We start from the raw sequence: 126328 nt of genomic DNA on the forward strand, positions 1-126328 counted from the left end.
ACTATTAAGTATGACACTGTTAAGTATACCCTTTGGGTTGGAGCACCTCGAGCTTGGAAGCAAGGAAAGGAAAAGGAGGAAATGTTTCATGGTCTAAGATTAAATATTCCGTAAAACGACCGTAAAATTAAGCCATGTGTTTTTCGCTTTTGATCGGCGGCTTTGTTTACAAGATTCTGATGCAATACAAAATCACTTTTCGGTTTCTTAAATACCATTCCAATTTCTTTTGGCTACAGAGTTGGATTATTTTGCTTGACCGACCATCCAACACTTATGATCACGTGTCATCATATTGCCAACCAAATCGCCCCTTTCATCAAAATATTTACCAATTTACCAAAATTACGATGCTCGTGATTATAGTAGACTACTCAGTCGTAATTTTACGCCAACTGGCACCCCATTACTCAATTCATAAATGTATACCAATTCATAATACTGGACGTAAATTCCAACAGGCAGATAAAATACAAGTCGGAGCTGATTTAAATATTAAATTCGGCTTTTTAGACGCATTGCAACTTTATCCCACCCATTTCTTTCCCGTAAAAAGTTTCGTAGGTCTACCTTGGCGATAGAGCCAATGCCTTCGAGGTCATTGTCTTCACCAAGTCAATCCGAGGATTGCATACCAACTGTTCCATTTCCAAAGCCAAATCCCTCGGAGGCTTGGCCCTCCTCTGACATCCCCCTTCACTCGGTCATGTTCTGCCCTTGACCTTCAATGCGGCTCTTTCCAATCCATTGCATAGTCAGTCCGCTCTGCCCCTTGTCGCATACACCGCCAATCCACCCCCTCTCGTGATCGCCCCTCCTCTCCTTCAATAAATTATGATTAATTTCCAAGACAATTGGCATTATTATTAACGTTATAATTGGTAATCTACCAGTGAAGGTATGTTTTTGGTTGGACACAAGCTGCCAAACGGAACAACAACAATTCCTTTGTCTCTCTTAACCAAACACAACCTGATACAACCTTACGTACGAGCACACTAGGCCCCTCTTCACCTCCGTGTGTGTGTACTTCCTTCCTCCCTTCATTCCGTCCAACATCCCTATACTATTACTGCCCCTTCCTCATTTTCCTAACTTTTACCCCTCTATCACAGTCTTCAACATCCCATTGCCGATCAACATGCTCTACATCCATCTCTCCTGTCTCCTTTGGGTTTCTCCTAACAATCCCCTATCCTTTCCCACCATGCTTAGCACTTCCTCGTTTGTTTCCCATGCGGTCAACTCCACCTTTTCGATTCTTCATCACTCCCGCATGTCAAAAGTCTTCAACATACATAACTACGGTCCACATCGAAGCTTTGACGAGCCTTTTCTTAAAATATCTATTCAACGTCCCCTTCATCAATTTCCTTCTCCTTTTGAAAGCTTCTTTACCTACCGCATTTTTCTCCTTTGGTCCCAACTACTTTGACCATTTTGGTCCTAAATACTTCCCAAATAGGTTCTCTGTTCCACCTGTTAAAGGTTTTGAACTCCCGTTTAAATATTTAACTTAGCCATTCTCTTTCTGGAAAACCTCATAGCCTTTAATAAACTTATGTCATTTTATTCTCAACCCGTATCTATCTCACTGACTAAATTGCTGACAATTCACTCAGCAATACTGGCAATCCCTTGAATGACTGACAAACTAAAGATTGGCAATCAGGGAACCTAACTGGTTTTATGAATTCCCGCCGACTTTCATTCCTACCTCCAGTTCATCCCATGCATCTTTAGTCATTTACTCCACACACACGTTAAACAGCACTGGTGATAATGGACAACCCTGCCTTACATCTCTTCCTAACAATGCCCATCCGGACTCTCTGTCCCCCACTCACACATGAACATGTACAGGTTACGGATTAGTCTCCTATTTCTCCAATTTAAATCTATATCCTGCAAAACACTAATTAGTTTTTCTCAATTCACTCTATCAAACGCCTTTTCTAAATCTGCGAAACAAGCAAATACGTCCTGGTTATATTCTACATGTATATTCCTCTCGATTTGTGATCTCATTACTGCAATGGCATCGAGCGTGCATCTCCTTTTCCTGAACCCAAACTGATCATCCCATAATTAATCACTTGCTCTGCTCTCCATCCTCTTGTTTATGTACTTGAGAACCGTATTTGCTGCGTGAGAAATCAAACTTATTGATCTGTAGTCCTCACATGCAGTAGCCGTTTGCTTCTATAGTATGGGAACTAACAATGATCTCACAAAATTTTCCGGCCTAATTCCTATCTCATAAGTGCTACGAATTAGTCCGCAAAAACTCTCCCCCCGCCCACATTTCCTATACCTTTTAGTAATTCCTCGGGAATTTTATCAACCCCCACGGCCTTATTTGGTTTCATCTACCATAATGGCCTTTCAATCTTATCGTTGAATATGCCTGGACCTAAGCTATCTTCATCTACGCCATGTTCTCTTTCTATGTCTAAACTTGCTGGCCTAAGCTCTTTACCGTACAATTCTTCTACATATTCCTTCCATCTCTCTTGGATCTTTTCTTTGTCAACTATTATCTTACTCGACTTATCTCTAACTGTTTACACAAATCTTCCCTTGTTGTGATTGATGATTGAGGCCGAGACTTCGTGGAAATCCATTGCGAACAGGAGTTTCACTTCCCTTGATACTTCCCGATAGTGTTTTAACCTTCTTGTGTAGCGCACCAATTCCACCCTTCCTCTGCAAACTTTCCATATCCTCGCACTGCGTCTTCCGCCATGCTTCTTTTGCTTTATTTGTTACCCGTATCAATTTATTATTTAACTCAATGCTACGCATTGGTAAACGCAAAATCTTCTACCAAAAATTTTCCTAAACCTTTAAGTAGTTCCGCAGCAATATTGTCTACCCCATGGTTTTATTTGATTTCAATGCCCTTTCTATCTCATCATCGAGTAAGCGTGGAACTAAGCTATCTTCATCTACGTCATATTCTCTATCTATGTCTAAACTGTCTCGTAGATTTCGAAAAGGCATTTCATAAAGTGTACTGGGTGGAATCATGAATCTATTGCAGAAAATAAGAGTTAATTGAAAGGGGTGGGAGATTTATCTACAACCTGTGCATGTCTTAGACTGCTCAGGTTTGAGGAGCGGATGAAGAGTTTGGATAGGCAATGTTAAGAAAAGGAGTAAGGCAGGGGTGCCCATTATCGCATGTGCTATTCAAGGAATATGTGGAGGAAAAGGCTAAAGATATATGGTAAGAACTGATGATAGGAGTGAAAGTCGATGGGGAATTGATAAAATTAGTCAGGTTTACGGACGATCAGGTTGGAAGTATTTTGTCAGTCACCCAAGGGTTTGTAACCATTTCTGAGCGAATTGAAAACCCAGTGCGATAGGTATGTAATGACAATAAATGTAAACAAATTAAAGGTTGTGCGGTTTTAAAGAGAGAGATAGAAAGAAAATCTTCTTTCTGCTGGGGTGAGATTGAGTCCATGAAGTCTCTTCTACCACCGAGAGAGGCCGCTTAATATTGAAATAGGAGTAAATAAACTAGAGCCGGTGGAACAATTAACATATCTCTGAGTTTTTCAGGACTAAAAATAACCAAAGTTGTAGGGACATAAGAGGAATATTTGCGTAAAGCGAAGAAGCTTTCATAAGGAGGAAGGAATTTATGACGGACGTTGAATAAGGATGTTAAAATATGGGGCGTAGTTCTGTAAGGAGCGGAAACATGGTCATTGAAGCAGGATGATGGGCGTATATTGGAGCTATTTGAAATGTTGGTGTGGAGAAGTATGGGGAAGGTGAAGTGAATAAAAAGGAAAACAAAAGAGAAATTGCTAGGTGTGGGGGGAGGGGGAGAGGGGGTAGTTTCAAGAGGGTAGTTGGGAGAAATCATATGAAGACGGAAAAAGTAGATGGAGAGCATATTGACCGGTGATGGGATGTTGAAGACTGTAATAGAGGGGAGAATGTTAGGCAAGCGAGGAAGGGGCAGAAATAGGATTGAGATATTGGATGGAATGGAGGGAGGAAGGAAGTGTACGGAGATAAAGAGGGTTTTTGTTTGCTGGTATAATACGTGGGTAGTTGAATAAATCCTAAGAAAAAAATTATCTTGGATAGATTTTTTTATTTTTCAACATAATCTCATTTTAGATAGTAACACTTTTTCCAGCGTTTCTCCGCCTTCTTTGAGCATTCGCAATAGTATTTTGGGAGGTTCTCAAAATAGGCAGCAGTATTGACGATCACTACCATAATCGGCGTGAATCGTTTTCCTGAGAGCCATTGTTTCAAGTTTGGAAATAAACAAAGTCACTGGGGTAAATCTGGTACATACGGTGAATGTTGCAATAATTCGAACTTTAATTACACAATTGCCGCCATCGAAACTGTGCTGGTGTGCTCCCGTGCATTGTCTTGATGGAGAAGAATTTTTTCTTCACCTAATGAGGAAGTATGTTTCTTGATTTCCCGGCTCAACCGATGCGATAACGACGCATAATACTTTCCATTTATCGTTTGTCCTCTTTGCAAGTAATCGATGCAGTTAGGTGATTTCGCGTGCATCCCACAACACCCGAGGCCATCCCCTTGGCCGATTTCACCGTCTTCGCCTTCTTCGGAGTCGGATCGCTTTTATAGACTCACTGCTTCAACTGTTACTTGTCTACGGACGGTAGTAGTGTATCCATGTACCTACCGTCTCCTCCAGAGAAGTCACCACCATCACACTGAAGTGGGAAAAGTGACCCTTTCGCCTCGCGTCTGCATACTTTCCTCCGACGGTGCGTCTTCGCACAGAGGAGTTTGCTCTTCGTGGGGGCTATTCCCATGTTGTCTGCGGGCGACCCGCATCCCCATCTGCGGCCCGCGCACGTCGACTCTCTTCGCCCCCTACAGAACGAGGCAAGTGCTGGGCCATCGATAGCGAAGCAGAGAAAACTAGGGCTTTATTCATAACACCGCAACCTACTCCCACTCCCAAACAACGAACTTCTTATAGTAAACTCTCCACCACGTAAAACCGCGAAATTACTTGCATCCGTATTTGTCTTTAAACAGTACGTCATGGTTTTAGACCCCCTTAAAATATTTGAAATACCCCCGCAAAATAGTATCTAGACAAGCCGAGCAATCACGTGAGGAGCCTATGTCGATTGATTCAAAGCAGTTTTATCCCACCTGCAAGTATAAATAGCCTTCCCCACCAACGCCTTTCTAAACGAGAGAGCCAAAGTACGACGTTCAAGGTCTGTCCCAAAAGTAGGACTGAGTAGATTTAAACGTATTTATTGCCAGAACTGATACATATACTTAAAAGTCTTCGAAGTAGCACCTTGTGAATCCACACACCGCTGCCAACGGGGTTTCCACATCTCATACGCCTTCAGGAAGGCAGCGCTCGGATTGCTACTAAGCTCCTTTGTCACGGCTTGTTGTAACGCTTCCGCCGAGCCGTTGTGACGTCCTTTCGGCACATATTTGAGGCGAGGGAAGAGGAAGAAGTCTAGAATGGGCATTGTCTAAAAAATTTGGATCCTTACTCACATGGTCAAGAAGCTCTTGGTAGAGCCATGTGCGAGTGCCCGCATGTTCGTCCGATAGCATTCGCAGCACCAACTTCGCACGCACCTTTCTCATTCCCATTTGTTCGATCACGAGTCGATTCAAATCACTTTTAGGGATGCCAAGTTCAGAAACTATGCGACTATTTAATCTGCTTTCCCTGTCCAACAAAGCCTTCACTCTTGCAAGAGTTTCGTCACTTTTTGAGGCCGAAGGGCGTCCTAAACGTTCGGAGTCTTCATCCTCTCCTCTACCCTCCCGAAACAACTTGTGCCACTTAAAAACACCCGATCTGCCCATGGCGTTATCAACACAAGCTGCCTTGAGTATTTCATGAGTCTCTTTCCCAGTTTCACGCAAAATTTGATGGCGTAGCGCTGTTCCAATTACCGGTTCATGGCGGAGCGTCAAGTGGTCACGTTGAGGTTCCGCAAAGGCTGAGAGCCAACTGCCACCGTCCCCCAGCATTTCCCGAGACTCCCCTCCCCCAAACGCATCCCTAGGAGCCACCGCCCGTCCGTCCGGGAAAAAATAAGTCATACTACTTTTGAAAGAGACCTTGTATAAAAGTCAAAACTAAGATTTCTCTCTCAACCAGGAAGAATTCTGAGACCGTCGGAGGTGAAATTCTCGAGTGCATCATCACTACTCCGGCCCTCAAAACCCGATCAATCACATCCAATCCCAATCCATTCAAAATCTTCCCACTGCCAATAGCCCACGGCATCCTCAGAATCCCTTCGATCAAAGGCGTCCTCCCTGTCACCACTAAAGAACTCCAACAACCCCTTTGTCACACCCATGTCTGCTCTGTTTCTAACTCCATTGCTATCGCTTCGGACACAAAAAACTTTGCTTCTCCCCATAATTTCTCTCATTTCACCAAGCAGCACCCAGCTACCAATGCAAGCACAAAGGGCTACTACCTGAAAAATGCATTCACACTCATCATATCACAACCTGCTCAGTGCGAGTCACTGCCACTCACATCCACCATCACAACTCAGACATACTTGGCATATTCCTCCTCTCCTGTGTCCCAGTCATGACCACCACCAAAGTCAGTCGCCTCAGATCACATACCACTTCTGAGAGTATGATTTTAACTCAATAACCATCCCCAACCCCTCCGGAAAATGTAGAAATGGGGAAAAATGTCGGAATTCTCTTCAGAAATCTTGAACTTCAGAACCCCATAATAATCATCAACCCCAATCATAGATCTTGCCATTGATAAATTAGAAAAAATTGTCACTTATGCCCTCCCAAGGCATAAGTACAGTCCCAAAACCCTACCTGAACTCATCAATAAGAACCTCCCACCATATATTCTTGAAATCGCAAACAAAAAAACAAATAATGAAGACACTGAAAACACCAGAAATGCACAATTCAACTTCATATGCATTACATTAACCAAAAATAAAACAATGGAAAAAACTTAAATTTCTCCACCCAAGACTTTGGAAACTTAATGGAACTCCAACTCAATCGAAAATAGTGCAAACATCAAGAAAACAAGTCAAAACTCTCCCCTTCCATATATCAGAGCAAACCCAAAAGTAAGGTCTTAAATTAAAATGAATTAAGGCTATTTTCAATAATGGATAAATCATTTTAAAACTTGAACTTCCCTTTATTTTCTCACATAGTTACCATTTCAGTCAATTCATTTTTGTAAGCACTGTGGTATTTTTTTGTCTGTTCATGTCATACCTGCTCGCCACCATGCTGTTCAGGAATCATTGGACCTAATCTTAAACCTCTTCATTGTTGCATGTTACAAGTGATGCAACCAGGGTGTTTCACTCAACATCTGAGACTAAACAGCAATTATGTTAGGGCGGGCATTTCTCTTCCCCAAAGCCATGAAAATGTAAGCAAATGAGTCTGCCAGCAAAATCACTGCAACTGTTTTTTGCAGTCGAAAATGAGTATCATTGGTCAACTTCAAGAGTTGAGGGGCCAAAACAAATGCTTGCAGGTATTAAGAGACTCCTGAACAACTCAGGTGGGCAATCCAGGACCAGAGAAATGTTGCGCACGGACATAAGCTTTCATGACAATAATCACCCCTACATCACTCTCCAAAAACAGTTTGGATGGGCAATCATGAACCACCCATCTTTTAGTCCAAAAGTGGACAGCTATGAAGAACCATTAGATTTGCATGGCATCTAAGTGCTCATTACAAAGTATTGTATGGGGTTGGCCAAGTGCATCAGGGAGGATATGTAATAATTATAGGGCAAAATTGCTATTATATTTAACATCTAAGTGATGAATAGCAAAGAGGGAATTGGGTTTTCATTTCTGTGACACCTGGCATGTTCTTGGGGGAGGATTAGTAATGGATGCTCTCAAGCAATTAAGATTTGAATGCACTTGGCAGACCCCAATACAACTTTGTAATGGGTAATTATACATTCATCCCTCCCCTCTCCTTTCTGAAAAACTGATGTCGAGGGTAAACAAATCCAATGGTTCAACACACTCAGTTGCTCCTACACCATGACCAAACCCTATGCCACATCATAACCAAGGCACCATGGTTTTTCCATTATGTTTTCTTTTTCCTCGACCACAGATTTTGTTACAAAAAATTGCCCAAACCTCTTTCAAATTTTCACTTTTTCTCCTAAATAACCACTGCTCTCCTCAAGGGTGAACAAATACAACAGTTCTATGTAGCCATCTGCCCCAAACCCCCACCCCCCCATAACCCAGATCAAACCTAATGCTTAGTCATAAGTAAAGCACCACTGCCACTCCTTCCCTTAACTGAAAAAGCCACAACCACTGACTTCGAAGTCCCAGAAAACCCAACCCCACCCCACCTTTAAATTCTCCTCCTCTGCCTGAAGCATACATATTCAACTGCTGTAGATGTAACTGGTGCCCGATGATGCCACAAGCCGGTGAAATGCATTGTGCAATATAATAAAGTCTGTGGAAAATTACAAAATCATTTACTATCTCATTAAAATGTATAATTATCGAGCAGAGGAAGGGGTTGGTGGATAGGTAGCAAGCAATAAAGGAGAAGTTGGCTATTGTTTCAGGTGAAGGATTACTGAGGGTAGTATCAGCTGTGAAGTGGTTTCTAAGGATTTCAGTTTTTGTGGGCAAGATGAAAGTGTAGCTGATATGAGGGTAATTCCAAAATTGAAGGTTTTTTGTTTTTAGCCGCAGAAAAATTGTTTATTTTCAACAATTTATTCATCATTGTAAAGCTTGGACATTTTTATATGTACTTAGAAAATATTCATTTCAGTAGATGCATTTTTGTTCGTGCCGGGGAAGTTTTTGTATGACCTTGATATATTGGCTCACCACCACGTCATTGAGCAAGTATTGACCCTCATCCTTCATCTCATAATTGTTGCTGAAATGCCTTCTGACTTTAGGTTCTTACCACTTGGGAAACAAGTGATAATCAATGGGAGCTACATTTGGACTAAAAGATAGGTGGGTGATGATGGCCCAACCAAACTGTTTCACTAAAGTGACGATTAGATGAGTGATGTGGGGGTGAGCATTGTCATGAAAGCTTACTTCATGCTCAACATTTCTCTGGTTCTTAATTGCCACTTTGAAAAATTACTAACTCATTTAATAGGGACACCAAACAATTTCATGAAGTGAAGCCTGAAAGTGTTAAGTATATATTTATATTATTTTCTCACCATCTGGACGAATAGTAAAATATTCTTAATCCCAAATCAAGCAAAAATCTCACATAGCCCTTAACTACCTACTCACCATTAACAATACAATGGTAGGAAGAAATGCCGTTGTTAATCATAAAGGAAGTCAACCAATTCAAAACATTCATGCATAATTAAAAGAGAATCCCAGACATATGGGACAATAATTAGCATAGCTAAAATTCAAGGAAGGACATTATAGTTCTGCCATGTTAGCTAACTAAGGTAAGAAACAGCACCAGGAAAAAGATAGACCAGGGATGTGATCGTAGGAAAGTCACAAGATTATATGAAAAGGAATGCCCTATGTTGAGTAAATTTCTTACTGATTTGAAGAAGGAATTGAACTTCCAAAGATTTGTCTGAATGAGAGTGATAACCCAAGTGGAAAGAGAAAGGGGTTGGTCATGATATGCCATGCAGGCTCCCGAGAGAATTTCTCAGATGGCTGTAAATTAGCTTTCGGACCAAGATCTAACACTATCTTTGATGACTATCTCACTGATGTAAATGCACCTGCTTTTAATAAATAATGATTCATTCATTTTTTTGGAAAAGTTGGACAATAGAAACATAAAAGAGTCAGTCGTTTTAATGGGCAACATGAGTCATCATTCAGTAATCATCACCCAGGTGCAGACTATAAATGCAAGGAAATATGAATACCTCTAAGGAGGCTGACTACCAGTGGCATATTCCATGATGCTAGTGAAACTCACACAGAGCTCTTACTCTCATTAACAAGTGCATCAGCAATTAAGACAAGGGCAAAGAAAATCTGCAAGGCACAGGATAAATAACACAGGTACACTAGGATTGATTTTTCAATGGAAAATCATTGCTATTGCACCTGTGATAGTCATCTTCTAGCAGATGTTCAAGATATAAGATAAGATATTAGTTGGAATGTATTATGGTTGGTCACAGATTTAGTAAGAGGGTGATTAATTCAGTTTCCTGCGAGTGCTCACAGATTCAGTACATAATTTAGTGATACTAAAGAGTAATATTAGACTAAAAAGGATTTACTTTGCCGACTAATTACTAATATTTTCCAACCCGGACACAACCAAAAAAGTGTACTCTAATTCTGGATTAGAGTCATATCCAGAGGTACAACATGATACAAAAATCTCCTCCTAACCAGCTCTCTCCACTATTTTTAGCTTGTCAATATACTCAGGCATATTTGTGAAAACAAATTAGTTTCCCTCCAATTGTATATTTGTGCAAAAGCAGTATTCCACAGCCAATACTCAAACAACACTCACTCACAGTTTTATACAGGGAAAAACAATAAATAGCACTCTGCAGCATGTGCACAAATGATTCGTGCTGGGGGTTATGAGCTGAACACATGCAAGGGATCACATTTGCTTTTTGTGTTTATTAGTATTCTTTCTGCCAGGGGTTGAAAATTATATGCAAGCCCTTGGTAAGGATATGATTTTAATTTCCACAGAACTATGTAGGGTAAGCTAAACTACTTATCTCCATAGGTAACCCCCGAGTATTTTTATTACCCTGTCGGGCATACGTTAAAATTTATTTAGCCCGTTCTACATTTGATTAATTATGTTGCAGATTGATCAAGACTAAAATTTCTAAATGGTCTGATTTTAATTAACTTTTATTCATTAACATTTAGTTCATAATTGTCACCTGAATATTTCCACCGAATATGTTTAATATTATCAATTACTTTCAAGGCTGCATATTGCATGAGAAATTTTGTCATTTGAAAGGAACTAAATGGTGGCATCTGTTGATAAGTTCACAGAAAATAATAATTAGTCTCATTTCTAAGTTTTAAAAAGTGTTGGTTACCACACAAAAATTAAGGCAAATTAGATATTTATTCCTTGGAATGTGGACGAAGTTGAGGCGGGTTTATGTATCTGAGGAGGGGTGAGGAATGTGGACTGGTAGAGGTGACTTCCCCATCCTTTCTTCCTTCAGCAATGGCATGTTGTCAATGCCAGGCAGCAGTTGAGAGGGACGATGAAATATACCTATTCATGGCACCGAAGTTAGGGATTTCAGCCTCCCTCCTACAGGACTCTTGGAGAAACCCTCCTCCCATGACCAGCGGTGATGACTCCACGTGGATATTAATAGGTTGCAAGATTTCAGACCTAATATCCTTAATATCTCCTCCAAAATTGTTCCACACATTCATTTGCAAGCCTTCAAATCTAATGGTGCATATGATGTGAAGTGAAATCCCCCCAGTTGGGTCATCTGGCATGCTGGAGTACACTTAAGTCATTGCATGTACTTTTCCCCATTTAAATATCGACAGTAAAACAAAATCATTGGAAAATTTAACATTGTAAAACAGATAACTCAAAGAGTATACAATATTAATTGGGATCAAGATCAGCTTCCACCAGAAGAAATGGTATGTCTGGTTAGAAAGTTAATTTAACAGACCACTTTGTAATCATAAAATGGGGAACAAAAATAGTTTCGTATCCACGCGGTTAGAAGTCTTCCCATGTAAATGCCAATGGAAACACACCCCAAGGACCAGGTGAACATTTGTAAGAGAATGGACATGACTGGAATGTTTGGTGGCCAAGGAAAAAACAGGGCTAGGAAATGAAACAGAGATACTGGACACTTTCTCCATTATGCCAGGAATTGCTAGGGATTCTGTGCATCTTATTAGATTGATTGACAAAACAACTCTCTTACACACATCATACCACAGGCAAGCGCATTGAAAGTGGAGAAACAGAGGTAGGCAACGCAGGCAGGGTGGCATCATGATGGAAGAGCCAATACGTTTATCCCATTCATCATTCAATGGAAAGACGGTCTGTGCATTGACAGTGAAAATGTAATAGCCTAAGGATCACAGCACACTTACTGATAAAATTAGATATTTCCGACATGGATCACAATGTATATTCATCATTTGAAATGTAGAGGTGTACGTATTTCGATAAGATATCAGATCTGGAAAATGAAGTACAGGTAATAACATAATTATTGCGGGCTTCCTAGACCCATGAGATGGAAAAGATGTAGCAATGTATTCAACCCCACATTTAACTTGATAGTTTGAGGGTAGAGCTCAACTAATACTAAGTCCAATACTGCATGCTTGAAACTTGCACAGAGTTGAAAGGGTGCCAGTCACTTCCCCTATGCTTCCTATAGGGGAGGGAACTGAAAAGTTTTCAAATAAGATCTGGTATGCAACAAATCACGCTCAGACGCATCCCCTGAAAATCAAGCCCAGGCCCTTCGGTCAGTAGGTCAATGCTCTAACCCTGGACTACCACATCCCCATAATAGGTTTCAGGAACAGGAAATTTCCTTTTAACAACAATTTGAAAATTTTCAACTCTTTTAACTATTAAATAACTATTTATACATATTCCTTTCTTTATGAGAATTTTAGGGCTAAGAATAGAACTGAACCCAGTTCTTCCATTGAAAGAACGTAAAAAATAGTTCAGAAAGAGCAAATGGGAATTGTCAAGCCACCCTACAAACAAATACCTACCTTGAACGTAAGACACAATTGGATGAGAAAAATTACACAATTCACCCATTTCCATTATTACACCATGATACAGAATTGGAAAGAATGGAAAAATAGAAAGATTTTATTGACTTGCGGGTTAGCCAGAATGAAGATAATTAAAATTTAACTAACATCAAAGATCTAAAATATTGACAATTATATCAATACTTGATGATGCAATATTTTTTAATTATTTATGCATTCATTTAACATCATCTATAATTTACATAAAAAAGTATTGATTAATGCAATGTATCAAAGGGATAAAATATGGCTTTTGACATACTAACGAAAAACAATTTATCCATATAATCTAGACATCCCTCATCTCATCATTTCCAAATTGTTTTCCTATGGGGGTATCCATTTCAAACTTTGCCATAGCCATTGGCACCAGGGGACTAAGATGTCATGGCAAACATGAACATTTCTTCACTTTATCCAAAACAAAACTTACCACAATGAAAACAGGATACACAGATGTAAATGAAGATAAAGGAAGTGAAAAAGACCAATAGTAGCAAAAATCAATATTTTCTTGCAGATATTACAACTTTCCAAATGGATGCAAAATGTTACATGATTTCACCAGTGAAATACATGAATCCTCTTGGAGTGATTTGTATGACAATAATCATAATAATAATATCACTTGAGTAACTTCACAGATTTAAATAAAAGCTTCCAACTGCATACTGGGTTAGAGCTCCGATTTTCATGAGGCCAATTTCAAACTTCCTCCACAATAAAAGATTAATTAATTAAGCATGCATCAGAGACCTTTCCCAATGATGCACTCATATGCACAATGCAACACACAAACACGCACACCTCTTTTAGCACTCGTGTTTCCTAGATACCTAATAACTGCAACATACCAAACATTCACACTGAACAAACTTGTCATTTCAATCGTTTTTCCAGCCATCCTACACATTCCAAGAACAGGAGAGAAACCACTGTTTTCCGACCAGATCTAAAAGAATCTTTTTTTTTTAATTTTGGAGAATAAAATATACATAACTTATACCTCAATGCCGCAGCAAAATACACTTGCTGGGAAAGCAAGTTTGAACGAGCATCGATGATGAAATTCATGGCATCAACATTCACTCCATACGAGTGCACATCATAAGAACGGACAGTGCAAGCCCCTGACAACACAAGAGAGGTGTTTTGGAAGAGAAATGAGATAGGGAAAGGCAAAAGGTTTCATGAGGGAGGAATGGGAAGATGGAGGAGATGCAGGGGAAGTGCAGGGAGAGGCAGTCGAGGTAATAACTATGTAAAAGCCATTTACATACAAAAGAAGGGGAATAGTTGGAAAAATAAGCCTTTCCTTCACTTTCAACCAAAAACCTCAAAAATATGTAAAGAGCAATGGTGTAGGTAGTGGAAATGAAGGGTATTTTCAACTTTGTTGACTATTGTTTTCAGACCCTTCTACCGTCCAAGCGGTGTCCCTCCGAAATTAAATGACGTTGGCACAGTCTGCTGATGGAACACATATCCTGAAATCAGAGGAGAAATTATTGTTAGTGAACAGCTCAACACTTCCAGAATTGCAACATTACTTCCAATTAAATGTAAGTTTTTACACTGCCACTAAAAATTCCATTTACTAAAGGTATACTTCAGGATTTGACAGAATGAAATTCCAGGGGGCTTACTTACTCACATACCGCCCCTGCAGTAAAAAAGAAATATGGAATTGTAATCACATGGAAGCAGAGCACACCAAAATATACACCTTAAGGAATGCACTAGTCCATCTTTCTTTTAACCAGGACACAAATACAAACTAAATATCCCAGGGATTCAGCATAAACCATTGCTGATGAAGTCTTAAGTTAAACATTCTGACACAAGACTGCTACTTGACATAGTCAAGCTATTGACCAATTACAAAATTATTGAAAAGATAGTTAAAACCAGCAATTTTAATTTATTCTTGATATGTTCCACCTATTTGATATTGTATCTATATCCCTGTGGTCATAAAGAGGTGCTAGCCTGCCGTCAGAAGATTTTGAAAAAAACTATCCAGGGATAGATGAGATACCGGGAAGATATATTTAAGATAAATGAAACTCCAAATGCTATACATTTTATGGCTTATGGAGTCAAATCTAATCTAATTAGGCAGTAGAGCTTTCATCTCATTATTGTTATCGCAGGTTAGGTTTAAAAAAATTTTAAAACACACTCTCTCCCACCAATTGCCATTAACATGCTGGGAATGGACCCAGTGCATTACAGAATATGATTAAAAACCTGAGACAAAATAAAATGTAAAATTAAGATGGTTGCTGACACTTGCATACTCAAATTAAGTCCACTCAAAATACAATTGCCTTTTGCTTAATATTTGAATGTGATATTGTTTGAACTCCTTAAATGACATTTTCACTGTACATCGCCATATTAAGAAGGAGACGTTTAGCAGCTAACTGCTGAGTATCAAAGTAGCTTGGTCCCCATCACATCATTCGGACTACATCCCGCCATGCCCAGGTCCATATCATGTTTTACCAACAATATATGCCAATCACCAACTTCCCCAACACAAAAAATCTCACAGAGAAGAGCAAAAAGGTCAAAAGAAGTTACCTCCGCTCTGCTCTATTCTCTTGCTTTCAGCTGCGGCTCTTCTTTGGTCTGCCAGCAGGAACACTTCCTGCAATGACCTGTGCTGATCCAGAGTCAGCTGTGATGTGAGTATTTGGTACCATGATGGGTCACTGGCTTGTATATCTTAAAAAAAACAACAGAAAAATTAATTGAATTGAAAATACTGATATGAAGTAAAATTCTTTTAACCTCCAAATTTATAAGAGCATGAAGACAATCAACAGAGTTAACAGTTCCAGAATCAAAACTTTTATCCACAGAACTCTTGGACAAATTTGGGAGAAGTCATAAAATTTTGGAAAAACTATTTTGAATAACAACGCATATTTGGATAAAATACACTTTGTTGCCACGATTAACAGCCAGCCTCACATCTACAATATTTAAAAATACAATCATTTACACGCATACATGATAGTTGCATATGTTTCCATGGTTCCTATTCTCATAGAACACCTTCCACTTGTCATCTTCAAGTTGACCTTCAAAATATTTCAGCTGCCCCACACTACATTAAGACCAAATCCTCAACAGAGCTACTGATGCAAAAGAAAGGAATTTTTATGGGTTATTTTTAACTAGGCAAATGCCATTGCTGTCATATCAAAATGTGCAATAATAAAACAAAACAGATTAGGAAAACAAAAATATTCATGCCTTACTCTCTTTATTCATCATTTTGACATACTTAACAGCAATAATATGCACATAGTTAATGAATTATCAAAATATTTTAAATAACATAAATACAATTTCTTTTGTTCAACAACTTTTTATACTTCAACAATTTCAGAGTGTTAAAATCATTTGCCTAGACCGGGAATCATCCCAGTCAAGGCGAATCATTTTCACACTTTGAAATTATAGCATTGAAATGCATATTAGCGGAAGACTCCATTAAAAGTTACTGTTGCGGCATTCCCTGCAATTTCTTGAAACTTTTTATAGAATGCAAGAAATTAAAAAGGGAGTATTACAGAGGTTTGCGTGTGGGTCCTTTCCTCTTTCTTTTATTCAATTAATGTTCTACCTCAGAAGCCCATAGTGAGTATACACAATTCTTGCATCAAGTATGCATATGATGTTTCCATTGTAAAAAACTAAAATTATTAAGCAAATGATTCTGATCTAGCTCCAATGCAATACTGGCAATATGATGCAATAGACATAGTTTTATTTAAAAATTATGAAATAACATTTATTCTGAGAGTGATGTTGAAAAATATGGTTCAATAAGTCGTGAAAATATTAATTTTTAAACTTCTTTGTGAACAATTCTTCCTTAGGACCCATGAATATTGAATGACTCATGAAAAACATACATGGGCAACCATAATCTCTACATTGAACAGATTGAGAATTCTTCCTATTCCTGGTTTGTACGTTTTATCCTAAGTAACATGCATTATACCTAATTTTTTAAACATTAAAAACCAAAATTATAAGCATAATTATAGAACTAAGGTAAGAAGGATTTATGTGATAGAACCATTTTGGGACATTATTCAACGGAAATGAAATAGCTCCATAAGCTGCACCAAAATTTAGAGGGTTTGAAACTAAATTTGTATTTGTAAAAAGATTGTAAAAGAGATTAAAGCTTGCTTATTGGAAAAGTTATCCCCATTGATTAATGACTTAATTAATAAGATCATTAACAGTTAAAAGAATCTTTTAATAGTGCATTCATTCATTGTACTCCTAATTTGATTTTTCTTACATCACATGAAGATTTATTTATTTAACGGGAATAACCATTTACATAAAGAAAAACATATATTGGTTACACAATTATTAAAGAAAAAGCAATTGCAATCAGGTACAAATTACACAAAGTTGATATTGACATGTACAGGTATACACATAGCAATTATTAGCAATCTTAAATTCTTCGGATATTTTTAATAACCTTTTTTTAAGGGATCCTGGTGAGATAGAAAGTAGGTCAACATAATCACAACTGTTGGTATCTCTAATAATCTGGTTTATATGCGAGTGGTAAGTGTTGCTTTGTGCACGATGCCTAATTTCAAAGAGTGCTTCATACCTTGTGTTACGTGAAGGAACTCGGAAAGATATTGCTTTTAAGAGTTCTAAGGAATCAATCTTGTTATGCAGTAATTTATTAAGAAAATTTATGTAATTAATTTTTCTACGCTTATGCAAGGAGGGAAGATTTAGTAAAGAACATTTCATGATAACTATAAAGATCTCTGTGATGATTGAATTTGAATGCAATATTGTGCACAACGTTTCTTTGAACACATTCGATTGTATGAATATGGAGTTTGCAGTAAGGTGACCGAACAGTAGAGCAGTATTCACAGAGTGACCGATCTAATGAGAAGAACAGAACTTTATAACGCTCTACATGTTTAAATTTTTTACAGTATGGGAAGATTACTCTGCGTTAAGACCATTTAGATGAATAAAAATTAAAATTAATTGCAATTGATAAGCATTAAAATAACCTGTATGGCCCAATACTTACTTTGCAAAACCTCCTTGAAGACAACATATTCATCCACAGCACAGTTCTCTTCATCCAGGGGAGTGGTGTAACTCTCCAGGGCTGTCTCTTCACTCGGGTCATATTCCTCATCGTCGTCATCATCACTGTCATCGTCTGTGTCCTCGTCCTTCAAATATTGAGCAACATTGTCAAGATTGGAACAATACACGACACAGACAATCTCAGTCACACAAAATTGAATACTACCATGAAAGTGATGGCTTGCATATGCAACCTTACTAAACAGGGACCAGTACAGAAGTCTAACAAACAAACACCTATTCCATATGATGTCAAAACATCCATGCATGGAACTAGACCTGAATAGGATTTCAATACTCAATTATAATTCTCATGGATATATATCTCATATATATAGATCAAAGAAAAAGATAGGTATATTAGTTGGAATTTGGATAACAGAATACATACTGAATTGAAAAAGGGTTTACTTTATTTGTAGTGTCAGGTGGTGTCTCATTAGGAAAAGCTTAGAAGTGTAGTTCAGTCAGCATTCATCCAAAACTTACCTTAATTGTTCGACTACCAATAATAATTTCATATGACGGTATTAATACAAAATTAATTAATACTAAGATATCACAGAGATGTCAAGATAAAAGTTATTCTGCACATTATTGATTCTTATGTACATGATGTTGTACATTTCAGCTATTAATGTTAATTTGTTTTATTTCAGGAGGCACATGCAGTTTTTGGGAATAAATAAAATGTGAATTTTCATCAGCACACTGGGATTCACAACTACCGACTCCTTTTCAGAAGCAAACACAATGCGACCTGCAGTGGCAAGCATGGTGCAACCGGCAATCAAAATGATGTGGCTTGGAAATTTCACCACATCCACCTTATTCCCCTGTTCTCACCCCAAATGACTTTTCCTTACCCCCAAAACTCAACAAACCAATGCAGGGTTGGAGATTTGACAACAAAAATTATGTGAGATTCAAGAGGGGAAACACATGATGAGAGAAGTCTTAAAAATAATAAATAAAAAATAAGTTTCTATCTCTATTATTTTTTAGTAATAATTAAAATTTTAGGATACCCCGATGTACAAGAGATGCTGTACTTCCAATTTTACAGTTCAAAGGTTTATAAATAAAAATTGCTAGTTTCTTTTTGCAAGTTGCTGCTATTTACATTATTCACCTTGTTAAATCCTGTTTAGTTTTACTATGTAAGATATAAAAATGCAAGCAAAATATGTTTCCATAACTTAAATTTTTTCAAGATAAATTTCGGTTTCACTCCCATTTGATTTCACCAAAGTTTAATAACAAGCAAGAACCTTTGCCAATGCAAACTACAAACACAATAGGATTAGATGTATTGCCAGATCAACTCACCTCAATTGTTGCAACAATATTGAATGGGCTGTTGGCACTGGCTTTGGCAACACGATCCTGCACCCTTTCCAAGTAATCTGATCCAACTTCATCAATTTCATCCTCATCGCTATCAAGCACCTCTACAAATGAACATATCAAACATATTATTAATACCTCATATCAGAGAAAAACGTATACAGATAATCATCAAGTCACTGTTTGCACCATAATATGTTCCTCTACAGGTAGTATGGTTGAAATAAAGATTTTCTAAAACATTTCCTGTTCAGACCTGCAGGGCAAGTCAAGAAGACTTGCTGATTTTTTCTGTAGACACTGCATTTGTTTCCTCAAGTTCCCTTTCTTACACAAATCAATAATGTCTTGTTAAAAAAAGAAAGATAAAATGTAGCACACAATTCCACATTTGAGCATTAGATTTGTTATCTCTCATTTCAGTCAATCCGTTTATGGCGTAACAGTTGGGTAAATTTCATATTACCAATAGGAAACTAATGTGCTCTATATTAAGTGCTTCTGAATTTTATGAGGTTACTTTCCATCAAAAGTTGTCTTACCTCTTATGACATATTAAAATTAATTTTCTTTTAAATCCTAGGATTAGCCTATTTGCTAGAAAACATTATTGGACTTTACATAGCTCAATAAGAGAACCCACTCTGCAATTGGGAGAAATTACTTACAAAGTCAGTGCATCAGTGACTAAAGCTTCAAACAAAATATTTTCAAAATTAAGAAATGGTTTAGAGAGGTGTTCTTACGGAGGGGGTACCATATTTGATGGCACATAAGATGCAATTCAGTATGTCATTTCAGTATGGCACAAGGAAAAGGTTTCTACAGCCCACTGAGGGAAATTTATCAGGCAAATATGAAAAAAATTTCATAGGATCATTTTTTAATAAAATTACTTCTCTCAGTAACAGAAGCACATGCTGTTTAGATACAATCACTTGTGATAAAATGCATGGGCCCTTCAATAATTCCTGAGCAACTCCAAGAAGTGGCACTCGTAGTATCGGAAAAGTGGTGTCGTCTATTGTTTGTAGGTGATTTTTCCAATAAGATTGCCCAAAAATGTAATAAAAAAATTTAATACATCATTTCATAATTTTCATACTTGGGAAAAAATCCTTTGCCGCAACAAAGATAAACTAGAACCCCTCGAAGTCCGGCATTAACAAAGTTAAGTGTGATTCCAGTGATATGAACTACATAGGCCAGGCTAGAAGAAGTTTCACGACTAGAATAAAAGAGCATGAAAGATGCTGGAGGACTTTTGATGAAACATCACTCCTAGCTAAGCATCTACAACAATCATCCCACTCATGTAAATTTAATCCGGAGATTTTACAACACGAAAATAAGGGCAAAAGACTTGATATTTTAGAGCAACTTGAATTGTAAAATTAAACGAACGTTCTTTTAAAAGACAATATCTTCATATATCACTCTCCTCTCCTCAGAATTCTATTTCCACAGCAAACAGTGAAACTCCCTCTCGCCCACTGACTCCACCCTTCATGTATTTCCCATCTAACCACCCCCTACTCTCCACTCTCAGTATGTGTCGAACAACCCTTCCCTAACAATTTCCTCCTTAGAACCACTCATACCTCATCCCTCAACCTACCACTATCTGTTACCCATGTCTCCTTCCCGCTTAACCCTTCTTTATTCTCCAATCCTACCTACCGCCAGGATACCAGCTACCTACCACTGCCCTCTCAAATAATGACCACAAATGCTTATCTTCTCCCCCCCTATTTTTACCTCTCCATTTCTTTAGTTTCTCTTTTTCTTCGAGTTTTCCATATTTCCCCTCTTGGTCCCGGCCTACCTTACTCCTCTCTCTTTTCTTCCCTCCCCTTCCTCAAACAGTATATATATGATGTATCACAAGTTGAATTTTGTCATGTACCTGAAGATGGTTTGATGAACTGAAACACATTTTACATTACAAATAAATCAGTGGAGAAGTGCAAATATTTTTCTCATAATGATGAATTTCAACTGCATCTTGCCTGAACCTGCTCAATATATCGGAAAAGGTTTGCTTTTAGTAAACCTCCTGTCTCACATGATTGCTGTTACAGTTATATGTATCATGTGGCTTCATTTTCATAGTTGATTGAAGCTGCAAACCATTGTTTAATTAGGAAAATGGAACAAAATAGTTTGGTGTGATGATTAAACAATTCTACTTTAAAGACTTTAACACTGAAAGAGATAAAAGCAGAGTTGGATGAAGTCCATGGCACATCTGTTCCTTTGTCTGTGACATTACAATTGGATATATGAGTTTAAATGTGGTCGTGCATCCACAAATGATGAACGTTGTTTAGTGCATCCAGTGGAAGTGACTTTCTCCAAAATGATAAACAAAATCCACAATATGATTTTGAGTGATTGATAATCAAATTTTCAAAATACTTGGGGGCCACAGACATACCAAAAGATAGTACTGTGTGTTAAATTTTGCAAGGAAAAAGAGATTTGAAAAAATTCTCTAAAAGATGGGTGCCACATTTGCTCTAAGTGGAGAATAAACACAATGGTGTGGTCAATTCGGAGGCTGTTTGGCACTTTTCCATCACATTCCTGAGGATTTTCCACAACAATACATAACTATGGATGCAACAGGATACACTACTTCACTCCAGAGACAAAGGAACAGTTGAAACTGTGGATTTCTAAAGACAATCCAACTTGGAAAAGGCTAAAGATGGTGACATCAGTCGACAAGGTTAGGGCCAAGGTTTTTTGAGATACAGGTGGAATTATCTTCATTGATTACTTGTAAAAAGGATAAGTGATAAATGGAATGTATTATGCATCAATATTGCACCATTAGAGAATATAAATCAAGGAAAACCATTTTCACTAGGCAAAGAAAATATTCTCTTCCATCTAGACAATGCGCAGGTGCATATCTGCACAGATTTTATGGCAAAAATTTATGAATTTGAAAAGTTCGGTGTATTACAATATCCACTGTATTAACTTAATTTGCCCCCCGTGAATTTTTTATTTCCAAATGAAAATATGGCCTGGCAGAATACGATTTATGCAGAAGGAAAAGGTCATTGCACCAACACAATGCCTATTTTGAGGACCTTACAAAATCTTGCTTTAAAAAAATAAATCTATCCAAAATAATTCATTTTTCTAATTTTTCCATAGGACTTATTGAATGACCCATGTAGTACAACAATCCAAAGAAGGCAGGAAAGATGTACGCCAAGTTTTTGATTGAGGATTGAGTGTTATAGACCCTGACAGAGGGGAGTGCTAGGCTTGCAAGGCAAGGAATGTGAGGATTGGCATGTTTAACAGGAATTAAAGGAAGCGGAAAGTATGAGCAAATAAGGAAGGGCTCATTGTTATTTAGGTTGTCAGGTTTTGAGTTATTAGTCCAGCCATAGAGTTGTAGGCATGGTCAGTCATTATCCACACAAAATATTCCTTAAATGATAAAATACCAAGATTGACAAATTTTTTAATATTGCCAATAGCACAGGTGATATCTTCTATGGCTAAATGTGATTTTTTAATTTTGATTCAATGAATATAAAGCAATACATACGTTTTCCATTTGTATGTGACCAAAATCCAAATAACATTTGATGACAGTATTCTACAATTCTAACTTTGTTTCTATTAAATCTTTTTTGGATTTATTAATTTTACCTACTTCAAGTTTTATTGGGCCAAAACACATGACATTTCAAAAATTACCAATTCATAATTTAACTAAAAATACTCATTCATAAAAAATTCTTCCCAAGATAGCACTACTTTTGGCTCAATACTTTCGTGATAGACGTTTGACTGCATAAAAATGAGACTTCCCAGTGAGGAAAAATATAACTCAACAGCCACAGGTAATAAGATATTTCCAAATGAATAATAATAAAATCATGCCATAGTAAAACATTCCACAATTACGTCCTCAAAGAGGTTACTGTTGCAATTCAAATATCCCAATAATAATTACAGAATTCATACTAAGAAATCATTAACTACTCTTATAATAAACATATTGAAAATGGTTTTATACATACGGTCTTCCACGTCTGTGTCCTCAACTTCATCTTCCTCCTCCTCTTCTTCCTGGGCTTTAGCTGCAATATAAAGTGGTAACTTGTGAGGAACAAAAAACGACTCTATTGAAAACTGCATTTTTAGGCATAAGGGTCAAAAATCAGTATCATGTAAATAATATAAACAAAAAAAGGTAATAAGTATGGGCATGTGCATTTACATGTATGTGAATGCAAGTTCAAACTTGCATGTTCATGTGTTTGTGTTGGTACGTTTAATGTGTATGGACACATAATGTGTATGCATGTGTGAGCAAGTTATGTATGTACTGGCGCCCCATATTGTTGAGGACCCCATTGCTGTTATTTCTGTTGCATCGAGGCAATACATATAACCCCAGTTGTCAATCACCATCTTGGTTTTGTCACGCTTCATAATTTTTGGGTCAAAGTCTTTTTCACTCCTCATAATTTCAACTTATGTGCCATATTAAGTCTACCACAGGTGTACTTACAAGATATAAATTACATTGCTCACTTCTAGTAATACAATTTATTCATTTCACAAAGCATACATTCTCCTGGCAAACCGATGTTATGGATTTAAGTAGTTCGCATCTCCATCAATACCGACACACTATATTGCCCCATATTATTCAAATTCTTCCCTGGAACCATTCACATCACTGATATCTCTCTCGCCTTTTTTAAGTGCATTGCATTTTTTAAAAATAGTTTTTTTCATTAAGCCTGATGTACATGAGTAACTATTTTAGAATATGAAATCATTTTACCCCAGTGTATAGGGATGCAAATAGTGGAAAAACTGAAAATGAAATCATGTAAATAAGGTGCCCCAACATGCAATGGAAAAATCGTTAATTTCATGGGATGGAATAATAATGTTTAAGATTGCGGGAAAACCAACTGTAATAATGCAAATATGTTGTTTCACTGCACAAAGGGTATATAAACTCATGGACCATATATATGCATATACTACACATAGAAACACACTAGCAGGTTATCTGATTATTATAAAGCATTTATCCAAAGCTTACCAGCATACGCCCTCTTCAGTCCGTCAAAAAGAAGAATTAGTGAGGGGATGATTTGTGATGCACATTCAGTCACTGCATTCGGTCGACATCCAGGAGTGTTCACCAGCGTGCATAATCCCAGGACACACAGTTTACGATCATGTAGTCTGAAATATATGCAAGGTTTGCAGTGGAATAGAGGGAATAAGAATGACCAGTCGGATTGTTCACCCAGATATTTAAAATACAGGCAAAATGAAGAGAGATTAACAATATAGGAAAAGCTGGGTAGTTTCAAACACTGGCAAAGAATCCTGTTCTTATAAAAAAAACCCTCGCCCATCAAACCAAACTTAAAGTTGACAATGGCATTTATGGTTTTTATTTTCATTAATTATGCATGTACTTTAGCAATTTTGTAGACTAGGTTCTGTGGTAGAACCAGTGCATTTATCGTATTTTCCCATCAATAATGCGCACTTTACATATAACGCACACCCAGAACTTTGTAGTTATCTCTGAACTTGTATGGATACTGCACGCCCAAGGCTTCATAGTCATCTTGAACGTGTATCGAGGCCGCACATCTGTATATACGAGGGCAGTTCAATAAGTACCCGTTATAGAAATGAAGAAACCATTTTTTCAAAAACATTTTTTTTACAACATAGTCCCCTTTTAAAAAGATACACTTCTCTCAACGTTCCGGCCATTTTTTAACCCCTCAAAAAAATAGGATGCCGAACTCTCCAAAATATGCCCATCTCGGCAATAACTTCCTTATTTGAGCTAAATTTTTTTCCCACGAGCCATTTCTTCATGTTAGGGAATAAGAAAAAGTCGCAGGGAGCCAGATCGGGTGAATACGGGGGGTGCAGCAGCAATTCATAACTTAGTTCATGCAGTTCATGAAGTTGACAGCTGGATCAGCTTGTTGTCCACCCTGAGCAATTGCGGCACCCATCGGGCCAACAATTATTTTATTGCAAACTTATCATGTAAAATATTAATTGCCGTTCCGGTCGACACACCCACAGCCTCTGCTACTTCGCGCACTTTCGTTCGTCAATCAGCGAGAATCATGGGGTGGACTTTTTGAATGATTTCCTTGGTAACCACCTCTACCGGGCATCCTGGTCGCTCCTCATCAAAAACATGTTCGCCCACGTTTAAATTCATTGAACCATTATCTAACTGTGGTCATAGATGGCAAAGTGTCCCCAAAAACAGCATCCAACTTTGCTTTCATCTCCTCGCATTTCTTCCTACCCAAAAAGAAAAAGCAAATTACCAAACTATACTGCTCTTTTTCCATCTTAGTGAAAATCACGAAACACGTCTTACTCGAATGGCAGCCAAATCCAAAGTAACCTTTAAATCAGTCTGTAATTTGTTTCACCGTCGTTTGATAGATGGCAGCACACAATGATAACATAATCTTCCCTCAGAAACGCCCTTTGTCATCAAACATGGGTACTTATTGAACTGCCGTCGTACATATATAAATGTATGTAAAAATTATATTTTGTGTGTGTAAAAATATGCCTATATCGGATGGGTGTGTAAAACTTCAGTGTTTGGATTTTTTCAATTTTCAGTACATAACGTGCATCGTCATTTTTTTGATAATCTGAAAATTTTTCTATAGATAACGTGCACGTTAATGATGGGAAAATATAGTACTCCAGGCCAATCAGCCAAGACAAAACAGTGCAATTTGTACCATCGGAGTCTACGCACACCAGCAGCCCCTCAGTGAGAACAGTCTGTTTATCACTGGGACCAACAGATGGTGTTTCCCATGTCTACTGCTCCCCTCCTAAATGCTACCCACACAAACAATTGTTGTAACCATGATTTTCATGGAACAGGATCAAGAAATTGAAAAATAATATTGAATCAGTCAGTCAATCAGTGAATGAATAAAATGATTTCAGCGTAACAAAACAATTAATTCTAAAGAAGATATAGACATTGATTGGCTAGCATTAAATTGACAAAATAGGAAATAACAGCCAAACAAGATAATTTTTAAATACATTTTCCTATGTTGATTTACGCACCCAAGAAAGCAGTCAGTGTCATGGATCCATTGTTTGACAAAGTGAGCAGTGACAGTTCCCGGAGGAGCTGGTGCTGCAGCAGCAGAAGTCGAGTCAGAAGAGGGCAATGCTGGCGTTGAGTCATCACCTGGCAGAGACACAGTCACCTTATCAAGGGCATCAAAGAGTAAGGATGGGTTGTAGTAGAGAGCAGCAATTACAACTTGAAGGCACATTGTGCGAAGCTCAGAAGTTTTCACTTCCCTCATCAACCGCCCCAGCACCAGTTCGACGAAAGTTGGAATGCACTGCAACAGAAACCACATAGGCAGCAGTGAATCAAAGACAATCAATTAATCAAAAACTGATGGTCAAATTAAGCATAAACATTCAATGCAAGAAAAGCAAGCTACCATATTTCTTCAAATCTAAGATACCAGCGAATTTAAGATGCACCCAAAATTTAACACCCTAAAATCAAAAAAAGTCAACAGGCAGTTCTAAGATGCAGTATATTTTGAGCTCAAACAGGTGTTGGCTCTCAGGGATCCCTTGGTTGTTGTTGTTAAGTGAAGACCCGTGTTTCAGGAGATTAGTGGTCATTTCTCAGAATTGGAGAGTTCACTGTCTATGGAATGGTAGAGTTAATCGAAAGATGATGATTCAGCCTATGTAAAATGTAGGCATAATGCACCAAAGGATTTTTCCTTACACAAAATATAAAAGATCCATGTACAACCTTGGGTGTACCTTCTAATCCTCTCCCTCTTGCAAACAGTCCTAACGAATGAAAACAAAGGGATTGGAACCGCCTCTCAAACTGAGCAAGGTAAAAAGGGATACAGACTCCTCCCTGAGGACACACCTCTCACTTGCACCTTAGGAATCCACCCCTTAAGGAAACACCCCTGCCCTTGAAAATAGCCATCCACGTACCTTAAGATGAGGGTAAAAATATGAGAAACTTTACACTTCCACACACTTTTAATGTTCTACGACCATGGTTTTGATGGTGCACATCATCATCAGGTCCCTGGTCATCTAACATTAAAAGTGTGTGGAAGTGTAAAGTTTCTCTTATTTTTTATCCTCATCATGAAGGAATTCCATATTGTTAAGCCTAAAACTATTAACTTTATCGCCCTCCCTTTGCAAGAGGCAACAGTTAAAGGGTCCTACCTCCCAGCCAGACATTTACCACTCCCACACCAGGGCACTGGGAGGCAGCATTAAATCATCACTTTTTCAAACAAACTTTTTTCTGCCCAAGCTGGCTACTTATTTGTAAAATTGACACATAGATTAAAGGATACCAAAATGTACAAACATATACAGCAAAATTTGCATTCAATAACTAGAAATTGAGAGAACTGACCTGGTCAATCTGCCCTTTGCACTGTAATATAATTACTTCTAAGAGTTTGGCTGCATGGCATTCTGGATCCTCGCCTGCATCTCCATTGAGGACCTATGTGAACCAAATGTTATAACTTTTATCCTTCTAACAATTAACAAAAAGCAATTAGCCACATCTAAAGTGCACACTAATGTTTTCTTTAGCATCATATATTGCATAATAGAAGACATATACTACAGAAGACATATACTACATCATATCAATAGAATGTAAACAAAAGCCATTAACAAGTTTAATGGAAGTTACAAAGCAAACATATAGGCACTGGTATTTATGAATTATGAATATAAACTAAATGAAACATCCTTACCGATTTGCACATGTTGAATATTGCCAGAACATGGTTTTCATTTGACAGGAAAGCTGGAGTATCAACTGTGACATAATTATGTAAGGCAGGCATCATATCAGTAAAGTAGTCAAACCCATCCTTTTGGAAGACATTATACATCATCTCCAGAACTTTCCACATGTCAGGAGAGACTGATTTACTGGTCAGGTTATAAACTAGAATCAATGCCTCCTCATAAAATTCTGTCAATAAAGAAAAATATTATCAATCACCATCATTTTCATTTAACATTATTGATATTTGTACATAATAATTGATTAAAAGGATAAGAATAATAATAGGAAAACAAAAAGATAGGTACCCATCACACTTTGGGAGAAGATAAGTCCAATAACTTGTAGAACTATTGGCTGCAGCTGAACAATGATAACAGGATGATCTTCCATAACTGTCAGCAGCGTTTCAACTGTGTTCAACAGACCCATAGCTGTGATTGCCTTCTCATCACTTCCTTCATCTGTGTCCATTACTTTTGTAAATGTTGTGGCCTACAAAGACAAAAATGTGTTGCATAATTATGCACACTGAAGCCTGACATATGGCAATTACCTACAGCACGAAAACAGAATTTTAACTGAAACTAAATTTATATTTTCTGATATTATATACCATTAAGTAGCCTTAAGTTCCATTCAACCAACCTGTCAACAGTTTTAAACCACTCTACCTGAACCCTTTCACTGATAAATGGCTTCCCTAAATATTCTTGAGGCGAGCATTTTATGAATTATATTTGACATTTTCAGGTTTAGAGGGGATTTTTTTCAAATACTCAACATATCACTTCCAGTAAGAAGAGTGAAATATTTAGTATCATTAAAGGAAAACTGGTCCTTCCTCAGGGAAATTAGCCAATGAATCTGCCTTTCTATTGAGATGTTCAACAGTCCAGCACTCACAAATGAAGAGTGGATATCTTTAATTATTGACTTACTTGCAGTTAGAGTAGCCAATATCCAAATATTTTTAACCATTAGCAGCTAACCCAAAAATATGTAACATTACCGGAAAAAAGATTTATTTTCTTTAAACTCAACTTTGGCTATTTCAGACTACCTCAACACATTCACAGCCCACAATAAACACCTAGTGTGGTCACCCAAGCCTCTCATCGGGTGTGCCTAGAGCACCTTGTGTAGTCCACGCTTACCCAGACTCAAACTCGTTTAGATCTGATGGGGCACCAGGACATAATAAATTTAAATACTGATAGTATTCGGCAGAATCCTTTCCTTAGAGGAATACCTTTAGTTTTATATTTCAGAAATACTTGTCATTAGAATGTTTTACAGAAGTTCCAAGTATTACTTGAACAGAAATTAAATGCTCTTTTCAAATTTCCCAGTTTTAAATGCAAAATTTATTTAAAAGTGCTTTCAATATTTCATCAGGATGACATTAATGAAAATCAAATTTACTTATTTCACTAGAGCATATTAATAATAATCTTCAGTACGCAGTAACAACTTTAAGGGGAGACAACCTAGAGGTGACCAGACCGGTAAATTACATATAGGTTGCTATTTCATCCAAAGGACTATAACTTCTTTGTTACTACTATTTACCGTTCTCCCTCAAGTTACTTCGAAATATTCTTTACCAAAAAAACTGAACTATTGGAAATAGGGTATAATTCTGTTCAATGTCCTCTACTAATCATAACCAGCGACTTGAACTGTTTTCTTCTGATGATTTCAAAATCAGAAGATAACAGTTATACTTATACTCCACCTATCTATATTATTTTGACACCTGTTTCCCCTCATTCCTAGAGAGTTAAGGAAATCTTCTGCATTAAAGAATAAGAAACCCTAGGTAAAAAATGAAATATGCTACCAATCAAATTGCATGATAAATGCAACTGCTTATTATAAAAATAAACTGGCACCTAATGATCATCTAGAGTATTCAGCCTTTAAAAAAAAACTATAGGTGCATCCTATCAAATGCCAAAAGGCCTTCAATAATTACAGGATTTAAATTGCCCAAAATATAGCTAAAGAAATCTAGAAATTTATAAATAAATCAAAGCCTTCAAAAACTGTAAAATCTTATCTCAAATTGATGGATTCCCACAATAACATTTTTATTAATAACTTGCATATGGCTCCTGAACTGAATGACTTTAATCACATTCACAACATGATGGTAAAGAAACATTTCTGTTTTCTGCTTGATGCCCGACAAGAAATTTGGAGGCAACACAAGGCAAATGCCCTCAGAAATAGTGACATCTCAAATGTTTCTTGCTTAAAATTACATAAGCTGAACTAAAAATATTTTTTATTCCCACTGAAAACAAAAGGACTCTTCCCAGTCAATGAAATACTCTTTAACCTTTAATGGAATTTTTGGCTGCTGACCACCCTGCCTGCAAATTTATTCTGTCGAGTTGAAAATTGGAATACTCACCAGGTGTTCACATATATCCAAAGATAGTGACATTAGTTGCTCCGTGTATATACAGACAATCTTTTGCATTACAGTTGTTAAGTCATCATTTTCAGTTTCCCGAATGATGTTGAGCAGTTCCAATGCAATTTGCTTTATCTGCAAGGAAAAATTAAAATAACATTAGGAAGTCTTTAATTATGCATAGAAACAATTTTTTCCATATTCAGAGCAATAAATTATCTCTCAGACTGACATGAAAATATAATTAAGTGATTATGACACCATAGATGTGACTTCTCAATTTCTTTTCTCTGATACAAAAGGATTAGTAGGTTACCAAAGAGAGACTATATTCTAAATGTATTAACTAGTAGTACATGAAAATCAGGGTTGACCTACAACAAATTGCAGTCTTAATGAGCACAGTATTTGATATGGGTACAAAACTTACAGTGAAATAACTTTTTAATGTTCGTTCCATAGCTCAAAGCCTCTTTCATTTCAACAATATCATGAAAATTATTCAATTCCTTGAGTAAACACTCTAACAGAGAATGACTCTCCATTCTAAAGATGTCACTACATAGGTTGTTATTGGACAACAGTTTCGCCCATGTTCCAACGAGCGGCTTCAGGCCGAAGTGCCCGGACATTTTTTGGCCTACTTATACATGTGTCTCGTTTCCTTCCCTGCTCTGTGATTTGTTGGCGGTTTCCCAACAAATCCTTTTCCAAGTGCCTGCTAGGCGGTAGCTATCTTCTCTATTGAAGGTACCTTTTTTCTTGAATATCTCGACCGATTCTCTAATCAGCCTTGGATAATATCTTCTCTCTTTGGATATTATTTTGGCCTCATCAAAGTTAATGTTATGGCCAGGCCCGTTGGAACACAGGCAAAACTGTTGTCTAAAAAAACAACCTTCTCAATGGCATCCTCAGAATGGAGTGTCATTCATCTGAATGTCATGGAAATCTATAATCTAATACTTTAACAGAGATATTAATGATACTTACTTATTTTTGTATGCACACTGACATGAACTTTCTTTTTTAATACATTCTACTCAACAATTAACAGAGTCATATGGTAGTTTAACTTACACTGAAGCAATTCCATTTAAACAGGTCCATTATTATTTGCTCTAGTCCAATCCTTAGAAAGACCTAGGCATACTCTAATTATAGCCTTAGATGAAAATAAAACCATTTTCCTGATACAATAGTTATTATAATGAATACTTTTTAGCATTGTAATCTTCAAAATAATAAACAATATGTACATAGAGCTGAAAAACACTGCCAAGTAATATTCACTTTCCAACAGAATCTCAGCAAGCAATGCGATGTATTCCATACATGTCTCAAACATGCCTTATAGGTACCAATAAACATCAATCAATTAGCAGGAACTTGTAAGAAGCAAAGCAGCTCCCTGTGAGTATCCTTGCATGTTTATCTAAAATAAACTATGTATTAAAATGAACTAACACATTTAAAAATGTCACATTAGTTAGAAGCATTACTGCGTTACTGCTGCCATCTGCTAGCTTTACAAGAGGATTTTTGTCCACCTCTCCGAGAGTTTATCACACATCATCTACAATCAAAATTTGTACTTCAATAGTGTATTTTTACCTGGCTGACATTCCCGTACTTCTCTTACTTCTAATGACAATTAATTCTTGTGATCATGCTATTCATACATCACAGGAAGAAAAAGTTTCAAAAAAAAATATATTGCAGTAAATATAAGCCCCGAGGTTGTCACAAGAAATATAAAAAGGAACAAACACAGATTTCCAATTACTCCTTAGGAATCAATGTTATAGATATTTATTTTTACTAATTCTAACCTAAATAAATACAGCGTTGAGTAATTTACGAAAAATTAGACTTTTTTAATAATTTTTTAAAAAGAAATTTCCATTACCTGGGGCTCAAGCATCTTCTTGGCTTTATCCTGATTGGTCAGCAACATCTGCATTGCCACAGCTGCCTGAACTTTGACGGGGAGATCCCTGTCATTAAGGAGAGCATTTGTTGTCAACCGCACAGCTTCGGCCAGCATTCCTTCTTGCCTAAATTTTATTTCACTGAAGTAATGCAGAACCCAGCAGGCCTGAAAATCAAAATACCTCCATCATTGTTTTGTTCATAGTTGTAATCATGGCATGATAAATTCATGCATAATAAAGGCAGGAATGCCAGCAATGTCACTAAGTCATCTCACACTTCTTAGTATGAACTGGAATTCAGAAATATCACCACTTCCATGATTTATGGCTATGACTAGAGACATTATGTAGGATTGCCAGAAGAGAGCCCACCTGATAGCAGCAGTAAATATATGTAAACAGAGACATGCATTTGATGCAAATGATCAATCATGATTTTAATGTTTTATTAGATGCTTAGTTTCTGTAATCATTTTGATATTAATGAAACTTGTATTAAATACAACCTTGTTGTATGCCTTTACAACACTCTCATACTACTTATGGTTGAATGTCTGTGGACTCTCTGAGTTGGTCGGGAGAGATACAATATATGTATGCATTAGCAAAGGGGTGACAACAAAGGTTAGCTCAGCATGTATCAAGTTTTACTGCTTCACCACACGTCAGAAGAAAGTTAACCCACTACATTTTATAAATTTACATTTTTTGAGAATTTTTTAGGAAGAACCTTCATAGAAATACAAAAAACCTGCTCTTACTACCCAAAGCAATGATATTATTGAAATTTGGAACAAGGACAATATTCTATGCCTTAAGCTAGAAAAAATACTTACTAGAAAGTATTTTTCCTGCAAATTGGCTAGTGCTTACATGTCAAAGTTACACCAATTAACCTTCAGTCAATAAGATGCCGGTTGATTTTAGGGCAGATTTTGACGTAAAAAAAAGAAATTTAGCAAGTATTGTCACCTGCAATCTTAGGAAATTCCATGCAAACTTAATTTACCATGGAGCAGAGCCGTGTCACCTTTTGTGACCACTGGATGACCCACCCATACTGCATGGCCAGACTATCCAGATTGATTGGAAGTACACCCATTAGGCTGGTTCAGATTAGCGAGGTTTATTTCACATTAAAATTAACCCAAGGGGAAAACTTATTAAATAAATATTAACTCACCCTAGCTCTCATGTGGCCATGTGGACTGCTGAATTCTGGGAAAACATACTGGCATATCATCTTATCCATTTGTTCCTTGTAAAATTTGGTTTTCAATAAAATGTCTGCAAGGGTCCCCACCTGCATAGAAATAAATAGATATGATAGCAGAGTATAGAGAGAAGTAATTATATTAAAACATACCCAACAACTTATGTTATTTTTGTTCTCTTTCCAGAAATAATTATACACTCACCATATGTAAAGCTCCATCCTTTTGCCTAGGATCAGCATTGTGAGAGGTCAAAACCTCCATCACAAAACTCACTGTCTTAGGCAGCATGCCTTTCCTTTTCTTGCATGCTGAGTGCAACAATGTCTGTGCTGCAGTAACAGGTGAGACAAAATCCTCAAAAATATCTGAAAAAATTATAAAAAACCACCATGAGTACATATATTCACAAAGCTTTGCACACAATCAGTCGAGAGTGCTGCTGACTTACCGAAAGTGACTCTAATGTACTCATATGGGTCAGAATTCCACAGCTCTTCATCGGCCTTGGAATGGCTGAGCAAAGGAAATAAAACATCTTGGATAATAAGAAACATGTGAGGCTTCAGAAACTTCCAGGAATGAGCATGGCTAACACTGCAATTGAGAAAGAAATAAGATTAAGAAACAAGAGTATTGACTCCTTCAAGGACAACAAGGACAATAGAGCATTCTCACCCATTATCAGTCACTAATCCATTCCCAAAAAATTAAAAATAATTCATTAGTCAGTAGATCACAATATATATCCACACACCATTTGCTTGAAAACCATTAAAACCACATGTTTTTGCAATTATAATATTAAAAAATCTTATGGGGCCTGTGTGGAGCAGGGTATTTTAGGAGAGCCTTGTGGAGTCACTTAGAACCTGACTTGCTGGCACTGATTTGGGCACAGCCGAAGGGTTATTTCCTCTTCAAAATTCAGCCACTTTCAAAGATTTATTGCTGAGTATTAGTGAATCTGCATGCTGTCTTCTCAAACTGCCATTACCATTCCAGCATGATTTTCTTAAGTGCCCTTGCTTTACCCTGTCTCCCATTCCCAATTACCTGTGAATCCTAGACTTCTTCATTTTCACATTTCTTTTCCTCTTTTGCCTTCCTTCTTAACTGTAACCAGGCACTCTCACCACATATGCCCATCTCATTCATTATCATTTATAGCTTATAGGGAAAATGGCTTAACCTACTTCACTCACAAAAATGTGTTATGGATACTGTGAAAAATTATTAAATAATTTATAATTTCATTTCTAACTTACAATCCTATTTTCCAAATTTTTCCTTTAGTTTGTTGCTTGAAAACTCAGCATTACCTACTACATCGACTTTTTTAATAATTACATCATAATATTTCCTCATAAAATGAATCATTATTAATTATTTACGCAATATTTTTATAAACAATTTTTTTCATGATTACATGTAGTTATTGGCTAATTTTTTAGTACTCTCCCATCTGCCCACTAACTTTTTTCCTCCTCCATAAATACCCTTCTGAAAATACAATTCCCTATAAAGGAATAACCATTTCAAAAAGCATATCATCAGTGATTTCAGCGCAGTCCTACATCATTCAATTATTTCAACCATTACAGATATCCATTACATTGAGGGGATTCCTTACTCTAAAAAGTGGCTGGTTACTTAAAAAAATGTACTAATAGTAATTCTGCTTTACATCAACAATTAAGAAATGAACAATTAAGATAGATATAAAAGAATAAACATGCACATTAAAAAGGAAGTACTTACGCTAAGTTGATATAGTAGAGAGTTTGATGTACCACTCTTGGAGAGACGTAAATTTTATTTCTATACTGATCTAGAATTTTTAACAAAACTTCCAAGATTCCACCTGAAAATGTCACCAAATACCATTCTGCAAACTCCTTGTATTCCTTGGTAACTTTTCCAGGGCTGCCATACCTATTAAAAATTAACCAAGGATTACAAAACTTCACAAATTTACACAATACTATTTTTATACATATAAGATCACACACACCATATGTTGGTTAACTGATGACTATACATTACAAATTTCCCCCATTAATTCAATTCTGGTCATTTAGATTCAGACACAGTTGAACAGAGTAACACACTTGAACTGCTTCAGCATTTTCAAATGGTTTGCTAAAACTATTCACACTGCTGCCCCCTCCCTCTCTCATTGTTTTTAGTTGTTTATACACAAAACGAGGCGGAAAAAGTTTTTTATAAAGGCTAATGTACATGAGTACCTGTTTTAGAATGTGAAATTGTTTTTAATGCATTACATACTGATGCAAATACCAAGAAAACTGAAAATGTAAATTTTGTAAATATAATAAATCTGCATGTATTGAAAAATAGGAAATTGTTTGGGATATGATAAATATTGTAAACTGTGGGAAAATGTAAATTCTGATTGTTCAAATACAGGGTTTTACAGCCCATTTATCCAGATTCACCACTCAATTGCGAGAGTAATGATGTTTGGTTTCAAATCAAGGGTCAGCTGGCCTCTGATAGGCAAAAGGAGGTAGCCACTGAGTGGAGTGAATACTTTCATTGATCACTTGGAAGAAATTTCAATTCTGGTGAATGACAAAGGAAGTGAGCATTGAAGCAGAGAGTTTGCTAATTTTTCCAGTTTCCTCTGTGTAAGTGATGAATAGGATAAGTTTAATCAAAATACATTAAAGAAGGCAAAAAAGCAGTGGATTAAAATGTAAATTTTGACTGAAAAGCACAAAATATGAATGTGTAATAAAATCTACTGCACGGACACACCAGCTATTGCACATTTACAACACTGAGAAACTGGGGATATACAAATAATTATGTGACACATTCCTTGTTTACCATAGTGGTGTTTTTCTTTACTAATGTTGACATGTTTTTGTTTCTGAAAACTTTCACCAAAGTGAGCTAAGTCCAAAACAGTCATTCACATCAGACAGATACACCTTTAACTCATTCACTATGCTCCTGCAACAAAATTGATATCATTTGAAAGGATATTTATGATCTGATAACTATCTAAGGGAATACTTTTCACATTTATGAAATCAAAAAGAAATGATCAAATAACGATTTGAAATCCAAGGAAATTTTGAGACTCTCCTGCTGTCTCAAAACAATTAGGTAATAACAAAAAAACGCAAGCATTAAATGAATACGTGCATTTAATTATCAGACGAAAAATTGAAATCTTTCATTACGGTGTTTGAGAAAACTTGAAAGCTTTTTTTTTTTGATACTAAATATTGATTTTTATTAATTCTTAAAGCTCAATGACTTGGTCACCAAGGACTTTTGGACACTTTAGGTAGAAAGAAAAAGTGCTTGAAACTGAATATTTAACCATTCAACGTATTTGCTATGACTTTTCGAGCACATGGCCTTATTTAATTTCATCTCCCTAAATGCCCTTTCTATCTCATCGTCGAGTATGCCTGAACTGAAGCTATCTTCCTCTACATCATGTTCCTTTTCTATGTCTAACTTTGCTGGTCAAAGTTCTCTACTATACAGTTCTTCTATATATTCCTTTCATCTCTCTTGGATCTTTCCTGTGTCGACTATTATCTTACCCGCCTGACCTCTTCCTGCTAACATAGATCTACCCTTTTTACTTCCCCATGAAGATTTTACTTTGCTGTACAGCGCACCAATTTCACCCTTCCTCTGCAGAATTTCCATATCCTCGGATATCCTTCTACCATGCTTCTTTTGCTTTATTTGTTGCCCACCTCAATTTATCATTTAACTCTTTGTACTTCATTTTGCCTAATTCTGTGTTTACATTCTTCCATTTTCTCCTCTCATCCATCTTTGTAATCATCTCATCCGTGATCTATGGTTTCCTAGTCCTTTTGGCGTTTACAGTCCCAATAGTGCCTTTTGCAGCTAGCAATACTACCTTGATCAAAAAGTTCCCGGAATAACCACCGTGTGGCGCTCCCATCGTTCCGATTTGAGTTCTGTTTTTTTTGTTAAATTGGTACATCTGTTGTTGATATTCCCTTTAAATCTTAGTGTCATAACTTGACATATGCAAAAGTTACGTAGCCAAGAGTACATCTATCTCTGTGTGTGTTGGCGATTTTTTACAATTTCAGAAATGGATTTAAATTTGCAACAACGAACTTGTATCAAATTTTGCGTAAAAAACGGATTTAGTGGCGCACGGACGTTGGAAATGTTGGAAAAGTGTTTCGGCAATGATTCTCTAAAAAAAACGGTCGTTTACCAGTGGCACGAGCGGTTCAGAAGTGGTCGTGAGTCAATCGAAGATGATGAACGCAGTGGCAGACCATCGACATCGAAAGTCGGCGAAAAAATTGATAAAGTAAAAGAAATGTTGGTCAATAACCGCAAATTAACCATCAGAGAAATAGCGGAGGACTTGAACATTGCCTATGGATCCGCCCAAGACATTGTGGTTAATGATTTGGGTTTCCGTCGTGTAGCAGCAAAGTTGGTGCCAAAAGACCTCAATTTCATGCAAAAAAGAGACCGTGTTGACGTCGCAAAAGACATGATTTGCGAGGCTGAATCCGATCCCACATTCATCAAAAGGATCATTACTGGAGACGAGACGTGGGTTTATGAGTACGACACGCAATCCAGACATCAGGCAAGTGAATGGCGTTCACCAAATGAGCCGAGACCAAAAAAACCACGTCGTTTTCAGTCAAAAAAGAAGGCAATGCTGACGGTTTTCATGGATTACAACGGTGTTTTTTTTGCCAGAAGGCCAGACAGTAAACAAAGAGTATTATTTGGGCGTTATGAGACGTTTGCGTGAAGCAATTCGCCGAAAGAGACCAGAAATGTGGGCAGAAAACTCGTGGATTTTGCACCATGATAACGCACCGTCGCACAGTGCTATCATTATTCGTAATTTTTTGACGAAAAATGCAACAAATACCATCCAACAGCCACCGAATTCACCTGATTTGGCTCCCTGTGACTTCTTTCTGTTCAATCGAGTTAAAAAACCATTACGGGGAACGCGTTTTAGCAGCCGAGAGGAAGTAATGGAAAAATCGCAGGAAGCACTGATGGACATACCGAAAACCGACCGTAACTTTTGCAAATGTCAAGTTATGACACTAAGATTTAAAGGGAATATCAACAACAGATGTACCAATTTAACAAAAAAAAACAGAACTCAAATCGGAACGATGGGAGCGCCACACGGTGGTTATTCCGGGAACTTTTTGATCAAGGTAGTATACCTTTCTTGATACATTCTCATTTTTCTTCAACAATACTTAGCTCTTTACCATCCTCCATGATTTCCTCTACTGCCTGTTTGTATTCCTTCCTTTTCAACCCATTTAATGCTTCTACATTCCATTTTCTAACTCGCCGCCCCTGCATTATATTTTTGAAACGGACGCTACATTTCATAACAACTAAATTGTGGTTGGAGTCCGCATCTGCTTCCGGGAAGCTGCGCGAATTTATCACACTGTTCCTAAACCTGTGTCTAACCAGAATATAATCTAACTGATACCTTTCTGAGTCACTTGGTATATTTCACATAAACCTGTGCCTTTTGTTGGCTAAACCAAGTGTGTCTGATGGCTAGCCATTATCTCCTGCAGAACTCAACTGCTTTCTCCCTGCATGGTTGTCGTGTGACTGCTTGTTGAGCCATTACTTAGGAGAAAAGTAGGTCTCATATGCCATCAAATATGATATCCGACTGCTCCGCTTCAACATTAAAATGGCTGCATAATAACATACCATTCTTGGTTTTATATTTTAGATGTCAACTAGAACCACAAAAGCCTCTCACTACGCGGTACAACTGAAGCAAAATAGATTGTCTTCCTCAATTTTATCATCAAAAAAAGTTGACAAACAGTTCAGGCATGAAGACTTGTATTTCAAAATATGCTGCATATAATGATGGCAAATATTTAAAAAAAAATTTTTTTGGGAAATGGTAGTCCAGGGGTAGACTACTGACTGGAGGGCCTGGGCTCAATACCCGGGCGTTCCTTTATCGGCACCCACAGGGCAAGCAGTGTAATTTTTCGGGTACCAGAACTTCCTGGGATGCCATAACCGGCACAGGAAAAGAAACTGGTCCCCCAACCCTGATTTTTGAATTTCACATGCTGTCGGGCTTTGAACTAAGTGACCTCTACCCTCTATCACACCAACCAACGCGTTGATAACAACATTTATGGTTTTTTCTATTTGTCATCAATTATACATGTATTTTAGCAATTATGTTAGACTAGGTTCACTGGTATAACGAGTGCATTTACTTTAAGCCAATCAGCCAAGACAAACAGTGCAATTTTTACCACGGGAGTCTACGCACACCAGCAGCCTCAGTGAGCACAGTCTGTTTGTCACAGGGACCAACAGATTCTTTACCAGGTCTACTGCTTCCCTCACAAATGCTACCCATACAAACGATTGTACCATTGTTGCAACCCAGATTTTCATGGAACAGAATCGAGAAATTGAAAAAATATTGAATAATCATTGAAGAACCACATCAGTGAATGAATATAATGATTCCCCTGTGTTACAAAATTATTAATTCAGAAATGGGCAAGAATCTTCTCACTGCAGAATTTCCATTGAGTTGTTTCCTCTCAGAACAATAATTTGATGTTTGCTCCAGGGACCATAACAGCTTATCAAGTTTAAGTAAGCTCAAATTATAATTCCACTAGCATACAATAGAAAACGGTTAGGACTGCTCACACACTTTTGTAAAATCAACATTTTCCTAAAAATTCAGATAAGTAAAGCTAAGATTCTACAATGACAGGGAACATAAAGCATTAGTGAAGAGGGGCTTTGCAATGTCAACTAATGGCAAGCATGAAATATTAATAATTAACTTACCTCTCAAACATTCTGTGCATTATATGCAAAGCCCATTTTTTACATTTCCACCATGGTAAGTCAACACGGTCATCTTCTTCTATTTGGTTCGTTTGCTCTGGAACTGGCCTATCTGCAATTGCTCTTACTATTTCCATCCACTGTGAGAATGCTTCCCTCGAGATAAGATCCAATGGTAGGGAGTACTGATAAAAAGAGAAATCAAGAAGGTTGTAACCCCAGAATGTACCACTTAGCCTTTGTTACAAGGTTACTGAAATTACTATTGGAGAGTGATCAGCACTACCTAATTACAAAATTCCCTGACCACTCCAACTTCAACCAGCATACTCCCCCTCTTAATGAGACAAAATTAAGAAATTCACACCTATGGCCAATGCCTGCATTGCCCATTCATTTAAACACACTGAGTATGACTAAGGATAAATAAAAACCAGGGCGGTGGCCAGAGGAATGCAACTTTCTCCTTTTGATTTAAAAGATAACTATCCTACATGGTCAACAAGTGAATCAGGCTTCAAAATTCTTTCTGTCCCCTTTGACACTTCTTGCCCCTGCCTTCAAGCACACCTTCACACACTTTGAATTAAATACAAACTTCATGCTTATCAGGTCATTTGATTACCAGTACATTGGTTGTTTTTTTCCAAATCACCTGTTTTAACTATTATTTTCCCAGTGAATCCCTTGTAAATTTCTTTCCTTATCATATACTTATTCCATTCCACATGGCCCAGTTTTATTTTGACAAACCAACACATATAAGTTGAAACAATTCAATGATAAATCCAGTGCACAAAACATGCCCACCATCTAAAAAATAATAATTCTAACAATGTCTCCCTTCCTCCGACAGATTAAGATAGCACTACACTGTTATGCCTGTCTAGAGAGTCATGTCCAACAGAACTACCATCGCAGAAACGCATAAAAAAGTATCATCTCAAAGCTGTGCCTCTTCAATAGTATGCATTTCTTCACTGCAAAGTAGCTTCTGAATAACACTAATATTCATCCAATTATTTATATATTTTAAGAATAGAAAAAACTAAAAAAAATCACATTTCTTAACATAGAAAAACAGATGTGTGATTTTTTATAATAGGCTGTTCTAGCGGTTTGCAATCGCTTGAAAGCTATAGATATGTTGAGTATAGCATTCCTAAATGCAATTTTTTCCACATGAGAGTCATGAGAAAACATACAGCAAGACATTTATAAAATTCCTCATCGTGTCACAAGACTTCACATGACCACCGGGGGGAAAGGTTGAGCTTAAAGGGCTACCGCCACATTTGCTCATCTTGTTCACAATACCCTTCAATCCAAAATCAAAGAACCAAGCAAAATAATAATACTAATACACTTCCTGGATTCCACCAATTTTCTTCCAGATGAATAAGCTTTGATCTCAAAATTATGGTGGTTAAATTAGTAATTTTAGGCATAAGTTACTGACACAAGTATTTCCAGCAATGATTTCGATTTCTGATTTACCTCTTGCTCTTGTTGCAGAATTATCATTCATCATCATTTACTATCTTTACTATAAGATTCATTTCAACAAGAAATTAAAATTTGTGAAAAATTTCCTTTCATAAATTCTAAATAAAAAAACCAAGAACTTCTTCAGCAACCAATTCTTTATCTTGGAATGGGGCGAAACTCATCAATATGACAAGACCACCAAGGACTAACTATGCAAAGAGTAATAAGTGCTAATGCAACAAAGTAAGATACTATGTAGTTTCTCGAATATTGCAGCACACAACAGGAAGCCAGCAATTACTACTGAGGTATGCAAACCTTAATGAACAAGGGATATAAAAGTTTATGGGATAAACGTGTGGACCTGTTTTTTTAAAAAAAAGAGGGGCATGAAGATAAGGAGTCCTGAGAGTGAGAGAGAGTCAAACATACCGGAACACTGTTCCCAGAGAACCCATGCATATTGTGTGGGCCCCATGGCTTGAAGGTTAACTGGCTGGAAATTAACAGATGCAGACAAGCAGTTTGGCATCAAATTAATCCGATAAGTACATAAAGAAATTCCAGGAAATGTTAAAATTTTTATAAATTTATTTATTAAATGCTAAGCTACACAAATGAGCCACTGTACTGCATTCACCAGCAACGACCCCTTGGGACACAAGGGGAAAAAGTGCACCCAGGGAATCACAATGGTCTTCCACCAGCCTTTGCCTTCAACCGTGATCATGGAGAAAGTGGAGCTCCATCACCTTTTATTCCACACACAAACAAAAGCAAAAGATCAGGCTGCCACTGGTGAAGTGTTAATATGGAATGATGCTATACCAGTAAATTTTTTAATTCAAATATGAATATATAACTTAAGGTAACTCATTTACTATACAACTAAATATAGCGCTTTATTAAAAATAAAATTATTGCCAATTCAAAGCTGACCTGGGTTAGTGCAAAATATATCTTAAGAATTTGTTTCTGCAGGAGGACGGACTGCTCTGATGGATCAGGAAGAAGTCTCAGGCACAGCTGGTAAATCATTGGAAATAAGAGGTTCATCGCCTCATTCAGCGGTGCTCTTTCCCCTGGTTTCTTGAACCTAAATGATTACGAAGACAAATCAAGTCAACTCAATATGGAGGACAATAAAGGGCATCCTCAATATTTATCAAGGCAGGAAATACGACACATGACATTTAATGTATTGAAGTTACACAACACATCTTATGCAAGAAATACCATGGTTTGCTGAATTATAAATTGTGTTTGGGCACAGTTCAACTAGAGCATTTAAACATTCAACACTTACAGACACTACGGCTCTTTTCATCAACTCAAATTTAAGTACTAATCAATTTGTTGCTGTTTCCCTGCCAAAACCAACAATCCCATAGTGTGCATTATCTGGTCATAGAGTGTAAATTTGTCTCTCAATGACAGCCTTGTCACCAGCAGACCTCCAGGGTTCTGTAATGAACTCTGTAAGACAGTTGAAATGTTTTCTCCTACTTGCAATTGGTATATGATAATGCATTGTAGACAAAGAGAACATTAAAATTTTTAAAAAATTAATTAAGAATGACCATAGTACTTCTGCTTACTACTTCTTATACAATGATTTATCCCCAGACTACATACGATAATTCTACATGTGCTACAATACCACAAGCATTTTATCTCCATCTTCCATTCCATAGTTTTTAAATTTGAATTTTTCCCCTGCATCCAGATTATAAAATTGCAAGAAAAATATCAACTAAATCACTACAAAACGTCATCCTTCTCTACATGAAGTTTTCTCAGGTCTTCCACTGGGTCAGGGGTTTCATGTTGGCTGACGTTTCGATACCCGAGTCGTGCATTGTCCTCAGGGTAGAGGATCTACCCTGAGGACTGCTCGAGTAGGGCTGCGAAATGTTGGCCAACATGGAACCCCTGACCCGGTGGAAGACCCGAGAAAACTTCATGAAGCAAATATGCCGGGAAAGCACCAGATCTTACGTCATCCTTCTCTTTAATAAAGAACTAGGCAAGCTGAACAAATCCAATGATAATTCTACATGAATATATGACGAATAAATTTTATAATAAGTTTGTTTTCACATTCAGGTTTACTATTATATATAAATACTGTGAACTAATGACAAATAATGAAAACAGGATAGCCAAGACCGTAAAACGAGAGCGTTGATTCTTCTCTGAAGAGGCCAGCTTGGCAGGTGAACCACCTGGTGTCAGGTTTTCTCTAGGCACTTAACTATCCCTGATTCCTACTTCCTTAATTTTTGTTTGTGAGATTGACGGTCCCTGGCATAGGAGGAATCATTGCAAACCCTGAAAGAGTGAGTGTGTGTGTGATTCACAAAGGTCTGATACACTCGAGTGACTGTGGGTTTACGTACGTCCATTCTGTTTAGTTTGTTACGCTAGTATGTTTGGCGGGCCCCTGGCTTAGGAGGGATCCTGGTAAAGCCTGAAGGAGTGAGTACTTGTGAATCGCAAAGGTCACTGTTTTCGGATAAAACACACCAGAGTGAAAGCATGTGTGCATCTGTTTTATTATTTTGTATTCATCTGTGTGATTGGCGGGTCACTGACCTGGGAGGGATCCTAGCAAACCCTGAGTGTGTGTGTAAATGCGATTCACAAAGGTCTAACACACTGGAGTGATTGCTTGTTTACGTAAATCCATTGTTTCACAATATTTGTTTCATAATTTGGCTTGCATCTGTGTGACTGGCGGGTCACTGTCATAGGAGAGATCCTTGCAAACCCTGAGTGTGTGTGTGAATGCGATTTATGATAGTGCTGTTATTCCTTAACACACTCTAGTGATCAAGAGGCTGTAAAGTTTGTTATAATTTTTATTACTAACTTTTATTTTATTTTGACTTTTAAGCGTGTGATTCAGGTATTTGCGGGCAACTGTTTCTTAAACACACCCAAGTGACCTAGAGTGTGTTCCCTGTATCACCCCTTACTTGTAACTTTGTTTTTCCCTACCTCCTTTCAACTTTGTGCCAATTAAGTTTACAGTCTCGGCTATCCCGTTGTCATTGCTTCAAGACCAGAGGTACATTCATTTTATATTTATAATGACAAATATATTGTAATTACAATGATTAGTAAAGAATTAGCCCATGCACACACTACAACCAATGTGTTTACAAACAAAATTAAAATTAGGAAAATCTCTAGGCATTTCATGATTATATTGGTAGTGAGCCATGTTGACGTCAATCGATTAATGCGTGAAAGGTATTGAAAAGTTGATGACATCATTTTGCATATGATATTTAAAATTTGAAAACCAACCAAAATTGGTAATTATGCAGCCCATATCCATGCATTAAATGATCCTCTACGATACATACATACGCTCAAATTGATCGATACATGCCTGAAGGCACTCACGCAAGCCCTCTGACATTAAGGACCCTGGATATTCCACAGTTGGAAGGTGAGAGATGCAAAAATCACAACAAGCGTGAAATAATGCAATTGAGCATTGTTAATAGGAATACAAAACTTAACTAAGTAAAGCCACCATTTATTTCATTACTTTCAAGTCATAACAATGAAAACAGCAAAAACATCAGTTTTTCAAATACAGTTTTCATTGATCAATTATTTTCAAAATTATGGTAAAAAATAAATGATAACTAATCAAAGGACAATCCTGTGCAACCTACAAATTAATGAACTATAAAAACACAAAGAGATTCATTTAAGTCAAAACCTAGAAATCAACAACACATTCTCAGGGTCTCAATGAATTCCAATTTGTGAAAAAGGAAAGCACTTTTTCTTATTTTAACTGATAGCTACTGTATACATCATTCTATCCTAACTCAATGGTTCAATTAATATTTAGAATACTTCCCCAAAATTTAGAATAAAACCTTAAAGGATGTTTACCAAAAATGTAAATATAGTCCACTATAGATTTGGCCAATGCCTCTAACCATATGTCACTGGATACGAATGAGAAAATCACTTATTTCCATGTTTGCAATTAATTACATTGATTAAAAGGGATGAAAAAATTGCTAATAGAAGAGCAGAGCATTCAAAACAACTGTTTGCAAGGAATGGAACAAGGAGAAATGATTCTCTCATTCGCGATATGACAAATGGGGAATTGCGCTGATATGGGAAGAGAAGAATACACAAAGCACTGGCAATCAATTTACTCATGCAAAGTTGCCATTAGACATGGATTCAAAGGAATGGAATGATGCCGCAGAATGAATATTAAGTTGGCAGGTAGAAGCCAAAAAGCATCCACCAAAATATTCAGACTTTATCACAACTGCATTCAAAGAGCTAAATGAAACTCCACAGAGAGTGTGTTTACACTGGCTAGTTTGAGGTGATGGGCACCATATGGACATCTGTTGCAATATTTTTAGAAACGAACACGGATACTATTTACAGCATTTTGATTTGGACAACTAAATTTGAGCTTACAGAGTAAAATTCATATGAAAGCATGTATCCACACACTTATGCCATATGTTACTAACACAACTTCTCACAATAAGCCAAGAAACAGTTAAATGTATAAAATATTGTAAGAATATTCACAATACTTCAGCATCAAATTTCCAAAAGTACTTTTCCCCAAAATTTATCAGCAGAGTACTGGGAGGCTACCTTGAATCCAGGGTCGGGATACACTTGAGTATGTACAATAGTTTCACTTAGTGTATCCCACTAAAAAATTTAATATATTAATGGTATGTTGTATTAGTGATCTGGTGTATGATTTTTATTTATATAATTTTATATTTATGATAAAATATGGAAAAATGTAAATAGTAATGTTCTAGTAATTCCCTTATGGTTACTTTTAGCTATACAAAACACAGTTTGATTGATTGAAAAGAATACACATCATAAATGAACCATTGTTGACATTTTGCATTTCAAAATTAGAAAAGTTCTCGGATATTCCTCAAATTTATATTACTTGAACTTCTGCTAAACATAGTAAAGGCAAATATGACTAATGGAAACCACTACTAATCCTTATAGAATAGATTTCTGCTGAATGCAGACTTTTTCTCAAGCACCCAATCAAAACTAAATCAATTTGAATAGCCAAACGCCACATGCAACGTGCCAAGGGCAATAAATGAAACTACATGAAAACCACAGCACACACATTATAACCAGAGAATCTATTCATAAGTTTTAATAACTTCTGACCTTTAGAATACATATGCAAAATCAAATCAAGAAAAGCACAAATTCATCACATATTTTTCAAAGGATATTACCACTGTCTTTGTTTGCAACAGTTACCCAAAATTGGATGTTAACTTTTACCAACAAACAAATTATGTAATGTGTGCACTGAATAACAGATATTGGGACGATTGTTGTAAATTGCAAAATCTGACTATTTAGGCAATATAGATATTGTTTGAAAACAAAGCATCACTAAGACATCACAAAAATAGGGCATTTCCACTAATTAAATATCTCTTAAGTTTACCAGGCACTATTACCACTACACTGTATTATTTGTATGTTATGTAGCCAAAATTTCAGAATTGAAAGAAGTTTTACTTAGTCACATTTAATTAAAGGCAAACAAAATAAAATTCAGACTCATTACAAATGAATTCACCAACTATAACTATACATTGCAAGTTACATTTAATATTACTAATCTGACTTATCAAGCATGAGTACAGACCAGCAAAGCAGTTGATATGATTAAACACCCTCTTAAAAGAAAATAATAAATAATTTCAGACAATGGGCTACTTTTTCTCCCAGTCTTGCCCTTATCCTCTTACTTTGGTAACTAAAAGAAGGTTGCAAAATTATACATTTAAAATATGCATAATAAATAAAAATAAATAGCTTTTTTTTAGATAAAACACAATCCCAAATCAGTAAAAAACTTATGGCAGTTTTCCTTCCACAAAACATTAATCAATTGTAACAGTCTTAGCAAACAAGGGAGGACTACGTCCATGGATGACAGATAACACTGAAACATACTAATTATATCCCCCATAATTCTACAAATACAACAACAACCTCTAAGAGGGGGTTTGTAAATTTCAGTATTGTGTCTGACTTCCGTTTCCATGGTAATGTTCTTTGGCATCTGCCCTGATTTCACCACTCTGAATCCATGATTAATTTTCTTCAGGTTTGTCATGTTTTAAATTATACTAATTATGCTTTTAATCTAAAAACGTGTTATCTTAGCATGAAAGTACAATCAAAAATAGTTCAAATGGAAATTAGTACTTGAGATAACGGTAGAGTAAATAAAAACTGTACACTCGATGAATCGCTTCATTTATCAGAGAAACATATACTCACTCAAAATTTTTGACCAGCTGGTAGAGGCAAAGAAGTGCTCCCGACCAACCAGATGCATCAGGGTTCTGAAGGTAAATGCTAATTTTGTCGACGATTTGTGTCCACCTTCCAGGAAAATCATGTTTCACTATGCTGCTTACACAGAGGGATAACTGTAAACTGAAAATTTCAAAAGGAATATGAACCAGAGCATACATTGAGATTTTAGAGAAAACAAATGAAAATTTAACAACGGTTTAATGGCAAATCCCATGCCTAACCTACAATTTCTTTGGAACGGCCGATTTTGATGAGGTTTACCTTTGCCTGTACAAACCAAGATTAGCTCACATCACTAATAAGCAAATCAAAAATTATTACCGAATTAGTTCAGGTGAGTGAACAACGGCATCAACAATGGCATCTCGAATCATGGCACGATCTTGTTCGTGTACACTAAAGGGTATTGGCTGTCCTGCCTCAGCGGGCTCTTTCTCAGCCCAATGCTGGGTTACTAAATTCTTCAAACATATGACACCTGGAAATGTTAGAGGGGGTCAAAAATTAACCTAAATACAACTGAACCCCAATAATATAATTATCTACATTAATCATTATAAGACTATCCTTTGCAATGACAGATGACTTGTCGAAAAGCATCCTGCAACATGCAAAAATTGAATTTGTTCATTGTAGTTTATCTTCGCAACAGAAAGTTACTCGTAACAACTTACCGGCCTGACGAACAGGCATGTCCACATCTGTAAGCATTACTACTTGTAGAAGTGACGGGGCGAATCCAATAATCTTGTGAATCTGAAAAAACAATATGTAATCACTTAAGCCACATATCAACTTCAAGTATTGTTCTATATTACAAGGGCGCAAAACCTTTATAAATACCGCTCAACGGCAATCTAATTTCCTTTCTTCACATTTCAACACTTAAATATAATTGATACAACCAATGGCTTGAAGACCAACTCAATTGAAACTCAGCAAACCTTTCAATATACGTTACTGCATTTAATGCATGTGTATGGCCACATGTCTTCCAAACTTACTTGATTAAGCTGTTCTTCGGCCTGTTGCCGTTGATTTGGGTCAATTGTCGCCCGTAGAATTTCCGTAAGCTTTCGCGTATCCATTTCTTATCTTTTATGCAACGATTTGTGAGAATTAAAACAATAAATTTCGATTTACTTGATGCTTTCAGAACCCGGCTCGTGAGCCAGTTATCCTTTCGTTCACGTGATTCGTCAATAACATGGCGGGCTTCGAATGTGGCAAATTGATAATAGTAGATTAAATGAATACGAATATTTCAATGTTCATTCAAAATCAGAATGAATTGAAGTAATAATTGAAAAATAAATCCATTTCCTCAGTAATAATATTTAATTTTCATTTGCAACGTTGACATTATCATTTCCGATGCATTCATTTGGATACCATTTGTTTCGATTTATTGTTTCCTAAAGAGCAGAGATGGCAGCACATTATCAACACTGAAAAACAAGAAAAATCTAGTCAACGCGTGCGTTAAGAGATGGGCACGTGGTTCATACTTCGGAACCCAGTTCGTTCCGGCAAAATAGAACATGGTTGAATATAAGTTCTAAGAGATATGGCTGAAATTTGTTTTGGGTTCCTATTCTTTTTTCTTCTGTAAAGAGCTTGCTTGTTGTTACTTGACGTGGGCTTGTGTCTTTTTACGCTCTAACATGAAGAATAGGCCTCGGAAACATAAAGAATCTAATACATTTAGAGTGAGTATTGATATGTTTTGTAAACTAATATATCGATATTGTTATTCTGAATTCAAAACAAATGCCAAATTAGTGCTTTAAGAACTCAAATTGTCAGTATTGATATGTTTTGTAAACTAATATATCGATATTGTTATTCTGAATTCAAAACAAATGCCAAATTAGTGCTTTAAGAACTCAAATTGTCAATTAATTGCCTTCTAGTTCTTGCCATTTGCTGATAGAATCGCAGCAATAGACGTTGATGTCTTCCATCACATAGATCGAAGACGTGGGATCTATGATGAAGGGAAGAAACAAACATTTCTTTACCTGGCGCTTGAAAAATGGAGTGTACTGAATTGTACTGATAGCTACGCAGAGTTTCGTTCTAACTTTGTTCCTCCCGAAGATATTGAAACTCTGCCGCAGTTGGTCTTGCATTCCAAGCTTGTGGCCACAAAGCTTCTTAAGAGTCTGAAGAGTTCTAATTACCTCTGTTTGCAACCTGTCCTTGAGTAAGTAGTAGTGGGAATAGCAGCGGCTTGTAATTAGCTGTTTTTATGTCTATGTTTAATCCTGACTGCCTTATCCCCGACCAGGTGCGTGGTTGCATTAGCGAAAGATCTACGGCATGATGTCTACCAGTATTTCCCCTCATTAATGATACGAATTATAAACATACTAACTGCCCCAATGTCCCCAGAAGGAAGAGGGCAAAAAGAAGTAGAAATAGCTGAATGGTGCCTCTCATGTTTAGCACACCTGTGCAAAATTCTTTGGCGTTCCATGCTTAAAGACTGGAAGTATGTGTATGGGTCTTTGTTGTTGCCTCTAATTTTAATGGATAGGACAAAAGAGAAAAACAATTTTAATAAGGTTTCTATAAGTAGACATGATGGAAACGATACGCTTTCTCGGTCGTCTGGAGATGCAGTTCGTGGCGTCATAAATGTGATCACAGAAGACGGCGAGAAGGATACCATCGACAGAAGTGGAGGTGTGTCATTGTCAAGAATGACAGACATTCATGAGGAAGAGGCTGCAGAAGTTGAAGCGAATGTTTCAGATCCTCCGGATAAGATGTTCATCAGGTGCCCTCCGGATTTTGTACGAGACTTCATTGTGCAGAGCTTTGCTTTCGTCGCGCGCAAGGCTAAGGATAAATACGTTTTCCTGGAGTCCGTCTTAAATGCATTGCGAATGAACACTTCGGTAAGTGGTAGAATCGTTGGGAAATTATTCCCCAAAATTTTATGTCCACGTGTTGTTTGCTCAAAGATCATCATTTACCGCCACCCATTGCCATACCGGTCGAGTCTCTCACCTTGAAGCCGCCTACGACAGATAATTGAATCATTCTCAAAGGTTGTCTGTGTGTGGCTGAAATTTAATGATATGTTGACATAATATTTATTCACACAATACAAAAATATGTATTATTTTCAAGCGAACAGAAAAGAGTCATCTTACGATCATTATATTATATCGGGACTAATTTATTGACTATAAGGCATTTCATCCATGTCCTGGTTTCCTATTCGGTAACTGGATAATGATGGATCCCCACTCAGCATTTATATGGGCACGAACGGGCAATGGGTGCTTGAAATCTTTAAGTTATTAGTGGTTCCTTGGAAAAATACTGATATTTTTATTAAATACGGCCAATAATGTGATGCGTATGATATAATTTTATAAGTGACTGATTCGACATTTGCTAGCGTAGGAGATTTTGCTACTAATTTTGTAAGTAAGTAGGATATTAAACTGGGCTTGATGCTTTCTGTTATGAGGGGGCTAATGCTTATGCTGGGTTTCTCTCCACCCTTCTTCCTTTCCAATCCACCCTAAATTGTGCAAATGACCTCAGCTGTTGATCGCCTCCCCATTATTGATTTAATGGATCAAGCTAATCTTAAAAAAATTATAAGTTAGATAATCATGTGCAATGATGTAAATTTTCAAACATTTCATTTGCATTTGGGCCTACACATGCAGGATGTAATGGGAATGTTTCTATTTTTAGCGTGGCATACCATGGAGTGGACAACTATTGGCTGAGGTCATGAAGGGAGTCCAAGGTCATTTCCATAGCTGTGCTGAATCAATGCTGCCCCTGCTATTGGAGCTCTCTTGCAAATATTCTGATGACCCCTCTGATTATTTTGTTGATGCAGAGGGAATGGTTGCAGAAGAAGAAAAGTCAATTTCATTCCAGCTGGGTAAACGTGCTTTGGTTGCCGTAATGTCCGTCATCCAGCCACAAAAGGAAGCTTGGCTATTCTGGAAAGCATTGATTGTGAGGAATATCATTTGAATTCAGTTTTTTATAATAATTTAATCTTAGAATCAAGCTTTGTGATAATTATGTTAGGCATAAACTGAACTGTCCTTAATTTCACCAGACAGGTACATTTTTCATGTAACATGACATGCTCAATTAAGTTTGGAAACTGTTTGATCCCTAAATAATTAGGTGGTAACATTTTGATTTCAAGCATTACCTAGGTGGCCACTCAATGATTATGCCTTGGAATATTGTGTTCAAATCTATATTTGACCACACATTGGCCTAGTGATTATCTATTTAATATGTAAAATTGAAATTTAATTCATTGGGAAAACATCACGTTAAGACAGTACAGGGCACAGGCTCTAATTTTTTTGCATTGATAAAGTAAACAAACACAAAGTCACTTAGGTTAGGTAAAAACTGGGTATACCTTTCTGGAAATTTTTGCCACAAAAGAACTTCACCCACAGATGGTAGTACATGTTTCACTGATAATTTGGATTTCTGTTTGTTCTCTGTCACATTCATTCTCTAGCTATTATACCATTAACATTTACAAATGTATATTGTTAATAATGCCGGTGTCTGAGCATTCACTTTGTACATTATCAACAGCTGCTGAAAAATTTGAGTTTGTTTATTTCCTTAAAAGTGCAGCTTTTTTGAAACTCATCCTGTGAAATTTGATAGTCTTGTGTTATTTCTTAAGAGTCAAATTTGAAAATACATCAGTTTTGTTTATTCGATTCATTGTTCCTGGTAAAATCAAATTGCATTTCTCCAAAGCATCTGCAGAATCACATGACCAAAGATGATGCGATGATGAAGAAGCTGCTCACTTGCATAAAAAGGCCTGTAATATGAATAATCCAGTTGCAGCTGTTAGGATGAATTGGTCCAGCAGTGCTGACCATAGCCACTAGTTCTACCTAATCATGAGGGATCTCAGAAACATGAAATGACATGAGCAGGACTCATCTGGAGTACAAAGAAAGGAATGTCTATTTTTGTTTAACATGTTATAGCGTGACCCAATCAGGCAGGATGATTGGACAGAAGGAAGGCACAAGAATATTTTTCAGAGGTATCTCGATCCCTACTTGAGGTGCTTTGTGGAGGGCACTTTGAGTGAGTACGCCGTCCGTCGGATGGGACGTTAAACTGCGGACCCCTTGGCGCCTTTCGTAAAGAGTAGGCTAATGCCGACGCCGGGTTTCTCTCCACCCTTCATCCTTTCCTATCCATCCCCTATGGCGCAAATGACCTTAGCTGTCGGTCGCCTCCCCTCAAAACTACTACTACTACTAGGAAGGCACAATTTTGCCAATCTTTGGCAAGGGAGACAGTTAAGGGTGGTCCAGGAACCTTGCATGCTTCAAATCACAGGCCAGCAAGCACGGTTTTGAGAGGTTAATAATAGAGAGGAAGATGGGATGATCTGGTGAGGGCAGGTTGGGAAAGGGACAGTTTGGAATTCATAGAGATAGCTAAAGAACTTTCAAAACCAACAGTTAAAGGAGAATAATTACAAGTTTGTAAAAGAGTTATAATTAATAGTGTGTCCGCCTCTGATTCGTCAGTGGTTGGTAGGGTATATGGGTGGGACGAAGCCTGAGAGAGATAATCAGTCGGGGATCGAGATGGTGCGCGGGGGCTAACGTACTGGCTTCCCACCCTGAGGGCGCGGGTTCAAATCCCGGCGGTGTTGAATATTTTTCAGAGGTATCTCGATCCCTACTTGAGGTGCTTTGTGGAGGGCACTTTGAGTACGCCGTCTGTCGGATGGGACGTTAAACTGCGGACCCCTTGGCACCTTTCGTAAATAGTAGGCTAATGCCAAGCCGGGTTTCTCTCCACCCTTCATCCTTTCCTGTCCATCCCCTATGGCGCAAATGACCTTAGCTGTCAGTCGCCTCCCTTTAAAACTACTACTACGATAATGTCAGAAAATAAGAAGTGGTGAAGGTGTGTCCCCTATCTCTCAGAACAGAATGCTGCCTGGAGGTAAATTTCCACTGCTGAAAATCTGGCCTACCTTCCCTGATGTACCATCCTGCCTCCGTAGGCCATATCGACCTCTTGATTCATCAGTAGTCACTTAGGTATATAGGTGGGATGAAGCCTGAGAGATATCGTCGGTCAGAAATTAAGAAGCAGTGAAGGTGCATCCCAGATTTCTCTTCCATCTTAAAGAATAAAGATTGGCATTAACATAGGGGCATTGGAAGGATTCCCTAACTGGGTTATTTGTTATACTCCATTTCGTCAGGTATTAAAAAGTATGAAAATTATCTGCAAACTTATATTGTGCCCATTGATAATTAGCGTGAGGCAATTCAATTAAAAGTTAGTCCATCGGTCTTACCAATCTCATTTTTTTGTGCATTATTATAAACAGAGTGTTTGCTTCATTCTATTTGCTATTTCTGATAGGCTGTTAAAATATTTATTCATTGATTAATACTCAACGTGCAAGAAGTTAACTTTTAAGCTGCATCTTCATGTTAAAACGGTAGTGTAAATTTCAGGTATGGTATTAGTTCCAAAGAAACTGCGGGAGATGCCGCAACAGTAACTTTTAACGGAGTCATCCACTAGTGTGCATTTCAGTGCAACAATTTCAGTGTAAAAATCATTCGCCTTGACTGGGATTCGAACCCAGATCCCTCAATATCCGGTCGAGTGCTTTAGCCACTTAAGCTACCAAGGCATCCTCTTAAACTCTGAAATTTTGGGGCTTTTAAAGGAACAAGATGTAGTGACGAAATACCGTACATACAATGTCAGGCATTCGTAGTCGTGCACGACGTGCCACAGTCCACGAGGTTAAAGCCAACATTAAACACTTATGGTGTTTATACTTTGACAAATTCCAAATAAACTGCGGGAGATGCCGCACCAGTAACTTTTAACGGAGTCATCCGCTAATGTGCATTTCAATGCAACAATTTCAGAGTGTAAAAATCATTCGCCTTGACTGGGATTCGAACCCAGTGGCTAAAGCACTCGACCGGATATTGAGGGATCTGGGTTCGAATCCCAGTCAAGGTGACTGATTTTTACACTCTGAAATTGTTGCATTAACATGGTATTAGTTTATTGAATCTGTAGAGTCGGCATAAATTTATTCCATTTCATCGCAATATATGACCTCATCTAAGAATTGAATCAGTTGCAAAGGTCCTCTAAATATTATCAGCTTAAGCCTATAAGTTGAAATTTATGATGTGAATAACGTGTGTCTGGCCCATTTTCAGGTTTAATATTATTCTTTTTTACAATAGGAAATGGTTGAGAAGTGTGTGTTGGAATACAAAGTAAACAAGGATGAAAAACATCGAATCAGCCTAGTGCGTGCCCTCCTTCTTCTTCACACAGCTGTTGACTTCAATAAAGGCCAATGGCTGATATCGGACATTAAACATGGTAACGTTCCAATTGGGGCATCCAACATTCTGCTTTCCAATCAGCTGGCCAACTTGCTTACCTCCATCCTCCGCATCCCTTCTTTGGATAATAGTGTTGCTCTGCACATCAGTGGGCTAGTTGGTTCAGTGTTGTCTTCACCTGCCGTGGCCCAAGGGAGCTTCAGGTTGGAGCAAGAAGTTGCTTCCAAGCTCACAAGCCAAGTAAGTTCCAATTCTTAAAGTTGTTTTCAATGATTCCACATAGTATTATGCACATTCTATGTTATATAGGACTTTCTGAGCATAAATGGGGTCATAAATTTGCATGCATGCCTCCTCTAATCCTAATCAGTACAGGCTACTTCAATTAAAGAAGAAGACAATCTAATATATCAGCCAGACTTTTGTGTATCAAGGGGAAGAACGAGTTAGTTGTTTTGAAATGTAAATGAGATTCATGAGTCAAGCTACTTAATCCCATAAATATGTCCTTATTGCACTGGCAGCTACAGGAAATGAAAAAAAAATCATTTATATAAATGGTTGATGCAAATATGACTCATTATTTCCTATTACAAGGGAAACAAATGAAATGTCACCTTGGAAGTAGATAAACTTTTTCAAGAACTTTTATATTCTATTTTTTATTATTATTATATAAATCATGAATGGAGGGAATTTAATGTTTTGTGACAGACACTGGCTCAATATCTTCTTTCACCTGCCGTTGAAAGAATTGAACAGGTTGTATGTACCCTTGCTTTTGTTTCAATCATGCAGGCGTGTTGTGCATCTGGAATGTTGGGGATGATTTCTTCCATTTGAAAACTTGACCAGTTGCTTCTGCATTGTCACCGACTTGATTGGGATATGTTGCATTTGAAATTTTTCATTCCCTGCATTTACCCTTGTCTCGAAGTAGAGCTGTGAAATTTAAAGAGTCCCTTGGTATATGATGGCAGTGTCTTGTTAGTCGGTAATCAGTTTTTATTAAATGATGTGATAAAAGGTGAAAATTCCAATTTTTGAAGTAGTATTCTGATTCTAGTATTCAGTCGTAACTCATAAAGATTAGGCTGTAATTGATTAGTTTTACATTTCACCTCATATATTTCCTCTTCCCAAGTGACTTATTTAAGTTATCCATAGGGTGGAAGCACAAAATTTTAAATTGAGGACATTTTTGAAAAGTCCCATGAGAGAGCAAAAGTTTCCAATCTTTTCCCTTCCATTAAGGGTTTGTGTGGTGAGTGCACTTATATAATAGGTTGCCCCAAATTAAAATTTATGATGTGATTTAGGGATATAAATGTATTGTCTAAATTTTCAATGTACTACGAGTACATGAACAATGAGAACCTTGTATAAACATGGATTCCGACTGTTCATTGGACTTTTTACAGGTGCTGATGTATCACCATCCAGATATTGTTCTTACGTTTGTTAGAAGGACTGTAAATTTCTCAGGATTTGAAACTCTCATCTTGCCTCACTTGATTACATTTTGCTGCAATCATCAACCTAGATTTACTGGTAAGAAATTATTTCAAACATCATGCTACCTGTTTCCTCAGCTTGTTAAAAGATAAATAAGCAAATTTAATCATATTACTTAATGGCAATCATGTATTGGCTAAAATTACTCTTAATTGAATTACTATAATTGCACATTTTAAGCCAATGCATATATATCTCTACACTTATAAAGCCATTTCCATGTATTTCCAACGATAACAGATCCTTTAAATAAGTACGGTGCGATGAATGTTACTGAACATTTATGAAGCTATGTTTATAAGTTATCGAAGCACTCTTCTGTAAATGGGAAATCATAAAAAGCAACAGCAACTTAAATTCCATGGTTTTGCCTCTCCAGGTAAATGATAACATTGGCAACTTAATCACGGAACCAGGTAAAATATCCAATGCTTTTAATAAAGCTTTTTTGTCTCTACCTAATTCCCCACATCCTGTGCCTTCAGGGCCCATGTCAATCAATAATGCAACTTATACATCAATGTATCTTAAACCCTGTGATGTGAGTGAATTATGCTATTATCTCAATAAGATAGGGAAAAAACACTCTGCTGACATTGATGGTGTGACTGGAAAGTTATTAAAAGACTGTGGAGATCTCATTCTAGCACCACTGCTAATGCTGTGGTGCTAGAATGGTAATGGTGAACCAGTCCTTGGCTGAGGGCATTTACCCGAATTCCCTTAAAATGGCTAAGGTTTTACCAATTTATAAGAACAAAGGGGACCAAAACGATTTAAAAAACTATAGACCAATATCTATCATTTCACAATTTGGTAAAATTCTCGAGTGTGTTTTCTGCAAAAGACTGGTTGATTATCTTGAAAGCCAAAATGTGCTATCAGACAACCAGTTTGGCTTCCGCAAGGGAAAGTCAACTAATCTTGCTCTTTTTGAAGCTATCAATTATATAATTCAAGAGATTGACTCTAAATGTAAGGTTTTGGGAATTTTCTATGATCTGAGCAAAGCATTTGATACTGTAGACCACAGTAAGTTGATATCATAATGTGAGCTATTGGGCATCAGGGGAGTAGCACTGAGCTGGCTAAAGTCCTATCTTGCAAATCGGCAACAAAGGGTGGCCTACAAAAATGATGGAGAAATTTACCTCTCCACCCCCCTGGAGGTCAACAGAGGGGTACCACAGGGGTCAGTGCTTGGACCTATACTTTTTCTAATTTTTATTAATGATCTTCCTGGGCAGCTGCAGTTAAATGGTTCTAAAAAATGTGTTATTTATGCTGACGATGTGAGTGCAATGACACCCAGTAAAAATTTATGGGATCTGGCTGTGGCTGGTGATCTTCTGACGAAAACTATGTCTACATGGTGCAAATGTAATAATCTGGTTCTCAATGTTGAAAAAACTCATGCAGTGGTCTTCTCATCTCTGCACAGCACAATTGATAACTCTTTTTCAACATATGGTAGTAATTTAAATTTTGTAAGTAATTTTAAGTTCCTAGGACTTCATGTAGACTGTAACCTCAAATGGAATTTCCACGTTTTGAACTTAATTAAAAAGTTAAATTCTGTGTACTACTTACTCTCCATAATAAGACACACTGTAAGTCAAAATGTGTTGATTATGTTGTACTATGGATCATTTCATTCAAGAATTTCTTATGGAATTGTATTGTGGGGACTGCCCTCTCACCTTCTCAGTGTTCTAAAGATACAGAAAAAGATGGTGAGAATTATGTGCAATGAAAATTATTATGCACACTGTCGACCTCTCTTTAGAAAGTTAAAATTGTTAACTGCTCCCTGTGTATATATCTATCAATCTATAATGCTTGTTAAAAATTATAGTGCAGATTTTGAAACGAACAATAGCATTCACCTGTACAATACAAGACAATGCAACAACCTGCATGTAAAATCAACAAACTTAACCATGGCTGCAAATGGTCCTAAGTCAATGTGTATAAAATTATATAATAACCTACCTATATGTATTAAAAAAGAAGAGCGTGAACCAGTATTCAAGAAAATGGTCCGAGAATACCTCTCTGATAAGTGTTTTTACAGCATCAAAGAATACCTGAGACCTAATTCATAAATGTTCATTCCTTCCTTTTATCCTTGTAACACTTGTTTCTTGTAATACTTTCTATTTTTTGTAAACCATGACATGTCCTATACACTTGCTAGAGCTACTATGCACTGTGTCTCCTGGATGAATAAAAATATTATATTATTATTATTATTAATAATAACATACAATAAAACTGAATGTTTACAACAAGTTATGTGTTTGTAGTCTAACTGTTTGAGTTCTTTCAATATTGTTAATGAAATAATTTTACATATACACCTATTATGTTAGTAACTGAATATTGATCACAATGGCCAACATATGGGACTTACATGAGTTAAACTACAGGTACAATACAGCAAAACTTGCGTGGGCCTAGGTAACTGGGTATGAGGCTGTGACACAATGTCCACATTGAAATGAGGAATGCCACCATTGATGAATTTTCCAAATAAAATTAGAAAAGTTTTTGTTAAAGGAGTCCTTCCATTCTTTGGAAGAGGCCTAATCATGGTTTCTCGGTTTAAGCTATATTGTCTTAATTAATAGTTAACCTATCACTTGAGTGTCCTAATTTTCTTAAATAATGCTTTGTGTGTTATATCTTTCTCAAAACCTACCTTAACCAGTAGATTTCCAATAATATGAGTGTATGAAATATTTTTGTGGTGTTTTTGTATTTAATGTTTCATGTCTCTAGATATTAATATAAATTTTGAGGTAGGATTTGAGGTAAGACAGTACACTTGTCCCTGTACGAGTGTGCCCTTATTGCCCTTACTGATTCTATGGAAGAAAACACAAAAGGTAATAAGTGGTCATGATTTAAGAACTACTGTGAAATCGCTACTGGCTATGAGAGTAGAGGGAAAGACGAAGAAAATTATAATATCGGAGAAACTTTATAAAGTTTTTCCTTTGTAAGCAAAAATTACATGTTACCTTGGTGAAATTCAGAGGCTATTAACTTTTGACTTTACGGTAAATAATCACCTCAGAAAATTACTACAGCAAAATGTATCCCAGTATAAAATTCCTCTTCCAGGGAATGTGATTGGCATGGCATTAGTGACAGAGCAGGTTCGAATATTGCTGTGTCATGCCTTATTATCTTACTGAACACCAATCACCAAAAGTTGCGAGTGTTGGTCTTCATTTTGACTAATGATTCATGTTTGGCAGATATCTAAGCAATGGAAATAATTTGCTCAAGTGTCATCGTCCACTCTCCCAGTGATGAGAAATTTATAGACATATTTGGGAGCATTTTATAGATATGGCAGATAAAAGTTTAGGGTGATCAATACTTTCAAATTCTTGAATATAATGTTCACTCTACATAATTCCTCAAGTTACCATCTGCTTAAGAATAGGATGTCAGTCATCTAAAGGAAATGTAAGAGGTGTTCTGGAGGGGTAAATATGCTGCCCTTGCTTATAGTTCCTACTGTATTGAAGGTCATCATAGATATTGAAGTATGTACCGTTGCAAGAAAGTTTCTTAATTGAGCACTGAGGACTTTTTGTTTGCTTACCCTTTTTTTTTCAAGTTATACGAAATTATTAAATCTGATAGTTTAGATGTATGAAATAAATGCATGTTTAATGTTAAATGGTATTTTATTCCTTATCCTGCTGTAGATTAAAGAATCAACTGGAGTTAATAATACACTGGGCTCAAATATTTCAGTTATTCTCTGAGCTTCTTCTATTCTATAGGCCAAAGTCTGAGACCCAATCTGTACTGGGTGTTTGATGGATAAAATGCATACGATAATTTACTTGGAGGAGATGAAACAGGGCTCTTCTGCGATCACATTCCTTATGAAGTACATATTAGCTTGAAAATATTCACAATTCACAAAATAAAGATGGCATACTTGGATTATTTTAATGTATATGGAAATATTTTTGCCCTCTACTCTAAAAGCCATGGCAGCATGCACTCATACTTGAAGGCAATAGCTTTTACACTTGTGATACTGTTGTCCGAAGTAGCACTGTGAATCACAAGATAATGTAGCCTTATAGGTCTACATATTGTGAAAGTTTTTCAAGACATGTTCGGGGGGTGATATATTTAAGAAAACTGAAACTATTGTTCAAAATTCGTAGAATTACTTCATATTTGAATCCAATGCATCTTGATAATTCATGGTGGCTCATCATGTTTCATAGCAAGAAGCTCATCCAGTTGAGCCTCTTGCGTGCATTCTCTGTTTAGACCCATCATCGCCATCTCTGCTTTTTCAAGTGATTTTTTTGTTTCAATTATTATTGTTTTTTTAGATTGTCCAGATTCTGTTAGAGGAAAGGAAGTTTTGAATCTGTTGGCTTGGCTAATTTTGAAAAAAGCACCCCCATGTCTAACAGGTGGAAAGGATCTGAAAATTTGGCAACCTTATCCTCTGGATTTAAAAATGATGTAGTAAGTATATCATCCCACCTGAGTTATCTCTACTTGTCTAGTATTTTTGTACTAAGATAATTGAGTTTACAAATTGAGTGAAGTAATGCATGACCTTCCTACGTATCTTTTTATTAAAATTAAATTGCTACATTAATTGTTGGTTGAAACATAGAATGCAGACTGATAACTCCAGTGTCTTTGGGCATTCACTTTTGCAATGACATTACTAGAACAGTAAAGAAAGAAAATAAAAATTACTTAATTAAATAATTTACGCATATTCATCTTCATTGCCACATGAAGCTATCTAAAATTATGAAAGCAGATTTGTAGTTTCTGCATTTTTGCAGACATTTATATGAGCTACCTCAAAGAGTGTCTTGCACTAAGTAACATTTTGAAGAACTTTAGAGCTTCCCCCATCTGCATGCAAAATAATTTTGTTACTGCCTGGATAGATGTTGGGCCCAAGAGAGAGATTATTTTGGCAGAGGATAAGAGGTTGGATTTGTAATTATATAAGTTTTATTGTTCCAGTTAGGCTATTTTTCTCAAAATGTTGCTTGGCTTGAGCCTTTCCAGACAGACCTTATCACATATAATGTGATAAATTCTTTGAAGTTAAGTTAAGCCTGATAACTTTGAATATATCTTTAAAGGGATCTAGTATTCATATACTGTTGTAAGTGTTAATGGCTTTTTATGTATGAATTAGCCAAAACTATCTGTACTGATTTGGATGAAAAAACTTAAATTAGGTAAACATCCGATTGTAGATTTAAAATAAAGTGCAGGGAGAAATACTTCTATTATTACTGAAATCTCACTCCCTATCATTTGAAATAGTTCCCTTATTGTAAATCTCTTAAGCTTCATTGTTCACTATTTTCAGTGGGGGCAGTACACCTAAGGATGCAAGCTACTTCTCTAGCATACTGGACGAAGCTCTATCTCTTCCTGTTCAACAGAAATTTATTCATCTTGATTCTTTTGTTAATGCCCTCATCATTTTGCCTCATTTAAGGGGCGTTGAGGGTTTTAGCAAGACTTTAACCGCATCACTTTCTGCCCTATTTGATATGATGGATGGGAATGAAGGTCATGAGAGCCTGAAAAAAGAAAACATTTTGTTTTGTGTCTCTGAGGCTGTGATTGCGTCGGTTTTGTTGAAAGATGAAGAGGGGAGAATTTCGAGACACATTCCTTGTGATAAGGTTATGGGATTGTTGCTGCCATTAGCCAAGGAAGCCAAGGGATTGCCTGCGTTGAGAGCTGTGGATGTGTACTTCACGGCCCAAATGGAGGACCGAGCCGATGAGGAAGTTGGTGAGGGTAGGAGAGAGCCTGCCCTCATTGGTGACATGTACAGCATCCTGAATGGGAATCTCTCTTCCCCATTCAGAGAGGTAATCAGTTTTTCATCTTTTTATGCTTCATCTTCTTAAAACCTCATCCTTGAAATTTTCAGTAAAAAGTACTTCTTATTAACGCTTTATAGGACCAAAGTGATTTCTAGTTTAACTGGGATATACAGTGAATTGGAAAAAATTATGAACTGACATTAGGTTTCATGCCCAGAAAAACAATCATTTACAATAGCATCAGAGTTTGTTGATGCTTTTTGGAACATCTGAACACAATCATCTTACATGCTGTTGGCCACCTATGCCCAAAAGTGGTTATCAAAGAATCTGAGAGCTGGTATTCATGAAAGGCAGTACTAAGCTAGAAAAGAAAGGAATCACTGTGGGAGAGGAAATAATACCACAATTTTTTGTGGCCTGCGCATGCACAGAAAAAATCCATGTACTTTGCGTGTGCTTCCACATTATGGCTGTTCGTTCCAGTTAATAGAGAATTTTGATGCCGCTCAATGCAGGTGCACAGAAGGAAGGAGCTTGTATCTGATCAAGGGATTCTGTGTGCCCCCAACGCAAGGTGAAGGAAGACACCACCCCAAGTATTGGTGGTCAAAGTGATTTTCTTTCATTCCGAACCATTGTTAGCAGGGCAAAAGGCAAGATTTAATAGAAGTGATAAGTGTAAGAGTGGGATACTCTTTTAAGTTAAGATTGTTTTTGAGAATCTAAAGGCAAATTTGCATATATTTAAATAGAACATGTGAATTGCATATTTCATTTTTCAAGTTGTTGAGCTGAGCACAAAGTATTGTGTACTTGTAGTAATAGTAGGTTGTATGTGAGGCGATTGACAACTAAGGTCATTTGCACTATGAGGGATGGATGGGTAAGGAAGGGTGGAGAGACACCTGGTGTCGGCATTAGCCTACTCTTTTCGAAAGGTGCAAAGGGGTCTGCACTCCTCTCACACTCGGTTATGTGGTCTGAATTTCCTTCATCATGGAAATTAAAAGTAATTTCAATTGTCCTGGCACAATGGAGGTTTAGTCTATGAATGCTAGACTATGCAATAACTTCTTCAGGTCTGTGCCTGTCAAACCTGTCATTGGCCACTGTGTAATTCTTTGGACTTAATCACCTCCTTCTCCTCAAAATTACCCAATTGTAAATTGACTAAAATCATAGTGATTATGAGTGATCATTTGTGATTTTTGGCTGTGTGTGTGCCATCTTTTAGTGAGCTCTTATAAAAACTGTGGCAACCCTCAGAGATACATAATTAGGTGGGGAGAGTGTGTGGTTCTTCCTTCCTGAAAGATCTTATCAGGAAAGTACAATATGTGAAATAGTGCATGTGGAAGGGATGAAAATGGAATGCATATTTTGTATGGTGATAAGAACATTTTGGGCAAATAAAAACAACTGAGTAGAAATGAGATGTTAAGGAAAGGAATTTGCTGATTATGCACTTCAGGCGCTAAAAAGAATCTTGAAAGTGGACCGATTTCAAAGATTTTTGAGAGGTGAGCATTACTCATACAATCAAAGGTACCAAGGGATGAATGAAGGGAATTAAAAGCTTAAACAGGCCCTACTTCTACAAATCTTGATCTTTTAGAGATAACTGGCAAAATTACTGACAGCCTTTGAGTGTATCAAAAATGCTAAATGCTTATCTAACAAGATGTGTTGATTCTATATTCCTTTTAAGTTGTTGTTTTGTGATGGATATTTAATTAGACAAGATATTACATGTGTTTGTGTTTAGTTATTGATATAACTGGCAGTGGTTATTAGATTATTACGAAGAACTACAGGAGACACTGTGACGGTAACTTATAATGAAGTTATCTGCGAAAACGAGTATGCATTAAAATTTTAAAAGTGAAAAATTCCTTCATTTTAGTGCTTCTTTGTTTAGCCTCAGACATTTCTTTCCACTATTAAGGATATAATTGTTAATATTCTTTTTTATCTAAACTTCATCTTTTCAATTTCTGAGAACAGTTACTTGCATAAGTACGATGACCTTGTGAATGATATGTTTTTCTTTACCCTTGGCCATTGTTTCCTTAGATAATGAGGACTGTTGAAGAATGATTAATTTATTGAAGTTGAAATGTGTCAAATTTTATAAATTTTACAGTGAATTTTGAATTTTGTTTGTTTTCTAAAGAATTACTTCCATCACTCTCTTGCTTATCCTTTGTTATCAATAAAACCACACTATAGACAACCTTAATTTCTTTACCTTCCAGTCGCGGCACCATTATGTCGAGATTGATGATACAGCAGTTTAGCAGTATCAGTATTTTATATTTATATTAGCTGTAAGCCATTAATGAATTCCGTGAAAATGATCTATGATTGTCTCCAAAGTTTTAATTGTGGAAGTACCTAGAGGCCATGATATGTATCTCTACAGTGAGTGGCAGCCTGTGTACTATATGCTTGTACTATGGTTTTGTAATATTTAAAACTCTGGAATAATATAAACACCATTTTGTTGGATGCGGAGCATTTTGATTGGTAATGGGATGTTTAAGATTGTGATAGAGGGGAGAACGGTGGGCAAACAGGAAGGGAAGGAATAGGATAGGGATGTAGGACAGAATGAAAGGAGCCTGTAGAATTGAAAGGAGATCTGTATTTTCCGATCACGGGCTACATATTATTTCTTTGTAGGTGCAAGTAAATGTTTTCTTGTATAATTGTATAGTGTATGTCTGTACAAAATTTACCTTTGCTGGTAGAATGGCAATAATAATATTCACAGTTGGTAACATAATGATGCAATTCCAATTTCATCCTTTAAAAATGTAATAATCATTTTATTAGTTGCTTATAATGGAGTAAATTATTCATAGTATATTTTTTATGCACAAATTGTCACTTTTGGTAAAGATAATACCACCATCAGTCACCTTTTTCTTTAAGAAGTCACTTTTATACCATCCATATATTTGGACCCCTGTGTATGGGGATTGTATGTCCCTGGCACAGGGTAACTCAATATGTGAAAGCTATTAGTTTTCATCGGCAAACCTGGGCATTGTCAAAAATATTTACAAAGTTCCTTGAAAATTCTTTTTAAATGATAAAAATTAAAAACTTTTAATGTAAGGACTGTAAAAATAGAATGAAAATGCTTCGTGGTAATAATGTAAAAATCATCCCATGGTTTAAAATTAAATCAGCCATTCCTAATGTCCCGTATGTGGCCATTTCAATATCTCGCAGGGTAATCAAGTTCAGGATGAAGTCTCTTCAATGGAGAGTATTAAAGTGTGTTTTTACCTGTGCTTGCCTATTTTTTAGGATATGTATTTATACTTCTCACAAAAAAATATTGTGTATTTTGTTATATAGTAATGTATTTTGTTCACTTTTTTTCTTGGAGGATGAAAAATTGTTTCAATTCTATTTTCATTTATGTATCCTTAGGTGTGCCGTTTGACTTTGAGTATTCTCAGAAGTGTGGAAGCCATTGAAATGTGCCAAAGAAGTGAAATTGGCATATTTAATGCTTGCCTTGAAGCAGAAGATGTTCCACTAACTATTCATGATTTTAGGCAAAAAATTGGACTCATGGATGCTTTAGCATCACTCTCAGACGTCACTTCATTCCCTTCATTCAGCTCATATGAGGTAATATATCAAGACATTCTGTAGCACAATTTACCTTAGTTGAATTGAATTTAATTGGCCTTAGTGCCAGTATTGCACCATAATATACCCATCTATAAATTCTGTTTTGTTTTATATTTTAGGTGATATTGCAGTATCTCCTTGGCATCTACTTTGCCAATTTCAAGTTGCTCTGGGAACCCACGTGTAAATTGATTGCATCACTTGCTCGTGGTAATCCAAAGTTATTTTGGAAAGTATTTTTCCACCAGCTAAAGTTGTCCATGCATTATGTGAGAGTTGAACGTGGTTGGAAGGTGGTAACTGACGAATTAGTTAGTGCCTCACAAATGGCTGAAAAATGGGAGCATCACTGCTGTGGCTGTCTCTTTACCAAAAGTGAGTGGACCTCTATCTATGGTGATTTTACTGCAGACAGAGTACATCAATGCTAGTCTTTCACTAGATGTCAGTCAAGAACTTTTTACTGCTCTATCAAATCCCATTTCATATGTATCTTGGGTCCTTTTATGCTATTTTATGGGTCAAACCAATTATTAATCATTAGGAGAGGCAGTTATTTATTTTCTGTCAGATGTTTTGGAGAAGTATTTGGTGCTTCTGGTACATGGTTTGAATGGAGCCTCCTTGTGTAATTCCTGCATTGGATTATGTTGTGCTTTGTCACTTGGAAACTTGAGTGTTTGATGAATTTCTCCATATCCCTTCTCGGGTGCTATGCACTGATCTTAGTTCTAGTCTATTTAATTAGTCCCTTGAATTTGTGGTTGGTTGTCTTCTGATTTGTTGATGCCTATGATTCTCTCTACATTTTAACGGACACCTGTGCTCAAAATGATCAAGCCTACTTTAGAAAAGAGAAATATAATTGATAATCAATCAAAAGTGTTATGGAGCTAGCAAGGAAGAATTTCAACTGACTGTACTTTGAGAACATTTATAAACTTGACCTAAAGATGATCAGAAGAATCGTTAAAAAATCGGCTTTTTTCTAATTGTTTTGCGAAACTTTGGTTTTAAGAATTTTCAAATGAACTTGCTTTCAGGCATATTTCTGGAGCAATATTATTTTCTAACACCCTGGATAGAAGAGTATAATTAAGCAGTGGTGAATCCAGGGGGGAATGCATTTGGGGGGGCATGTTTATGTATGTGCATTTGGTTTGTACCAGTATTAGCATGCCAGTGTGCGTCCACTGGTGGCTAAGTAAAAATAACTCTTGTGTGTTAAAACATGTTGTATTTAATAATTTCAAACACTCTAAATGTCTTCAGAAAACAATGTCAAAAAATGCATGGATGCATATTGTTGTTAACGAAGCTCAAATTTTATGAGAAAATCACATGTAGCTCAACACTGTTGGAATTTTGTCTCTCTTTACAGTGTGTTTTAACTGCCCATGTGAATGTTCAATTGTGCATAAAACAATGTATCCTGCCTCAGTTATTTCCCTAAACCAAAAAAATAATGTAAACCACAGGTGTTTTTGAATTGGGCATAAAGTAAGAAATTAATTATTACCTTGTGGTATTAATTAAGGGGTTAGTTAAAAAAATGATATGGGTCATTCGTCATATTGGTTTTCCATCAACAAAGATTGACATGATTCACTGAATGGTAAATCAGTGCTTTCCCTTATCAAAATGTGTCAAGCATATCTTTGGGATTCGAAATTGTCGTAACGGTGTTAAAGTGAGACCAGGCCAGCCAATCTCCTCTAAGCACTGTTTTCTGCATCCAAGTTGTGAAATCACAAAATGCTGCGAAGGTACGCTCTGAAATAGAAATTATTTCAGGGAAAGTGCTTGTAATCTGAAAAAAATTGGATTCAAGTTATACATTTTGATCACAGGATTTGAGAGCAGAGACTGGTAGCTTGTCACACCATTTCTTTTTCCGTAGCTTTCACTTATGAGTGATGTATAAGTGAAGAGCATTTAAATACTGATCGGAGGGCTTCGGTTCAATTCCAGGTGATGCCCTTGGGCACCCTCAGCCCTTAAAGCAAGCTGTCTGTGTTTTTCGGCTACCAAATGGAAAACCATGGGTGGCAGAGGTAAAGATACTGGATCCCCTTACAATTACTCTGCTGTATGAATGTAACATGTCATTGGGCTTAGAACTGCCCTTAACTATCAAACCGCCTTTCAGGTTGATGTCTGTGATTTTTTTCCTTGTGTGTTGCTGGAGATTGACTTCCTCTTTTAGTTTCACGCCATGCATTCCGCATGTCCTTATCATCATCTAGCATGTTCCCAAATACCTGGACTGGGTAATCAAGAAGGTTCTTAATTCTATTAAGAATTCAAGCTGAGCACATCCTCATGAAGCCACCAGGTGGGATGTGTTGAGAAAAAATCTTATTCTGAAGTCATCACAGGATTTCTGTCAGTTCTTCTCTTAAACTTCTCGATTCTCCAGCAGCTTCCCTTAAATGCTTTTTCTGTGGCTGTTGATGATCTGCTGTCTTCTTAATGATGTCGGAAAAAATAACTTTCGCCTTGTCACCAATAGTGTCACATTGCAATTGCGTCTCATTAATCCATATTAGAACCAACCTGTCAATAATGTTGAGGTTACATAATTGTTGTGTAGATATTCTTGTTGCTCCCTTTGAAACATCTCCTTAATTGTCCTTCTTCTTAAGGATGGTTTCAAATTGCTTATGTAGGGTTGTATGTGTATGCTAGATCACCCTTGCTCACACTCGGTTCTCCCTTTTCAATGAATTTACTCCTCTTTTTTATGGTTATCTTTGTACATTATATGTTAGTAAGGACTACTTAATTAATGCCTACTATACATTCTTTCACTCACATATTACTTATGGCATTAGACTTTGGGGGCATGCATCTGATATTAAGCTAATCTTTGTGATGCAGAAAAAGGCAGTCCGTACCTTATCTAATTCATGTCCACTTGAACACTGTAGACCTCTCTTTATAAATTTAAAAATTATGACTGTCTACAATTTATATGTATTCTATTCATTAGTTCATGTAAAAGAAAATACGAGTATGTACTCCACTAGGGCTGAGGTTCACAGCCATAACACCAGAGCAAAGTCTAATATGGATTTTCCATACTGTAGGCTAGATAGGACTTACAAAGTTGAAGGTCTACCTATCAAATTGTTTAATATGCTTCCAAAATCTGTAAAGTCAGCCCGCAATGTAGTGTATATTGTGCTGTATACTATATTATCTAGGAACAACTGTATGTTCCTAAATGACGATATCTACCATATGTGAATATGATTATAAGATGAATAAAGTATATTATTATTATTACTCTTATGTCTGTCTTCTTGTAGTTTTTTCTTTGGTGACATTTCCAAAACTATGCACAAAATATTAATAGAATGCCCAAAAGATTACAAATAATATATCTGAACACAAAGTTTTGAAAAATACATAATCGATGAATGCATAATGATCATTATTGACACTAGGTTGCTAGTAGATGAGTGCTGAACATAAACCGAAGCAGCAGACATACAATCTTTCGTGGAAATCTCTCCTCGTCTGTCATTATGCGAATTACTCACTATGCGAGGTGCTCGTCAAGCGGTTCCACTGTATTCAAATTCATCTCATTATTGTTTTACTGCGTGTAAATGTCACCAAATCAAAGCAGTGATGACTTTAATATGTACATTGTGGTTGCATTCTATCATAATGTGTATTCAAAATTATCACAAAATGATTCCAGGTATAGTATCTTATGTGTCTTAATACTGCTATTCTCTGCCTTTCAGGTGAACATATTTCTGCTTGGTATAACAAGAGATTTGCCCTGTGTGACTCCCCTGATTTTATCAATTACCGTATACAGCTCTTAAATACAATGTGTGAAATAGTGGAGGTCTGTGAGGCAAGAAACAGAGATGTTTCTGAAATATTTTTGACCTTCTATAAGTGAGTTTTTTGTGCTGAAAAATATGCCTTTTGCTTGGGAAATAGTTATATCCAGGAAGGAGTCCCTGATCACTATTTTATTTTTATTAGGGAAGAATTTTTAAGATCTGACTCAAACCTTTCACCAGTGTGGGACATAAGGAAGGCTGAAAATGATGTTGACTTGAATGAAACTTCCGATGTGGCACTGGGGGAGGAGGAATCAGAGTCTAATGACATAGAAAGCAGTGATAAACCTCATATACTATCATGTAGATCATCTACAAAGTAAGTATATGCAGCAGTCATTTAGAGAAATCAAAGTATTGTTCTTTTCATAATTATGGCAGTTTTTATTTTCCTGTTTTTCATTCTTTTCCAATTTTAGGTCAATGATTGCCTTCTTGAAGCTACTTTCACGGATGCGAAACCCAAGGGCAATGTACAAAGAACCTGAGCTAGCCCTGATTTTTGAAAATCTAATGTCTCATCGCCATGCAGAAATACAGCAACAGTCATTGGATTGTTTATTGAATTACAGATGCAAAAGTCTCCTCAGTTACAGGTATGGAAAACTGAATATTAATTGTAAACTTTTCCCTTAGTTCCTATTGATATCCCATTTTGTCATTTATTTTAGTAGTTTTGAGTGAAACGAGTAATTTTATATCACTATCAGAGTTGCAGTCAAAAATTATCCATTAATATCTTTGATGTATTAGTTGAGTTTGTGCTAGAATCAGAAGGGTAAGAATATTAGATAAGTGTGGACACTATATATATATATATACTATATATATATATATATATATATATATATATATATATATATATATATATATATATATATATATATATATAGGCACTCAAATCATACCTGACTAGACAGAAACCCAGTCTGCTACTCTGCATCAAGGAAACTTATAAACTTTCTGCTATGTTATTTTGACATGATTTTTAATTGTGTGTATGAAGAGAGGGTTGTGAATAAAAAAACTATATTGGAAATAAATGGAAATGGCATACAGGGTGTGGCACTTATTTCCAGACATTTCCATTTAAATTTCTCACCATATCATACTTCTACTGGAGGTGGCGATTGGCTTTCTTGAAAGCTCTAGGCATCTAGTAAACAGTATTAACCTCAAAATAGGCAAGATTTTATGTAAAAGTGCAGAGATCATCAAAGAGCTGCTTCTATCAAAAGTCTTCAGGCTGGGCATTTACCCAGTGAAATAGTTCGATTCTTTGGCTACACCCGATAAACTGCTGACGATATTGTGGCTAAGTACAGACTTCAGAGAAGTCTGGGGAAGGTTTTTCTCACCAGGTGAGGAAAGCTCATTCAAGGAAATGCATGTCACAAACTGCGGCAGACATCGAGAAGGCTCTGACACTGATTTCAGAGCACCTGGGGCGATCACTGAGGAAATTTGTATCAGAATTGAATATTAGCGAGCAAACATTGTGTCAAATGGCAGAGGAGGACCTATGATACAAGTCGTACACAATAAAGGTGCAACACATGCTGTCTGAGGCTGCCAGAACAAACCGGATTGCTCGCTGCAACCTGCTATGGTGTTATCTAAAAAAATGAAGCTGTGGGGCGAATCAGATTATTTTCTGATGAAAACATTTTCACCTATGACATAAAGATCAACCAGAGATATGATTGCTGGCCTACCCATGACCCCGAGGACGTCCCGATTGTTGCTTCAACAAAATTTCCGGCTAGTGTACACGTCTTAGGTGTTGTGTCCAATGAGGGTGATATCATGCCGCCACATTTCTTTGAAAAGGGACTGCAAATTTTGAAAAATGTTGTGATACCGTGGATGATAACTGTGGCCTCTGGGAGAAAATATGTCTTTCAACTGGACAGTACACCAGCTCATACGAGTCATTTAGTCCACAACTGCCTCTCAGATAACATTGACATGATCTGGTCAAAGGAGTTCTGGCCCGCACATAGCCCTGACTTGAACCCCCTCGACTATTATGTTTGTAGCATAGTCAAAAGAGTTACCAATAAGACAAGGCACCTTAATGTCACACCTGTACACACCACTATCGCAGCAGTATTCGCAAATATGGACAGTGCTGTATTAAAGAGTATGTGCGATCAATTCAGGACAAGATTGGAGGTGGTCATTGCTGCCGAAGGGGGTTACATTGAGCAATGGTGCTCGTGACAGATACCACTACTTGTATGTTAAAGGATTTTCATACGTATTTTTTTAAATAAATTATCTGTTGAACTAAAGTTTCATTTGTCTGGATTTAAGCGCTGTACCCTGTATACCTGCCTCTGAACAAAATAATAAATCCAACACATATCACTAGGAGGTACATATCCAAGCTTTGAAATTGAATTGAATTTCAGTTGACTGCTTTGTGTAAAGCAGTAAGGAAAACATAATTCCAATGCACATGCAGAGGTTACACACTCACGTTTGGTAATATTCTTCAGGTCAGGTCAGCTTTTTTGGGTCATTGTTAATAATCATCAGGTAGGTGCTACTTAACTGGGTCATCAAATTAAACAAGTAGCATTCACTCTTTATTCATGCAGTATTGGGTATTTATTTAATAAGATTTTAGGACGACACAATGGTCCAATTGATTTTTAATATGCAATGAAGAACTTACATGCATTTTTACTTCTAAAAAATCACATTTGACCATTTTACATACTTCTGGCCCATTAAGGACACCGCAATCAGGGCAGTTTATGCCCTCACAACTGTCATAAACATGAGTTTTCAGTCACTGTAGACAATAATCATCCATAAAGACTCCATGGATTCACTATAAATGCAATATAACCCCCACCCATTCTTGCCAGACTTGTTACTCTCAGTGGCCATTATACAGCTAATCGTCAGCTCTTGACACAGCTTCAATCCTCGACATTTTTAAGAATTGTGCATTTTACTGCTCCTTGCTATTCAAATGAAATGATTTTCCTAATATATAACTCTACTCTCTTTCAGGGAAAATCTTTTGGGGTTGATAGATGAAAAAAAGTTTAAATCGGAAATGAATCTCTTCCGTGTAGACAAAGATAGTGAGCAGGTAAAGGTGGAGCATCGTATTCAACTTATGCCACTTGTGATGAGGTAAGTTTCCCTTCAGTAATGCATATTTATCAGATAGTAACTGCATTGTTAGTTTATGACTTTCTAATGCATAAAGTGTTTAAAAATTATTCATCTATGAAAATGGGCACTTACTTTTAAGAGCCTGGTCATTTTTCAACAGTTACCCTGTATTCCCATCCTCCAGCCTTTTTGGTCTTTGCATTGTTCCCCTTCCAACCCTTCCTTATTGAGGCTGTTTCCACTATCCTCTTTATGCTTCCACAGGCCATGCACGCTCCCTCCTTCCAGGTTGTGACCATTCCAACAGAATTCCTGGCCACCTTACCACCTCCATTCTTCAAGCTTATCCATACCATTGGAGATCTTGTCTCTGGATTCATTGTGCGATATTGATTCTATCATGTCCATTGCTTGTTTAATGTCTTCATGTTGTTTCCTCTCTACCTTGGATATCCTGGTTCCCCACCCTATCCCTTCCATCTGCACAGTGTGTATTTTACTTTTCAGATGTTTAGATCAAAGTTTCAGCTCTCTAATCTCAGTAAATCAGGATTCTCTCTGTTACTGTTTGCAGGATTCTCTCCTTTCTTTCCTAAATTAGAACTCAACTTTTTTAAATCACTTTCAATATTTTAACGGCCCATTTAGCCTGTACTGCTCTGCATTGTACATCATATTCACACCTTGATGATTTGTGAATAATGGAACCTAAATATGACTTTCACTATCTTAATGGTACCATGGGGCCGATTAATGTCATCTCCATCTCCTCCTACTCCCAGGTATTTGGTTTTCTTCAAGCCTAATTCAAGTTGTCCTCCTTCAAATGTTTTCAATAATTCTCTTATCATAACTTAACATCCTGCCAGCTGTGTGCAGTCAATACCTGGTCATCTGCAACCAGTAGAGAGTATTTTGTTCCATGCATAAAGGGGATTTTCTTACCTGATTTACAAATTCTGCATATATATTTTAAAAAGGCTGGGGGACATGTAGTAGCCTTAATTAGCCTTGTTTAATATGTGACAATGTCGATATTCAGTACTAATATTTCCATTGCTTACAAGTTGACTAGTAAGGACAAAGTCATAGGGCTTTTGAACATCCACATGTATCAAAGGAACTTCTTGACCATTAGCTGATATTATTTCACTTAATTGCATGAGGCAAAAATATGATCCATTCAGGATCATCCCTATATTGACACGCACACTAGGGTAGTACAGCCTGAGCTACAGTGTTCGGAAGGTCACAACTCTTGAGTTGACAGTAGCAAGTCAAAATGAACTGCAAATGGAAATCCCGCCAAATGTAAAATCCATTTAGTGATAAGGTTTTTACTGGAAATAAACTTCAAAGCTGCTAACATTCATTGGGAAATTTGTGCTATTAACTGAGTGATAAGTGACAGTGTTTTACATCAGTGGTGTTGTTAGTTTAAGAGTGAATGGACAAATGTCCAAGAACTGGCCATCCATCAGTTCCTCTGTCGCAAGGTGAGGCCAACCACTGCAGTCCTCATCATTAACATTGGTGTGGCCATTCTTCAACTGAATGCACCATTGCCTCGCTCTACCTTCACTCATTGTTCCGTCTCTGCACACTTCGCAAAGTTGCCTATGAATTTGTTGGCCTGTGATTTTTTGCCAGTAAAAACGTAATCGCAGATTGCTCTTCATAACTCACGGGATTTTCTATTGCAGTGCACATTTTAACAGTTTGCAGTAAGCAAAGTAGGAGAACCACAGTCTGCACACTACCATGGCAGGATACGTACTGAATGTAGTGAAGTTCAGACACCAAGATGCTGGCTCTGGCCTTACCCACCGCCAGGCTAGGCCGAAACGCGAATTACTTTCTTGACGGCCCATTTTAGAATGCTGCTAACAAATCTGCTGATGAATGCCATGGTACATGGTTGGATCTCCCTAAAATCATTTAGGTCCTTCTTGTCTCCTTTCCTTTTTTTTTACAAAAAATGAATATTTAAGGTCAGCATTATTATAGCAGAAACGAAAACTATTGTAATTTTCCACTTGCGATTATTAAGTGGTAAATTGTAATAGTTTTCGTCTCTGTTACTATGGCACAGTTCCACCAAATCCCACCTGAATCTGTAATTTATATATCAACACCATTCTTCTAATATTGCATCTCCTCTAAGAATCCGGTCACACCACTATTTCAACAATTTTCTTTCGATCTGCTCCATCTTTTCTTGGCTAACAGTGGCTAACAAAGTGCTGTTTCCATTGTGTCATAGACAGATTGTAGAGTTGGTACAGGACTGCACTATTTTCATATTTCTTCTCACTCTCCAAGTTACTGGATATCTTTGTATGGATATTTGAGTGTGTGTATGGGAAACTCATGAAAGGTAGGGTTTTCAGGGCTAGGAGGTGACTCCTTCATCATCAGAAGGAGATTCTTCTGCATGCACCCACACACATGCATAATGATGTGATGATAATGGATAAGGGAAATGACTGGGAAAAAATGAAAAGCTATTAAATTAAAAGAGAAGCATACAAAATGATGTATTCATCTCCATGGAGTGCCTGGAATGGGCTCGATGACATTTGCTAGATAGTATCTGATCTATGTTTCTCTTCCTACATAATAGGAAATATCTAATACCATTGGTTGTGCTTTTCATTTTAGGTCTTGTTGTATATTTAATGTTAGAACTGAAAATGATACCTTATTTCGTTTAGGATACTCTACAGCAAAATGCTTTCTGGGAACAAACGAACTGCTCAGCAACGAAGAGCACTTGTACTAGGTTTCATCGCCGGTTGTCATGACAGTGAAATTAGTATATTCCTTAAAATGGCCTTTAGTGTGCTCATCCCTTATATTGGAGGTATGTATGCTCTTTTAGCCGCTTCATTTCTTGCATTTTATGTTTGTGTTTTCCTCTGGCATGGTTTCAATACCATGTTATTTTGGATGAAATGTTTTACCTTTATTGGAAATATGTATATGCAAATTTTAGAATGTAATTTGTCCAAATCAAACTTATCGCTTTGTCCAGAATTCCAGCTGAATTCTTCAGGGAGGAAGTTCATCTGACCTGAAGAGGCAGCTGGAAATCCTCCAAAGTTAAAGCAAAACTGTCGAAATATATATATTGCCATAATTTTGAATTTGCTGTCCCATCGTTTAGTAAATAATTTGGTGCCTGTGTGACAACAGGTATTCAAAATAATTTTGAGTCTATACTCTCTGGCCAGGCATTAATCACACTACTTAAAAATTAAAGGAAACTAGAAAATTTCTCAGCAATGCATTTTCATGCCATTTGAATGAAAATGCTTTGGGAACTGTTCTAAGTGTGAACTTGGCAGAAACAATTTTGGAAGCAAAATATTTCTCTGGAGCAAATGCCTATTTATAATATTATGAAAAACATTTTTTCTTGGAAAAATTGTAATACATTTGATGCGTGCATCAAAATTAATTGTTTGGCATTTTATTTCAATAATATCTCTAAATTTACTCAAGTTCTCCTATCAGTAATGCACACTTGATTTTAAAAATATATTTACTGTTACTGAGCCAAGTTTAATGTAATAGGTATGATGAAGGACTTGATATCAGGTGATGAATATTAAATGTGTTGAATATATTGTATTGCCTGCTTGGCAATTAAATTACCTCCCAGAAATGTTCAGGGCGATGAATTTTTGTGCCATAACATCTACTGCACTCAGCAAAATACAAATTTCACGCAAAAATAATTAATTTTTAGTTAACTCTAAACAGTAAATTTACCAGATGCCTACAAATTTTGAGTTTTCTGTCCGAAAAATGTCCAAACTCACCCGCTTCCCTTGGGGCTATACCTTCATCACTCCAAAGCTGGTTACCCTATTGCAGAATTGAACTTGAGAATAATTAATGCAAATTTGAGACAACGCCTTTTCGCCCCCTCCCTAACACCCCTATTGTCGAACATGTTACCCCTCTATTCTTGTGTGCCTTTGACCGCTGATGACTGCTATCAATTTAATGCATTGCATTAGAATCCCTATGTGAAAAAGCCGATTTAAATATGAATTAAATTCATTTAAATTAAATGTATCCCTGATTTTCCTCAAAATTAAGTTAAATAGTTAATGCTTGAGGGTAAGTCAATTAATATGTCGCAAATGTCAGCAAGACAAATGCAGGAGATTTTATGATCATTTCATTGGGAGTCCTTGGGACATCCACTTCTGTAGATTCCTAACTTAGCCCCCAGTCAATGTCATCTGCTGGAGACCACTCCTATGGCTAGCCCATTTTTGGTAAGCAATGATGTCGTAGGCCGTAGAGGTTCCTTGTGGGCTGCAACAACAAACAAAAGACTTCTTTGCTGCTGGCTCCTATCAAGGACTTACAGAGAATCTGAATGTAGAGGGTTTACTTCTAGAAAAGTGGTATAAATTTCTTTGATTATCATTGCCTCTCTCCATTTTTGTGTGTTATTAATTGGCTCACCCTTGTATAATGTCAAACAAAACCGTGGTAATGCATGTGTGCACACAAGAATGTGCTTAGTTACTCTAGAGGTTTTGCTATATGTTGTCTGATGTACAATTCTTCCATACTCAAATGATTGTTTAATGTATGGTACAGTTTTTTAGGTAAATGTTTAGGTGAAATATAATGTTAAAACCCCATCTTGTTCTATCATGTTTGACTATTGTAAATGACTTATCTATTATTATTCCAGGTATGCATGAGGAGGTAGCTGATGTCGTAAGAAGTATTAAGTCTTCCATTAATTTGGAAAAAGCTCTACATCCCAAACGACTTCTTAGTGTTTCAAACCTTCTGGTTGTGGTCGTGGAACGTCTAGGCAATCTTCTTCTACCCCTACATCCCTCGCCATCTAGCTCGCCCATCGGATCAAGAGAAGCATTGGAATTCTTGATACGCTGCCTTCTCTGTGCAAATGCTCTGATTGCAGGAGAATATGCTCAGAAAGATCTAATCCATTCCTATCACTTAGCTTCCTTGCGCTCTGCTAGAGCAGCGGCTCTTGCTGCAGTGGCCACCTTTTTTCGTCGTCTTAACTATTCCCCGTGGCCTGGCACGTCAACTAAAAGTAATAAATGTGGAGTTGGAGATGTGGAAGCTCTCTTTGAAGCAGCAGTGTGGCCGTGGCTGGATCAGTTGCCTACGGAAGGAATCCATAGTCCTACTGCATTCCTAAAACTGATAATTGTGTGGAGTGAAAATCCCAGGTATAAGTTATATCATATTGAGTAAATAGTACACAAATAAACTCAGGATGACATTAATGTTTGTTAACCTAACTTCAACATTTTCAGATATTATCCTTTGCTGGCAAAGCAGCGTTTTCATCCTGGGGGAGGATATGAATCGATAATTCCTGCAGTCATGACCTTGCTCAGTGGTGATAAAACAAGACCCTCAGTAATTAATGCCATATTGGACATTGTCGAAAGGTTGCTGACTTATGAATCGTGTGAGGAAGCTCAAGTGCCAATGGAGACATCAGCAGAGAAGGATTTGGTGGTTGAGTTACCTCCTCTTGATGTTGGTCCAATGATTGAATTGCCAACGGAAAATAAAAGTAATTTAAATGGTAAGTTCAAATGGGAGACCATAATTTTCAAGATGAAGTCCTAGCAAAACTTCGTTTATTACTCTGAAACAAAGATACATCTCTATGAGTTTTTTAGTTTGATGTTGCATAAGTTGAGCAGGCTTGGATTTTTTTCAATCTGTGTTCCACTAACTTTGCAAAAAAAAAGAAGAATCAAAATGGTTATGATCAAATCTCTCTCTAAATCTATAAAAACATCCATTCCCATCCACATCAGGGTGCACAACTGCATCCTACATTATACATTGATAACAATTCAGTATCTCAATCGTCATTTCCAGCTTTTTTTATCAAGTTTTGTTAAATTCTTTGTTTGAATAATCCAAATTAAATTGAAAGAAATTGAGCGGCTCAATTGTCTTATGTTTTGTAAAGCTTCCATCTGCATCCAAACTTGTTGACCTTCTTTTTACCTCCCCCCCCCCCCCCCATCTAATGTATCTATACAAGTATGTCTTCTAAGATTATTCTCTAGAAACTGCCTGATGATGATGGCCAATATCAAAACCGAGGGTGTGTTTTTGATAAATTTTGAATGGAATCAAAGTTACTTCTTTCATTTTAATATGTCTTTCTCTTGTGCAGTATTCCCTGGTCCTCATCATTTTCTAGATTGAAATTAGAAAATTAAGAAAAAATTGGTATGACAACACCAAAACAGATTAGGGTGCTTAACAACCTTGATGATTAGCATAATGTATAAATTGATAGCAAATTAGTGTTTTCTAAATCCAATTTAACCAATCACTTTAATTGCAGTAGAAAGTTATGTGAAAATGATCAAGAACTAGAAAAGGAGTGAATACGTTCTGGATTTGCTAAATACAGGCAAGGTGATGAAGTATTGTATATTATGTGTTTCTTAGCATATCAAGTGTTGCGGGACTTTCATACTTTATCATACTTCATAAATTATTGTCACTGCAATTGTCCCCCCACTAAAATCAGCAGAATTAAGTAAATTCTCAATTAATAGCAAAATATAGCGTTGTCACTTATTGGAAAAAAATATTTTGTTTCTGAATAAATTTAAGAAATAATCAGTGTATAATTTACAACCTGCATCCGAATTAATATTATTCTCCTGGTTTCTTCCCTCTCAAGTTTCTCAAGGGATGAACTTTGGAAGCAAGTTGATCCTGCCTCATGTTCCTTGCATTCTTCGAGTCCTGACTCAACGTTTCACAGCTGTGAAGAAGGGTGGCTCCCTGTCTCCGAGAGACCTGAGAGTCCTCTCATTGTTATCGGAGCTGGTGTGGTCACCAGAAGATAGTGAATCCTTGATTGCACTCATCCTTCCAGTTGCAACCCACAAAGCTTCATATGGAACCACTGGAGAACAAATGTGCCAGTTGTTGACAACTGCCAACAATCTGATTCATAATGTGCCTAATCCTGGCAAATTCTTAAGGTATGCCTAATTTTGGAAAGTAGTGATGTTGCAAGGACTTTATTAAGGTGAGAAAGACATGTTCAAAGTTTGTTTTATTAAGGTTAACGTTTTATGTACAATAATCTTGTCTACATATTCCTTTGGAACCTTATGTGCTATTTTGGTTTTAGTCCTCGTATATAGGTTGTCACTCTTTATGAATTTAAAGCACCATGATGTTGATTCTTTAAGTAAGTGATTTCTCTGTTGGTAGCAATCACTCTTACTTAGTGAAGAGTCATGTTTGTGGAAACTGAAAATCTCCGTCTTCCGTGGTCTTATTATCCAAGTTTTTAATTCTTCCTCCAGTTTCGACCATGTTGCAGTTCCATGTCACAGGTTGTGTTTACTACACATAGCTTTTTGTAGTTCATCTCCCTGTCTTTGCTACTTATCATATTTTCAGTTGGTGGAGATGAGAAATTCCTCTCTGCTGCCTTTCTTGTGTTCTCTTGCAAATGTAATCACTTAGCTTTAATTCTATATTGTAGAAGAATCTGCATTGTTTTTTAGCCATGAAATGTCAGCATAAGAATGACTCACTATTTGTGAAAAACTATGTCATTCAATAACAGGTCTCAGCATTTAAAGTTAAAGTAACACTCCAATGTTTCTATGTTTTCGTTGATGTGAAAATGTGATGATTGCACATGCAGAATAGGCTCACGGCCATTTTTCCTACTTCTTCACACCCTTCCCCCCCCCACATTTTGAACAATTAGCTCACCTACGATAGCCAGACATGGCCAATAGTACTTCGCTAAACTTGTTACTGTAATGTAGAGTGTGGACATGTTTTTGCACTTAAGAAGTGTGGTGTGCCTACGGGTGACAGGATGATATTTGAGGAGACCTGTAATGTTGTTGGTAGAAGTTGCACTCATCACCTTTGCATCCCAAGTACAAACATAGCATTATTTTCTTTGAATTGCTTTTCTTAATGTGAATATTATTTACTTTAGAAGTGCCTTTTGCTAACATACTTATTTGGCAATTTTTTCAAATATGTAGGAATCTGTTGGAGTTAATGAAGGAAAATTTCCTATAGATTGTGGTTAGCATACCAACATTAATATCATATAAGAATGAAATAGACCAATATCGATCAAAAATTAATCACAGGAAAAATAATGGTCATTTTATTTTTATAAAATTTAACTGTTAAAAATTAAACTCGAATGTAGACAGTGAACTTTCTTGAGAAAAGAAAGTTGTAGGCATTAATTCCTATTCAGATATGGATTTTGTATCATGGTGTAATGAATTTTTCAATTCATTGTGCAAAATTGCTAAACTCACCTAAGGACCTTTATACAGGTTGACTTCCACTTCTACTTCAATGATAAAATCCAGAAATGACTTTTAAACTTGGAAGGTCCCTGGGCCCCCTAATCTAGTATTGGTTTATCCCTTAACATGTGTCTCTCTTTGTATCCACCTAGGGCAATAGCACCTTTGTTCAGCACTGTAGATGGTCGTTCTGCAAGATCATGCCTTTGTGAAATATTGGACACTGTGGCTTCCAGGAGTGAGCACTCAGTAACATTATCTGTCATTGGTGAGTAATATTTCTCAATAATAAAAATGTTAAGTGTTCTTACGGTGAATGTGGCGATCTCAGGATTGAGGCAGAAAAGCATCGATATGCTCTCCATAAGGTCATTTAATAACTGCAATGCAGTGCAGACACAATTGTCCAGAAAGAGACATGGGTGACCTTCATTTTATGATGAAAGGAGACACTTTGCATTTTTACATGGACTTTTTTTTACTATGTAGGTTATGTTACAGTGTAATATCTTCAGCTAAATTGAAAATTTCTGAATGCAAATATGTATACCCAAAAGCTGGGAAAGATGAGAGGGTTTGTATTATGCATGCATTGTGAACATGAGTTTACACGCATGTTCACAACGCATGGAAGGCTATTCCATGATTTTGGTAAATAGATATTATATTCTAAATCTTACCGGTTTTGATTCATCTGCAGTTGTGCCTTATCTCTGAAGCGACTCAATTCTAAATGGTGGATTGCAATAATCTCCTGTAGTATTTGTGTGTATGTGAAATTTCCAAAGTCCTCTTGAAATTTTATAAGCCATTGAAAATATTGATAAGTAAAGTATTAGTAATTAGTGATGAAACAGATAGTTCACATCTACATAATGCCCCACAAACCGCCGCAATAGGGTGTGGCAGGGGGTGTTAAGTCACCAACTGTAAAAAGGAACAATACCAAAAGCAAAAAAACAACATGGAAAATTACACCCTTAGCAGCACACTTTCATGCAAAAATCCCTTCATTCAACGCTCATGCAAACTTATATACCATAAACCAACAAACAACTGCACCCCAGGATTCAGCACGAAAGCCATCCAACAACACGCAAGCCAGGACACAACTAGCAAGAATGCGAAACTCCACCACCACATGAACATTGAACACAAACCCGAGGTCTCGCAAATTATATGTACTCCTGCACACATTGGTCCCTTGGATCATGCATATAAAATTCGGGAAATAGATGCCAGAACTAGCCGACTCAAGGACTCCTCCTTCCCACGGACAATACGGGATAGCAACTGCAGGGTTATAGATAGCAAAAATTCCACTCGCCGCCCTCAGCATCTGAAAAATAATTAGTTCTACTTAAATGCATGCTCTTCCACTTACCTCATGTGTTTTGTTATAATAACCCATTCTTTCCGAATGACCTCATTCGTGTTCTGTTCATCTGTTTTTAAATCTCCCTTTCAATCCCTCGTCCCTCTCCACGGGGGAAATTCCTGTTACCTGCAACGTTGGGTTGCATTCCCTGCCTTTTACAGAATCTTCGGGGGGTAGAGTGTTTTGTGGTGCATGTTCATGTGGTAGTGATGTTTCACATTCTTGCGTGTTGTAGGATGGCTTTCGTGCTGCATCCTTGGGTGCAGTTTTTTTTTGTTGTTTTGCGGTATATGTGTTTGCATGAGTGTTGGATGAAGGGATTTTTGCATGAGTGTGTGCGCTGCTGTGGGTGTAAATTTTCACGTTGTTGTTTTGCATGTGGTATTGTTCCTTTTTACGGTTGGTGACCTAATACCCCCTGCCATACGCCCTTGCGGCGGCTTGCGGGATATTATGTAGATGTAGATGAGAAAGCACTCTACCCCCCAAGAGGACTGTGAAAGGCAGGGAATGCGACCTGAATTTACAGGTGGCAGGAATTTTTCAATTTTCCAATAGTTAATGAGATGGGATAAATAAAATGGTGGAACATTTTTAATGCAAATGAACAGAGATCATTTGAATCTTGTGAGAAGAAACAATTGGTTTTTCATTAAGTGTTGTGTTTGATGGTTGTGTAATACACAGTTTTGTGCTGCTACATGATGTAACTGTGAACACTTTGGTGACATGAACATTGGGTGTCAAATTGATGAACACTTTACTCATAAGGTTATTTTTTTTAATACATCGGATAAACTAGAATCAGCTGAGTGCAAGGGAACTATCCCTCTTACCCCTTAAAACATCTTTGTTGCAGAAATAATAATAAATTGGGAAGTTGATGACATTGTAACCTCTAGTTTCCATGTTCATAAACATATCAATACTTGGACAATAGTAATTCAGTTTTGAATGTGGAATGTGAATGGGGGACAATTTTATGCTCTACTATCAAATGAATATTGTTAATCAATTATGTAATTTCAGTGCAGCTGTGGTGTCTTCATTTATGTAATGCTTGAATTTTATGTGAAGTATTGGCATTATCTTTTTTCATTTGGTCAGGTGGTGACGAGGATGTGGAGAGGATGTCTTTGCAGGAAGATTTAAAGAATACAGCAAGAATAGTAAAATCCCTCAATTCCTGGGACCCTGTGAGACTTGAGGAACCTGACTATGCTCAGCGCTTGGACACGTATAAAGAATTGAAAAGAATGAGAGAGAGTCAAAATGAGAAATTTCCTCTCATTCTTGGTATTCTTGTCATTCACAATTCATTCTACGTTATTCGGAATGTAAGCCATTTTCTTTGGGTCCTTTTTAAAGCTTTTTTAATTGTAAAATTGTCCTACTTCCTAATAATGGTTCTTGGCAATGTTACCTGTTTATATGAAATTTATTGCGGTGTAATGTCAACTAAGGATGTTGCTTTTCTAAGATTGAATTCTCTTCTTTAAAGTTTTTGTTTGTGTGTAGGTTTCAGTATTTCAATTGGAATTTGGATTAATACTGTTGGCTTTTGGTTTCCTTGAATATTGATCTTGATTTCATATGACAATAGGGCAAGTGTACTTGTACTATTCAATGAGGTTCTTGCTTTGCTGTTGCTAAAATAAAACATATAACTGTGGATTTGTTTCTTAGAATAGCCGACAATGTACATTCTGAGATCATTACTATTCCAATTACTAATAGGAAGTATAACTCTCCTGTCATTACTTTAGACTTTGTTACAGTTGCTCAAGGCTTTTTCAAATGCGGGAAGCATGCAAGTGATTTTAACTGAAATTAAGACATAAGAGAATGTCATCTCTGAAATTGGAATGGTTTGAGTAAATATTGTGAAGTGGTGAATGATATATTTTTGTGGTAAATGAAAGATTTCATCCACCAGATTTACAATTTAATATTTTGTCATTATTTAATAGATTTATATCCTGTTGGGTGTGAATCGTCGTAATATTTATTCTGATGTCTGAATAAATCTTCAGAGCTTTTTTTTGTTTATTATGTTTGAAAAGTTGATTGTTGATTTCAAAAGTAAATTTTTGGCTCATATTTCTCCATTGCTAACTTTTTATACTTGTCTATGTCTTGTGCTAATGTTACCTTTGTGGTACAGTTTAAGTGATTATACTGCACATGTTACAGGAGAAGGATTTATCTCTAAGAGAAAGCGCTGGGCATTGCCTGCAAACACTGGCGCCATTCCTTGCCATCTCTTCATCTTCCAATCGTCACTGCAGGAATTTGGTGCTGGGGGAAACAGTCCTGGCACTCATAGCAAAAGCGCTGAAGGATCGAAAATGTACTGATTCCATGCATCATGATACCATTGGTACTTTGGGAGCACTGGTAATTGCATGTGTATTTAAAATGTTTATTATTTCACATCACATTTTAGATTTAACAATATCAAATATGTTAAAGTATAAGATTTTCAAGGCTTACTCTGGGATCTGAAAGGAATTATCTCATCTGGAATGTGTTCTTTACATCCCTGAGTAGGCCATAAGTTTTATAAATATAAAAAAAGTACGCCATAAACATTCAGAAGAATGGTTATTGGATTTCTCCTCTCCTTTCAGTCGATGTCAGTGATCCAATATCAGAGTAAATGTGTGGTTCTGGCAATTATGCATTTGCATTTGTCTAATATCCACAAAAAACCTAGATAAGTTGGATCCATTTTTTTTTCAGGGGTCTTTTTGTGATTTCTTCATTTGCGATGAGCTGTAACAATTTTGGTCTATTTACTGTGCAGTTATCACTCGAAATCTAAGATAAAAATTCTGAGGGACACATCCTGACCATTCTAATAAATTTTGCCAGCAAAGATCAGTAGGTGTTTATTCTATATTCAGTTTTAAATGCCTTGTGGAATTGAAAAGGTAGGTCTCACAAGTGCCTACAAGATTTCCAACCAGAATTATTCCAAGATGATGCTAATTCTACTTGAAAATTTGAACCAAAAGATCCATAATATCCCTGTTAAACCCACTTATTGTATCACATGGGTATGGTTAGGGGGAGACACTTATTTTGCCATAGCAGTAATGAGGTCTCAAGTTGAAAGGAATAAAAAGAATGTAACCAGGATGTATATATATATGTTTATTAGTTTTCAAAAAAGGCTTTTGGCTGAATAAAATAAGCAAAATTAATCAACAGGCTTTGACATGCTGAGGTCATTAGTGCCATAGTCCACCAAAAACTATCCTAGTTGCTCTACTTATGCAAATGATTACCTTACATTTCTTACTCTGCTATCTCAGCTATTTCATAATTATGGCATTTTTCTGTGTTGGTGGTTGTAGATTCTCCTTAGCAGTGGGATTGTCATCATAAATTGGCATGTGTTGAAGGCCGAGGCCTGACACATCAAGGGGAGAAATAATAAAATTATGATGCAGAATGTTCTGATGCCACTTGAGGACTCAGACCTTATATCAAACAGACAAAATGCTAACATAGTTTTGAGAAAAAATGCTGTGGTTTGGACCTTAAGTGGGAAGAACTCTAAAGAAATCATTATTATTAGTTAATCCTTATTTAATGTAGATTTTGGAGACTCTGTAATAAGCCAACTAAACTCTAAGGGTCTACTCTATCCAGATAATGTGGGAGTGGGATTAGCTAGGTCGAGTTTAGTAAAGGTTTGCCATATAATGTTAAGTAAAATACATGAGTAACTTGTGGTACACCTGAGACATGCACATGACAGCTAAATTATAGGATTCCAGTTTGTTAAATTCATTGCGACAATCACTATTTGATTGCATTTCCACTTTGAAATCACCTGTAAAAATGAAAAGGTGATTAGTGAGAGATCTCCACAACGTGCACAGACGATGTTCAACCTTATTTACTACCATGGAAAACTGCTTTAGCAAAGATCTCTACGTAGAACTAAATCAGTAAGGATCTGTTTTTAGTATTATAGACAGTGATGCACTCAAAGAGCACACCTTGGCTAATGAGGTACAGTGCTGCAATTAGTAGTTGATGATTTGTTATCTATTCCTCTGGATGGATGCAGCCTATACAATTGTACCTAATGTCGGACCTAACTTGCCTCTCCTAACCAAGAAACACAGTTTATTAAAAAACTAGGTTGCAGCATATTTTGAGTGTTTGTAGTGTGTTAGTAAATTATTCATCATAATCCTATGATCAGCTCTCTAATGAGTATTGTAATCATGGGCATCTTTATTCAACATTATTTTGACTAATTTGTCTTGCCTATAGGATATAATAAAAATATAAATGCATGATAGGGTAAGAATATATAAGTTCTTGAATAATTGTTTTCAACTGCCCCCAATTAAACTTCAACTCCAATTGGGATGCGAACATCCAATGAATAAAATTTGTCCGACATTACAGCATTAAAATATAGCGGACCTAAAGGACACAACCTGAGTCTGACCCCTAAGAAAGCATTGCAGCCAAATATTTATGTTACCTGAAATTACATAGTTCACCAATTGTGTCTATGGTATATTGTGATCAAAAAAATATAAACTTTTGTTTGAAGGCATACTTTTATTTAATTCTCCAATTAAATGTTCTCTTGGTTTAGATCCAAGAACCGCCACCATTCTAGGAATGGAATGAAGGATTAGTTGAAAGAAGTGTAACTTGAATGTGGTGATTATGCTTGGTTTTCACAAATTTGTTCTCATAGCTGTTAATGATGTATATAACTTGTGATGGGATGCAATAAATCTCATGTCAAGCCTTCATTAGGATTTAAGCATTAAGTTATGTATTCCTTGTATATTACATGAATAAAATCACAGAAGGTCAACGAACACATTATGGGGTGGCTGGATATGACACACCCTCTGTCCAGAAAGGATATTAGAGCTCTTCATACTTAACTATATAAGCAGAGGAGAATTAAATTAGAGTGACTTCATTCCTTTGGATATTACATATTTAAACTCCCATATGTTTCAATGAATTTTCTTTTTCCTTTATTACATAATAATTTCTTTGAATATACTTTAAAATACATAGTTTTCCTTTTACTCTGAAAATATATTCTATGAAATCACTCCTTTTTAGGTTCATCAGTGCTCCACTTTGCATCCAGTGTTGAGGGATCTTTCCCGTCTATCATCTCAAGATGCTGAGGTAGATTTCTTTGAAAATATGAGGCATTTGCAGCTACACAGAAGAGGAAGGGCATTGATGAGGTATTTCATGTGGTTTACAATTCATGATCACAATGAAGTGTTCATGTTCATTCTCACAGTAGTAATGACATTAACTTTCAGGTTTGTTCAAGATGCCAAGGAGAGCCAGAAGCCCATGGGACCACAGACACTCACAAATATAATACTCCCACTTAGTTTTCACTATCTTTTCAATTTGCGATATGCAAAGAACAACAGCTTAGTGGATGCAGCCATTGAAGTAAGTGCAATTTATTTTTTCTGCTCTCCAAAATATTTCATGCATGCATATACTGTTAAACTAGAATTTTGTTTTTTGAAAGCAGAGTGGTCACTCAGTTATTGGAATTTGAAATAGATCAGAGAAAGGGCTGATTGTTTTGTATTACTGAGGACTATCATATGTGAATTTGAAATCTTTGATTAGGACTGTGTTCCTTGTGGTTGTGCAGTAGTTCTTGTTAACTATAGGGCATTGCTCATGAGAGGCCCAGGCAAAAACCAGAATCAGTGGCACTAATGTTGGTGATGACAGTGGCATGTTTGGTGATGAAGAATGAGTCACTACAAGTTTGAGGTCTCGGTAAAAATTCCCAGAATGATTTTTGTATGAATTTGTTGAGAAATATGACACTTGATAGTATTATCCTCTTCTAAGTCCTACTCATGTCAAGTGACACACTTTTCCCAATGGTACTTTAATTACCGGAAGCATATAGAACTTACAGTTTACAGAATCTGATTTAGTGCCTTCAGCAATTTATCTTTTATTTTCATCTCCATGTCAAGTTTTCATCCCTTGTGAGGGGATTTGAACCACCAAAGTCAGCTTGGAGCAAATTAGTTATGGGGACTAAGGATAGACTGACTTCCTAATTTTGGTGCACAATTTTAAAATTACAGAAGTTGAATGAGCCGGTGAATTAATGCAGTTTAATGCTCAATGCTCTGCCGAAGTTCAGATATCTTCCTTAGGACACTACTGTAATCGTCTCAAGACTTTGAGGTAATGAAATTAGAATGAAGTCTTGCCCCAATGAACCATTTCTTCAGTGATTTATCAATGATTTTGCAACAAAATCTTCTACTCATGCAACATGATCTTGACCGGTTGATTTTCTTGGTCTTCGAGTACAATGGTCATCTTTATTCATCCCTGTAAGCAATTTGTGGCATTTCAAAAGATTCTGTGTTATATTTCTCCAACTTCATCAAGCAAACTCAATGTTAGCAATTAGCTCTTCTAATGCTACAATTTTTAAAAGTGTAAAAATCATTTTCCTTGACCAGGATCTTGCTTTGATCCTGGTCTAAGCCATTGATTTTTACACTTTAAAATTTGTTTCATTGTAAAGCGCATAAGGGGATGACTCGGTTAATAATTACTGTTGCCATGTATCCAGTGGTTCCGTTGAATATGCTCTTCATCAGATTTATCTCAAATTGCTAAACATGAAAGTATGCTTTCGTAATTAAAATTGTAACTACAAACAGGTTGATGTAAGTACAATCCTAAAAAAGAAAATCACTGGTGAGGAGGTTCTCTTCTAAATAATGCAACCAAACCAAATTTGGTGACTGGTTGCTGCATAATTCATAAAGTCCTGTAACTTTTTGTTCTGACCTCTTATCTAATCAGAAATCCAAGGAAAAAACTGGGATGAAGTCAGGAGTGGGAGTCAAGGAATGAGTGGCAACCATTTCAAAGGAACCACTGTAATAATGAGTGCATTATTGTCAGCCCCAGTGGTGATGGTGAGGCAACATCATCCATCACCTGCATACCTCTAGGTCTTGTGTTCAATTCCCATCTCAGTTGGTTTTCCTCCATCTAAACCTTGGATTTTTGAGTTTTTATTGTCTATAATGTTACATTTTCATTGTAAATCTGATTTAAAAGGGAAAATAATACTCTATGAGCTAAAATGCCACAGAGTGTGATTACGCCCAGATTCTGCCCTTCTAGCAGAACCTGGAAAACTGCAGGAATTAAGGTGATAGACATGGGATAGCCAACATGTCAATATGTGCATCATACAATGAACATAAGACTGGTGTGGAGCTTTATATTCAATTAATCAATGATGTGAAGTGGTCTGGTTAACATTTCAGATAGTTTTCCAGCACTATTCCATCCCAGATTTAGCCATTGTGCTTGGCTTATGCATTCATATATGCAGTCCAGCTTGAGCTTGGATGTCAAAATTACATATTTATTATAACCGAAAAGATTCAATTTAGCTTAACATGGGCTAGGTCAGAAAGTTTTGAAAATGTTATTTTTAAACAGATTATCATATCTTTTTATTATGACTCTCCTTAGCAACTAGTCAAGACTGTTTCTGAGTTGAAATTATAATATTTTAAACCGACCCCACTTGTTTAATTCAAATTTTCTTGTTCAAAGGCTGTTGGAGCTGCTTGCCACTGTTTGCCATGGCATCAATATCAGGCAATTCTGAAACATCAGCTTGGGCAGCTGCAAAAAGGAACCACTGAGTTTGGCCGACAGCCTATTCGCTTAATAGTGGCAATTTTAAATAACTTCCACTTCAATCTGTCACGAGCTGGCAAGGAAGACGTAGAACCAATGGACATGGAAAGTGCAGAGGCAGCCATTGATGAGTCAACTCAGCCAACAAGTGAATCAGAGGGTGGTGCTGCTGAAACAGTGGATGAATCCACTTATGAAGCCAAAGTTGGGGTTGAGGAAGAGGTCGGGCAAAGTGAGATGGTCATTGGGACGGAGGAAGTAGAAGATGACTTGTCGGCTACTGAGAAAAATGAAGTCATTGAAGGTACATTGATAGGTCTTTGACTTGCATATCAACTCTGATAGTTATGTTTATATAACAGCTGTAAAATTATTTGGAAAACCACTTGTGTTTATTGCATTGAAAATGGTAAATTTGGTTCTTGCCTTTACCTAGATTTGGTAAACCAAAAGGAAACTGAGAATATATAAATTCAAAGATAGAAGATATTTTATGAGAGCTGAAGACTAAATGTTGGTGATATCAGATGAAGGGCCTCTATCCTAGACTGCAGAAAAATCTGTTGGACTACTTCAGAAAGGAAGTGCACTGAAAAATGATCATTAATATTACATGCAAAGTTATGTGTGATTACAATATCATTATTTCTTCTGCATATATAGTATTGATTGAAGCTAAGGGAGAAATTTTTCTTTGTAGTGACCTTTAAATGTTTTTATTTGTGTAAGCTGCTGTTTAAAACCAAAGCAATGAGAAAGCATTTGGCTTTTCTTGTCTAATGAATTCATTTATGTTTCAATATGAGAGTATTATGTATCAATTATCAATTGAATTTTGGCTGCAACAGGCCTATGTTCTGCATTAAAGGTATATGGCACACTGTGTTAGTAATCTGACATAATTTAAATGTTTTGAAATGTGTAAATAGTTAAATTTTGCATACTTGGATAATTATATGCTGCACTATTAAAATGTGATGATAAACTTGCAGTCCCAGCCTGGTCCCAGGATGTGCTACTTCCACCATCTGCAGCGAGGAGAGCAAGAGTGGCCCTCTCAACAGTGTTGCTGCCCCGCTTGCACGCAATCCTTGTTGCACCTACAGAACGTGATAGCAGCCACAAGTTGAATAGGCTTGCTGGTGGGGCCATTGGCACGGCTGTTGCCAAGAAAGATGCCAAGAGCAGAGACAAGGGAACCAAGGGCGAAGAAGAGACTCTGGTCATTAGGGTTCCAATAGCACTGGCTGCTGTCAAGATGTTACAGAGGTTGCCCTTGGACTTTTTGGACCAAAATCTCTCTGGGTAACATGAAATTACATGCTTTACCATGTATAGAAACATTTTAAATATTTTATGTCTAAAATTTTACATAATGATGTCAGAGTTAGTTATACTCTATATTAAAGTCATTTTGCCATCACTTCCTGTACAATACATGGGTCCTTTGGTAAGTCCTTAGGAAAACGTAGAAATACTAATTATATTGAGTAGATATTTTCTTTATAGCTCCTTTTAGTCCGATTCACTTTTCCCAGCGTTACTCTAACTTTTTAAAGCCATCCAAAATGTAGGATTGCATAAGGTCTTCAAAATTGGCATTGTTTTGACGATGGTCTCCTCATTCAAGGTGAATTGTTCTCTGTTGCCATTTTTTTCAAGTTTGGAAATAAAAGAAACTTACTGGGGATCATATCTGGTGAATAGCAAATTTTGTAATTATTTGATTGTTAATTCTATAATATTCACCACCGCAACTACGCAGGCGTGTACTTGTGCTTTGTCTTGATGAAAGAGAATTCTTTTACCTTTGCCAAATGAGGACAATTTTCTTGATTTATCGCCCAAACGTTGCAGAAGTGATGCATATTACCCTCCACTTTTCATTTGTCCTTTTTATAATTAATCAGTGTAGATGATTCTGCATGCATCCCAAAAACTGGGGCCATCATCTTGTCTGCCAATTTCACCATCTTCGCATTCCTCAAAGTCAGGTCACCTTTAGAAACCCTGAGATTTTTTTCACGTCCAAACATTGTGCAAAATTGTAAATTTGTGCCTTTGTATTATGCCTGTTGCGTCAACTATTTCTCAAACTTTGATATATTGATTGCTCGAAACCATATTGTGGATTACGTCAATTATTTCAGAGGAAGTCACTTCCTTGGATGCCCCAAACAATGTTGACATAATTTTTTATGTACGGCCACATTTAAACTCATCAACCCAATTGTAAACAGTTGCAAACACAGTAGCAGATGAGTCATGAACTTCATCCAAGTCTTCAGGCTTTGATCTCTTTCAATTTTAAGCGTGTTAAATAGAAATGTTCAAAAACTGCACGAAATTCATTATTTTTTATTTTGCTAAATAAAAAAAGTTTGTTGCTTCATTACACCTTGAAAGTTAAATCACATGATGGATATAGCTTAAACTTTAGAAGCAGTCTATTAAGAGATGAGGCTTACTCAAATTGGACCCTTTCTAATACTATGAGGACAATCTTTTGGCTTTTCTAAGGAAATATTGAACGACTCACTGTAGTGCCTGCTCTGGATTTCCAATAGATTCCCATTGAGGGTTAGGAAATTGATCCTCATGCAGAGTGTAGAGGCCCTGTAGAAAATAATAAGGTATAATTTGTGGTTTTATTGGTTATATTTATTATCAATCCATTTATTGAGCTTGACACTCTTTCTGGTGTTTATTTCATTTTTATAGTTTTTTAGTATTTACTTCAATACCTCCATCATTAAGAAATTGTGATTGCAGTAGAGATTGGTAGTAGACATGGGGAAGTGCGAATTCTTAGATTCATGTTAGGCATGCAAACAAAGATGCAGGAATCAGTGAGCCATCATCTTCATGCCAAATGCCGTTCTTAGGCTGAGCAGAGAGAATATGTGTTTGGACGGGAGGGGGAGGTGAGAGGCAAGGGTGAACAGACAAGATGGTGAGCAATTGCAATTGGGTTGTTTAAGTGAGTGATCAGTAATAATAAGTCAGATAAGTGAGTGATAAGTAAGCCAGGCAGGTTGAAAAGATTCAAGCATCCATGAGTGGGTCATCTCATGCATTCCTACTTCTATGATGTTTGCGGGATCAATTAATTAAGAAAGGCTGGAGATTTAGTTGAATAGTGGTTGTTCATGCTGAGGGGAAGGGTGGTAGTGCACTCATCCACATGGAAGGCAGGACACAGGAGAGCCGGCATGTAATGTTTTTTAAAGTGTAGGTGGCAAAGGGGTAAATATGTACAGAGAGGGGCAGAGAAGAGATGGAGGCAGTGGTCTTTTGATTTTGAAGATGTTGCACATACTCGAAGGAAGTTAAAATGAGACAAGATGGAAAATGTTGGGTCCGAGGAAGAAAGTGTTTATTAGTTTTGCACATTTTGTGCGGTTGTTTTGGGACAGGGAGCGTACTGGGCTGAAGGTTGGAGGATTTTATTAGTGAGTAGGTTTTCTGGGTATTCACATTCCATGATGGAATCGTGTTGGTGGTCCCATGTATTTATGTTGGGAGAGGATGTTGTGACAGAAATGGAGGTCATGGGCTGACAGTGAAAAATATTAAAGAGGATTTTGTATGCAATAACTGTTGCGAGTGTAGGTGTTGTTGGTTGGTTTAATGTGGATTGAGGTGTTAAATTTATGATAATGGAGGTATATGTGGATATTAAAGAAATTAATAGTTTGGTCAGATTTATATGAATTGAAAGATACGGAGGAGGAGTTAAGAGAGGAGATGGAGGACTAAGTGATGTATCATTGGGACCAAAGGAGGAAGATGTCCTCAATGTACGATCCTGTGTCCAGTGTCCTCAATGTGACAAGCCCAGAAGTGTGGTTTGAGGGTTTGGCATTCGAGAAAGGTGCGCTCAAGGTTGCCCATGAAAAGAATAATGTATTTAGGAGCCATGCTTGTACCCATTCCCGTATTTTCTGAATATTGGTGCGGACGAGTAAGTTGGATGAGATAATCTGTAGAGGGGGTGTGTGGTGTGGCTCGTAAGGAGAGATAATATTTGAGAGACGGTGGAGGAAGTGGTGTTAATCTATGATATAATAGTGGGGAGTTGGCTTTAGGTTGCAAGTAGTTGTCACTTAATGCAGAAATTCATATGGTGGGTGTGATGATGCTGGAAGCAATATGGCGTTATTTGTTTTTTTTATTTTGGGTTTCAAGTAGAAGTGAGGGGAGGGGGGATCTTGGGACTAGGACAGGATAGAATGGATGTCTGATGGTGAGAGACCTTCTTTGGGTCCAAATTTAGTTAGGAAAGAGAGGAAATCCTTCTGGTATGGTGCATCAGGGTTTTGGAATAGAGGGGCATAACAAGAGGGTTTGTTAAATTGGTGCAATGGCCCAGCAATGTCGTCTTTTTTGTTTTGCATGAAGATTGATGGCCCTTTGTCTGCCGTCATTGCTATTATGTCTTTGTTTGATGCTAAATGTCAGAGGCCATGTGCCTCAGAGAATATAAGAAGATAAGTTTTATTGGTGGCTCTAAGGACTCAATAAAGTTTGTATCATAAACCTTTTTAAGGAGGGGGTTGATGAAGGCTTTTGTTAGAAGGAAATGGTTTGGGTTTATTTTCTGAAGTTGGGGTTGAACTGGGCTGGGCTGAGTGCTTGCTTGATGGTAGAAAAGTTAGAGGAACTAGATTTGGATTACCATTAAGCGTGCTAGTGTAGATTTCAGCACTTGGTACCTGACACTTCAGAGGGTACATCTTTTGTGGACATGATCTTAAACCTTAATTCAGTATCTTAAATTTAGCATTGCCCATGATTATTGGAATGCTCTTGATATCTCCTGTTTATTTTACAGAATACTGCTGAAAGTGTTGGCATTTCTCATGTGTCGCCTCGAGTCAGTGAGGAGAGTTGCCCGAGAGACCCTGGTAGAGATTGGAGTGGCCCTTGGAGCCAGTCACTTGCCTGTCATTGTCCGTGACATGTGTTCCCTTCCTAGAAGGGGTTATGCCTTCCACGTACTGGCCTTCACAGCGCATGCCCTTCTTGTGGCCATGGTGCCCGTGATGGAGCAAGGTGATATGGACAAATGCCTACTTGACTTTATGGAGGTTTGTACCCTCTCTAATGCCTAATGCATCCATAACCCAATGCATTAGGGTGTTTTAAATTCTAACATCAAAATTAATTTTAGAAATAAATAATAATAGTTTGCATAGTGAATCCTATCAAAAGTATCGGTAATCACAAGTGAAAATTACTTTGTATAAGTGCCATTTTCTGAAGTTAAGCTCTCTTCTATTTCAATAAAAACTTGATACAGTTATCTTTATAATGGTGATAGATAAAATAAATGGCTTTATATTGTTTTAAGCACATAAATTGCTTTAGGGATGAAATTTGTGGGAATACTATGAGGGGGGAATGGTAAAACTGATTTTGCATGCATGCCTTAATTTTCCCCCATCCGTGAAAGTAGTTGTGAAAATCAAGGTGGAAAACAAAATAATGGTTGAAAGTTTTTCTTGATTATTCACAATCCAATTATAAACTGGTTCCCTCTGATTAGCAGTAATGTACTGAAATTTATTTTATTTATATTTATAGTGTATTATTCTGATTTTTTCTAGATTTGCAAGGCTGATTTATTTGGAGACACTTCTGAAGAAAAAGAAATAACAAAAATTACTGGAAAGGTTTATGAAGCACGTGCTCATAAGAGTTATGACACAATTTACTTAATTGCTAAAGTTGTATCAGAGTCATGCCTCATAGATTTAGTGCAGCCATTGAAAGAGGTAAGTTCATCTTGGTATGATAATTTTTATCAATTTGTTTTTCAAATTTGCCTCTCATTTATTAAGATATCAAAACCTTTTCATGTTGATCAAGGTTAATTCAAATAGTATAATTTGTATTTAAGACTGGTCCCTTGGCAAAAGCTTAGGACTTTGCATTCTTTTAGAAACAATAAATTAAACGGGGATCGAGATGGTGCGGGGGCTAACGTACTGGCTTCCCACCCTGAGGGTGCGGGTTCAAATCCCGGCGGTGTTGAATATTTTTCAGAGGTATCTTGATCTCTACTTGAGGTGCTTTGTGGAGGGCACTTTGAGTGAGTACGCCGTCCATCGGATGGGTCGTTAAACTGCAGACCCCTTGGCGCCTTTCGTAAAGGTTAGGCCAATGCCGACGCCGGGTTTCTCTCCACCCTTCATCCTTTCCTGTCCATCCCCTATGGTGCAAATGACCTTAGCTGTCGGTCGCCTCCCCTCAAAACTACTACTAATAAATTAAACTATGCCCACAATGTAATTCAAGCTCATTTATCTGGTTACATGACTTGGAAATGTGCAGTTAATTTTTATGTTTTTCTTTATACGTAGTAGAATTTTAAGTGATTCTATGTGGGCAATTCAATAATTCCATAGGGAAGCCATCATATGGCTTCATTTTCATAGTCTATTGAAGGAACAAACTTCTAATTATTTAGAAAATGGGAAAAAATTAGTTTTGATATTTAACACTTCTATGAAAAATGCTTTATATTAAGAGAGATCAAAGCTGAGTTGGATCAAGTTCATGTCATATAATCTCCTGTGTTTCCAAGTGTTAATAATTGGGTATGAGATGTCCCTAGGTTTGAAATTTTTCCATATCCTTCTCAAACAAAACATGCATATTAATTATGATGAAGCAGCTCTTGTGTTAAGAACAAGAGTTGCGAGTAGGTTAGTGAAATGTCCATCCCTATGCTGTTTCAAAAGGTTGTATGCTTGATTTTGAGATGAAGTTGGTGGATGATGGCTGGTGGGATTTTGTTTTATTATTCATCAAACCATGCCTATGAAAGCCTGTTTCTTTTGTTGTTGATGGGTTTTCAGGAATTTTCTTAGGAATTGGTTTTTCAATACTTGCAATACAATTACAACATGCATTATTAAACAAAAAAGCATATTTTAGGCCCGTGCATTTAAAGTCAGGAATTTAGTCCTCTCCTAGGAAAAATTCATGCTTTTGTTCAGCTGAAATTTGCCTTTGAGAAAATATTTCTCCCTGATATTCTTGCAATTCTGATGAGACATTTAAATTTTCTAAACAAACTTCATTTTAAAACTCTTGGAGGTTGCATCATAAAATAGGACTGTGTGTAAAATGTGTCTGTTTGTGATTATTAGTGGTTAATTACCTATTGCAACAATTTTTTCAACTAGCATGAAGAATTTTCAACTCTTCACTAAATTGTAATATCTTTTGGAGTAATTTTGGTAGTTTTGTGTGAGTAAATATCTTTTATCATATATTTTTCCTTGAATTATTTATTCATGAAAGAATTTTGAAGTAAGTCTTTCATAAAGTTAATGAAAGAGGTGACCAAAATGTGTTGACCATTATTATTAATATGGATTTGGATAAGGATGTAAAGAAATGAACATGCTTTCAAAGGAAACATACTTGAACGGAATGTAGTAACCACTTAAAGTGTCAAGTCCACTATATTCATCATCGAATTAAAACAAAAATATGTATGCATGGGTTCATACAGAATTTGCTCATTAGCATATTGTTACATTGTTGTTTTCTTCATCGTTAATTTGTTACAAAAGATCTAGTTGGCTACTTAATGTCAAGTCAGCATTATTTATGTATTATTTTTCTTATTTACAGATTTTGGATCAGACTCATTCCTTCAAGGTTGTTAAAATTGCCAAGGAATGCCTTTCCCGTATTGTCAGAGGATTCATAGAAAACAAATTTCTTTCTGCTGCTTCACTCTTAGCCTTTTCCTTTGGCCTCTTGTCCAAGAGCATAACCGCGTTGTGGCCATCTGCTCAGGGTAATCGAAAAGAGAGGCAGTTAGCTCGACGCACTGCAGGGGCTTATGCCGGTGCCCATGGCAAGGCTAGCATGCCATTGGAACTCCCGCCAGACCCCTTTCTCATCCCAAAGGAACCAAGAAAGGCTCACTACAAAACATCAGGATCAAGTTTAAGGGGGCAAGGGGACATGCAAGCAAATGCTCATGCAATGCTGGAGTTTGGACTGCACCTCTTGCACACTCTGCTCAAGAAAGAGCAGATACGTTGGAGGAGGGGGGGAGACACGTGTGTGGTAGCAGCAGGGAAAGAAGCATTTGAAGTGGACCTGGCCATGTTGGAACCATTGGTGCCTATCATATGTGAGTGCCTGGAATCGAAATCTGCCAAGGTGAGTCTCGCAGGTTATTTTTTTTCATCGTCAAGTTTTTTTTCATCCTTTATGAACAGTTAACCACAAAAGTTGGGAAATTGGGAAACTGATGGCCATTAAAATATTCTAATTCATTTTGAAAGTAAATTTGATTGAGTATGATGTGGCTAATTGGCAAAATATTAATTTCATTGGTCTGTGCAAGCTTTATGAAGGGTAATTCCTTAAAATGGTGTGAGTCTTGTCAAGCAGAGGTATTTCAAGAGATGAATTCTAGTGTCTGAATCACCTTCAATATCTTGTGCCTTGAACTGAGTTCTTTATTTTTTGTTCATAGAAATATTTTATTAAATTTGTTAGAACCTGCTTAGTTTGGATCTCCTTAGGATGTTTCCTCTTTGAAGCACTGCTTTATGATATCCTAATTCCATTGCATGGAAATGTCTTCAAGAGTAATTTGGTGGTATAGGTATAGGCTTCTGATGATCTAATACCAAAGCTGTACTACATGCCTTAGCTCCACTCTAAATGGGTACCCAAAATGCAGCATTGCAAGCAGCTGTTTTTCAAATCCATGTGCCCCCTGCCACCCTTCATCCTGTCCAACATGCCTAATCCATAACTTGCCTCTAAATCTACCCAACATAATTACATCTACATAACCACATCTACCCAACACTCTTCCCTGTACCTCAGTCTTCGCAGACCATGCCCCTCTTTGCAGACCATTGCCTCTTGACCTGCATTTGCTTTTCCTGCCTTCTTTTGAATTTCTTCTAACTTTCCCACATCAATATCTCATCCCTTTTCAGGTGCATTCTTTAGGATTTTGCTTATCAGTGCAATTTGCACTACAAGTAGATCACTCAGAGTCACTGCCCTTATGGTCAATGAACCAGAAATTATCACAATCCATAAAATTCACTTGTTCATTGACCCTGTAAAATCACAAGCCTAAGTATATCCATACATTAATTATTTTATAGAAGGTGTTTCAACTTGAATAAATAAATGAATTCACTTTGATTTTCTACAGTAAGTCATGGTAAACTCATCTTCCGTGGTGTGAAGTCTTAGCTATAATAAAGGTACATGTAGTTCCCGACTAGTATATTCACAATCAACTCCAAACCATATTGTATCATTCCCCTTTTATTTTCTCCTATCATCTTTTCCGCATTGCCCAAGATTATGTTGTTAGAGTCTGTCCATGTTCAGGGGCAATTAATGGTGGTGCTTATATTGTTTTCATAATGAGAACAAAATCAAAATGTATCTTAAAGGCCATTGGTCTTACTGAAAAGGTTTGGAATTGTAGAGTGACGGAGGGTCAATTTAAAGACCCAGCAAAAAAGTCAACGTTTTTAAGGAAGGGATAATCCACTTTATATTAGGGTATCCTCCCTTTCTCTTCTCTGACCAACTAAAAACAAAAATATTTCTCTTTGCTAATGGAAACTAACAATTGAGATTATAATGCTTTTGATCATGGTCTTTTACTATCTCTTCCATTGTTCATTTTCCACTTATAGTCAATCCTATTGCGTGATATTCCTGAGGATAGGTCACACTCTTCTAAGTCTTCACACACATCATCAACATCACTTGCAAATCTTAATAGTTTGTGTGCCAAATGTTTGTTATTACATACTTTCTATTCTTCTCCAGGTACAGTTACAGAAAACAATTGCAGAGTGTGAAAATCATTCGCTTTGACCAGGATTCGAACCCAGATCCCTCGATATCCGGCCAAGTGCTTTAGTTAATTAATAAAAGATATAGTTAATTATGAGTCATTTTAATTCAAATATGAATAACAGGAATGTTTTAGTTGCATATTCTATGAAATCATTTTATTATTTTGCATAAGGTTAATTTAATCCATCATGTTTTGGAGTATTTTTTTTCCATATTTTTGTTTTTTATTTGTTCCCTATTTTTATTCAAGTTGAAATGAATATTTTTTTCTTATTTTTTTGAAAAATTTCATGAGAATCATTAGCTATCAGATGTTAAAAATTAGTGTGCACATTCTCTTTTATAAACTTCTTAAATGTCTAATTCATCAAAGTAATGTAATTTGTCAACCTTTGATGAGAAAACCCATTTCCAATGATGGGGAAAAAAGAAATGTTTATAGTTCTTTGCATTATGTACATATTTGCTGATAGCGTGAAATGCATGCAAAGGAGGGGGAGGGAAGCATCATGACACATGCAATGTGTGACTCATTTTAGTCGAGAGTTGGTTGCTGATCTTTCACCTTATGCTAATGTATACCCTTTTTAAATATGGCACATTGAGTTAAATAAGTTTTATCAGTATTTAGATAGTTTTTTATATTACTTAGTTTCAATTAGCATGAATATGATTTGATTTTATTCCAGTTAACTACATTAGCCCTGAGTAGTTTCAGACTGATGGTTCGAATGGACTTGCCTTCAATGGAGAACCACATAGAGAAAGCTGCCTCATCTGTGTATTCTATTTTGCATAAGTATGCTGGGGCAACCTCTGGAGATAATTATAACATGGCTGTTTCAGCATTTAAGGTAATTTTGGTATTTATTAAAAAATGTTTCACTACAATGCAACAATTTCAGAGCGTAAAAATCATTCGCCTTGACTGGGACTCAAAACCCAGATCCCTCAATATCCGGTCAAACGGAGTCATCCGCTAACGTATAACGGAGTCATCCGCTAATAAAATCCGCTAATCCGGAGTAGTATATAACGGAGTCATCCGCTAATGTGCATTGAAATGCACATTAGCGGATGACTCCGTTAAAAGTTACTGTTGCGGCATCTCCCGCAGTTTCTTTGGAATGTTTCACTACTTTTGGGAAATCATGCAGTTCTCTGAGAGGCTGCACAAGTGATTCACGATGTATTTACCATGTGATATTTAAACAAAAGCTCTTGGTTAAGTCTTATTTTAACTCATGAGCTGCCGAAGAGCAAATAGCATTCTATCCATTTCTTTTAGGAGGAAGCAAATTGCCATCAAACCTTCTATTTTCATTATTGGAATTTATGTTTTCCTGCTATTTACAGCATATTTAAAATGTCCCATACAATTTCCTATTTTTCTAAGGCATGTGGAACACCATACTTGCATTATTTCATTTTCCTGCGATTTCTATCAGTATGTGCTGGAATTTTTCAAATGTTCACATTCTAAAACAGTTTCTCATGTACATTAACCTTTATACAAAACTTTTTCACTTTTTTTGTACATATACTACCTTGATCAAAAAGTTCCCGGAATAACCACCGTGTGGCGCTCCCATCGTTCCGATTTGAGTTGTTTTTTTTTGTTAAATTGGTACATCTGTTGTTGATATTCCCTTTAAATCTTAGTGTCATAACTTGACATTTGCAAAAGTTACGTAGCCAAGAGTACATCTATCTCTGTGTGTGTTGGCGATTTTTTACAATTTCAGAAATGGATTTAAATTTGCAACAACGAACTTGTATTAAATTTTGCGTAAAAAACGGATTTAGTGGCGCACGGACGTTGGAAATGTTGGAAAAGTGTTTCGGCAACGATTCTCTAAAAAAACGGTCGTTTACCAGTGGCACGAGCGGTTCAGAAGTGGTCGTGAGTCAATCGAAGATGATGAACGCAGTGGCAGACCATCGACATCGAAAGTCGGTAAAAAAATTGATAGAGTAAAAGAAATGTTGGTCAATAACCGCAAATTAACCATCAGAGAAATAGCGGAGGACTTGAACATTGCCTATGGATCCGCCCAAGACATTGTGGTTAATGATTTGGGTTTCCGTCGTGTAGCAGCAAAGTTGGTGCCGAAAGACCTCAATTTCATGCAAAAAAGAGACCGTGTTGACGTCGCAAAAGACATGATTTGCGAGGCTGAATCCGATCCCACATTCATCAAAAGGATCATTACTGGAGACGAGACGTGGGTTTATGAGTACGACACGCAATCCAGACATCAGGCAAGTGAATGGCGTTCACCAAATGAGCCGAGACCAAAAAAACCACGTCGTTTTCAGTCAAAAAAGAAGGCAATGCTGACGGTTTTCATGGATTACAACGGTGTAGTGCATCATGAATTTTTGCCAGAAGGCCAGACAGTAAACAAAGAGTATTATTTGGGCGTTATGAGACGTTTGCGTGAAGCAATTCGCCGAAAGAGACCAGAAATGTGGGCAGAAAACTCGTGGATTTTGCACCATGATAATGCACCGTCGCACAGTGCTATCATTATTCGTAATTTTTTGACGAAAAATGCAACAAATACCATCCAACAGCCACCGAATTCACCTGATTTGGCTCCCTGTGACTTCTTTCTGTTCAATCGAGTTAAAAAACCATTACGGGGAACGCGTTTTAGCAGCCGAGAGGAAGTAATGGAAAAATCGCAGGAAGCACTGATGGACATACCGAAAACCGAATATAAAAAATGTTTCGAGGATTGGATCAAGCGCTGGCATAAGTGTGTTGCAGTCGATGGGGATTACTTTGAAGGGGACAATATAGATTTAGATGAATAAACTTGTTTTTTTAATTTTCTGAATAAATTCCGGGAAATTTTTGATCAAGGTAGTATACCTAAAAAATATGAGAGAGAAATCAGTAATGTAAATGGTTCAAGGGAAGAATTTAAATATGATGGTGCAATAGAAAGCACCACTAGTGACGGAAAGGTGTGCTGTATGAGCTTTTATTCTCAGTCTGCCAGGAAAAGATTCGTGCTATGAAATGAATACACTGTATGACTTGGAGTTAGTTAATTTATGCATTGTCGTAATACCTGAGGAAGACTATTCATATCGCACATAAGTCGAAATTATGAACAATGAAGATGACTTTGACCCAAACATTTTGAAGCATGAAAACAGACAGAAAATTAAGGTAACTTATCCAGCCTTCATGTAGGAATTGTTACAGCGATGGGCTCCTGAATATTTAAAAGCTTTGAAACTGGCTTTATCATATCAAAATAGCATTGAATCAAGAGTAATAATATATTATTATCATAATTATATCTTGCATACATGACTGATAATATGACTGGAAGAAATGGTTTAATTAAGTTTAAAATAAAATCATATTATTTACAAGTGCAATGTAAATAAGCGTATGCAATAAAAAAATATCTGCATCAAAAATACTAACCAGCTTCATTAAGTATTTCAATTTTAGCGAAGAATTTCCTTAGCGTATTGATACAGCTTTAGCCATACAATGACCAGTGTTACTTCCTAAATAAAAAAAAATATTTTCTTTTTCAAAATTAAGTGAGATTCAAGTAAATTGCTTCAATATAAAATGCCAACACCATTAAAGCTTTAAGTTAAGAATTGAAAGCAAGGTGGTATTGAAGTTGGAGATTCCCCAATGCAGATGTATTTAATTTTTGACCATTCCAAGTATGTATTCAAATACCACTTATAAGTATGATCCTATCAAGTAAAATTGCTTTGGCAAACAAGATAACTGTACAAAGAGAATTAAAATGCCTGACATGGCTCATTATTGTAGCTCTATAAGCCAAGGGTAGGGTCCATAGTAGTCCCCTTCTCTGGACTGCGTTGAGATTGCATTCTGTTTCTGTCATTGAACTCAATTTATACTTCGCGGAATCGTAGGGTTCCATGGGAAATCATTTTGGCAATTTCTGATATGCTTCAACAGATACCCGTGCCCCCACAATTGGAAAAGTTAATGATATATATTAAAGGTATAAATCCGTTTGAACATTCCTAACACATTTTATTTTCTCATGGGTTAGTTGTGTGAAAATCCTGCAAAGGCATCAAAATGCATGATACGTTATTTTTTTGCCCTTTGGACATCCCTGGTGTAGGTTCATGAGGACCTTGGGATCCAAATGAGTCACCTTTGACTCTTAAAGTAAACGTGATCATTTAGAGGAAGTTGAGGTTGTATCACGGTTGCCGTCAGTGAACCTGCAGTAAGATCATTACAGTTTCCAAGAAATGAAATCGGAGCTGTGGAACGAATAAGACAAAGAAGCGAAGAGTTTGACGCCTTGTTGATTTAAAGGCAGTGTTGAAAGGCCCACACCCGACTCAATCGCGAAGGAAGAGAAAAATATTTCCAGTTGGTTGCCTGTGGAGGAATGACTTTTTTTTGATAAAATGAAATATGCAAATGATCAAAGATAGAATGGAATCAATAGATTTGCCTCCAGAGTGCCTACCACCAGAGGTAGTGCATCACCCTTGCCCCACTCGGCCCCCCCCCCCCCCCAAGTGAGCTGACACCCTCTACCTTTTGTCTAGCAGACTAGGTCATTACCAAACTATCCATCCCAGGTGCACATAATTATTAATACTTATTATTGTATTAATAATTGTTTCCTGGTTGATATTCTTTTACCAATGGTATAAACTACATTTTTGGATTAAATATTACAGAAAGCTGACCACTAATTATTAGTACAAGGGTAATTAGAAAAGTTCTCAGAATGGAATAGAATTGAATGGCTTACCTTTCAATGTAGTCTCCCTGTTCAATAAGGCAATTAGTCCTGTGATGTTCCGATGTCTTGAACGCAGCAAAAATTAGGTTTCTTCAGGCCTTCAAAATACCTGTCTATTTTGGCTGTTCTTTCATTGTTTAAAGAGAATCTCTGTCCACTGAGGAAAATTTTGAGCTTCGGGAAGAGATGGAAATCTGATAATGCAAAATCAGGCAAATAAGGCGGGTGTGGCAACAATTCTTATCTTAGTTCACATATTTTTGTGATGGCAATACCATTCAATGTAGCAAGTGTTTATGTAGAGGCCATGAGCTCCTATTAGGTTGAGATTCCACTGTATGTGGTGCAATTGCAAAGGGCAAACATATCAAAAGAATTAAGGTGTAGTTTTGAGATGAAATTGAACCTCAGTGTAATAGATAAAATAAGAAATCAATGAGTGGGCTGCAATTTGAAAGTTTGGTGTATCTGAGGCGAATTTGGATTGATAGTAGCTCAAAGTATGATGAAAAATTATGTATTTTTCAATATAATCTCCTTCCAGCTCTATACACTTTTCCCAGCAATGTTCAATAAGTTGGATGCCCTTTTTATAATAAGAACTGTCTTGCTCCTCAAAATAGGCATTAATTGCCGGCATCACTTCTTCACGGTTGGAAAATCTTGGACCACTGAGCCATTTTTTCAAGTTTTCGAACAGAAAATAATCTGAGGTGGCTAAATCTGGCAAATAGGATGCATGAGGTAGCAATTCAAACCTTAATTCTTAAATTTTGGCCGTTGCAATAATGCATTTGTGAGCTGGTGCATTGTTTTGATGAAACAACACTTTCTTCTTAGCCAAATGCAGCCGATTTTGCTTGATTTGTTTACTCGAATGTTGCAATAAGTTTGCATGATACTCGCCGTTGATAGTTTATCCTTTTTCAAGATATTTAATGAAAATTATCCTATGTGCATCCCAAAAACCGATGCCATGACCTTGCCTTCAGATGAAAAGGTCTTCACCTTATTTGGAGCCAGTTTTCCCTGTTGAATCCATTGTTTTGATTGTTCTTTTGTCTCAGGTCTGACGTAATGGACCCGTGTATCATCCATGGTTATGAAACGACACAAAAATTGGGCTTTGTTGCTGTGAAACTTTGCTAAACACTCAATTGAAACATCTTCATGGCACTGGTTTTGCTCAAGTGTGAGCAAACATGGCACCGATCTTGCACACAGCTTTCTCATGTCCAAATTTTAGTTAATATGTGATATACTGCCTTTTTAAAATGCCTACTATGCCTGCTTACTTGCTCACTTGCAGTCGACATTCATCGAGTATCACTTCGTAGATTTTCTTCACCGTTTCTGGAGTCGTCACCTCATTTGGGCGACCAATGTGATACTCGTCTTGATAGCTCATACAACCTCATTTAAACTCTACTACCCAATATTTTACTGTTGTAAATGAAGGAGCACACTCACCCAGAGCAGAATGTGGATCAGCTTATACTACCTTGATCAAAAAGTTCCCGGAATAACCACCGTGTGGCGCTCCCATCGTTCCGATTTGAGTTCTGTTTTTTTTTGTTAAATTGGTACATCTGTTGTTGATATTCCCTTTAAATCTTAGTGTCATAACTTGACATTTGCAAAAGTTACGGTCGGTTTTCGGTATGTCCATCAGTGCTTCCTGCGATTTTTCCATTACTTCCTCTCGGCTGCTAAAACGCGTTCCCCGTAATGGTTTTTTAACTTGATTGAACAGAAAGAAGTCACAGGGAGCCAAATCAGGTGAATTCGGTGGCTGTTGGATGGTATTTGTTGCATTTTTCGTCAAAAAATTACGAATAATGATAGCACTGTGCGACGGTGCATTATCATGGTGCAAAATCCACGAGTTTTCTGCCCACATTTCTGGTCTCTTTCGGCGAATTGCTTCACGCAAACGTCTCATAACGCCCAAATAATACTCTTTGTTTACTGTCTGGCCTTCTGGCAAAAATTCATGATGCACTACACCATTGTAATCCATGAAAACCGTCAGCATTGCCTTCTTTTTTGACTGAAAACGACGTGGTTGTTTTGGTCTCGGCTCATTTGGTGAACGCCATTCACTTGCCTGATGTCTGGATTGCGTGTCGTACTCATAAACCCACGTCTCGTCTCCAGTAATGATCCTTTTGATGAATGTGGGATCGGATTCAGCCTCGCAAATCATGTCTTTTGCGACGTCAACACGGTCTCTTTTTTGCATGAAATTGAGGTCTTTTGGCACCAACTTTGCTGCTACACGACGGAAACCCAAATCATTAACCACAATGTCTTGGGCGGATCCATAGGCAATGTTCAAGTCCTCCGCTATTTCTCTGATGGTTAATTTGCGGTTATTGACCAACATTTCTTTTACTTTATCAATTTTTTCACCGACTTTCGATGTCGATGGTCTGCCACTGTGTTCATCATCTTCGATTGACTCACGACCACTTCTGAACCGCTCGTGCCACTGGTAAACGACCGTTTTTTTTAGAGAATCGTTGCCGAAACACTTTTCCAACATTTCCAACGTCCGTGCGCCACTAAATCCGTTTTTTACGCAAAATTTAATACAAGTTCGTTGTTGCAAATTTAAATCCATTTCTGAAATTGTAAAAAATCGCCAACACACACAGAGATAGATGTACTCTTGGCTACGTAACTTTTGCAAATGTCAAGTTATGACACTAAGATTTAAAGGGAATATCAACAACAGATGTACCAATTTAACAAAAAAAACAGAACTCAAATCGGAACGATGGGAGCGCCACACGGTGGTTATTCCGGGAACTTTTTGTTCAAGGTAGTATATTGGTTGGGCTGGGTCTTTCAAATAAAAGTATTGTATCAAATAATGACCAATTTTCTCTATTTTCACAAATTCACTGAAAACGTTCACTATTGATGGCTGCCAAACATATACAAAAAAATTTGGGGGGTCTTCAAACTTGAGACATATGCTTTATAGATTGCAGACTTTCTAATAGTGTTATTTTTCAAACAACTACTGCCATCTTTAGGTCAGGCCGGGTACTTCATGCCCTTCCCATGTCTGTTAATTTTTATGTTGACAAACTACATTTTCATAGATGTCAAGCCGTAGTGCAAGAATAGGAACATGAGGAAAAGAAAGTAAGAGTTAACATTTAAGTACATATTTAGAAATGAATCTTAATACCTACGATCCACCTACTCTAAGCTGATAATCTCATTCTTCATGGCCCCTTTATTATTAAATATTTATCATTATCAGTATTGCAATCCTATGATTGGTTCACTGCAGCCCTCCATTCTTATCTATTTAATGTCAATTCCCTCAATCCCTGATACCTTCTCTGTTATATGTCCTTCCTAATTTGTCCTATTTACATGTCTCTTGGTCTTCCTCGTGAAATATTCCTTTCTATTATATTCCTAATCAATCCATTGTGCCTCAGTGTGTGTCCAATCTATCTATTTCTTCTTTGCTGCAGAGTTCTCCATATGGTCCTATCCTCTTCTGCTCCTCTATATACTTCCTCGTTTCTTACTTTGTCTGTTGATTTAATCTTCAGCATTCTCCTCCAGCACCTTGTTTCAAAGGCTTCAATTCTTCGCTGCTCCACTTTTTCATTGCTCTAAGTCTTGGAACCCTAGAGCACCATGCTCCAGACGAAAGTCTTGACGAATTGCTACCTTGTTTCCAGCGTTATGTTCTTTGAACATAGTAATAGCCTCTTCATGAATGCGCTCTTAGCGTGGGCTATTCTTCGCTTGATGTCAGTTGAACTTCTTCTATCCCATGTAATGGTGCTGCCCAGGTAGATGAAGGATTCCACTTGCTCTAGTTTCACCCCTCAAATTGTGATATGAACATCAGCTTTTCTCTTCCACACACAAGGGTTTTACTTTTCATCTTGTTGATGTTCCTATTATATTCTCCCAGTACTTGTTCCATAGCCCTTGGAGTTTCATGCAGGTCCTCTCGCGTTTCCGCCACTACTGCAATTTCATCTGCAAACCAGAGCATAATGTATACCAGTACACATATTATGTATGAAAAACATGGGTCATTTATCATGCTAGAAGATAATCTTCATTTTACATTGCATAGATCTTGATGATCCCCAGCTGTTATGTAGTGCTGAGACACTCATGTAATGTGATATGTATCTGCATGGGAGCACCATTGTTTTGCTTTTAAATACTTGATTATTACATGTTGTAATTGGTGTGGCACATGATAATGATGATAGAGTAGCTTTGGGAAATAAAGAACAATTCCCTGATTGTCCTCTTTATGTGTTTATGTGGAGAAGGTAAGTCAATTGGTTCCGATTATTTCTTTTGATATCTCAGACAGTAGCAGTCCTAATCCGAAATGTGCGCACTCTCACCGTGGAAGAAGATCATCTAAGTGCCCTGTTGACGTGCGTCTCCCGTGACCTTGATCTGGGTGGAGAGACAGGAGGGAGCTCCGGTGGACCAGCAAGGACAGCCACTGCATTTGGAGTGATAAGATCGGTGATTGCTCGGAGGCTGAGGTCGCCCATAATACCTCCACTCATGATGAGAGTGGCTAAGCTGTCTGTCTCAGCCCAAGCCCCCCACATCCAAGCTCAGTCTCGTCAGGTGAGTTAGTGCATTAGTTTATTAAATTGTGTCTAAACAATTTAAAGTGAACCCTTTTTTTCTCTAACTCCTGCATTTACTGTGAAATGAAGGTCAGTTCCCTAGAGTGTGATGATGATACACGAGAACTTAATCCAATTTTTCATAGAATAATTTTATTTTCAGTAAATGTCATCGTAAAACAAGATTCCAAAATGAATTAATGGATAGAGAAAAATTTTTATGTACAGTGAAACCTTACATTTACATGCCCAAAAACCACAGAATATTCATGTTTACTCAATTAATGTTAATCAATGTATATCTTTATGTTCTTGAGTAATGATGGCAGCAATTCGTTCAACTTTGAATTTTTACGCCAAAAGTGAATATAAGAGTCTCTCTGTGCCTTATTCCTAACCTTATTTCACCATATTTATTCAGTGTTTCCATTAAATATCAAATTAAAATTTGATATTTTGTATAGTTTTGAATTCACATTAAAGTTTATTAATGAATTTTTGTTGATGCATGTATGGATCAACAAAAGTATATAGTGGTTCCATCAAAGATTGAAAGCTGAATGACTCAGTTATTTTTTTGGAAATATTTCTGTGATGGTTACATTCTACTCTGGTGGAATGCTCACATGGTGGCTCTTTTATCATGATGCTCCATGGTGGTGGTCGGAGTGAAAAAGGGGGATGCATTGGGTGTAGCTTATTTCGGCTCTCCTTCTCTCTCCCTTTCTAAGATTTCACTGTCTCCTTTTGAGTCTGTGTACCTTGCAGGGAATGGTACATCTGGCAACATTTCCCAATGGAAGAGAGTTATCATCTCTGAAGACTTGGGGATTATTTTCCAAATGGGTTGATCATTGTGTAATTAACAGTTTTCAAAATTGTATGTTAATGCAATGACATGCCTTTAACCATCATGGCACAGCAAAATGACTAAAGATGGCATAGGGTATAATGTATAATTGCCATCTCAAAAAGAGTCTTGCTAAATATTGGATATCTTAAGGAGTTAAAATCTGCTCCTGAACTATCACAATCCCTGAAATTCTTCTCACTTTCAATCCCAGGCCAAAATATGATCCTGGAAATGAAATCTCCCAGATATCCTGGGAATCATTTCCAAATTGTTTAAAGTTTTCTTGAGCTGGAAAGCATCCAATTTTGCCATCTTTGCCTTCTTTGTAGTGGGATTGCCTTTAGAAACCCACTGTTTCGACTATTTACCCAAGCCATACTAAATGATGCTTTATATTTAAGTTTTCACTTGTCTCTCCTTTACATATTTACTCTCATTTCTATGCTCTCATTGCTCTTTATTTTTGTTTTACAGATAGTAGTTCTTATTTTTTGTTCTATACATTTATCCTTCCATAGGTATTCCTGCAATTTCTGATGGACTACCCTCTAAACAAACAGAAACTGGAGCGGCATGTTGCATTTTTTTTGGGGCAGCTGGACTATGAGCTATTATCAGGCCGTCAGTCAGCTCTTGAGTTTATTTATTCTATGATTTCGCTGTTTCCTGAGGTATGTGTGAGTTTATTGTTGTAACTTAAAGTTTAATTAAACTGACCTCATAATTTTTCATAATTTTCGTGAATCAATTTTAGGTTTGGAAAAAAGAGTGAAAATTTTCAGACCAAAATGTTATTGGGGTGAAATCTCAATTTGATGAGTGATCCCTAAACACTCCCTGTATCAACCTTGTGCCTAGTATGAATTTAATAATAACAATCAGTCCCTAACTAATTCCAGTGGCTCTCAGGATAGAGTAGCTTTAAAGTAAACTCTATATTATCCATGTTACTACTCTCTACGCAGCTCCTTGAAATTATAATTAACTTACAATCGTTTAGATAATTAAATACTTAAAAACTTTGATATATTTTTTGAAAAATACATGGTTGAAATACCTGGGCTTTCGTAAAAGTGTATTATTTCACAAAATTAAAAGTTGTCAGTAACATTTAATTTTTTAATTTAAGCATTATTGTACTATCCATACTTTCCTATTATCATTTCCCTGGCATTCATTAGCTCTTAGAATCACATTCTCCTTTAAGCCAAGCAAGTACATATCTTCACTTGCTAGGCAGCAAATAAGTCATTGACTACCTACACTGCATTGTTTGAATTTTGTAGCATATGATGAATATGAATCCATATCAGCAATCCTTTGTCCATATTCATTCTTTGCCCATCATATGTCTTTTTCCTGAATACTTGATTGGTTCAGCTTTCCAGGGTAAATACGTCCTGCTATTCACTTAATGGTAATTTTGTGTTCGTGTAAATTTGTCACTCCTTATATAAAATGGCCAAAAAATGAAAAACTGTACTTTCCAGTGCTATAGTAATTGGAATTAATCACAAGGAATGAAACAGGAGAGTCTCAGTTTGTATATCCATTTATCTCACGACCATGTTTTTCACATATTTTGGGTATCCATGTTTTTCAATTATCCAAGCTTCATTGTGCATCCATTAGAGGATGCATAATTGAGAGTATATTGTAAATACAAATAAATAAATCCATCTATCCTAATTGAAAATAAATAAAATATGCTAAATCTATGGTAAATTGAAAATTGCTTAATCCTGTGTAGCTTAGACATAATTTCCTTATTTCAGTTTTTATTTCACCTAATTATCATTTTTTCAGGACAAAATTAAGCAGCTTAGTGGCATTATGTTTGTATCATTGAGTGCTCGCTTGATGGAAGAAGAAGTGCCAGATTGCAGACGTCATGTTGCCACTGTTATCAAATCTCTGCTAATGCGACTGCCACATCAATCCAGGGATCAACTCTTTGATATAGTGCTTACATGGATGAAGGATTCAGAGGTAATAGAATAGCTGAATGCACTGTGTCAACTTTTTCAATGAGAGGAGAGAGGTTGCCCCTGTACCTGCTCCATAGCCGATACTGAAACATTACTGTATTTCTTCAAATCTAAGACACCTTTTTTCTTCCTCTCAAAAATCTGGGTGCATCTTAGATTTGTCGGTTAAGATCAGATGTAAGAACAGGTGGGAGGCAACATATGCGACCCACACTATTGCCCTGTATTACTCCCGGACGTCACAGCACTGTGCCAGTATACTAGCGTGCTTATTACAAGTAGGCATAACAGAACAGAAGTAAATGTCTTAGTATTTGATTTCCAAAGGAACTTAAGTAAAAGCACAATAACGGAAAAGTTGGTAAAGGGTAATTTCATTGTTTAGTTTACTTCGATTCTTTTTCGATGCAACGTTAGGTAACCCTCTTAATCGTTGTCTTCTTCGTCTGAAGTTCTGGAAGAATCACTTTGCTCCCACTCAGCATCTGAACAGAAAAAAAGTGCATGTAAAATGCATGTTGTGAAGCTGTAGTTAAGGACAAACTAATCTATAACCTATGGAATTTGAAAACATTTTCTTTTGTCATCCTCATCGGCAAAGATGTCATTGTCATCATCCTTCTCCCGAAGTTCATCATTATCTGTGCCGTTCATCTTGTTGATGATACTGCACTTCTTGATAATTTTCACAATCTTTTCCTCAGAAAGGGTTCTCCAAGCCGCAGAAACCCATTGTCGGACTTTCTTAGCATAAGCTCGTTTGATTTTTCCTTTAGGAGTTAGCGACAACTGTGAAAGTCCGAATTTGTCACAATTGTGAAACTTTCATTTCATTTTCGGACATGGAGATCTCCGAAGGAATCCATATCTTATGCCACTGGGAGAGGCAATTGAGTCAGAGTGAAACACAAAACATTGTCGCACATTATGGGTGGAAAAAATATCTTGCTGAGGAATTGGGGACCATATGGACTATTTTATTTGATATTAGTTGTACTCCCAGGTATACTCTTGAGTTATAAGTACAGGGCAGAGAGGGCATGCTTTAAGGAAAGATTATAATATTGTTTTAAAAAGCCTAAAGGTAAATCATTTCGTTCTCCTTTGAAAGTAAGCATCTCTGAATTAGGAAATGTATTTATCCTTGGCCACCATGTTTCTTAAGGGGCCTCATGTTCTCTTTAGTTACTTTCACTGCTACTCTGCTATAATCACATGCCTTTGTCTCTGCAGGTTGTACACCAGCAAGTTGCTGCGCAGCTCTGTGGCATTTTTGTGTTGGCTGAAGGTGATGCCTTTTCTGCTCATCTTGGTGCCCTTATGCCTCTGATCGTGGGCCAGTTGCAAATAATTTATGAGCCCATAAAGACTGATGATCAGTGCAAAAAAAAATTCAAACTATTTCCTAAAGTTAATGCTACTGAGAACAGTGAATCAGGAAAGCAAGGCAGAATGCCATATGGTGGTTTTTTGGAGCAGTCTGATGACCTCAATGTAGAGTGTCACACTCCCTGTGATAATGAACCAGGGAAGTATGTAAAAATCAATAACATGGATGAGTCTGAGTCTGATGCAGATGGAGAGGAGTCAGTGGAAGCTGCATCATTGCTCGTTGATATGGAGGAAGAGGGATGTGGGGGAGGGACTAATGCACCCCTTGACTCAAAAGACCCGCTCCCCAATGGTTGCAAAGACATGGAAGAGTTTAAAGATCCTCACCTTTTTCAAATTCTGCAGCTCATCCTTAAAATTTTTATGACCTGTCCTGAAACACAATCAAAACCGCAGTGGATGGCATACACAAATCAAATTGCAGGTTAGTGGGCAAGATTTTATAATAATAAATACTTAATGTTATTGATGGTGGTTTAACTGTTTGGTATAATTTAATCAGCGGAACTTTTAATTGAAAATATTTTATTTCCCTCAACCTGTTTTTCGACTCTTTGTCTCATGGTCATACCCTTCACCCATTGTGGATACTATCATGACTGAAAACTTTGGGGGATGTTTGAAGTTTTATACTAACAGGTTGATTTTTGTTGGAAAACCATGTCAATTTGATTGAATTACAGTCAGATAAAATCAAAAAATTTTGTTAATTTGAAGAGCAAGTCTGGAGTGGCTACTCAGCTGAGGATATCATGTGTTATGTGTGTGATTCAATAAGTCTTTAGGAAAAATTACAACATTTTCGTAGATTTTTTGCAACATATTCTCCTCTTAGCTAGATACTTTTTTCCTAGCATTTCTCCAACAATTTTAGCCCATCCGAAGTAGGATTTTGGAAAGTCCTGTGCAAAAATATAATTATGGAACAATTTAGCTAGGCACCTCCTTTTCATTGCCAATCTCAGAACCTAGAAATTCATCTCTGGAGCTAAATCAAGAAGCACTTGAAGCCTCCTTTTCAGAAACTGAGCCATTTTATAGCAAACTATCCTCTCTGCCATCCAATATGTTTATAATTCAACATTTTTCAAATGATACTCTCTCACATTCCACATCATTCCATGAAGTTTTGACCCATACACAAAACTACAAAATACTAGCCTCTTCCTCCTTACTAATGGTGTCAATCCAAAGTCTGTAGGCTGCATCCAGCTGGTACTTCAAATGGTACATTAATGCAAACATCTAATGGTTGTAGAGTGCTCTTCAGGCCACCTGGTGTTACACTACAATTACTTGAGACTTCAGTTTGTTGACTTAATTTTTGACAGCTTCTGCTCTGTAGCTTTGAAACTGATCCCATATTAGCATGGCAGATTTCTTTAACAGGCCACCTGAATGATTAGAGCACTCACTCATTGTCTGTCCCCCTTTTATCCATCCAGCCTTAAGGATGAACGTATACAAACAAACTTGTAGGTAGTTTTACCTTTTGAAAATCAAAAGTGGCAGTAATATTGTTCTATTGGCAGGGCAAGACTCTGCCAACTTATGTCAAAATAAATATCATTATAATAATATAATTTAATCATCTCTTTCCTTGTTTATTTTTGTTGGGGTATAATAGAAGTAATGTGACTTAAATTTCAACTTACAATTTCTTCCTTTCAGAAATTACACAGAGTCTTTTGGCTCACCCCCACGAATGGATTAGGCTCGTCTCCTGTCAGATATTGGGTGTGGTGTTTGGTGCAATTGATGCGGCAGATGTGGCTGTGGTTGCTGCCAGGGAGACCTTGTCTCAGAACCTGAGAGTGCAATTGAAGGGGACACCCTCTTCAGTGACTGCTATCAGTGAATTACCATTTCTGATGGTAGATGTGGAAGCAAGGCTTAAGTCCTTGGTCCTTGATCTTTCTGCACAACTTGACTCTCAAGGATTAGGGTTTGAGCTTGCAGAACAAGTACGTGACACTAAACCTTTTGATTTAAATATTTTATTGGCCCTGTTTCTTTACAAATGAAAATCAATGATTCATTCCATGTTATTTAAAGAAAATCCATAAATAATTAAACAGGCTGTCATCCAATTGAGAAAAATCAAAAAAGCAGGAATTGTGACGTTTTGACTACCAGAAAAATTATAGGGAATATCTAGTTGATTGAATGGTTATCGTTTTGGTTTACCTGTTTCCAAATTGAATATTTCCTAAATATGTGTTCTCTTCACATTCATTTATCAGAGGCCTGCTTCATTGCTCAAAATACTGAATGACGGAGTGCCTCCATATGGCATTGCCATGCCTGTGACTAACCGTTATTATGTATAATGCTTAATCTTGCCATGTTGATAATGCCTCCAACATTATCTGTCATTGTTCATCTGAGACTTCTTATTTTCAACATCCTTGATAATTTATCATTTACAGGTTGTAAAAAATTTAGTATTTTTGGCCAGAGTGATGATGGAGATCGAAAAACATGTCAAATGCAGTGACTCAAAGAGGAGCACAGATGAAGAGGAAAAGAAAGACACTTTATGCTTGTCTTGGATGTTTCGTAAAATGAGAGTCGCCGTCAATACTGAAGTGGCACGTACACCCAATCAAACAGCTGTGGTAAGTGTGACTCTTTACTCAATGGGCCCACAGTTTTCTAAATGAAAATATTTTCTATTTCAACCATAACAATATTGTGTTATAATTAAAATACTTGAAAAAGTTAGTACTAGGTCATGGCATGTAAATGACAATATCATTTGTAAACCAAACTCAAACATTGAATTCATTCAGAGTATGGTACAGTCATTTTATGTTTTTGATAAATAAAAAGAATAAGTTGAGTGATTTATGGTGTTGAAAAAAATCAGAATTTCTTAATGAAATGAAGTGTTTTCACTATGGCCAATCATGTTTGAGATGAGTCCAGAGGGAGGCTGCAATTCTAGTTAATGAAAAAAGTATGGAACATCTTAGCAGCTTTTATATATTTCTTTGAAAATAAAATTGTTTTCAAGCCATAAGTTGCATGCACTTTCCAAGTAAGTGTCTTGACAAAAAAATAAAATTTAGAGCACCATACACGTACTATACTTAGAAATGGAAAAGAGTACTTTCACTGACCGTGGACTGTTTTAGTGGTGATCTTTTGCCGTTGTCGACAGAAGAAAACCGAAGTGTGAAAGAATAAAAAGGGTTAAGGGGGCAAGAGAGGAGTTAGTGCAGTGGGGAAGGGGTGATTAATGTAAGTTATTTTCATTTTTTGGATGGATAGTTAAATCCCTGGGGTTTGAAACCCCAGCTCGCCATAATATCAGGCTAATTTTTTGGGCAGTAAGTTCAATGAAAAAAAATACTAATCATTTACCTTTTTAATAAACCTACCTTTCATAGTTTCTTTTCAATACATTTTTTTGTTTTAACAGTTTTCTAACATAATGCCCTTGATATAATAATCTTGAAACTATGTGGCATTCAATTAAAGGCGTGAAATATGAAGATTTTTTCACCTAAGTTATTTAAAATAATATTTAACCATTAAGAACCACCAAATCCTCTGAAATTAAACAAAGGAGAAGCTTGCCATGGCAAAATCAAGATGTATGAATACGCCTTTTGTTGGGTATCACTGTAATTGTAGTAATATCTGTATTGTTATTATTTGTTAGTCTACCATTTAAGGTAAGTTTTGGATGGGAACAGATTGTATACTTTCTTACAGATTGTAACATTTCTTAGACGGAGAACTTACCAGGCAAAACCTGACATCCTGCCCTACAACAAACCCCTCTTCATTTCCGTCTGCAGTGGAACCTCATAATATGAGCATTATTTGCTCCGTTCTCGTAAAACAAAGCACTCGTTTAGTGAATCATTTTTTTCCATTTGAAGTAATGTAAAACATGATAATGCATTCCATGCTGAACAAAATAAATTTTGTGCCTGATTTATTCCAAGGAAATTATATAGACATTATTTAGGATTGTCATTGACAATCACATTTTCTTCTGTTGAGGAATGAAAACACCAAGAACGCAAATTTATTCATAGAAAATAAAAAGAAACAAAATAATTAGTTTGTTATTTATGATACATTCATGATTGAATGATCATTTTATGAATCATATGATTAATTTTTACCGGAAACCTGTTGAGAGACATTTGTTTTTACAGTCTCTTTAAATTTGTTTTGAAAATGCAGCATAGCATTATCATTTTTAATTTTTTAGCGTGCATAGCCAGTCTTATTTAGGTGATGCATCTCAATATATGATGCAGCAGAGAACTGTTGTCTTCATCTCTTCCTCTATTGTGGAATGAACCAACCTGAAATGCAAATTAAATTTGTAGAAAAAAATGAATTAAAATAATTGGTTTATTTTTTATGACACATGATGTCAAGATACATTTGTTTTTGCTAACTTCAAATTTTGCGGAAATGCGACCCAGCATTATCATAATATAAAGTTGTGGTGCAACTATTAAAGTTGTACTTCTTAATGTATAATGAAACAATTTCCAACCGCTCTCTGCATTTCTTGTATTGCGCTAGATGATTGTTGCTTTGCTGTTACCTCCTCCTCAGACAAACTCCCCGCAATAACTTCTTCCTGTGATACACAATGCAACTCTGTAAGCTCTTCAAGAGTCAGCTTTTCATTGTTCTTGAGATAGTGCTAATCATTGAGTTGAGAATCATTGAAACTGAAATATTATTAAACTGTGCGCGAAAAGCCACATAGAGCATACCTGAACACAAGGTTGGACAAATGTGTGATCACCAGCAACGCAACAGTAGTAGTGGAATTTGTGCTAAACACAAATATAAGCAGTCAGTGCAATTACTCTGGGTATCCCCCCTCTCGTAATCACTCGGGATACAAAATGTCACTCACCCAGCAAGTCATTCTTGGTCGCAATATTTTTGCTTATTATGCAAATTACTCACTATCCAAAGTACTCATTAAGCAAGGTACCTTTGTACTTCCTTCCTGCATTCCATCTAACTTTCCTATCCTCCTATCCTATTTCTGCTCAGTCCTCGTTTGCCCAATATTCTTCCCTCTATCACATCCCATTGTCATCAAAGTGCTCTGCATCCATCTTCCCTGTTTCCTTTGGTCTTCTTCCAACAATCCCTGCTTCCCCTCACTGTACTCAGCACTTCCTCATTTGTTTTCCTTTGTGTCCACTTAACCTTCTCCATCCCCACATTTCAAAAACCTCCGATCTACTCCTGTCACCTTGCTTCAATGACCATGTTCCCTTGATGTAGAAATCAATAATTTACTGCACGTTTTCACTGGTCTTTTGTTAACCTTCTTATTTAACATTTCTGTTATCAATTCCCTCCTTCTGTGATGGGATCTTTGCCTAATGCTATTCTTTTTTTATATCCCTACCCCTGTGACAAACTTCTTAGATGCATACTGTTCCAACTGCTGTGGTTTTTGCTCTTATATTTTAATGTTCAGTTTAACATAATCAGTAAAGATTTACGAATAACTTTTCCAAATTTTTAAAGACACTTATTTGCACTTTTTGTCTCTAATAGAGGTGTGCTGTATTCAAGTGGCTAGCTGCTGTCACTCTGGAACTCTCAAGTGAGCCAGATAATCTCCAAGGCCATCTTCGTCAAATACTAGAGCCTGTGATTCGAGAGATTGAATACAAGCCACAGCAGGGTGGAGAACCAAAAAAATCTAAGGAAAGGAAGGAGCTTAGACGCTTGGCATATGAAGTGAGTGAATTGATAAAAGAGAAAGCTGGGATGGAAGCATATGCCACGGCAGTGAGTGCCATAGAGAGGAGGCTCAGGGCTAGGCGAGTGGAACGCAAAAGGATCCGGGCACAAGAGGTGAGTGATGCTGTGAGCAGGGCCAGCCCTTGATCGCTGCAATGTGGTCGCATTTTATAATCAGTTGCCTTGTGTTGGTGAAACAACACTGCTTTGAAGCTATTCATATTTTCTCTTTATAATCATGTGCTACCTTTTCAGAAGTTAATTCGTTAAGGTTTCACATTTAATTCTAGCATTGAATTGACAATTTCTGTTTTTTAAATTAAATAACATATGTGGGGATTTTCAGGCTGTAAACATGCCAGAGAAAGCAGCGAAGAGGAAAATTAAGAAGCAGTTGGTAAAGAAGCAAATGAAAAAGAGAAAAATCAGCATAATCAAGGGTCAGATATTAAAATGAAACTTGTATATTTTATGAAGTGACTTATTTATGAGACATTTTTGTAAAGTACATATGTTTGTAAATAAAATTTATAATTTAATTTTCTTGTTATGTTTTCAATTTTTTCACGAGGTGAAAAATATGTTGAAGATAGAAAGAACACCTACATTTAGCAGAATGAAGGAGGCCCCTTATGAAGGTAGACCTTAATTGGCAAGACTATGTTAGGATGGAGGGGGATGTGAAGGTTAGAGGGTAGGAGAAACAGGGTGGTTAAAGGACAATTAGTGAGGAGGGAGCTAGATTTGTTTAGGGATGAGTGTAGGAGTAATTATACTCAAATGATTCTCCAATGTTTGAAGATGCAGAGAAACAATACAAATCAATGACAGTTGTTGAAGGAAGTTGGAGAAAATGCCCTTATATGGCAAATTCATGACAATTTTCAACTCTGTGTTCTGTCAATCAGGCCAAGTACATTGAGAGCAGAAATTCAAGAATAACTTCTGAATATTAGGCAGGGTGGGTGCATGTCGGAAACCACAGCAATTTCTAGCAATGGGCCAGAACTGATAGGAACTGTTAGGCAACTTTGCGGTAATCAAATACAAAAGTGTAGACAATTGGATTGGCGAATGGGATGCAGTCTCCTTCATTTCAGATGAAGTAACCCTCTCTCCAAAGCCTTACGATACACCTCTCATTCAGGTTGGGGAAATGTACTCCAAATTTCCCTATATAAAACTTTCTAATATTTCCTAATTTGCAATTGATTGATTGTAATGTTTGTCCAATGGCTTTGAATTGAATAGTCACCTAAGGAGCCGTTTCTTTTAAATCTCGGTGGTGGTGGGGTACTCTCCTCACCTGCCAACCCATAGGTTGCGGTTCCCACCTAGATGAGTTTTCCTCCACCTTGGCTGGTGTGTTTTTAATTGTCTTTAATGTAATATGTAGGGGTTGGGTGGAAGGAAGGGACTATGAAGTCTCAATCTTGCCCCAATGAAGTAGTTCAATAAATAAATCTCTGGCAGTTTGTGCAGAACTGAACATAGCCTTCAACCAGAATTGTCTCAACCTGGACCTTACTCCCAAGTATGTGAACCTAACCACCAAGTCTTCCTCAAAAGCGGCTCCTTATGCTGTGATCTCTACCTAGAGAACCTGGATTCAATGAGAACTGAGAGATTGGTACAGTAAGAGCTTACTCACATTACCATTATCACTTCCTTGTGGCACTATTATCGGCTCTACACATCACTCTCAGTGGCACTCTCTCCATGACCATGTTAAATCTTTGGTAAATGACGTCTCCTCCAAGAAAAGTTCTGTTATAAACAAAAAATACATGCAATATGAGTGGGAAAACACCACTCATTCTCCCAAGTGTGATTTCAAAATGGATTTTAAGTTTCATACTTGAGTAGTCAACTTATCTGATTCTTCCTTTATCAGCTCCGAGTTTGGACTACTACAAAAAGGTTTGAAGTCTGTCCCTGCTCAGTCTCTGACACAACACCCCTTTAAATCTTTGATAGTGGACTGTGAAGTCGTCCTCCATGGTGAACATGCAGGCATTAAACAAAATGCGGTAGATATTATCACCTCCCATCTTGACAACTAAGATAGTTCCCACCTCAAGAAAGTGGACCTAAAATATAATAATGTGTTAAGATCCATCAAGCAGAAAATAGAAAAAGAAAATCTGATCATCTCTAAAGCAGATGAAAGGGATAGCATAAAAATCTTAAACAAATCTTATATCGAAAAATGTAACAATGTGTTGACAGATAACTCCTTTGTGATCCTCCCTCATGACCAAACCGCTAGGATTCGAAATAAGTGTGAAAACAGCTTTATCCACCTGCTCTAAATTGTTCTCAGAAAGTGAAAATTATTACAATTGAATCCTGGGCCTTCTAGATTTTTACGGCCTCCCGAAAATTCCTTAAGATGAAACACCTGTTTGCTCAGTGGTATTACACATAGGCTCACCTTCTTACAAATTAGCCTCCAAACTAAATACCATCTTTAGACAATCCATTAGTTTTTCAGCAAAATATAGTGTTAAGAATTCCATTCACTTAACACGTAATCTTCACCATCTCTCTTCACCTCCCAACTCCAAACTAGTTTCCTGTGACGTAAAAAATTTATTTACTTCTGTGTCCATTCAATAAACTTTGTTACCCACCTAGGATTTACTGAGACACTCCTACACACTATGTTAGGATGGAGGGGGAACTACATTTACACATGGAGCTGGGTGCAAATCAGAATTATTTTTTATTCAATAATGTGTTTATCATCAAACAAACGGCTTAGCAATGGGATCTCCCCTGAACCCACTATTAACAGAAATATTTATGGGCTATATAGAATCACATTGATTTAACTCTCCTCACTCCTTCCCTCCCCCCCCTTCTTCAATCGTATAAATATGATGTATCACAAGTTGAATCTTGCCTTGTGCCTGAAGATGGTTTGATAAACTGAAACAAGTTTTATGTTACAAATAAATCTGTGGAAAAGTGCAAATTTTGTTTCCCTCATATTTGAATGGAATATTTAGACATGTGAACTTATCTGTAACCTTGGGTATCACCTGTAAAAATAGTAAAAGAGTTTAAATAACCCAGTTACATCTTACTGGGTCCATCCGAAAAATAAATAGAATTACAATTTATTGCAGATCAAAGTACAAATTACTAAAATTCTTCTAAATAGCACCCTGTGCAATGAGTCACAGATTCCTGCGCCTCTCCCAGTCACGGTACACCTCTTGGAAGGCATCGACGGAAACCTTGATCAGGCACCTCACCATGGCCTCTTTGGGATTATCCAACATTCCAAAACGGTAGCCTTGTGAGCTCCTTTTTATACTTGGAAACAAAAAATAATTCCAACAGTACCACATAGAGTGGATTGAGCAGCGTTGCCATCTTGTTCTTGGTCATGAATAAGGCAGTGCAGGATGGTGCGTTTGTGTGATCCTCCAGTTGGCAAAGATCTCCTTGCTGACACATTGTACTCTTTCCCACAGCCTTTGAGGACTTCCACGTGAAACTTACTGTTCTCTGTCTTTCCCTGAGGCACAAATTATTTGTGTATAATGCATTTTGAGTTGAAAAAACAACTACTCATCACTACTTATTTTTGGGACAGATCCTGTACATAGATGTTGACTCTAGAGGAAGTAAAGAGGTTTTTATACTCTGTGATGGGAGGGGGGGTTGCTCCGTGATCCAAAATGACTTGCAACTTTAAGGAAGTGATCAATTTGGCAACCTGGAGTTGAGGTTGGTGGAAAAGGTATGTCATTTATGAGAGTAGCAGGACATTTCACTGAAAATACAAGAAAATCAAGACTGCATTTTAAAAGACACTCTTGAAAAAAACAATTGATTCTCCTAAAATACCTAATTGGCACAATGCATGGATTTATAAACTTGATTACTGCAATGCCATATACATCAGACAGACAGGGAGAACATGTGAAGGGCAAAGGAACACAGAGCATGCTTCACAAAAAATGACAATTGACCCCAATTTACCAAAGAACTATTGGAAAAAACCTGGGCAGCAACTTCACACCAGATATTTCACACATGAGAAAGAAAAGGGCAAGGGGCAAAGGAGAAAGAGGCAAGTTGAATGCTTTAAGATGTTAAAAATTTGGCAATGTCTTCAGTCAAACAGATGTGAGGTCACCAATGAAGTGTTAAACCTTTCCTGTTTTCCCTCGTAACTTTCTTAAATGACACATCCTTCCTTGTCAACCCTAACCCCAGGCAGCAGTAGTTAACACTTCCATAATGTTACACAGTCCATGAAACAGCCCCTCACCCTGCTCATAATGGTTAATTGTATGAAGCCACAAAATTAAACCACCTTGCCCCTCCCTTCCATGAGCAAACCTATATGTAAGGACTACTTTCCTACAGTGTGTCACCTGCAGATGATGCGCGGCATCAATACCAAGGTCATTCGAAACAAATTACTTAGCAAAAAAGCAGGGTTTATAAAGTCAATCGCACAGAATGCAATGCCATCTACATTAGACAGACAGGGAAGACATATGCCATTAGGATTAAAGAACACCAATCAAGCTTCACAAAGAAACACAACATAACTCAATTGACCAAATACCTCTTGGTAAAGAATCATACCAGTAACTTCCTTCACACGGGACATTCTTCACACAGAAAAGAAAGGACGTAGGCTGAATGCTTTGGAGTTGGAAATTTGGCGATCCCTTCTGTCTGACAGATTTGAGGTGGTCCACAAAACAATACACCTCTCCCATTCCCCCCTCCTAAATTTCCTATAAGACTCCAAAATCTTTCCCCACCCCCACTAAGGCAGTGATGACCATCAACCATCCCTTAATGAGGGTCAAACCATTGCGGACAAGCACCCCCCTCCCCTAGCCCACTGATAGGTTGCTGCACCACTGCTCAACTTACCCCCTTCCCCTTGCTCCCCTCTTGGAGCCAGGCTTTATTAGTTGAAAATTTTTTCAGGCATGTCACAAGATGATGATGCGCAGCATAGAAACCTTGGTCTTGTGAAGTAATAAATCTTTATGTGGAAGAGCAAAGTTTCTTTCTCTACCCTCATCATAAATTACTTCGGTGAAATTGCAGCAGTTTGTTTACCCTTTAACACTAATGAGATTTATCTGATATAATAACATAAATTCAAACCAATTGAAATTTACAGCTGGTAATATTTAAATAAAGGAAAACTACAATTCATAAATGCTTCCCCAATAGATCCAGTCCAAAAATATATGTATTCAAATAATCACTAATTGTAATTGATGGGTTCAGGCATAACTTCATGGAATTGTATTTGAACCGAAAAAATAGTAACTTTGTGAATCCAGAGAAATTTTATTTTGATACAACTTCGGTTTCATCATTCAACATCATCTTCAGGTGAAGATGACGTTGAACATCGAAACCAAGATTGAATCAAAATAAAATTTCTGTGGAATCACAGTTACAATGATAGGATGAAAAAACTTGTTATGTAGTATGTAAATGGGTGCAAAGTGGTGCACTTATTTTATGGAGAGTAGAAGTTAATACTACCATCACTTATAATATGCTCAAATGGTTATCATATTCCAATTAATTGTGATAATGATCTGACTGTAAAATTTTACTTTTTTTAAACAGAATTGATTATATGAGTGTGCAATCCCCGGTGAATGGTTTGAGATGGTGGAAATCAATGGTTAAGGGCAATGTACCGGCACAAATGACATTTCTGGGCCAGTGCATATGATTGTATGCCCTTTTATATGC

The 126328-nt window shown here is 36.9% G+C and overlaps 2 protein-coding genes across 2 annotated transcripts; one reads left to right on the forward strand and one right to left on the reverse strand.

The window, feature by feature from the left end:
* Positions 1-13310: 13310 nt before the first annotated feature.
* On the reverse strand, positions 13311-49714 carry msk (importin-7 msk). The gene is made up of 22 exons (XM_071589695.1): positions 49512-49714; positions 49182-49263; positions 48829-48985; positions 48469-48627; positions 43066-43222; positions 40639-40823; positions 35530-35703; positions 34220-34365; positions 33973-34136; positions 33738-33857; positions 32530-32718; positions 30618-30755; positions 28507-28693; positions 28164-28387; positions 27812-27904; positions 26458-26744; positions 24416-24561; positions 23376-23435; positions 19309-19430; positions 17918-18065; positions 15406-15549; positions 13311-14306 (listed from the first exon to the last, which is right to left on the reverse strand). The coding sequence occupies exons 1-22, from the start codon at positions 49593-49595 to the stop codon at positions 14239-14241; spliced, it is 3234 nt and encodes a 1077-aa protein (XP_071445796.1). The 5' UTR covers positions 49596-49714; the 3' UTR covers positions 13311-14238.
* Positions 49715-50057: 343 nt separating this feature from the next.
* On the forward strand, positions 50058-121063 carry LOC139691848 (small subunit processome component 20 homolog). The gene is made up of 37 exons (XM_071589757.1): positions 50058-50216; positions 50421-50713; positions 50798-51410; positions 52225-52497; positions 55776-56120; positions 57302-57431; positions 61766-61904; positions 62779-63292; positions 66692-66895; positions 67018-67273; positions 70654-70813; positions 70904-71080; positions 71181-71357; positions 73786-73911; positions 76608-76756; positions 78611-79124; positions 79212-79489; positions 80615-80921; positions 82385-82500; positions 84718-84947; positions 85804-86007; positions 88723-88853; positions 88935-89073; positions 91240-91630; positions 92319-92631; positions 96161-96416; positions 96936-97103; positions 98974-99513; positions 101883-102047; positions 110328-110600; positions 111974-112126; positions 113262-113444; positions 114677-115259; positions 116507-116799; positions 117265-117453; positions 120389-120691; positions 120924-121063. The coding sequence occupies exons 1-37, from the start codon at positions 50172-50174 to the stop codon at positions 121032-121034; spliced, it is 9441 nt and encodes a 3146-aa protein (XP_071445858.1). The 5' UTR covers positions 50058-50171; the 3' UTR covers positions 121035-121063.
* The last annotated feature ends 5265 nt before the right edge of the window (positions 121064-126328 follow it).

The sequence above is a fragment of the Hetaerina americana genome, unplaced genomic scaffold, assembly GCF_022747635.1.
Source record: "Hetaerina americana unplaced genomic scaffold, ioHetAmer1.1.p SCAF_4, whole genome shotgun sequence".
Taxonomy (NCBI): Eukaryota; Metazoa; Arthropoda; class Insecta; order Odonata; family Calopterygidae; genus Hetaerina; species Hetaerina americana.

Bases quoted from the DNA above. Each gene is read 5' to 3' on its own strand.
- msk (XM_071589695.1), bottom strand. From the start codon at position 49,595: ATGGATACGCGAAAGCTTACGGAAATTCTACGGGCGACAATTGACCCA. The intron at 40,824-43,065 runs GTCAGCTTTGAA...TCTTTTTATCAG, and splicing joins TATATTTTGCACTAACCCAG to TACTCCCTACCATTGGATCT. The intron at 24,562-26,457 runs GTGCGTAAATCA...CATATATTTCAG, and splicing joins GACACTGACTGCTTTCTTGG to ACTACATGATCGTAAACTGT.
- LOC139691848 (XM_071589757.1), top strand. From the start codon at position 50,172: ATGAAGAATAGGCCTCGGAAACATAAAGAATCTAATACATTTAGA. The intron at 71,358-73,785 runs GTATGGAAAACT...ACTCTCTTTCAG, and splicing joins AAAAGTCTCCTCAGTTACAG to GGAAAATCTTTTGGGGTTGA. The intron at 110,601-111,973 runs GTGAGTTAGTGC...ATCCTTCCATAG, and splicing joins TCCAAGCTCAGTCTCGTCAG to GTATTCCTGCAATTTCTGAT.